Source organism: Podarcis raffonei, chromosome 6 (assembly GCF_027172205.1).
Source record: "Podarcis raffonei isolate rPodRaf1 chromosome 6, rPodRaf1.pri, whole genome shotgun sequence".
Classification (NCBI taxonomy): Eukaryota; Metazoa; Chordata; class Lepidosauria; order Squamata; family Lacertidae; genus Podarcis; species Podarcis raffonei.
This window is the reverse complement of record NC_070607.1, coordinates 77,850,221-77,975,328: the sequence shown is the minus strand read 5'-3', so window position 1 is coordinate 77,975,328 and position 125,108 is coordinate 77,850,221. Positions and strand designations below refer to the sequence as shown.

General features: G+C 44.0%; 2 protein-coding genes and 3 long non-coding RNA genes across 6 annotated transcripts; 3 read left to right on the top strand and 2 right to left on the bottom strand.

Annotated features, from left to right (window-relative positions):
* Positions 1-25,915: 25,915 nt before the first annotated feature.
* Positions 25,916-28,854, bottom strand: LOC128416423 (uncharacterized). Its single transcript, XR_008331211.1, has 3 exons — positions 28,693-28,854; positions 28,301-28,429; positions 25,916-26,132 (listed from the first exon to the last, which is right to left on the bottom strand). It is a non-coding gene; the product is annotated as an uncharacterized LOC128416423 (long non-coding RNA).
* On the top strand, positions 27,318-42,239 carry R3HDML (R3H domain containing like). The gene is made up of 5 exons (XM_053394150.1): positions 27,318-27,901; positions 30,781-30,899; positions 32,595-32,697; positions 39,256-39,371; positions 41,535-42,239. Exons 1-5 carry the CDS (start codon positions 27,641-27,643, stop codon positions 41,665-41,667), a joined length of 732 nt encoding a protein of 243 aa, XP_053250125.1. The 5' UTR covers positions 27,318-27,640; the 3' UTR covers positions 41,668-42,239.
* A 4,215-nt stretch (positions 42,240-46,454) lies between these two features.
* On the bottom strand, positions 46,455-48,570 carry LOC128415140 (uncharacterized). Its single transcript, XR_008330867.1, has 2 exons — positions 48,364-48,570; positions 46,455-46,588 (listed from the first exon to the last, which is right to left on the bottom strand). It is a non-coding gene; the product is annotated as an uncharacterized LOC128415140 (long non-coding RNA).
* Positions 48,571-51,844: 3,274 nt separating this feature from the next.
* Positions 51,845-114,555, top strand: HNF4A (hepatocyte nuclear factor 4 alpha). Of its 2 annotated transcripts, none has more exons than XM_053394131.1 (10): positions 51,845-51,961; positions 98,859-99,033; positions 101,227-101,321; positions 103,832-103,938; positions 107,556-107,714; positions 109,843-109,930; positions 110,490-110,645; positions 111,603-111,839; positions 112,651-112,776; positions 113,361-114,555. In XM_053394131.1, exons 1-10 carry the CDS (start codon positions 51,913-51,915, stop codon positions 113,501-113,503), a joined length of 1,335 nt encoding a protein of 444 aa, XP_053250106.1. In that variant the 5' UTR covers positions 51,845-51,912; the 3' UTR covers positions 113,504-114,555. The 2 variants fall into 2 exon arrangements, with proteins under 2 accessions (XP_053250106.1, XP_053250104.1); XM_053394129.1 differs by lacking the exon at positions 51,845-51,961 and adding an exon at positions 91,114-91,380.
* Positions 114,556-118,208: 3,653 nt separating this feature from the next.
* LOC128416412 (uncharacterized) lies at positions 118,209-120,551 on the top strand. Its single transcript, XR_008331210.1, has 2 exons — positions 118,209-118,249; positions 119,227-120,551. It is a non-coding gene; the product is annotated as an uncharacterized LOC128416412 (long non-coding RNA).
* The last annotated feature ends 4,557 nt before the right edge of the window (positions 120,552-125,108 follow it).

Genomic DNA, 125,108 nt, shown 5'->3' with positions numbered 1-125,108 from the left:
ACTTTTCAGCCTCCAAAGTTATAAATATGCAATTTACTGGGGTTGTGTTTCCATCACTGAAATAAAGTCTCTGCTGGTGGTTCAGCAGAATTTGTGGAGAGTGATTTTTCTCATTTAAACAGGCTGCCATATATAATAGATGTCTGGCTTGGAAAGTTGTTTGGATATTGTAATAAATACAGGTACCTTACTGAGAGTCATGCAGAAATGCTTTCCCAGATGATGTATTTGAGGACACTGCCTTTCCCCTCATGTTTGCATTTTCAAAAATATTTTTGCATCCTTCAGAAAACAAACTTGCAATATTTAAGAGGGAGACACACAGGCTTCCCTAACCCACTTGACAGGCAGTTGCCATCCCTTACCCACAGTTCTGGCATAACCAGAAAGTTATTAAGCTTCTTTTAGACAACCCCTCAAGTTGTTGTTATTATTTTTACAAAAACGCCACAAACCACGATTTTTCAATTGACTTGCCTAAGATCCAGGACAAAGCGTCGCCTTTCGGAAATCCCCCTGGATGTCAATTTCACCCTTGAAATCCCAATAGAATTACTGAATACTGACAGCCCTAGAATAAGAATTTGGAAAATATCCTGTACAGATGTAAGTTTTTCTGCAACAACGGTGGCTTCAGATATCTAGTGGTTTGCCCAGTTCAACAGACATACGACATATGCACTGTAGAGAAAGCCCTGAGAGATTTGTAAGATGCCTGCCTCATATTTGTTTCAGACAGTTTTTGTCTTTTGAAAGAGATGTATCTCTAGTGAGGTAAGCAAGGTGTGTCACAGAAGGTAAAAGCACAGGACAGCCTCCGATTGTATTAAAAGGGAACAGTGTGAACACATTTCAATATTGTTGTAGATATGAACAAACATTATTATTGTTATGTTTGTGGAGCAGAACTGAAGTGGTGGCTCAATCAATATCTGGAAAATAACTGATTGTGCCTCACCTCCTTTGATACAAGGTTATAATCTAGCTTCCAATAATAGTAGCTGGATAAATTCCATTGTTTGCATTGCCTGGTATTTAATGGCTCAAGTTAAGGAATGATGAATGGGCTCCTCGATGGTCAGTTTTTATGAACCACAAATTAATATCTCATGAGCTGTTCCTTGTATGGACCTGTTCTAAGAATAAACAATTTCTTAGCTCACATACTTCTACAAGCTTTAAGCTCCAGGTAGAACTACAGTTTACTCAAATCATGGACCTTACACCAAAAGCAACACTCCCATGCTGTGTTTCTCCATCATAGCATATAGGATCATTAAACCCATATTTGACGCATCATCAAATGGGGCTCCTTCCTGCCCCCAGCAGCAGCAGCAAATGATGTGAATCAGTGATAGGGAGTCACAAAGAGATGATGTCATCATCCCACAGGCTAAGCCATGCAACGTCAGCCTTCACCAACCTGGTACCCCCCCCCCAATGTGTTGAACTACAGTTCCCATCAGCCCAAGGCATCATGTGCTGGTCGGGGCTGAAATTTGGCACAATCTAGTGCATGCTTGTGCACAATAGTTTTCTGTTCTGTTTCTACATCAGCTGCTTGCCATTCATAAGTCCGCTCACCCCTCTTGGTGTGGCGCCGTTGCGGGACGGAAGAGGCTTCACTGGGGCCCTGATGAGGGAGCTGGAACTTCAGTGCCCTTCCTGATAGGCCCCACTGCCTATCCGGAACCAGATCCTAGCCTGCACCCTGCTTTGGCAAATGGGGGTGCAGGCTGGGACTTGGGCTGTGCCAGGGGGCGGAGCTGACGGAGCAGGTAAGCTTCCCTCGGATCAGTCCCTTGCCCATTTAAGTAGCCTACACCTGGGGCACTGCCTGTTGGTTCCTTCGTCGGGTTTCCCTGTCCACCCACCATCAGTTTAAGCTGATGGTTAATGACTTTTCTGTGGCTACAGTGGTTGCCGTTTTTTATGGGGCCGTGTAGGAATTTGCCCACCGGACTTATTGGCTCTGACCCAGTGGTTTTTACCTACCTCATAGCAATCATCACAACTGGTTGGGCACTGGGGCAATCCTTTGTAGGTTGTAGTCTCTGCCTGCACCACCAAACGCTGGGGTATCCCGCTAAAGGGATCCAGGAGGGGTGGTCATGCCCAAGCAACCAGGTGGGGCCAGGGCCAAAGGCACTCCCCCAGATGGCGGTCCCTGCTGGGGTCACCCTTTTTGATGTAGGTCTTAGAAACCCCGCCTGGATTGACCACGCGTCACTCCCAGCCGGCGGTCCAGAAGTATTTTGATTACCCCATGCGGAAGCCAGACCTCTTTCATCTGTATTTAATAAAGCTGTGGCCTGTTTTGAACCAAAACCAGTCTCTTTGGTCTCTTATTCATATGGGTTGGGGTATGGGAAGCCCGATGCTTGGTCCTGCAAGACCCCAGGTCCAACTGCCAGCAACTCCTGGTAGGGTTAGAAAAGACTCGCTGCCTGAAACCCAGGAGAGAGTCTGCCTGTCAGTGTAGGCAGTACTGAATTAGATGGTGCTATGGGGCTGGCTCAGGACACGGGTTAAAACACAGAGCCTAGGACTTGCCAATCAGAAGGTTGGCAGTTTCGAATCCCCGTGACGGGGTGGGCTCCCATTTCTCGGTCCCTGCTCCTGTCAACCTAGCAGTTCGAAAGCACGTCAAAGTGCAAGTAGATAAATAGGTACCACTCCGGCGGGAAGGTAAACCGTGTTTCCGTGTGCTGCTCTGGTTCGCCAGAAGCAACTTAGTCATGCTGGCCACATGACCCGGAAGCTGTACGCCGGCTCCCTCGGTCAATAAAGCGAGATGAGCACTGCAACCCCAGAGTCGTCCGCGACTGGACCTAATGGTCAGGGGTCCCTTTACCTTTATGGGGCTGGCTCAGTTTAAAGCACCTTTCTATGTTTTACCAAATACAGATTCCAGAAGAGACTGGTAAATAGGGAATACATGAATGTGTTGTGCTCCTTTGTGGATTATTTTTCAGATTCTAAACAACTGGAAGATTGGGAGGGCTTTTTCCCCCTTTTTACCTCAGCAAGGAGTGCCAGAAAATGCTTCAAGGCTTCCAGCCAAATCCCCAGGTTTGCAGGATGGCTCTGTTCCCTGTGTAGCAACATATTTGCATGCTTGTGAGAGCTAGTTGCTTTTCCAGAGATCTCAGAGGTGCTGGGGCTTTGAACTCTACTTCAAAGCTGGGGGCTCAAATTAGATTTTTATTTAAACTGAGAGGAATATGTAAATGTTTACAAGAGCTGGTCAACCCTTTCTGTCATTTCAAGATGGGTGAACAGAATTATTCATTGGGTTTTATAAATTAACCCTGCTGGGCCATCAACTTTCTTGAAGTTTTTTGCACACCTTAAAAGATATGACAGATTAGCACCCAAAGTGGAATTTTCTTTTCTTAAATTGACCATATCAATCTATGAGGAGAAATAAGCATATCGCTTTGCTTGCTCTAGCCTGACACCTTTCAAAGTTGAAAAATACTCCTTTTTTCCAGAGGAGGAATTAATAGTAAAAAGAGGAGAACTAAGCCTCATTGCTGACATTAGCATGAACCCAGTTGCTCCATAAACTTTAAAGAGTTATTTTTTGTTTTCTGAAAGGCAGCTAAATTGAGACCACAGCATATCCAACTTGATGTTATTTTAGACTGCGATTTGGTGACTAACAGTGATATTTCCATATTTGGCTTTCAGATCCATCTTCCATTGTTTGAAAAACAGCCCAGCTCCATTGTCCCTCTTTTACTTCTATGTTTTATTATTATTATTATTATTATTATTATTATTATTAAAGGTAAAGGGACCGCTGACCATTAGGTCCAGTCATGACCGACTCTGGGGTTGCGGCGCTCATCTCGCTTTATTGGCCAAAGGAGCCAGCGTACAGCTTCCAGGTCATGTGGCCAGCATGACTAAGCTGCTTCTGGCGAACCAGAGCAGTGCACGGAAACGCCGTTTACCTTCCCGCCAGAGCGGTACCACCTCACACCGAGGTGAAGGCTTAGGCTAGAATCCTTCTTCCTAACAGCAGTTTTTCTAGGCAGGAATTGTTTTATATTTTTTCTTTGCAATGTGGTAGCGTTCAAACATGAAACAGTTTCTGCCCTGAATCCTGAAGTGGTACAGACCCTGAAGGACTGTACCACATGATTTTTCCAATTCAGGCTTCTGCTCCTAGAGCTGATGATACCTGGCACCAGGTTGAGATATTCTAAATGCATAAAGTAAAGGTAAAGGGACCCCTGACCATTAGGTCCAGTCGTGGCCGACTCTGGGGTTGCGGCGCTCATCTCTCTCTATAGGCTGAGGGAGCCGGCGTTTGTCTGCAGACAGCTTCCGGGTCATGTGGCCAGCATGACTAAGCCACTTCTGGCGAACCACAGCAGCGCACGGAAACATGGTTTACCTTCCCGCCGGAGCGGTACCTATTTATCTACTTGCACTTTGACGTGCTTTTGAACTGCTAGGTTGGCAGGAGCAGGGACCGAGCAACGGGAGCTCACCCCGTCGCGGGGATTCGAACCGCTGACCTTCTGATTGGCAAGTCCTAGGCTCTGTGGTTTAACCCACAGCGCCACCCTATTATTATTAGTAGAGTACCATAAATGACAAAAACTGTTACACAGGGTCTGCTAGTCGCATAAATAGCAGAGATGAAGGCGGACAAAATAAGGGGATATGTTTGTAGGCCCATCCAGTCTAGTGTCCTGTTGCCTTAGTGGCTCAAAGCACCCTTTACCAACTGAAATGACAACTACAACCATTTCTGGACTGGGAGAGACTTCTGGGGAAGCCTTAAATCCAAACTCAAAGCTGCTGCAGATCTTTGGATTGTGCTCATACAAAACTTGTGACATGACATCATCACTCTGCAAGCTTCTTCTTTTTTTTTTTATAATATTTTTTATTAAACAATTTTTATATTAACACAAACAACACATACAAAAACAAACCACAAACAATAGCAGAACAAAAAACAAATACCATTTCATATCCTAATTTCTTAAACCTTACTTCCTCGACTTCCTCTTGCTTCCCGTTTCTGTATTCCAAGTTCTTACAATTATTCAGCGAATCTTCCCTTATTTTACTATAGATTTATGTTAATCATCCTTATTCTCTTTGTCTTAACCAATACTAATAGTAACCATTTATTTTAATCCAACATCATTTTAACTGTCATTAATTTTGTAATATTTCTTTAAATAGTCCTTGAACTTTTTCCATTCTTCTTCCGCCGCTTCTCTTCCCTGGTTTCGGATTCTGCTCGTCATTTCTGCCAAACCCATGTAGTCCATCACCTTCATCTGCCATTCTTCCAGTGTGGGTAGATCCTGTGTCTTCCAGTACTTTGCAATAAGTATTCTAGCTGCTGTTGTAGCATACATAAAAAAAGTTGTATCTGTCTTTAACACCCCCTGGCCGACAATACCCAAGAGAAAGGCCTCTGGTTTCTTGGGGAAAGTATATTTAAATACCTTTTTCAGTTCATTGTAAATCATTTCCCAGAATGCCTTAATCTTCGGGCACGTCCACCAGAGGTGAAAAAATGTACCTTCCTTTTCTTTACATTTCCAACATTTATTGTCAGGCACATGGTAGATCTTTGCAAGCTTGACTGGGGTTATGTACCACCTATAAATCATTTTCATTATATTTTCTCTTAAGGCATTACACGCCGTAAACTTCAACCCGGTGGTCCACAACTTTTCCCAGTCAGCAAACATGATGTTATGACCAATGTCCTGAGCCCATTTAATCATACTTGATTTTACCATTTCATCTTGTGTATTCCATTTCAGCAGCAGATCATACATTTTTGACAAATTCTTAGTACTGGATTCTAACAGTTCAGTCTCTAATTTTGATTTTTCCACCTGGAAGCCTATTTTACTGTCTAATTTAAACACTTCGTTTATTTGATGGTAATGTAACCAATCTCTCACCTTCCCTTTTAGTTTTTCAAAACTCTGCAATCTCAATTTGTCCCCTTCCTTTTCCAAGATTTCCCAATATCTTGGCCATTTCGACTCCATATTTAGCTTTTTAACAGCCTTAGCTTCCATTGGTGATAGCCATCTTGGAGTCTTATTTTCCAGCAAGTCCTTATATCTAACCCAGACATTTAATAGTGCTTTTCTGACAATATGATTTTTGAAACTTTTATGCGCTTTAACCTTGTCATACCACAAATATGCATGCCACCCAAAAATATTATTAAATCCTTCCAAATCCAAAATGTCTGTATTTTCAAGAAGCAGCCATTCTTTTAGCCAGCAGAAAGCTGCCGCTTCATAGTACAATTTAAAGTCTGGCAGGGCAAACCCCCCTCTTTCCTTTGAATCCGTTAATATCTTGAATTTTATTCTGGGCTTCTTGCCCTGCCAGACAAATTTAGATATATCTTTCTGCCACTTCTTGAAACAATCCATTTTGTCCATAATTTGTAATGCTTGAAACAAAAACAACATTCTTGGCAATACATTCATTTTTATAACTGCAATTCGACCTAACAAGGAAAGCTTCAGATTTGACCAAATCTCCAGATTTTTTTTCACTTCTGTCCAAGTTTTTTCATAATTATCTTTAAATAAATTCACATTTTTAGCTGTCATGTTCACACCCAGATATTTCACTTTTTTAACCACAGTCAACCCCGTCTCATTCTGAAACCTTTCTTTTTCAATCTGTGTTAAATTTTTCTCCAATACCTTAGTCTTTAACTTATTCAATTTGAATCCTGCCAATTGACCAAACTCTTGGATTATTTCAAAAACTCTTTTCGTACTAGCTTCTGGCTCTTGCAATGTAAGTACTAGGTCATCTGCAAATGCTCTCAGTTTGTATTGTTTAACTCCGACCTGAATCCCTTTAACCAACTGATCCCTCCTAATCATATTAAGCAAAACCTCCAGGACCGATATAAAAAGTAATGGGGAGATAGGGCACCCCTGTCGTGTCCCTTTTTCAATCTTAAACTCTTCCGGGTTAGCGCCAGCGCTGAATGGCGGATTTCTCCCGGAGCCCCGGGAGAGATCTGCTTCGCGGGTTCGGGTCCCGTAGCTCACGGCGGAGCAAGGACCCTCAAAAGTCACAGGCGCGTAGCCTGTGAACCGGAGACTCGGCGGGCACCTTTGCCCCCCCCCGACGTTGTGAAATAGCCTTTCTAAAGGCTATAGATCAGCGGAGGGTGCGTGGAGCGGTGCTGAGAGTCGCTTTCACCCAGCCTGCGAAGCGAAGCCGCGTCGCCATTAGCGGAGAGCGCTGACTTCTTCCGAGGATTTTGGATTCAAAAAGAGCAACTTTCCGTGAGTAGGATTGGGCTTGCATTAAAAATTGGACACTAAAATTAAGAAATTTGGGCACCGAGACGGATAAGCACTAAAAAGGAAGTCTGCTTTCCGTCCTGCAGCAAGATTAAAGCGAAAGACAGCTAAGCTGTAACTTTTGACAGGAGAGTTTATGAGCTAACCAACACCAAGCAAAGAACTCCCCCCCCCCAGAAGGCAGGAGAGGGGGGGAAGAAGATTTTAAAGGGATTCCCTGCCGGTTTTTAAGGAGATTGAACTGTTTACCGCTGCTTATCTACCTGGGGGTCGGACTGCCGGAGGAAAGGAACCGGCTAAGGACGGTCGTTACAAAAAAGGCTAGAAAGTAACTGATATATAGACTCTGGCTACTCTCAACTTGAAACATCGTATTTGGCTATATAGTAAGTTACTTGCAGGACACTATTGATTTGGATCTTTTACAAAGAAAAGGACTTGGAGGGCTTTTGCTTTTTGGAAGTGTGGGAACAATTTGAAGTTTAGGAACTGGCTTTACGCCCTCTAGAGGATTGGGACAGTTTCAGCAGCCAAGTGGAATTTAAAACCTGAGAACTTCTCTTTATTGACAGCTCAAGAGTGTGGGAATGACCTTGAACGAAAGACTTTGTTATGGCAGATGGTAAACAGAAAGAAGATTCACAAGAAACAACTTTGAGATCTGGTAGACAATACAAAGTGGACTCTTCTATGCAAAGAAGGGCCTCTGTATCAGGGGCCTCGGGAACTGCAGCTGTCACAAAGGCAAGAGTGAAAACAATGTCTTCGGAAGAAGCGTTTACAAAGGCCTTGGGAAAAATAAGTGATTCTTTAGAGGAATTAAAGAAGCAAGGTGCTGAAACAAATAAGAAAATTGAAGAAATCTCTGGGAAAATTGATTTAAATACTAAAAGTATAACTGACCTTGGGAACAAAGTGAACTCTAATGCAGAAGCAATTGGGAAATTACTGGAAGATTCAACTACAACGCGAAAGATAGCTGAAGAAGCTAAGGAAATTGCTACTGCTGTTGAAGGGAAACTTCCACCGGTGTACAGGAAACTGGATGAGTATGAACTGACACTTTCTATGCAGGATATGCAACGCAAAGAGAAAAACCTGAGGATTAGACTTGTGCCGGAAAAGGAAGGAGACAACTTGGTGGATTATTTGACAAAAGAGTTTTCTGACTTCTGGAAGCAAGATCTGAAAGAAGAAGAGTTCAAAATAGAGAGTGCATTCAGGTTGGGAATAAGGCAGAAGAAGAATAGACCCAGAGATTGTTTGATAACTCTAAGATCCAAAGAAGAGCGAGATAAAATATTGAACCTGCACTACCAAACAACCCTTCGAATTGAGGATTTTCATATTGAGATCTTTAAAGATATCCCTAAAAGTATCTTGGATGCAAGAGGTCCTTACAAGGATCTGGTGACATTACTGAAGAGGAACTACATACTATTCAGGTGGGAGTTTCCCCAAGGCCTGTCTTTTAAATACAAGGGGAAGAAAAGAAGAATAAAAACAGTGAGTGATAAAGACAAGTTCCTGGGAGAACACGAAGAAGACCTACAGAAAGAGACCTATCCAGGAGAAAGACATCCTTCAAGACTAGATACGGACACAGAACCACCGACAAAGGACGAACAACAATTGGGAGCTGTAGGAGGAACTAAATAACCCCATCATGGCTTTGCAACTTCTAACTTGGAACTGTAATGGTCTAAACAACCCCCGAAAAAGGAAAAATATATTTCATGCTTTAAAGAAAGACCAATTGGACTTGATTTGTTTACAAGAGACCCACGTGACAAGAGCACATAGAAAACTGTTAATAAACAAGAGATTGGGACAAGAATTTATATCTTCAGACAAAGTAAAAAAAAGAGGAGTGGTGATCTACGTAAAGGAAAATTTGCAGCCGAAACAAATTTTTAAAGATGATCAAGGAAGATACCTGGCAATTGAAATTCAATCTCAAGGAGAAAAATTTTTGATAGTGGGGATATATGCACCAAATGAAGGGAAAGCAGAATTCTTTAGGAAGTTGCATGAGACTTTAATGGACTATATGGATTACAAACTGATTATGATGGGAGACATGAATGGAGTAGTTTCAACAAATATGGACAAAGCACAAAGACAGGTAGTCACAAAAGACGGAAGACTACCAAAAACTTTTTTTGAAATGACTGACAATATGGACTTGATTGACATTTGGAGAACAAAACACCCATTAGAAAGAGAGGGAACCTTCTTTTCTGAAGCCAAAATGACATGGACACGGATTGACCAAATTTGGGTGACTAGCAATATGGCGTCGAATATAAAGAAAGTGGAAATCTGCCCAAAAACCTTCTCCGACCATAACGCAGTTAAGATGGTGATGAAGCAAACAACAACTGGTTCCTTCAGATGGAGAATGAATGACACCTTATTTAGAGACGAGGAGATTTGTAAGAAGGCCCAAAAAACTTTGAAAGATTATTTTGAAATCAATTTAAGGACTAAAGTAGAAAAAAGAATAGTATGGGACGCAAGTAAAGCCGTGATGAGAGGGTTTTTGATACAGCAAAATTCACTAAAGAAAAGAAAGCAAAATGAGAGGAAAGAGAAAATCTTGGAAAAGATAAAAGAAGGGGAAAGGAAATTAAGACTGAAGCCAAAATCACAAGAGATTTTAAGAGAAATTAAATTGTATCAAACACAATATATGGAACTGATGAACCAAGAAATAGAATGGAAAATTAAACAAATGAGGCAAAAGACCTTTGAATCTGCAGATAAATGTGGCAAGTTATTGGCTTGGCAAATAAAGAAGAGACAAAAACTCAACACGGTAATAAATCTAGAAGTGGATGGAAAGAACATATGCAACCCAGTGGAAATTAGGAACTGTTTCCAGAGCTACTTTAGACAATTGTATACACAAGGGCCGCAGAAAGATAAAGACATACAACAATTCCTCGAGAAAAATGGGCTGAAAAAGATTTCCCAGGAAAGTAAGACAATTTTGAACCAGGAGATATCAGCACAGGAAATAGAAGATGCCATTCACAACATGACGTTGGGCAAATCACCTGGACCGGATGGATTGACTTCCAAATACTACAAAGTTTTGAAGGAAGGGCTTATACAACCTTTGAAGGAAGTCTGCAACGAGATCATGGAGGGGAGAAGGGCACCCGATACGTGGAGAGAGGCCTACATTACACTTATACCAAAGACAGAGACTGAAAAGACTCAACTTAAGAACTACCGACCCATCTCCTTACTAAATGTGGATTACAAAATCTTTGCTGATGTTTTAGCAAAGAGACTGAAAAGAGTTTTGATGGAGGAGATTCATGGAGACCAGGTGGGCTTTCTCCCGAAAAGGCATTTGTCGGACAATGTAAGAAATATAATTGACATTTTGGAGAAGTTGGAAGTGAACATAAACACTAAGGCTGTTTTGATATTTGTGGACGCCGAGAAAGCCTTTGACAATATTTCTTGGAGTTTCATGTTGAAGAACCTCCGGGGGATGGGGGTAGGCCAAGGGTTTGAAAATGGTATAGGTGCAATATATTCTGAACAGAAAGCAAAATTAATTGTACATCACTCTGCAAGCTTCTTCACCTTCACTTCATCGACTACAGGGAGAGGGACATTTGCAAAAAAACATACTGCATTTTGCTTTAGAAGACCTTAGAGGGTGAGGAGAAAGGTGGAGACTGGGAGCTACTGCTTTTGACAGTCAGGAGCACGTATCCTCTGTGACCCAGAAGTAGTTCCCTAAGCAGAAGTTAGTTGAGTAAAACCCATATCATTAGTAAGCTATAAACATTTTTTTCTGCCAATAACACAGTAAGCATAATTTCAACATTTGGATTTTTTTCCCTTCAATACAGCTCTCCAGATAATTTAGTAACACCTTCAATGGATTATCTTTGTTTTTAGCAGTGTTATTTTTCTAGAAAAAGAGGTGCTGGAATTCACCACGAACACCTCCCTTGTTCTCTTATAATGGCAATGGTGCCCACTTAAGAGATACCAGAACTGAGTTCTGGCAAGTTCCCGCTGAAAAAAGGCCTGGTTTTTAGGTGTTTGATTCTACACAGTTTTATACTTCGTAAACCGATTAGAGCATGAAATCAGACAGGCTATGAATACATGCATAAAATGCATTTGTTTTTATGGGTTCATTTGAATGACTCCTATTTTGCTTTTTACAAACACAGGCTTACTTAAGATTCGTTTAAGGTCATGTCAGGCATGCATGTGTTTTGCTTCATGACTTGTTGACTTCTATCTGTTTGCTCTTAGGGTTGTGTAATTTCTCCCATACATCATGTGCTCATGCTCCAGTATTGACATATTTACTGATAGGAACAAACAGTGAAATCCCAATAGAACATCTTGGTAGCATGTTTGAAGATTTGTTCGAGAGTAGTTAAGCAACACTCATTCAAACTGTGTTTTAAAACAGTATCATTGCACAATTGGCATTCTTTGGAAATTACGTTTAATTGCAGAAGATGCATTGCAAATATGTAAGTAATAATAATACTTGGTGTGAGTCATAAAACACAGGTATAGAGCTTTCAGATGCCCAAAGCACTTTATGTGTATTATCTAGCTGTCATGCTTGCAACAACCCTCTAAAGCGCTATTATCTCCCATATTGCAGATGGGGAGAGAGAGATTGAAAGAGTGTGATTTGCAGTGGCTGCCAACAGATGAGCAACTAGGTCATGATGAATTATGAAGAAATATAATAACAACTACAACATTAATAATTTTATCATTTAGACACCACTCATCTGGCTGGGTTTCCCCAGCCACTCTGGGCAGCTAATTATTGAATCATGAGTAGTATATAATTGGTAAAAATTTATTGATTTATTGATTAATCAGTTTAAACTTACAATGTGTCTACAGTGGTACCTCGGGTTACATATGCTTCAGGTTACAGACTCCGCTAACCCAGAAATAGTACCTCAGGTTAAGAACTTTGCTTCAGGATGAGAACAGAAATCGTGCTCCGGTGGTGCGGCAGCAGCAGGAGGCCCCATTAGCTAAAGTGGTGCTTCAGGTTAAGAACAGTTTCAGGTTAAGAACAGACTTCCGGAACGAATTAAGTACTTAACCTGAGGTACCACTGTACTACATTTTTTTAAATAGGCTGACAGCTCTGGGTTTATTTATTTTCTACATCACCAGAAAATCACCCTGACACAAAATATACTGGTTCCATAGCTTCCAGATATCCTAAACAGCATTTTTTTTCAGTAGCCAAACGTGCGTGTATATTCTTCCCAGCTGTGAACAAATGCTGAAAGCAGAGGACGTCAATCCGATGGCAGTGCTGGCATAGAAAGGGTGATGTCATGTCTGCAAAAGTACCAGACACCAGAAGCACTTTGGGGTCCGCCAGAAAAGGATGCTGGATCTTTGACTGCAATCCTATGCATAATTTCTTGGAAGTCACACTGAATAAAATAGGACTTATTTGCTTCAAGTAAACATTCATAGGATTGGGCTGTTTGCCACATTTCAAGGGCTACAGGGCAGAAGCTTAAGTCATGGAAACAAAACGTTTACTCGAGCAAGAACTGCAATGAGAGGCAAGGGCCAGCTCATACATGAAAGGCACACTTACTTTCTTTTCAATCATATGTGTGAGCATATGACCAAATGGAGAAAAATTAGAGTTGACTGGATGCACAAATTAAGCACACGCAAGGCAGAAAGGTTAAAAGCACTTTCCACACTGGGTTTTTCTGATGCAGAAAGAGCTTCTAAGCTCTCTGCCTTGCTTACCAGGCTTCGGGACTGGGAGCCTTCATGAAATTTTGCGCTGGCTCCAGAAGCTAAGGTGGACTTTACATACTACCCCTATGCAATATACTTGGAGTCGAAAGTGGATTTCATGCTCTTTCTTCAGCTCATAGTGGTGAGGAGGAATGGCAGTTCCCCCACAATATCTGCTTTATATACATTATTTACATGATGGGCTGCACGTGATTGGCTAATTCTGTTTTTTTGTTTTTGTTTTTTTTAAAAGATATTTATTAAAGTTTCCAATTTTTATACAAACAAAAAACAAGCAAAGAAATTTAAAAAAAAACATATAGTTCATAAAACATACTTTTCAATAACAAATTTCTCTGACCTCCTCATACCTCCCCTTCTTGTATTCCATTTCAGATTATTTGTTCAGCAAATCCTTAACTTAAAGCATTACAGCTTATCATATCACCTTATTTTCTATCCAAACCCTTTTTTTCCATCCATGTTCCTTTATATCATTACAGCTAGAAACCACTTAATTTCAATCCAACATCATTCAGCATTCCTTAATTTTACAATATTTCTGTAAATAGTCCTTAAATTTTTTCCAGTCTTCTTCTGCCGACTCTTCTCCCTGGTCACGGATTCTGCTCGTCATTTCTGCCAATCCCATACAGTCAATCAGTTTCATCTGCCATTCTTCCAGAGTGGGTAGATCTTGCGTCTTCCAATACTTTGCGATGAGTATTCTTGCTGCTGTTGTAGCATACATGAAAAAAGTTCTGTCCTTCTTTGGCACCACTTGGCCGGCCATGCCCAAGAGAAAGGCCTCTGGTTTCTTCAAGAAGGTATATTTAAATACCTTTTTCAATTCATTATATATCATTTCCCAGAAAGCCTTAATCCTGGGACACGTCCACCAAAGGTGAAAGAATGTACCTTCATTTTCCTTACATTTTCAACATTTATTGTCGGGCAAATGGTAGATTTTTGCAAGCTTGACTGGGGTCATGTACCACCTGTATATCATTTTCATAATATTCTCTCTTATGGCATTACATGCCGTAAATTTAATCCCGGTGGTCCACAACTGTTCCCAGTCAGCAAACATAATGTTATGTCCAACGTCTTGTGCCCATTTAATCATTACAGATTTCACCATCTCATCTTGCGTATTCCATTTCAGCAGCAAGTTATACATTTTTGACAAAGTCTTAGTTTTGGATTCTAACAATTCTGTCTCCAATTTAGATTTTTCCACCTGGAAACCAACTTTCTTATCCAAATTGTAAACCTCCCTTATCTGGTAATAGTGAAGCCAATCTCGCACTTTATCTTTCAATTTCTCAAAACTCTGCAATTTCAGTCTGTCCCCTTCTTGTTCCAAAATTTCCCAATATTTTGGCCATTTGGCCTCCATATTAAGTTTTCTCTGAGCCTTAGCCTCCATTGGTGACAACCACCTTGGAGTTTTATTTTCCAATAAATCCTTATATCTAATCCAGACATTAAACAATGCTCTCCTGACAATATGGTTTTTGAAAGCTTTGTGTGCTTTAACCTTGTCGTACCACAAATATGCATGCCACCCAAATACATTGTTAAAACCTTCTTGGTCCAAAATGTCTGTGTTCTCAAGAAGCAGCCAGTCTTTCAGCCAGCAGAATGCTGCTGATTCGTAATAAAGTTTGAAGTCTGGCAGGGCAAATCCACATCTTTCCTTTACATCAGTTAATATCTTAAATTTTATTCTAGGCTTCTTGCCCTGCCAGACAAATTTAGAAATGTCTTTCTGCCACTTCTTGAAACAGTCCATCTTGTCCAAAATTTGCAATGTTTGAAACAAAAACAGCATTCTAGGCAATACATTCATCTTTATAGCTGCAATTCGACCCAACAAGGAAAGCTTCAAATTTGACCAAATTTCTAAATCTTGGCTAATTCTGGGATTCTCCCGTAGGCCAATCAGATTGTGGATTCACTTCCACCTGGAGCTGGATTGGGTGGCTCCTGTGGACCAGTCATACTGCTGCATTGTTCTAGGACCAATCAGACTGCTGCATTTTGGATCCTATTCAACTCAGTACATAACACCCTCAGTACATAACACCCCATGCAAGATGCAATCCTACTGCATTGCCAGTTACATGTTCAAAGAGGTTGTCCTGTTGCCTTAGAGACAATTGGGCGGGCCTTTTTGCACCTCACCTGGCTGAATGTAATGTCAGGCTAGGACCGTCCTAGTAGGACGGAGACCAATATGCCAATAGGGAAGTATGCCTGTGTGAGTTTTGGCTGATGCTGTAAACTGGCGACAGAGGCAGTTTCACAACACAATTAGTTGGCCCACACTTCTCTGAAGTTTTAAAAGGAGGAAGAATGGCCACTAAGTATCTCCATGGCACTACTGTTTTACAAAGGAACAAAATATAAAGAATTATTTCTACAAGTGAGGGAAGGCCATTGTAGCTAGAGAAAATTTTTTTTGCAGCTTGCAGTGTGATATACAAATGTAGCAAAGGTCAAAGGGCATTGCCTGGCATGATGTGACTCTTCAGTGGCTAAATAATAATAATAATAATAATAATAATAATAATAATAATAATAATAATTGTTGTTGTTGTTGTTGTTGTTGTTGTTGTTTAGTCGTTTAGTCGTGTCCAACTCTTCATGACCCATGGACTAGAGCACGCCAGACACTCCTGTCTTCCACTGCCTCCTGCAATTTGGTCAAACTCATGCTGGTAGCTTCGAGAACACTGTCCAACCATCTCGTCCTCTGTCGTCCCCTTCTCCTTGTGCCCTCCATCTTTCCCAACATCAGGGTCTTTTCCAGGGAGTCTTCTCTTCTCATGAGGTGGCCAAAGTATTGGAGCCTCAGCTTCAGGATCTGTTCTTCCAGTGAGCACTCAGGGCTAATTTCCTATAATAATAATAATAATTTATTATTTATACCCCACCCATCTGGCTGGGTTTCCCCAGCCACTCTGGGCGGCTTCCAGCAGAATATTAAAATACAATGATTCATGCAGTATTAAAAGCTTCCCTAGAGAGGGCTTCCTTCAGATGTCTTCTAAAAGTCTGATAGTTGTTTATTTCCTTGACATCTGATGGGAGGGCGTTCCACAGGGCGGGCACCACCACCAGGAAGACCCTCTGCCTGATTCCTTGTAACTTCACTTCCCGCAGTGAGGGAACCGCCAGAAGGCCGTCGGCACTGGATCTCAGTGTCCGGGCAGAACGATGGCGGTGGGGACTTTCCTTCAGGTACCTGGTTGTCTAGGGCAAAGGAACTTTAGAAATACAGAGAAACCTGCATGGTTACTGACAGGAGCCAAAAGAGAAACAATTATAACAAGCACATAACTGTGAAAGAACACCCCCCAAAAAAAACCCCAACCACCCCTGCTTCTGAACTGGTGCCTGCGGGTCACTTTCTGTCTTAATTTTGGGTTTGGAAAGAAATTGAGCAAATTAATTATACAGCGGTCACAGCGCAAGCTGAGGCACACTTCCTTTCAGGCATGAAAATTGCAGGTTAAAGGCTGCCAGGGTGTCCTGATTTCACTTTGTTGAGTCTGAGCTGGGACACCAAACTAGCCTTTGATCAGGAAGGTACGAAGCCAGGAGCTAATGCTGCAGAGTATTCTAGGCATGACTTGTCAAATGCTTTGCTGAGCTTTATTACTAAGCCACTGCCTATAAGAGTCATGGTTTGGATGCAGTCAATGAAATAATCTATTAATATTTTTGTCTGTGTACTATAACACTATGTAAAGGGAGAGAAATACAGGGGAAGTTTTGAGGTCAGCTGACGGCCACCTTTAGATAGTTTTGTGTAAAAAAGTTGGGCTCAGTTTAAAAAAAATGTTTGGAATGATTCAGGATCTGGTGGTTTCTTATTTTGAACTTGGTAGATTTTTCTCTTATTGACAGAACGGATAAACTCCAAACTTGGTAGACTCAAAAAATAAACAGCAAACAGTAAAGGATGATTTCTATGGCATGTGGTAACTATCTCCCTTTAATGTCACGCAAAATATTTATTGATGCTAACAAAACAAAACAAAATTGAAAGAAAACTCAAAAAAGAAGTATCTAACTCCCTTCAAGTATTTATTTCTTCAGACTGTATGGGGGTGGGATCTCACCTTTAAAGTATATTTTGGCATCCTGGTTGCTATAAGACTTCCACAGATATCTTTATATATTGTAGGGCTGGGCGATAACTGGTTTTCAATATCGCAATATATCACCAGCTAAACAGCACATACAGACAATTAAGGTAAGTTGGCAGTAAATGAAAAGTATGCACCCAAAGAAGTGAAAATGCATTGTTTCAGAATTCAATACAGTAGTACTGCTAAAAAAAACCACAAGTCAATTTCTCTTGTCCTTCCTTTTAGGTGTACATACGGTAGGTATTAAATAGTAGCAAAAATCAGTTAGTATGTCCATTGGTGAGCCTATGGTGATAGCAGAAATCAACCATGTTATACTGCATTAGCAAAGTTAATAAATGGAAACCAACTTGATTCAAAAATGCCCTCTTTTCTGCCCATTGGCAACCCTCAACTTTTGCATTATTATTATTTTTTCCAAAATTGCAACCTGCCACACTCCCTGATACCATAGATCTAATATTACCTCATGAAAATCCTTCCAATTGTGAGCTATGGTGGTCCTTGCTGTTGCCAGTACACAAGAACACTGTATACTAAGTGAAAATATAATTTTTAAAAGGAGGGGGGCGACAGGGACTTTCAGCAGTAGATGCCAGGACACCTGGAGGTAAGGGCTGTAACTGTGAAGTAATACTTGACAGCAAGGTCAAAAATGTGCCCTAAGTGAGCATGATTTACTGACTCCAGTCCACAGGCATCAGGTGATACCAATGGATTTGGGGAGAGCGACTAGAATCATCAGGACAGTATTCAACTAGTGCATATATAGGGAATAATCCAGCCAAAGCTGAGCATTTTAGCTTTGCCCTGAAATTTCAGTGGAACAAATCTAACCAACCCACTGAACCGGGTCTTTTGAAAAGACCTCTCCTGGCTAGACCATAATTAAAATAAAGTGGAAATAAATAGAAAAGAGAAAATATCTGAGTAGGGGAAGAAAAGCTAAACATAAATGGTTCACAGAAATATAGCAAGAGGGCAGTAGAAATTAGGCAGATCTAGGTAAAATAGAAGTTCCTGCAGACCGAGTTTCCAGACAAGTAGCCAGAAGACTTATTAGCTGTCTAACCCACAACACTCCTGCCTCTCCTTTTTCAGGAAAATTCAAGTTGTAGCAAATGCCAGGAAAGGATATACAGTCATACCTCATGTTACGGACACTTCAGGTTGTGTGTTTTCAGGTTGCAGACCGCGGGAAACCCGTAAGTACTGGGACGGGTTACTTCCGGGTTTCGCCGCTCGCGCAGAAGCACTAAGTAGCACTTTGCGCATGCACAGAAGCGCCAAATCATGTCGGCGCCTGCGCAGATGCGGCGCTTCAGGATGTGAATGCTCTGGGTTGCGGATGTGCCTCCGTCACGACTTACGTCCGCAACCCAAGGTTCCACTGTAGAGATAGATGTAAGAGTAGGAACAGTTTGGCAATGGAATAAACTGTGAACTCTTTTTCCTTGCAAGGTTATAGAGAATTATTATTGTTTTATTTATTAAATCTGTATACCACCCTTCATCCTAAGATCAAATACAAAATGAGAACACAAAATACACAATAAAAACAAAAACAAACCAATAACCCCACTCCCACAAATAAATTTAAAATTTAATAGAGTGTTAATCAGCCAAAGGCCTGGTTGAAGAGAAACATTTTTGCTGATGCCTAAGATATGTATTGAAGGTGCCAAGTGAGCCTCTTTGGGGAGAGCATTACACAGATGGGGAGCCACTGCAGAAAAGTCCAGTTCTCATGTTTCCCTCTTGAGGGGAAGGCACAGGGCCTCAGTTGGTGATCACAGGGCCCAGGTCAGTTCATATGGGGAGAGGCGGGCCTTGAGGTATTGCAGTCCTGAGCCATTTAAGTCTTTATAGGTCAAAAGCAGCACTTTGAATTGGGCCAGGAAGCTAACTGGCAACCAGTGCAGTCAGGCCAGGATTGGCGTTATATGCTCAAACCGTCTTGCCCTGGTGAGCAGCCGAATTCTGCACCAGCTGAAGTTTCCAAACCATCTTCAGAGGGAGCCCTATGTATAACGTGTTGCAGTAATCGAACCTACAGGTTAGCAGAGCATAGACAACAGTAGTTAGGCTCTTCCTGCCAAGATAGCATTGCACCTGGGCCACCAGCCAAAGCTGATGGAAGGCACTCCACACCACTGAGGCCACCTGAGTCTCAAGTGACAGCAAAGGACCCAAAAGTACTCCCAAGTTATGAACCCGCTTTTTCAGAGGAGTGTAACCACCCAGTAATAGTACCTCAGTCTTAGCTGAATTGAGCTTCAGTTTGTTGGCTCTCATCCAGTCCATATTGGGGGCAAGACTATGGTCCAGCACATCCACTGCCACACCTGCAAATGTAAAGGAGAAGTAGAGCTGTGTGTCATCAGCATTTTGGTGACAACATAGTCCAGAACTCTGGATAACCCAACTCAGTGGTTTCATGTAGATGTTAAACAGCCTAGGGGACAGACTTGAACCCTATGGAACCACAAATTGAAAGCTCCACAGGGCAGAAGAACACTCCCCATGCATCACCCTCTGGAAATGACCATCCAAATAGGACCGGAAACACCACAAAGCAGTGCCACCCAACCCCTAACTCGGACAGCCACTCCAGAAGCATTCCATGGTTGGTGGTATCAAAAGCTGCTGTGAGGTCAATGAGGATTAACAATGATGCATTTTCCCTGTCTCTCTCCCAACAGAGGTCATCGTACAGGGTGACCAAAGCAGTTGCTGTGCTAAAATGGCCTAAACCCCAAGTGAAATGGATCTAGAAAATCAGTTTCTAGATTGAAGAGAAGATTAAATGAGTATATCTACCAAAGGGGAATTTCACCTCGGGACTTGTCACCTCCAGAGTTTACAGTGTGTTTCCACTTGTTTGTGTTCCCATTTGATTTGTGAAGTCCACATCATGCTACCTTGAAACAATACTAATCTCAATGCTCCCCCATGTGAATTTGGGCTTATTCAATAAAGTTAATCCAATAAATTGAGGAAAATCAGGCACCAAACCACTTAGGGTCACAGACAAATCATGTCTGATAGGTCATTAGGTATAGAGTGGCATTCCCTAAATCTGGGAAATGGTGGTGCCTTAGATTTGGGATTTTTTGACTCCTTTGCTGAGCCCCACTCACCTTCGCCTGCCCCATTTCTGACATTCTTCACTCTTTTTTTAAGCCACAGAAGAGGTGAAATGTTCACATTTGCAGCCTCTGCTTCCATACCTGATACACCACATGACAGGATGCCAGTTGGCATGGAGTAACAGAAACATTGGCCAGGAGACATCATGTTTCTGTCTTGGTGGTTTAGAAAACACTGACCACTAACAAGATTTAAGGTTCAAAGTGGGGTGGAGGGCCAGCAAAGAAATCACGTGAAATCAATAAACAAACGTAGATAACTGAAATAAATGTTATAGTGGAAAGTAAGAAAAAGGATATAAATCAAAACTGTGCAATAATACCATGACAACAGAAAAAGTATAACGAGAAAGATTGGAAGGGTATTTTGCAAAAAATCTTTTTATTTTGATAGATGTAATGTCGTATAAATCTTTGGTCTTTTTTTCTTTTTTTATCATTTTCTTGTCTCTGCTTCAAACTTCTCTTTTTAAATATATTTTCTTTTTTTTCCTTTTTGTATTTAACTCGGTAATACTTACCTTTGTTGTATGGTTGTATGTTTGTATTTTAAACCAATAAATATTTAAATAAAAAATAAACAAACAAATGTATCTAAAACAATGACCGCTCCCCACATTAAACGGGGGGCGCCCTTTGCGTGGTCGCGCGCAGCCCCTGGACCCTGAGCGGCTCCATTAGCACAGGCTTGGCTTCGCCTTTCCCCAGGTGGGATACCTAGAGGTCTCCGCCTACCTCAGTCAGTTATCCAATCCCGCCTGGGGAAGCATTGCCAAGGTGACCAGGCCAGGTAAGGGGAAGGACTACCTGCCCACACAATAGAGGGAGGATCTTACCTGGGAATCTTCAGTTGGCTCCAGAGCTTCTCCCACCCTACCCACCCTCAGTTAAGACTTCTTTTGCAGGTTAACCTTTTCTCCACAGGTACGTGGGCGATGCTACGCCAGGGTCGCTGTTGAAGGGCCGGAAAGGAATTCCCCTGCATTGGCAGGTTTTGCCTTTCCCGTAGCAAAACGTCACAACTTTGGTGGTATCAGGCCTTGGGCGGAATCCTTTAGTCTATCTTCCCTGAATGCGGGGGGGGGGGGGCGTGCAGCGGTGACCCACACCCCCTTCCTCTTTGTGGCGGCGATACCAGGATTCCCCATTAAAGGGGTTTTGAGGGGAGGCTTTGGCCGTACGCCTAGAGGTCGTCATTGCTCTCCCCTGCGACGGCGGTGTAACGGGGGCGGGCTCTCTCTGCTTGAACATATGTCCTCCAGAGCTAGCCCATCCCCCTACACTCTGGATAACCCTGATGTTCCCCAGATCCCCAGCAGGGGACTGGGAGGGATAAACGCCCAATGCCTGAGCCAAGGTCTACCCACATCTGAAATATAATAAAGTTGTAGCCAATTTTAATCCCATAGCACGTTGTCTTGAGTCATTATTCCACATGAGGGGGGCCGCCCAGGGTTTGGGGGACTCCGTCTGTCCACACAATCCTGTGAGATCCAGCAAATACCCTCGGGACATCTTGGTTCAACTTCACTGTAGAGGCCCAGTGTCACAATTTTCAGCAAAGTCCCTGATTCTTGCAGGCAGCATCAACTTTAATCCCATGAGGGCTTCATCTGTAGTTTCACGGTTTGACACCTGAGTAGACTGAGTTCCAACAGCATCTCCTCCCTGGAAACATTTGTATGTGCAAACACTGCAAAGTTTCAAGTTTCCTCAAAGTGGATCCATTAAAGAAGGGAATGTGCATTACAAAGATGCCTGCAAATGTGACATGAAGATTGGCAACATTGACCCCACTGTGCGGGAATCCCATGCTGATGACTCCGGTGCCTGGAGACAGTGAGGTTGCGCACCTGTAGCAGTGGCCAGAGGAGGAATGATCGCTGGGAGGGGGGAAGAGAGAAGAAACGCCATGGTGCATCTGCAGCAGCACAACCAGACACCTTCATCTGCCCCAGCTGCAACAAAACATGTCTCTCCTGCAACAGTCTTGACAGCCAGAGCAGGCACTGTAGCTTCCAATGGTTTGTCTTCACACCCAAAGGCACACTTCTCCATTATCTCCCATGACAGACGGATGCCAACCAATGGGTGGAAGGGATAAAAAATGGTCTCATTATGTACTAGTATAATCAGCAGGCAGATAAGTGCTTTAAAACTGAACTTTAGGGACAGAATTAGGGTACCAGATGCTGGGGACAAATAACAGGGAAGAGTTATTGTCAGGGCCGGATTTAGGTTTGATGAGGCCCTAAGCTACTGAAGGTAATGGGGCCCTTTATGTGTCCAGCTGTCCTTTGTCAACAACAAATTGTCGCTGTTTTTTGTGTTGAATATATGCTATATGGTAATTTATGGACCTAATAGGTATCTAAAGCCATTTGCACATGCAGAATGTAGGCACCCTATATATAGAAATGAGCAAACCAGTGGTTTTAGGGAGCAGGCTAGCAGGCGGGGCCCATTACTTACATCATAGGAGCCTACACAACACAAAACACTTGCTGTATGTAGGTTTTATTTTATTTTATCTTATATTTTGGAAATGTACATCCAGGGGTTTTTTTCCTTTAATTTTTTTTGGGGCCCCCAAGAGAGTGGGCCCCTAAGCTATAGCTTGTTTAGCTTATATGTAAATCCGGCACTGGTTATTGTTTTTGTTGTTGTTTTTCTTCAGCAACAATTTTATTAGTTTTTACAATATCAACGACAAACAAAAACATAAAACAAACAAAACATAACAAACATAAATCATAACCTTATTGAAAATAACAGTTATTTACTTTATAAAACGACTTCCTCGTTTCCCCTTAGTTGAATTTCATTGCATATCCTTATAACAGTTTTCCAAATCCCAATTTTAATACCCTTTAAATTAAACATTAACATCTTTAAATCTTCTTATTCTTGTATTAGACATACTATTTTATCAGTTAACATAAATACAATCCTAAGCCCATTAAGTATCTGGACGCTATTTCCAGTTATTTTAGCTTAACAAATTTAGCTAAATAATCATTAAATTTATTCCATTCTTCGTGGTGTTCCTCCTCCTTCTGGTCGCGAACTCTTCCTGTTAGATCGGCTAGCTCCATAAAATCCATCATCTTCATCTGCCATTCTTCTACTGTTGGTAATTCTTGAGTTTTTCACTTTTTAGCTAACAAAATACGATCCGCAGTTGTGGCATACAAAAATAGATTAACATCCTTCTTGGGCAATTCTGAACCTGTTATTCCAAGAAGAAAGGCCTCTGGTTTCTTTATAAATGTATATTTCAACATTTTTTTCAATTCATTATAAATCTTTTCCCAGAAGTCTTTCACCTTGGGGCAGGTCCACCACATATGAAAGAATGTTCCTTCCTTTTCTTTACATTTCCAACATGTATTATCACAATTATGATACATCTTTGCTAATTTTACAGGAGTCAAATACCATCTATACATCATTTTCATAATATTTTCCTTTAACAAAGTGCATGCGGTGAACTTCACCCCTTTCTTCCACAATCTTTCCCAGTCCTCAAAAATTATATTATGTCCTAAATCTCTTGACCAATCTATCATCACCGATTTAACTTGTTCATCTTTCGTATGCCACTCCAGCAAAAGCTTGTACATTTTAGATAAGTTTTTACCTTCAGTATCTAACAACTCCATCTCCAACTTAGATTTTTCCAAGGCAAAACCATTTTTCTTATCCAGTTTATACAATTCGTTAATCTGGTGGTAATGTAGCCAATTTAGCTTATCTTTAATTTGCTCAAATGGTCTTAATTTATAACCTTCCTCTTCCTCTATTAATAAGTCATAATATCTCAACCATTTGGTATCCATATTTAATTTTTTCTGGGCCTTTGCTGGTTATTGTTTTTCTACTTGCTTGTGAGCTTCCCAGAAACTGCTGGCTGGCTGCTGTTGGACGCAAATGGCTGGACTATACGGACTTTTGGTTTGACACTTCAGGGCAGGACGTACCATCTTGCCAGGTCTGAGACAACCTTGTATATTAGAAGCCACTTGTTTCTGCCTGTGTGTCAACCACTGAGCCCTCGTGGTGTGGTGACTGGCCAATGTGAAAGGGGCATGGTTAGCCAGTTTGAAGATTTATCTCCTCTTCCTTTCTTTCTCTCTTTCTCCGGTCATTAAAAAAGAAAATTGGTTGGGGACGGCTGCTGACTCCAGTCAAACTGTGTGTGCTTTTTGGCTCATCGCAAAGCGCTCTCTGCAGATACCGTGTGCTTTGGCAAACAGGACAGTCTGGGCTGCAGGATATTACACCTGGCAGGGATACAAAACCTACCAGTTCCTGGAATGTAGATTGTCTGGCAGGGTGCTGATTAAGCAGCCCTTTCAATCTGTGCCCAAGACAAAGCCTCATAATAAGATACTTTCAAGTTAGCTTGCTTTATGGCGGTGGCTGACATCCACAGCTGGGCCCCATTGGATCCAGACCACTCAGGCTGTCAAACAGAAACCAAAAGTCTCTTCTCAAACGTAAGGTGTTTGGAAGGTTAAATGGACAGAACATTGTGATATTGCAGGCTTCAGTGGCGACATGTGCTGGGCTTCATTTTGTCTCCTTCCAGGAGAGACTATAAATCATTAAATACAGTTAGAGAGCCCAGTCCCTTCAGGAAGTTTGGAGGTTATTTAAAAGAACTAAAACAGAGGTTCACAAAATGTATAAAATGCAGGAGAGAGGGCTAGCAGACAAGTTCAAAACAATTCCTGTCCAAGAGAGTTATAAAAATCAAAAGCGGTGTCCAAGAAGGCTGTGAAAATCAAAGAATTTTTTTGAAGTATTTTTTATTTTTTTTTATCCATATAACCCAAATAACAAAATAGAATTCCATGAGACAAACACATAAAAACTGAACTGAACCAAACCGAGGCTGGCATGGGATGTTACATTCACAAGAAGAAATTATATATTTGCTTATCCAGATATTTGCGATAAGATACAGGCAGGTGTGTGGAGGGTACCATCATAAGAAACGAGAAAGAGGTGCGGCGCACATGACTTGCAAGATATACAGATACATAGACCTATAACCGAAACCATCAGAGGCACAAGGAGTACGAAGAATAAAAGGCCCTACATTACGCCAAGAATTTTTTTCAACTGATTAGATGTTACTTATACCAAATTTATTGAGAGTCTTGTGGAAGAGACAAAGGCAAAGTTTCTTCTTTTAAATGTATCCAATAAAATCCCACCAAAATGAAACAAAAGATGTTGTCTTTGTTTCCCTCCCCTTTCTCTCTCTCTCTCTCTCTCTCTCTCTCTCTCTCTCTCTCTCTCTCTCTCTTTCCTTCCTTCCTTCCTTCCTTCCTTCCTTCTTTCCAAGCAGTGGCGTAGCGTGGGGGGTGCAGGGGGGGCCGGCTGCACCGGGTGCAACATCTGGGGGTTAGGGTTAGGGGGCGCAAATCCACGGGTTAGGGGGCACAAATTACTTGCCTTGCCCCGGGTGCTGACAACCCACGCTACGCCACTGTTTCCAAGCAAATACTGTACTGAAAGCGGGACCAACATGACCACCCCACAAGCACCCTGAGCACAGATCGTCATAGTGCAATGAAAAGGATGTCTCTGCACGAGTCCTGGCAATGTGCATGGGGGCAACAGCAGCATTTGAAAGAAGGGGCAGATCAGCAGCGATGCCTTTCCCCGTCCCAGGAAATGCAATACCTCTACTGCTGGAATGACCAAGTGCAGATCTAGGGGAAAGCAATTAGTTCAGTCGCGGAGCTTCTGGAGTGCTGCAACAGGTGCCTCAACTGTGAAGTCCAATGGAAGGTGGTGCCGCACATGGCACCTCTGAAATTTGAGACACCAAGGCCTGGCACTGGGGAGGACACTGCTGCCACTCTGTCCTGTGTCACCTGCCACTGCTGGAGACATGCACGTTCTCCTGCATTAGGTCTGACAACAACCCTAGGGACACAGGGAGCTTCCTTATAACGAGTCATACTATTGGTCCATTTATCTCAGTATTCTCAGCAGTGAATGGCGGTGCCGTTACAAGCAGGGTTCTCTCCCAGCTGTACCTGAAGATGCTGGAGACTGGACCCAGGACCTTTTGCTCACAGATTCTGTCACCGAATGAGCCTTGTCCCTTCCCCAAAGTGCAGAAATTCTCCTAAATTAAATGCATGCTGCCCCTGGAGAAAAACTCCTCTCAACTTTCAGAGCATAGGCTTCCATTTACTTGCTCCTTCCAGCTTCCACTACCTCAAAGCTCACAACAAGCAGAGACACTTGGTAGAGACGGAGCCATGTGTACACAGGGGAAAGGCCATAAATTGCTCAGCTGGACCCTTTTCAAACTTGAGGACGTTCCCGAAGGGAAGAGATCAGATGCGGGTTTCTGCGTCAGATTGCCATCAAAGACTCCTTGGGCTTGGTTGTGTTAAATCTCTCTGCCACATGTCCCTGAGCGCAGGTTGCTTGCAAAGGTCAGTCTCTGAGTTTACTGCTGCAGCGGCAACTAACATTTCTCAGCTGTTCTTGGCTCAGCCTTCAAGGTATGTAGTCTGGGAAATGTCATCTCAGCTTCTCTAAGGACTATCTTAGAAGGCTTTTCTAGGACTAAAAAAAGAGAATAAAAAGTCTTTGCTATTTTTATTTTTGTCCTCTTTCTGAACAGAAATGAAACAAATGGAAAAGAATCCTTTAGCCTTTTGATTTCCTTAATCAACTTTTTATTTTAATGTATTACTGGTTTCTTCTTGCTTACTTATTGCAATAACTTTGCCTGATGGACTGAATATCTGCAAAAACTGTGGGAAGTTGGTGAAGCTACCATAAGAAAATGGTACTAATTAGCACCCCTCTGACAGGTCCCTGCATATGTTTGGAATGGGATTTTTTTCCTGCAAAGATGGGGGGGGATGGGACTTTTCTTTTCTAGAACACCAGCAATAAATAAAATACCTCTGGAGATTTTACAGCTGGTCTTAGAAATTTAGCTCCTTATAAATGCAGCCTAGCTAAACTCATTCACTCCTGCTCTGAATAAAGTTTTCTCTGGGTGTCTTTCTAATCGCCTTTTCCATCTCCGATGACATTGCTCCCCCCCCCCCAAAGGAAAGACAACAAATAAAACCGAATCTCTTTCTTTTCTTTGTATACACACAGAAGCCGGAAGGAAACAAAATTTGCCATATCAATTGCCCTTCAAAATCAAAATTAGAGACTCAGAAGGAAAAAGTGTGCAAATCCTAAAATGACTCTCTTGCATGTGCACTTATATTTTACTGGTTCAGTCTTCTGGATGATGCAGAAATCCAGCTCCTACATGCTGCCCAATACTACTGAGGTCCTTTACCCAACGGGTAGCACTGAGGCAGGCCATACATCTGGCCTGGGTGTACCAAGGACTCGCAGGAAACGTTATATTTCCCCCCGGGATATGAGTGCGCTTTTGGACTACCACAACCAAGTGCGGGCACAAGTGTCTCCACCAGCGTCTAACATGGAATATATGGTGAGTTTCCTTTGTGCTTGCTTCTGATGGTGGGTGGGAAGGAACAATGACCACTGAGACGTTATGCAAAGTAAATATGGCACGTGTTTGGTTCCTTTGATGCTTATACATCCATCGGCACCTCAGTGCTCCAGGAACATATGAAGCTGCTATATACTGAGCCAAACAGTTAGTCCATCTACCTCAGTATTGTCTACCCCAACTGGCAATGGTTCTTCAGTGTTTCAGACCTTCTGCATTCATATCAGATGCTCTTCCAATGAACTAAGGCCTTTCCTTTGTCATTCATATTTCTGAAAATCTACCACATATACTTTGAAGGAGGAGGAAAGGAGCAACGGTGTCAGAGAAACAGTGTGGTTGGGCTGCCTTGCAGCTAAGCATTTGTGAAGAACATACCTCAAGCAGAGCAATTTTTCCACAGGAATTTGTTTAAAGCGGCACACTAGATTATTGATTGTGTTTTGTTTGGTGTTCTGCTGAGCGGCGAATGTAGGATGAGGTTATGTCTTTCTGAGTTTCAAGCACCTAAAGACAACGATAGAGAAAGCAAAAGGTTTCTTTGCAGAGAGTACAGCTTGCTGAGAGATGAGAGCAAGGCACACACACTCAGAGAAAAAGGTGTTGTTGTTTTTACAGAGCACAGTAAGTCATCCCTCATTTCAATAATGCAGCCCACAAATGGCATTCTTTTTTAAAGTTACAGGGTGGAGGCATATAAATACAGAGAAATGAAATGAAAAGCCCAGTTTCAAAATATCAGGGTCCTTACTGAAATAAGAGCAGGTTACCTTTCAATGAAGCCCGTTTCAAGTTCTTCTCTGGAAAAAGGAGAGGGAGGGAAGGAGGCAGCTGAGAGCAGAGTCTTCAGATAGCCCAGAGTGTCCTTGGCAATGCCCTTAGCAACAGTTCTGGCACAAAATTGCAATACTGCCTGAGGGAAAAATCGTCAGTGTTTTAGATAATTCCGCATTAAAAAAGATAAAGGGACCCCTGATCATTAGGTCCAGTCGTGGCCGACTCTGGGGTTGCAGCGCTCATCTCGCTTTACTGGCCAAGGGAGCCGGTGTACAGCTTCCGGGTCATGTGGCCAGCATGACTAAGCCGCTTCTGGTGAACCAGAGAAGCGCACGGAAACACTGTTTACCTTCCCGCTGGAGCGTTACCTATTTATCTACTTGCACTTGGACATGCTTTCGAACTGCTAGGTGGGCAGGAGCAGGGACCGAGCAACGGGAGCTCACCTCGTCAATGGGGATTCGAACCGCCAACTTTCTGATCGGCAAGTCCTAGGCTCTGTGGTTTAACCCACAGCACCACCCGCATCCCTCTAATTCCGCATTAGGCTTGTTCTTTAGCTACTTGCATATCACCACTTTTGGGGAGCCGGGTTCACAGCGTAGGGTCCCAGTGTGGCGTAATGGTTAGAATTTTTGACTAGGAGCTGGGGGAGCAGGGTTCGAATCCCCACTCAGCCATGAAGCTCACTGGGTGCCCTTGGGCCAGTCACCATCTCGTAGCCTAACCTACCTCAGAGGGTTGTTGCGAGGAGGAGGGCCATGTACAACACCTTGGGAATCCTTGGAAGACAAAGGTGTTCAATAAATGCTATAAAATAAATAAATAAAAATAAATTCCATGTAACTCTAGCACGCGTGAATCTAATTAGTGCATGAGAAGGGGCATAGGACACTGATAGAGGGGCAGAGGCGTCTCTAGGGTGCCTTGGCAAGGAGCTGTACCAGCAATAGCCACATTAGAAATTACTACCTTTTATGCATCCCAAGTAATCAAAGTGTCTGGAGTGAGGGCAAGGAGAGAAGGAAGGGCAGAGAAAATGCACCCTTTTGTCCTGCAGTACAAGAAGGACGGGAAGCTTCTCCCACATTTGTTCTTGCTGTGACAGCAGTGGCACATCATCACAGACATATATGTCACAACTCCATAGTCTCTAGCGATCTACCTTCACACCACCTTGCTATTTCTCCTGTCTCTCATCCCCTTTCACTTGTCTAAGCTCATTGCTTTACACAGATAACTGGAGACAGATTTCTGGAGCCACTTTCACCAACTCCTAAGTATGCCTCTGCATAGGGACCCTGCTGGAACCCTCCTTCCCCCAAAGTAATGGGTCTACGGTTTCCTGCAACCCCGGATTACTAAACCCCTGCTGTCCAGGATATCTCTGTGCATAGCCTCTCTTTCTCGGTATTGCTGCCACAGGCATGCATGGCCAGGGGGTGTAGCTTGTAGTCGTGACCCCTTTGCCATATCCTCATTGGGCTGATTTAAACAGACCACCTGACAACTCAAGCAGCGCTTAAGAACTGACATGTGCACAAATAGCATTGTACGACTTCAGACAGTTCGCCGTGGATGTTTATTTTTATTCTTTTAAACCCTATTTTGACTTGTTTTCATTGTCTGGTTGCAAATTACCTTGAACGTCTATGAAAGTGTATAAATTAAAACAACACCAACACCAACAGGCTAAGCATGTTTGAATGCTCTCCCATGTGCATGGAAAGTGTGCATGGAAAGTGAGCATATCAGGCAGAAAGTTGGGCATGTCAGACTGACATGCTAGATTTCCAAGTGCTGGAAGATTTTCAGATGAAGTACCATTAGGTAGGTACTTTCGTAGTCTGAAATGAAGCTATGCTGTTTGACTTGCTATTTCTGTATCTACTAGCCTATGGCACTATATCTTCCAAGGAACAACATTTATGCTTATGATATTTCCCTTGCTTGTATGGCATATATCTTGTTAAGTGTTTGAGAGATTGACTAAGCACTTTGTTTTACCTTGAGCAGCAGTAACTCCCTGCCTGTTGTGTGTTCTTTCTCCCTCCCACCTCCCCCGGCCTCATATCAACTAGGTGTGGGATGAGAGGCTTGCCAGATCTGCAGAAGCCTGGGCAAAACAGTGTATATGGGACCATGGACCTCCACAACTGATGAAATTCATTGGTCAAAACCTTGCCATTCACTCGGGCAGGTAAGCAGTGTCTTCTGGGTATGCTAGGTCTGTCGATGTTGCATTAAAGATGTTGCACTGATTGTGCAAATGCACATCACCGCAAGTACACCTCTGAACTGCTGAGAGTCTTTTGTCCTGCCCTTCTTTTCATGAATCAAGTGGGCTATATTTGTTTTAAGGGATTTCTAAACAGTGCACAATGTAAAAAATGGGCATGTGTGCTGCAAAGGAAGCAAGCATGCTATCAACCTCAGTGTTGCCTCCGTCTCACTCAAATATTATGGGTGGAATTCAGTGTAGCACTAAGGAGGTTGCTCCATCTGTGAAATAATTTCTACTTGCCTGACAGAGTGATCTCCCCTCTCCTCCTGCCAGAGTGGATTTGAGGGAGGCATGGGGAGTGTGTAGAGGGAGGCAAGTTTGAGGAAGCCCTTTTTGCACTAGTTTCCCTTAACATTGATTATACATATTGAAGTGCTGTTTTATCACAGCAGTAGTAAAAGAAAAAAGAAAAGTCATTTAGGTCCAAGGTACATGTTACCAGAGATGACTGGACACACCAGCGTGTTGTGTGTCCCCCTGTGTTTTTGATAAATACATGTCATATAACATCAATGCCTAGGTTTCCTCTGCCCTTTCCCCCAACTTCAGTGGCTGCCTCTTGCAATGAGGGGGGAGACACAAACACAAATACATCGTTCTAGATTCAGGTAGGTAGCTGTGTTGGTCTGACACAGTCTATCTATCTATCTATCTATCTATCTATCTATCTATCTATCATCTAAAAGTCCGGTAGTTTGTTCTTGGTATAAGCTTTTGTGTGCATGCACACTTCTTCAGAAGGCATCGTGTTTGACATGTGCATTGCAGGGGGTTAGACTAGATGACACTTGGGGGTCCCTTCCAACTCTACACATCTTTGATTCTGTGTCATTCATCATTCATTCATCATCACTTTATTTGTCTGCCGCCTTTCCATAGTTAAAACAATGCTCAAGGCGGCTTACAACATGACAAGATTTACATAATTACCAACATAACAAAAGTCATAAACAATAAATAAAACACATCAAAAAAGTACACAGCCAAATGGAAAACAATTTCCACATAAATCATAAAATCTAAAACTAAGAATACAGCATTAATATCAACCACAATTTAAAAGGACATATAGAAAAAATACAGTGGTACCTCGGGTTAAGTACTTAATTTGTTCCGGAGGTCTGTTCTTAACCTGAAACTGTTCTTAACCTGAAGCACTACTTTAGCTAATGGGGCCTCCCGCTGCCACCGTGCGATTTCTGTTCTCATTCTGAAGCAAAGTTCTTAACCTGAGGTACTATTTCTGGGTTAGCGGAGTCTGTAACCTGAAGCATATGTAACCTGAAGCGTATGTAACCCAAGGTACCACTGTAAAAGCAGTTTAAAAACAAATATGGAGCCTTCTCTGCCCAGCAGCAGTAGAAGCACTCCTTTATGGAGCCTGTCATGCCCCGCCCCAAGCCAGGTAGAGAGAAGCAGGGCAGGGCCCTTCAGGCTCCCAGCAGGTCAGTCATGCATCCTTTTAAACTCTGTGCTTACCAGGAAGCGGCGGGAAGCTTTGATGGATGGAGGCATCTCCTCACCTACCTGCATCACATAGTTTGTGACTGGGGCATCTGTGTTTGGATAGGCAGGTTTCTTCACATTTGCGTTGTGTGTGACCCTCTATAGGTACCGTTCAGCTTTGGACCTTGTGAAATCTTGGTATTATGAGAAGCACCATTACTCCTTCCCTTCCAAATGCAGCGGCCCTGTCTGCAGCCATTATACCCAGGTACAGTATAGTCCTGTAAGAAACAAAGAAACAGTGGTTGTTGCTTGGGTAACAAATCATATTTGTTTTTAATAGCACTTTCCTTAGATGCTTTACATCCCTTGTTTCAAGAATCACTACAACAAACCTAAATGAGGCCAACAATCTCCACCTCCCCCAATACTGAAGGTTTGCGAGCTGAGAATGAAGGATATCGTTTTGCCTAAGGCAGACCAAGAGAGTTGGTGGGAGAGATTTGATGTGGACCAGGGACAATAGTCCCTGCTTTTAACTGTGATGCTGCACCAACATAACGGTGCATATCTCAGCAAGAGGGATGGGGCAGAGGTTCAGGAACAAGGAAGCTTCACAAGAGATCATCTTCAGCCAGGCTCTAGGGCAGGTGTGGTGAACCTTTGGCCCTCCAGATGTTGTTAAACCACAACTCTCACAATCCCTAGACACTTTGTGGGGCTGGTGGGAGTTGAAGCTGAGTCACAGGTTCCCCAACCCTGTTCTAGGGCTGCTGGTTCATACTAAAGAGAAGTATTTCTACCTCCATCGTTGCCAACCCTGGTCCTTTATATTGCCACTCACCACTGTCTGCAAACAATCCAAATGTACGGTCTAAACCTCAGCTTCTTCTCTGAAAGCATTGCCTGTTTTTTCCATTGCCCCATCCAGCACAGGAAAGGTTTTCAGTTCCAGCTCAGCTAGATGGCTGGAAGAAGAAAAAGAAATCGTCCACACAGGGACATGGAATGTTTTAAGTCACTATGATGAGGATCTGTTACTTAGACAAACAGCTTCTCTTCATGACTCAGGAACATCCTACTTAGCATCTCATGGCCTCTGTCATTCCCCGTGGCGGCCTAACAAACCACAAGTACCTGCGAGGTTTTTTTGTGTGTTTTTTTTTAAAAAACCAAAATGAATATGAATATATTTGCACCATATAGGGCTTCCTTGGGGTTTTATTGAGCATTTATCCTGGTTTGCTTGCACAAAGTTTATGCGGAGGTTAGACTATGTCTGGTCCTGACTGAGAATTCATCCCAGGTTGCATATAGTCTTCCCATTGATCATTTTTTTCACCTCACACTTTCCAGTGCTTTCCCCCAGATCTGTTCCACTGAGGCGACAGCGCAAATTAATCCACTTTAATTGTGCAAACCTAAATTTCTGGCCTGTGCCTGAATCCTTTCCGCAAAGGGCAAAATATAGTCTGGGCAAACTGTAGCCAAACAGAAGTAGAATAGACTTTATTTGCATAGCCAACAGGCCATAGCATCAAAGTACAGACAAAAACAAAAATACATTACAGAAATAGTTATCATAAAATAATCTCAGTCCTTAAAACTTGGCAGAGGTAACGATAATAATAATAAGATCCTAGGCGAGGATGTCATTCAGATGTCATTCAGATGTCATTCAGATGTGTTATGTACTGAGTTGAATAGGATCCAAACTGCAGCAGTCTGATTGGTCCTAGAACAATAGGATCCAAAAGGCAGCAGTCTGATTGGTCCTAGAACAATAGGATTCAGAATGCAGCAGTCTGATTGGTCCTAGAACAATGCAGCAGTATGATTGGTTGGCAGGAACTACCCAATCATGCTCCAGATAGAAGTGAATCCACAACCTGATTGGCTTACAGTAGAATTCCGGAATTAGCCAATCATGTGCAGCCCATTGTGTAAATAATGTATATAAAGCAGATACTTTGAGGGGACTTTCATTCATTCCTCCTCACCACTATGAGCTGAATAAAGAGCATGAAATCACTTCGCGACTCTGAGTATATTTCAAGATGTCATTCAGATGTCATTCAGATGTCATTCAGATGTCATTCAGATGTCATTCAGATGTCATCTGATGTCATTCAGATAGCAGCTCTCAGTCTCATTGCTCTCTCGATAAATTTGGCAACCTTCTCTGTTGTCGAGCTGTTCTGGCCGGCTAGGAGTGAGAACAATTTGGCTTCACAAGAGCGGCCCGGGATGGCAGATAGTAGCGGCATGATGGTCTCGTCCCTGAGATCTTTATATAGGGAGCAGGACAAGAGAACGTGTGACACAGTCTCTACGTAACCAGCTCCACAGGGGCAGAGCTGGTTCTCGAATGAAAGGCCGCCTTCAGGTCAATAAATGCTGCGTATAGAATCCCACGTGTTTTATTGACGTATTTGTCAATGAGGTGTGCTAATACGAAGCAATGGTCTATTGTTGTTCTGCCCTGTCTGAAGCCGGCTTGCTCCTCTGCCAGAACTGCCTCAGTTTCCATCCAGTCAATTAGTTTGATGTGGAGGTGTTTGGCATACAGTTTGCTGGGGATAGTAAGGAGGCTAATGGGTCTATAGCTCGCTGGATCTGTCATAGGGCCCTTTTTATAGATTGGAATAATTACTGCCTCTGTCCAGCAACCAGGTATTATGCCTGTTGAATAGATGTATGTAAATATTGATGCCATTATAGGAGCCCACCAACTGATATTGTTCTTCATGAGCTCTGCTGGAATGTGGTCTATGCCCGGGGCTTTGTTGTTTTTCAGTTGGGCAATTAGTTTCCCCACCTCCTCTATGGAGACAGGAGGCCAATATGGTAAATTCTCGGGGTAGGCACTTGGATCATTGTGCTGAGCTTTATCATCATAGAAGAGGGTTTGAAAATATTTCATCCACTCCTGGGGTTCTACAGTACATCTGGGACCCATCCGCTCCTGGCCCAGGAGGCCCATAATGGTACGCCAGAAGGAGGTTGAGTCTTTCTCATTCGAGGCCTTCACTAAATTATACCAGGCCAATCTCTCAGCTTTTTGTTTTTTTACCTTTAATAGCTGTTTGTAATTTCGTCTTAAATAGATGTAAGCCATAAATAGCGAGGGTGCTCCGGTGTTTCTATAATTCCGATAGGTTGATCTCAGACGTTTCCTTGCTTGTCTACACTCCAAATCAAACCATCTCTCTTGATCCTTTGCCCGCTTTGTAACAGAATTAAGTATCTCAGTTGTTATGAAGGTCTTTAGTCTTGCTGATAACTCGTTGAACGAGTCCATGGCCTTTTCCCCGGTATTAGCTGATACAATGGCTGAGTAGATGGTCTTCACGTCTTCCGAATGGAGGAGATAAGTTAGCTCTGTATTGAGCATGGGGGTCAATTTAATTCTTCTGGGGGCCAGTGATCCCAGATTAACGATGGGGGTGTAGTAAAGGTTAGCCATGGGTTTGTTAAACGATGGGCCATTGAGCGCTAAAATTAATGGGAGGTGGTCGCTTTCGGTGTTGTGTCCCACTTGAAACTTCGACACAGAGTTATAGGCGAATCTTGATATCAGTATATAGTCTATCACACTTCCTCCCGTTTTTGAAAAATGGGTATACTCCCCTGGGCGATCCTCTTCGTTACTACCGTTTAATATCATCAGCTCCCTTCTTTTTGCGACCTGGGCTAGACATAGCCCCAAGAAGTTGCATTTATTATCTTTAGAAAGTCATGAAACGCCTGCTTCGGTTGGACTTTCAGGGTCCTGAATCTGATTATATTGGCTGTAAAGATTGTTATCATCAATTCCCATACGGGCGTTGAAATCCCCCCCAATTATAATCGGTGTAGAAGGGTGGGAAGATTCTATGGACTCTAGGAATGCCTCTAACTCTGCCCAGTTAGCTTTCACTATAGATTTCTTTTGGCAGGGGGACAGATAGACATTGACCACTACCAGTGCATCTCTCTTAAATTTGAGTAGGACTGCCGTGGCTAGTGAATTGCAGTTTGGGAGGGCTTTTAAGGAATGTTCAAGCTCTGTGGAGATAAGGCTAGCTAAACCTCCACTAGGCCTACCTCCCCTCGCAGATGGAGTAGCAAATAGGGAGTGACTAGAATACCCATTGAACAGAATGGGGTCGCTGTGCCAGGTCTCCTGCAGGAGGATGATATCGAATCGCTTAAGAAACATTGCAAGTTGTTGATTGTTTTTCTTAGCGCGCCATCCTGCAATGTTCCAGGACAGCAGCTTTAATTCTTTGTCCCTCCATGGTGTAGATTTGTTGGGTCCACGGTGACCCCTTTACATCTAAAAAAACACTCCCATTAAGTTTGTCAATAGGCATCTGCTGCATAAGGGAATGATTATCCATAACTCTTGGGGACTTAAGGGGGTGGTTTGGACTTGGGGGAGTAGCTATTTCATTTGGGGAGAGTTTTAGATAGTTGAACCAGGTACTTGGAGATGTGACAGTCTGTTTTAGTTTTGCCTTACCATACACCAGCGGGGGCTGCGATTGGTCTTCCGAATCTACACATTTAAAGGCGCCTCCCACCGTCCTCTTGTCCACTAGGCACTTGGGGGATATAGCCAAACAGATTTGTTGTAGCATAAGTTTTCATGGTCTGGAATCCATTTCATCAGATGCCTGGACTTCTATCCTAAGTTTGCAGTTATATAAACATGAAAATGTTAGCAGCGAGGGAAATGGAATGCAAGAATACAGACTGTGGCGATTGTGTTAAAGTTTAAATGGATATAAAGTAATTACAGTGACCATTCACAAACCAGTGGCGATGATGTCACAAACCTCCTGGCCTCTTAAAAGTTAATTAACATACAGTAACATAAAAACTTGTTAACTTGAGGCAGGTTGCAAGTGATAGAACTGAACTTCTTGATAGTTCAGCGGTTCCATGCTGGAGATTTCCATTTCATAACTTGAAAACTATAAGGCATAGGAAGTTTTTGTTCACACCGCTGACTTTGACATGTGAAATAACCCAGTACAGCAATTTTATTCAAAATCTGAAATGTATATATATATTTAAAATTGTGACAATCTGTCACAACTGAACAACCCCACTGAAGAAGATAACAGTGGTTACCTAGACCTTTTGCTGGTTGCAAAGGAGACACCCAATTGTAGGTCTGTCAGTGTACAATAGTGCTCCTCCAGATCACAATAATGTAATAATATTGGAAAAATGCTACAGAACTACTGCTAAAGCCGAATGATCTGTAGACAGTCCAGTATATGTAAATCCACCACTAAATGTACTTTTTATTGCGTCAGTGACATGTTGCAGAATACACCCGGGAAGGCAAACTTCCTTCAGTCTGGAGGGGCCCTTAATATCAGTTGACCCTGGGTGATGGAGAGAATGGTCCACCTGGGGCTCTGAGATCTCCTTTGCCTGCCTGCCCGATTCTCCTGGTCCTTCTCACAGAGTGGCTGGTGTTGAATAAACAGCACCTCAAGGAAAGGGAAAGCCCTTTCCTGCCTCCTTCGCAGTGAGTCATCTCTGTGGTGACAAGATGTTTCTGAAACATCTGGCACCTCGGTGAATACATCTCCTTCATTTGCTCATCCCCAAGTATGAGTGGCCAGCCCAAGGTGGAAAACCGCCTTCTCCCACCTGGTCTGCGGCAAAGCATTTCCAACCCATAATGAACAGTGTTCCTCACATCTCCAGAATGTTCTGCTCTTGTCTCTGGAAATACCCAGCCCCACATATTTGTCTGTGTCTGGCTGGTTCCTAGACACCTTTTTCTCCATTTTCCTGAAGGTTCATCTGTCTCATTTCCAGTGTGTTGTGTCTGCAGAAATGGCAGTGAAGAGACAGGAGGCAGACTAGAAAGAAGAGGAAGAAGGAAAAAATGAACACCTGCTTCTTAAAAAATTAAGAATTATATTCAGCTGCTCGGGGGTAGCACATCTGCTTTGGGGCTGGGAAGGATTCCCTGTCTGAAACCCTAGAGATCTGCTGTCAGTGTGGACAATTCTTAGCTGGATGGACCGATGTTTTGATTCAGTATAAGACAGCTTTATATCTACATTCATGCAATTAGCAATTTTGTGGGTGGCTTTCAAAAAGAAACCTGAAGATGCAGGGGACCCTTGGGACCCTGGTTTGGGGTGGTCTTTAACTCTTTCTCTCTTAATGCAGTCTGCTACAGACTGTCCAGCTACACAAGCCTTTGCATCCTCCAGATGTTTTGCATGGAGCTTATGGGAGCTGTAGTCTAAAACATATGGAAGGCACCAGGCTAGGGAAGCCTGAGCGACACACATGCAGCTCTGACACTTAATTTTTTTAGCCATTGATAGACCATGCCTTCATATAAAGGTAAAGGGACCCCTGACCATTAGGTCCAGTCGTGGCCGACTCTGGGGTTGCGGCGCTCATCTCGCTTTACTGGCCGAGGGAGTTTCCGGGTCATGTGGCCAGCATGACTAAGCCACTTCTGGCGAACCAGAGCAGCGCACGGAAATGCCGTTTACCTTCCCGCTGGAGAGGTACCTATTTATCTACTTGCACTTTGACGTGCTTTCGAACTGCTAGGTTGGCAGGAGCAGGGACCGAGCAACGGGAGCTCACCCCGTCGCGGGGATTTGAACCACCGACAAACCACCAACCTTCTGATTGGCAAGTCCTAGGCTCTCTGGTTTAACCCACAGCGCCACCCGCATCCCATGCCTTCATATACTTAAGGCAAAATCCCATAGTCATGGATGTGCCCTAACAAGGTCAAATATTCTGGTTTCAGGATTGCCATTTTCTTATAATAACTGGTTTATTGTGTCTCAAACAGATGGTGTGGGCTTCTAGCAACCGAATTGGCTGTGCCCTCCATACGTGCACCAACATCAATGTGTGGGGCAGCACGTGGCCCCGAGCAATCTACTTAGTGTGCAATTATGCCATCAAGTAAGTAAACTGGGGCAGGGGGTTCATCCTGGAAAACACAGCAACTTTGGGGCAGAATAGAGGTGGAAAGCTGGAAAGCTACCTAGGACAGAAAGTCCACTGGTGGACTACGGGCCATTTTCTGATGAACTGTCTAGTGCAGGGCTGGCAAATGCGCTGCTCTCCAGATGCTGTTGGACTCCAACTCTCAACAGCCCCAGCCCTCATGGTCATCGGTCACAGATGATGGGGGTTGTAGTCCAGCAACAACTGGAGGGCTACAATCTCCCCATCTCTGGTATAGAGAAACTGAAACTTCACACGAGAGTTCCAATGGTGGGGTGGGGGTATGTGTAGAAGCAATTTGTGAGGTGCAATATTGGATAGGAAGAGCTGGCCAGAGGAGAAAGGGTGAATCGCCGCTCTCCTTGACACTCCTCTTTGAAAAAATATCTCCTCCCAAAGGTTCTTTTAATTTAAAGAGATAGCCATTGAGGCATTCTTTCAATACAAGGAGGGATACGTAGTAGGTTCTTTGGTGTAGCTGGGTAGATGACCGTGCACATGAATTCACGCTAAAGCCCAAATTCCCAAATTGTGCACCAGATACAGGAAATTAGATAATGCAGCCTTCCCCGGAGTTGGCTGATCACAGTATCTCTGCCTGATTTATTGTTGTGCTTCCTTCAAGTCAATCTCTCTTGCGCATGGGTAAATGCTGCTGTGTGTCCGCACCATTCCTGATACAGACATGCAACAGGTTCACCTTGGTCAGGGGTAGCCAACCTAAGGCCCCTGGGGCACAAGCGGCCCACGGGGGTCATTTAACCATCCCCCGAACCGAGCCACCAGCTCAACGAGTCCCCTCCCACTGTGTTAAACCGGCACAGCGCGGAATGGGGACTCACTTCTGCGGTGCTGGAAATTGTGTCTGTGCATGCTCAGACACCGGAAATTGTCTCTGCGCAAGCTCAGGTGCCGGAAATTGTGGCCACGCGCAGTCACAATCCGGTCCATGGAAGGATCTCCACTGGATTGAACCGGCCCAGGCGAGGTAAACCTTGCTGACCCCTGATCTTGGTCATCTGCATACTATCCCTTGCTTTTTCCTGTAGGACTAATTGCGGTTGTTAACATTCATCAACAGGTTTACCATACCCATTGAGTCCATCACCCATCTCCTACTACCCTTCTGAGAAAAACCCCACCCCACCCTCCCATTATATATAAGCGTCTGGTGACTTCTGTTTCAGTATACAGTGGACGCTCGGGTTGCAAACATGATCCGTGCGGGAGGCACGTTCACAACCCGCAGCGCCGTGTCTGAGCATGCACGGATTGTGATCTGGCGCTTCTGCGCGAGCGCTGAGACCTGGAAGTAACCCATTCCAGTACTTCCGGGTTTGGCGTGGTGCGCAACCCAAAAATGCGCAACCTGAAGCATCTGTAACCCAAGGTATGACTGTATCTGAAGTGTGTGTGCACATGAAAGCTTATACGCAGAACAAACTTAGTTGGTCTCTAAGGTGCTACTGGACAATTTGTTTGTTTGTTTGTTTGTTTGTTTGTTTAGACTGTGTCAGGCCAATACAGCTACCTACCTGAATGCAACAGATTCAGTTACCTCCAGGCATGACTCTCTGTGGCTTCAGTTATTAGTCTAGGCTTCCTCTTCTAGGCATGTGCAGATCAGTGATTCATGCAGAAACATAATGCATTTATGGAACTTACCGTAGTAACTGTGTTAGAGGGCTTTTAAAGGAGGTAGGACAAATTAATGTTGAGTGAGATCTATCAGCGGTGGCTACTACTTATGAAGGCTATATGCTACCTCCAAAATCAGAGGCAGTTTACCTCTTTGAATCTGGGCATCAACAAAGGAGGAGGGCTAGAGCCTTAACACTTTGGTGCTTGGGTCCCTAGAGGCATCTGGTTGGCCACTGTAGAAGCAGAATGCTGGACGAGGAGAACTTTTGGTCTGATCTGTTAGGGCTCTTCTTATGAGCTGCAGGTGGACTCCTCAGAGATCAGGTAACTCTTATTCAACTGAATAATGAAACAAGCATAAGAACATAATAGATAGCCGGGTGTATGGTGGTTAGGCAGCCCTTTGGGAGTGACGTGTGACATCCAAGTGTCCAGCAGTGAAACAAACATGTCTCATGCCTCTTTTTCTCGTTCCAGGGGAAACTGGGTAGGAGAAGCACCTTACAAAATGGGGAGACCTTGCTCAGCCTGCCCACCTAGTTACGGAGGAACCTGCAGCAACAACATGTGTTACTCAGGACTCAGATCCAATAAAGTGAGCTGGTTCTGAACCAGGCATATGTGCTCTGAGCGCCAGCACAGATCCTCCGGAAATGACAGAAGTGCAGAAGCGTGGCACAGTGTACAGCAAATTGTAAAATAAGTTGATTATTTATGCACATGAAGTCTTTGGCTGCTGCTCTTTCCCTTTCATTTGGAACCTCTCCCATAGAAGTTTCAAGTATATTTCTTCTCATGACTATATACAGGTATATCTATATATATATAAAGGGCCTGCATTTGCAATAGTTTTCTATAGGGAAGAGGTTCTTAAACTTTGCTGTATTTGTGTGTTCTTACCATTATTATTTTTTACATTTTAGCCACCACATGGAAGCCCATTTTAAGGCTTCTCAGTTTTTGTTTATGTCAAAACAACTAATTGCTCTGGTGCTGCTTCTCTCAGTTTGCAGCTAGAAAACAAATCAGCACATTTTCAAGGTAAAAGCAGTGTTGGAAACTCCCACTGTTCTAGGCACATTTTGCAACAGGGAATTTCATTAGTGCACAGTACTGCGCCTAAGATTTCAGATTAAAACTGCAGAGTGGAATGAAAGGAGGATCTTTTTCTGCCTCCCCACTTCCAGCACATCTCAGAAGACTTTTCTTTTCGCAGTCTTCAGATGAGGACTAGACCATGTGAAAAATGGACATAATATTTTAGCTGCAGTTCATTCATTTTCAGCTTTGTATTCTCATTATAAAAAAGCGCACCTAGACATTCCCTTGTTGCACCCATAACCTAGGTTTAACATGCCATTTAGCTCCTAGCTTTCATATCTCAGTTTCTAACACTGGGTAAAATAGGTGGTTTTTGACCCCAACTCACCACTATCTAGGTCCTGTAGCACACACCCTCTCCATGTTATCAAACTCCCATCAGCCCCGGCCAAAATGGCCAATGGTCAGGAATGCTAGTCCAACATCAGGAGGGCCACAGGTCCTCCACCCTGATTTAGGCACCACATGAACCATTTTTACAGTGTCCCTCATCCAGTTTCCTGACTAGTTCTAAAGCAAGTGTGATGCTCTCATAATTTATTCCTCCTCCTGTTAGCATATTTTCATACCTGATTAAAACTTCCCTGTCTATGTAACCAACATAATTGTTAAATTTGATAATTGCCGTCTCCCAAAGCATTTACTATAGTCAAAGTTTCTTTAGCAAATGTTGACTAAAGCCTTTTGCTTTGGTTACTCTCTTAAACAACTCATAAAGCGATCAGTGGGATGGCATTACTATAAAAGCTATGGGGCTGGCATAACTCTGGGCCACTTTGCGGGGGTGGTTAAGAAAACAGGGAGCTCAAATCTCTCTGTATGTTCAAATCTCTACTGTAAACATCCCATTCATTCTTCCATAAGTAGGCTTCTTCTTCTTCTTCTTCTTCGTCTTCTTCGTCTTCTTCGTCTTCTTCTTCTTCACAAGACTGCAATAAATTCTTTGGTTCCCAAAGCACTTGTGTATTTCTTCTTTATTTGAAAATGTAGCTCAATAATCCTATACACCAACTGAAAGCAGGTACCTTCATTCATGACATATGATCACAAGCTGAACATGAGTCAGCAGTGCAATGAGGCTACAAGGAAAAGGCTAATGGATTGCAGGCTTTGCTAATGGGACCATAGTTTCCAAGCCAGGAGAAATAATAGTTCCAATTCAGTCTGCACTGGTCAGACTTCTTCTGGAGTCCTCTTATTCAGTTCTGGGCAAAAATGACATTGACAAATTGGAAAGCGTTCAGAGGATGGCAACGAAGATGGCCAGGGGTATATAAAAAGCAAGTCCTATGTGGAGTGGTGGACTTGATTGTATTCAAAGAGCTGTTGCACAGACAAGATCCAACACAAAAAGTGTGACTAGAGCTAATGGGCTTTAGTTACAGGAGGGTAGATTTGGGTTCAACATTAGGAGACACTTATTGATGTTGAGAGCAGTTTGACTGTGGAACCAATTGTCGGTGTGTGTGTGTGAACACTTTTTGGCTCTACAAACCAGATCTGTATTAGATTATGATATTAAATACATCAATAAAAGTTCACATTGATCCTGAAGCGAACACCTTACAAGACCCAGCAGGCTTCTTTTAACTAAAATATAACTTTTAAAACCCATGGGGTCCTAAGATGTTTATTTGGGATAGGGTGACAAAAATTAGGGTTTGTTTAATTTTTTACAGCTATGTAGGTGTGACAGGCACAGGAGTCTAGAGAGAGCAAAAAGTTGGCAACTCAAGTAGACAGGAAGGCGCCAACCCTGATTTCCCTTCTACTTTTTTTTTTAAAAAAAATATTTATAAAATTTTCAAATTTAACAATAAATAATAAAAAAACAAAAAAAACATTCCATTTGAATTATACATCCAAATCTAATCTTTCCACTTTCAGACTTCCTTCAGTCTATCTGGAAATTTTCATGTTTTCACAATTATTCACATTTCTTGCGTCTATATTGTTTTGTTTTTTTAACCAAATTAATCTTAACAATTATTATAAAACAATATTTCTTTCCATTATTATCACAGAGCTTCTTGAAAACCTACAAACGTTAATTGACCTTCACATATATTCAGCCGTTAGTTTATTATTAATAATATTTGCAGCCCATGCTTCATGTGTACTAATGGGGGGGTCACCCCATAAACTTATATATTTGACCTTCCGTTATCTGTTCTTGAAGAATGGACAGTACAGGTAGCTGTACTTAGAAGAATGAAAGCCTCTCTCACTTCAAAAAGCCCTGTGATTCTCTTCAGTGTTTTTATGTGTGGTCTTGAGAAAGCTTCACTGACTTCAGACATCTCTGGCAGCAAAACACAAAATGAGGGGTATCTGACAGCATCACCCAGTCACCTCCACCAGCTTCTACCTGGCAACTTCCACAGGTGTCATCTATTCAAAAATATCCACCAGTTTCCTTTCACACATCACATTCACATAGGGGGAAGTGGGGCAGATTGATACAGAAAAATTCAATCTCCTATTTTATGTAACAAAAATGAGTCAAATAATAATTTTTTTTGCTTGATGCATGCCATAACTACCGTATTTTTCGCCCTATAGGACGCACCGTCCCATAGGACGCACCTAGTTTTTTGGAGGGGAAATAAAGAAAAAAAAAATTTATCCCCCCCCCCAGCCGCGGGAACTCCCGCAGGGCTCCCTAGGCTGCAGATATCTGCCCGAAGCACGGGGCGCTCTGGGCAAGCAGGCTGCTATCCGCAGCCTAGGGAGCCCTGCGGGAACTCCTGCAGGGCTCCCCAGGCTGCGGATAGCTTCCCGAAGCGCGGGGCGCTCTGCTTCAGTGCGCCCTGCGCTCCGGGCAAGCAGGCTGCTATCCGCAGCCTAGGGAGCCTTGCGGGAACTCCCGCGGGCTCCCCAGGCTTACGGATAGCTTCCTGAAGCCTGGAGAGAGAGGGGGGTCGGCGCGCACCAACCCCTCTCGCTCTCCAAGCTTCAGCGAAAGCCTGCATTCGCCCCATAGGACGCACACACATTTCCCCTTCATTTTTGGAGGGGAAAAAGTGCGTCCTATAGGGTGAAAAATACGGTAATCAATATTATAATAGCTATCAAAAGAACCATTAAAGTTAGAAGATAATGAGAATATAATGAACTTCTGTTAAAAAAAAAAGGAGGGGGGGTTGTATCATTCTGCCCCACCTACGGGGCACTTTGATACAAAGTGTAAATTGTATGAGAATGGTAATTATTTGCAAAAATTTAATGAAAAAATAATTTTTATTGTGAGAGATCATAATCAGCCTTACAATTTGTTATTTAAAATCTAAATTACGTATCAAAACTAACAGTGTTTCACACGTATCATAGACTTTATGGCAGGTTTTCTTAACAAAACATCAAAACATATTAATCTTTCCTCAAACACCTATCCATTAAAAAAAAACTTTGGAAAAACTTAAAAAGTATAAGAACTTACATTAGGTAGTCAAAAAATAGTAATTTAAACAAAATACTTATAAAAAAATAAGATAATTACTTAACCTTTAGCTTCTGTTGCACATTATTATATCCACTTAAGTCAATAGAAAAAGTATAAAGAGATGATGTTCCAGATTTGCCCTTTGGGAAATTTGGTTTTGGCAACCGCAAAACAACATCCTTGAAATCAACGCTTGCCTTATCTTCTACAATGGGGAAGACAAACATACAAAATCCTGGTTTTTTCCTGAGATATGACATTTGATAATCGGTCATATTATATTTAGAAATGACTTTGGCCACGTAGTAAACAACAGTTTTTTTCTTTTCAAATTAAATGGGTTTAGAGATTTCATGCAAACTTGTATATTGGGGTACTATTGTATACTAGCGGGGCACTTTTATATGTATTAATGTGCCCCATGTCTTAGTGTATCAAAGTGTCCCAACGGACATTTTCAAAAAAACTAACAATTATTAATAAATCCACTGAATTTATTTAAAAATCATGTGTAATCCTGATTACAGAGTGGAATAACTTACCTTTGGTATTTTTAAATCTTAACTAAACAACGTAAAACAGCGTTGGAACACTCTTACATTTCACGTAATTTTTTAGTTGGCTGCGCTGAAAACACACCTACTCTTGTCAAATGCCAACGGCTAACTGGCGGTCGGCGCGGTCACAACTGTTGTACTCACACATGTATAGACACGTTTTAGTGATGTCGCGACACAAATAACATTTTTTAAAAAAACAACACTTTATTTAAGGTAGATAAGGACAAGATGAAATTATACAATTTAATATAAATATAGATGGGAAATGGTTATGTATAGTGAATACTTATCTACTTTTAAAAGTTTTCACCTATGATCTTTTTATTTTACTTCTTTATTTTTTCTTTGTTCTTTTTTCCTTTTTTCTGATATCTTATCTTTCATTTCACTCCTTTATTGTGAATAGCATTTTATAGAGGTATAAATAACTGTAAATATGAAAAGAGACAAAGTACCGTATTTTTCGCTCTATTGGACGCACCAGACCACAGGACGCACCTAGTTTTTAGAGGGGGAAATCAAGGAAAAAAATATTATTTCCCTCCCCCAGCCCCAAAGAGCAATGGACAGGCTGCGTGCTTCCTCTTTAGCCTTGAGCAGCATCTTTAGCCTTGCACAATGGGATGGATCGTGCCCGCTGTCCACCGGGGCTGGACTAAATGACTCCTGGGGTTCCCTTCCAACCCTGTAATTCTGTGACCTCGGAAGTTGTTTGGGGTCTCCACCACTGGAGGCTTTTAAGCAGCGGTTGGGGAACCATCTGCCTGGTGTTCTTTAGCTGTGATTCCTACATTGTGAGGGGGCTGGGCTAGATGACCCTCGGGTGGCCCTCCCAACTCTATACAGTCCTACACTTCTGCGGCAGGAGATCCACAGCCACTTCACACAATGCCCACTCCCAATTTTCATTGGAGAGACATGTGGCTTCACTGTCTAGCTAGGTACCCCCCTACCTGCCACTCTTCCCTCACCCCACTTAAGCCGAGGGAATTCCTGCCCAGAGAAGCTCCCAAGTGAGGCAAGGGTTAAGATCTACCTCTGGTAAATGGCTTTGTATCCTCCCTCTTTCTCTTTTCTCTTCTTCTATGCTAGCTCCTTCTCTTGTGTTTTGTTTAATCTGTTTTTATTGTATACTAAAATAAAAGCTGCAAAGTTTCCTTTTTTATAATATTCCCCCCCCCCCCCAAACTAAAATGTTAATCTAGATAAAAACACTGATCCAGAGGAAAATAAGGCGGTGGAGAAAGGATGAAAAAAGAAAAAGAGGTAGAGATAGAGAGATGTTTTAAAAGTTGGCTTCTTTAGCCTTGTGCAGCCTCCCGCAGCTGGAGAGGCATGCTAGGCAAAAGAGGAAGCCCGGGCAGCGAGCGGGATGGATCGCTCTCGCTGCCCGGGCTTCCTCTTTAGCCTTGCATAGCCTCCCGCGACTGGAGAGGCGCGCACGGCTAAAGAGGAAGCCCGGGCAGCAAGCGGGATGGATTGTGCTCGCTGCCCGGGCTTCCTCTTTAGCCTTGCGCAGCCTCCCACGACTGGAGAGATTGCACAAGGCTTTTCTAGAGGAGGGAGAAGGGACTGACTGGCCGCATCAGTCCCTTCTCCCTCCTGGGGAAAAGCCCGTAAGAGCCGCGCGAAGCTTGTGTGTGGCTCTTGGGGGCTTTTCCTGCTTGCCTCCCCCCCTGCATTCGCTCCATAGGACGCACAGACTTTTCCCCTTAGTTTTTAAGACGGAAAAACTGCGTCCCATGGTGCGAAAAATACGGTATTCTCTAATTTTTTCCCCTTGGTTATATGTATTTTCTTTTTCTTTTGTATTTTCTTTTGTTGTAAATATGTATGTTTTCTAATTTGTACTTAATAAAAATTATTTTAAAAGAAATCTCGATATTGAAATATTGTTAGCGTATCAATGTGCCCCGTGTATCAATGTGCCCCACTTTCCCCCTACATTCGCCTGAACCACGTTTGAAACCTCCCATTCATATACACAAGCAGACATCTGCCAACATCCATGAAGAATGCCAACAGACATATTCACTCATCTTTCACTCTCCATTCACATTTACGCCCCACAGATATCCACCGGCTTCTTGTCAACCAGCTTCAAAAGATGAATGTCAACCAGCTGACATCCACAACATCAGCCTGCTTCAACCTTGTGGCACCCGCTGGTTCACTAATGTGAACTCCACCGGCATCTACCTACCAACATTTGCCAGCTTCTGCTAGGTCCATTTCTAGACATAAGCCAGCTTCCAATTGTGGGTATCAGCCATCTTCAAGCTACGATCCTGCTCAGCACGTAAGCTTGCCTTACTGTCACTCCATAGCATTCCACTGCCTCTGTCCATCTGCCACTTCTTGTTCTCCAAGTGGAAGAAGACCAGGCAGTGCTGAAGGTCACAGCTGTTGTCTGCTGTGTTCTGCTGGGGTAGAGGAACAGGCCCACCTTTATATCCACTCAGGCTTTTGTGATGTCACAAGTAGTCCATAACCAACAGCAACAGCTGAGGAGGCATCATCATAATCTCCTCAGGCCTCACTATTGTGTTTCTATCTCAGCAGTAATTGATATATGTGCTTGTTTATTATTAAAAATATTTAAAGACCACCCATAATCTGTACTGATACCAGGGAGGGCACACCATGAAAAATGTCGTAGGGGGACCATTTTCAGCAAAAGGGCTACATTCCCTTGTAGGGAACCCAACAGGAATTGGATGCAGGTGGAGGGTCAGAGGCAGAGGGGAGGGATGCAGCACATGTGTTACAGACTTCCCAACTTTCACAAGATACCGTATTTTTCGCCCTATAGGACGCACTTTTTCCCCTCCAAAAATGAAGGGGAAATGTGTGTGCGTCCTATGGGGCGAATGCAGGCTTTCGCTGAAGCCTGGAGAGCGAGAGGGGTTGGTGTGCACCGACCCCTCTCGCTCTCCAGGCTTCGCGGACCTCTCCACAAGCAGCGGGAGCGCTCCCGCTGCTTGCGGAGAGTTGCCTGCATGCTGAAGCCTGCGCGCGCTGAGATCAGCGCTCCAGGCTTCGCGGACCTCTCAGTAAGCAGCGGGAGCCAGCGCTGGGCTCCCACGGCTTGCAGAGAGCTGCCTGTTTGGGGGCTGGGGTCGGGGGAAGCTCAGGCCTCCCCCACCCCAGCCCCGCGCCTGGGGGGAAAATAATTCTTTTCCCTTTACTTCCCCCCCAAAAAACTAGGTGCGCCTTATGAGACGGTGCGTCCTATAGGGCGAAAAATACGGTATATAGCACTTATATTTGATTTGTAGTAATGATTTCCAAATTCTTATCTACTATATATTTTGGTAAGTGGTCCGCCTGATGGCCTGTCTGTTCTCGCAAAGTTTTGTCACCTCACAAGATATCACCGCCATACTCGGCATGAGTTGTGGGTGGCAGTCATTGTTGACATTTGGATGTCGGGTACCATTTTGAATCAAGATGGCAAACTGAAACATGACTTTGGCGTAGGTTCGGCTGCCTCCAGAGATATTGTCGTCAAACTCAGCAGAAGAGTTCCTGAGGTGGGGACAGCTGTCTCCATTGATGTTTGGACGCCAGGCACCATTTTGAATCAAGATGGTGAACCGAAACATGACTTTGGCATGACTTTGCCCAAGGCTGGGTGTGATGGGTTCAAACTCATAAATTGCCCTATCCATTTAAAAATCACAATATTTTTTGGTTTCTAGTCATTCCTAGGCAGTGCCAGGCACTCCCCACAATTATATACACATTGTATAGATCAGCATATACAAATTTTATGCAAATCTTTGTCATTTTTGGGTGTGTGTGTGATGCATTTCCTCTTTTTTGGTGTCACACTAAATGGCCACCTTAAACCAAACTTGTTTGCCCTGTAGGAGAGAACAAATTGTCATCTATGCCGTATTTTTCATGCACCCCCCAAAATAAAAACAGTATACTGAAATTGAATCTTCCAGTGGGAATAATTTAACAACAGGAACACGACTTGTCAAGTATGGAACTGTGATAGGAATTTTATGGTCTTAGATATATGGCAATGTTCATAACCACACGTACATAGAACAGCACAGGAAAGCCAACCTGGAACCATTTTGATTCCTAAACTGAGCAAATGTTTCTCTGCATGGTCAAAATGGAAAAGCCTCCCCATTGTCTCTTCCTTCACAAATCCTGTCTTAATCTGTGTTTGAATAAGGGTGTGAGCCTTATCATTACAAAAGACTGCCCAGGCTCCCCAAGAAATCCAATCAAGTAACCTGCCAGACAGGAAATAAACAAAGCGACAGGAGAAAACAACATGCAAATGTTCTGTTTTAGACCGCCTTATCTGAGGGGTGGTCTTAGGTTACACCCCTTCTGTGATGAATGCATAATGTTTCTGGGGGTGGTCTGGATCTAGAGGATGGGAATTTCAAAAGTCTTTATAAGCCCTTGCACAGCATTTTTGGGGGTCCTCTTCCTCTCCTGCGTGTGAGGGGAGTACCCTGTTGCAACAGATCAATAAAGATCAAGCTTACTAGCTGCTTTGCTTCTCAATATTCTCTGGTTGACCTCTGTTATTTTCTCCTACCAATAGGGAACCTATGTAAGGACTCTATATGGGCTCTTGGATACCCCATAAGGGAAAAGGGCATATTTTTATTTACAACAGAACATACAACAATAAGAGTGTATCCAGAGTTCCACCAGTAAATCTTTGTATAACTGTCAGTGCAAAAGCATCCCCAGGTCATAGCTAATCCACAGTTGTGACTGCCCTAACCATTTGGCATTCCTTTGGGATTTAACTTTTGTACGAGTTTTTAATTTTGTTTTATTTGTTTGGCACCAACTTTGCTATCCTTTCGGCACCACGCAAAGACATTTTTATTCCCGCGTTTAAATTATTTCCCCTGCTGCTATAGTTTACTGGGGGGGGTATTATTATTATTATTTGGTACATGTGTGTCATTTGCATTTTTTAAATTATCCTGTTTTGATGCAAACTCCTTCGGGAGCCTGAGTAAAGGTCACTATATACTTTAAAATAAATATATATAGAATGTACATACACCTACACATAAGCCCCAGTCCTTAGAAATGCCTATCCTCAACCACACACATTTACTACACACCCAGATCTCTCTGTTTACATTTTACATGTACGCTGCCATGAATTAATACACAACCCTCTATGCTTTTACATATAATCAAATGTACACCTGGGTATGTACGCACGGCACATCAACAATGATGGCGTGCAGGGCCTCAAGCGCGTGCATGAACAGACACAAAGCCTTTGTTCTCCGTGTTTGCTTGGCGAGGGCAATAAATGCCCCGTGTCTCTGCAGCTGTGAAACTGACCTAGTTCACAGCTCCCAAAGGAGAGTTCTCTGCCTTGCCAGGCTCCGGGGCTACTTCCCTTTAGCCTCTTGTCTTGGAGGAATAAGAAGGAAAGCAATCGCCCGGCAATGGGGTCACCCAAGGCCTGAAACTAGGTGTCGGTAGGAGTCCCAAAAGTGTGCCATAAAGTCATGTTTGAGTTTCAAGCTTGGAAGCAGTTACTATAGCTACCGTGGCAGACGGCACCTTGCAGGTTGGTTTCCATATGAGCTTGGTTACTATTTAACATCTCCACCCACATTAGGCCTGATTAAGCGAATCAATAAGATAACAGAGGAGGCAGGTTTGCTCACCCTTCCGCCCGCCTCCTTCACCCAGCTTTTCTTGTAATTTTACACTTTCTCCGTTTTCTCCAGAATTATACTGATGAGAAATGGTCAATGTAATCGCACAGCTAAGTGCTAAGATGGAGGTGCCATATGGTGAGTACGCAGGTTACCATCTTCTTTCCTTGTTGCTGATGAGAGAGAGCGCTAAGAGAAGCTGAGACATTATGGGCAGTGTTGTGTATGATGAGGGCATGCCAGTCACACATTGTCGATCTGGGGAGCCTTATTCCCCCCTCCCCTAAACGCTTTAACCACGCGGTGTGTTTCATTGTAACGTGCTTCCCCTCAGGTTATTGTGTCGTCTTCAGGCAGAAGTTAGCCTTCCTAAAAAAGAGAAAACAACCTCTCTCTCTCTCTTTTCGATTATGTGTGTGAGCAAAAGTTTTCAGGCTGAAATGTCCTGATTCAAACGGCTGGCCTGGGAGAGCCTTTAACGTGCAAACCGGAAAAGGAGGCTCTTTCCTCGTTCTTTGTGCAGTCTGATGCGTGAGAGAGAATTGAGGTTTCCAAGGGAAGAGTTGAAATTGATACTAAACAGAAGGACTTGACCCAGATCCATCGCTCACAAAGCTTTGCAAAGTGGCTGAACATAGTAATGCCAAAAGATATCTTAGTTGACGCAAGTTTAGTTCATGAATGGGAGGCAGCTGGTTTTTTGTAGGGATCTAGTGAGATAGCTCTAAGACTCCTTTGTAAGTTCTGTCAGCATAAAGGTTGAAATCTTTCAGTAGATATCTTCAGTTAGCAATGCTTTCTGGAGGGGCATGAAGTGTTCTCAGGGCCTCGGGCCAAAGTCCCCACCCCCCCAAACTGCATTTTGCAGAACTGAGTTGGCGATCCCCATATTTGTATGTATGGAAAATATGTTTAGATGTGATAAAATATAAACTCCCATTTATGGCTCAATCATATATCCATGAGGTAGAAAAGCATCTACCAACGTTGTGGAGCTGATGGGTTTGTTTAAAATACAACACATGCATAATATTCTCTCACTATATTTTCCTATGTCTGCAGACACCATCCTGTGTTTGCAGCACATACCAGACCGTAATCTAGGTGAATATCCCTTTTATCAGATGGATTGAAACTGGTCTTAAAAATACGGTTTGGGGTGTGAGGAATTCAAATCTGATATCATTTTTGTAGCTGGACAGCATTTAGCTTGGAAAGTCTAGGTTTGATGAAGAAGCGCATAAGCTACTTTCGGAAAACAAAGAATTTAAGTTTTACCTTCTGAAAATGTCAGGCAATGCTAAAGAAATAAGGAAATAAAATCTAATACAACTGCGAGTACTTCACAATCATTTTTAACAATTTCTATGCAATTTTAGTCAAATTTTAATATAACTAAACTACATTAATTTAACTAAATTATCTTTTGAATTCCCAAGTCATGCTACAACTTTTTAGCGCCCCTCATTTGGGGAATTTGAAAGTTGAAAAATTCAACACACCCAAATGAGCAGTTGGTTCATTGGGTCCTGAAACTTGAGGGCCTGAGAAACTAAGCCTCTGACGCCTGGCCAGGCTACCCCTAACATAGAATATCTCTTAAGGGAAAGTGCAGAAAAAAACTCTAGGTATTTCAGAATTGACTCCTGCATGTTTTCCCCACAGATGCACACTTTTCTTTATTTCCAGGCTTGAGTATAGAAACGCTTCAACTACAGAGCACCCAGAGTAGTGACCTTAACATAAGATCAATGAAAACAAAATAGTTACTGCTTACAAGTTTTACAATCTAAAAGACACCACACAAAAGGAAAAAGGATGAGGAGGGAAGAGGAAACAAGCAAACCCAGGCACTTATTTTTAAGTTACACACTAGTTCTTATAATGACAAGCTGGTAATGATCTTTCCTTCAAGGAGATCAAGGTAGTATGCATGATTCTTTTCCCTCTCCTTTTTAATTTCCACAGCAACTTTATGAAGTAAAGCTACAGTGATAGGATTAATGTCACCCAGCTTTGTGGGTATGGATTTGATCCTGGGTCACCCCAATTCCGGTCCAGCACTTTCCAGGACACCATACTGGCTCCCAAAGTTTTAAAGATCATTTTCTGAGGATTTAAGGGTGATTGTTGTGATGAGCTAAAAGAAATATACACAAGATTCAACATGGATGGAGTGTTATTTTGAATTCACCAAAACAGTAGAGTAAGCAGACCACAGTTAAAGAATCCAGACTTCCAGCTGCAGGCTGAGTTCTGTGCAATGCAAAAAAAAAAAACCTTACTTCAATAGGCATTGCCTGATCCATATTAATTTGATCGTGCTTTCCTGCAACAGCTGTGGTTTTTTTGTTTTGTTAGCCAGCCCTCGCTTTCACTCATGCTGCCATAGGTTAAGCTGGTCATCATACGCATGCTTATTGCATGCTTAAGGGCACAGATTCAGTTTTGACACCAGATTGCAACCACTTGGAAAAGCTACGGCTGCAACCCAGCACCCAAATCTGACTTCCACCAAATTCAGAGGATGGTATCAGCAATGACATGTACACAACCAACTCAGTCTGGCGCAACGCAGGTGGAAGTTAGCATAGGCAGATTAAAAAGTCACACCTCCCATGGGTTCAAAAGGTCATGTCTGCTGTAGATTGTCTGCTGTAGATCTCAACAGGTTTGTTACAGAGGTGTAGGGACTCAAAGACATTAAAGGTTCTGGCAAACCTGCAGGCAAAGTCATTCCCGGCATTTTGTGAATGCATATACAGTCATACCTCGGGTTAAAGTAGCTTCAGGTTGAGCGTTTTCAGGTTGCGTTCTGCAGCGACCCGGAAGTAATGGAACGGGTTACTTCCAGGTTTCGCAGCTCGCGCATACGTTCAAAATGATGTTACGCGCATGCGCAGAAGCGGCAAATCGCAACCCGCGCACGCGTGCTCAGAATGCAAACGGGGCTCCAGAATGGATCCCATTCGCATCCAGAGGTACCACTGTACTATACAGAGAGACTTCCTGATATTTAGTGCTATAAACCCCATGTTCTGTTAATGCATAAGCATTTTATCTTCAGTTATACTTAGCTATGACAAAAGCTTGCATTGATCACTCAGCATAGGTTTGAATTATGAATTTTTTACTTGCAATACTGCTTTATTCAGCCTGTTAAGATGCCTATAAGGAGTCGGTCTTATTTTAAACCACTCGGCTGATCACCAGATGAATTTCATTTAGGTGAGTTGAGTGGTTGGTTGGAAGAGCGATGGAATATTCTGTCCATCCTCTGCTACTCCACTGCTCTTTTATGCTGGTTGGGAGAGAAATTAGGTTTGGTTCACATTTCTATGGAAATCTACCTAATTTGCACGTCCCCAAACAATATGTGAACAGGAATGCATCTTTCCTTCAAAATTCACACCTTTTTGAATTTTTCAATGCAGTTCTCCAACCATATGTTTACAAAAATGCACGGATTAGAGGAAACTGCATAAAAGCACATATAACAACAATGAAAAATAACATTAAAAATGTAGTATATTAGAGGGAAATGCTGGCAAAAATATGTGCATTAGGAACTATTTCATTAAAAAAGTGAATATTGAAAGAAGCGTGCACTAAAAAGCTGATTAATTTTCAGGATAATTGTTTAAAAATTGCATCATGATGTGGAAATGTGAAGAACTGAATAGTGGAAAAATGAAAAATTGGGAGAAACCAAAACTGACAGATTTATCCATCCCTAGTGAGGGAAGGAGAAACCCCTTCTTCCCTGCCCAGCACAGAAACCAAATCTCCATCTAAATTCTACTCACAGTTGAACCATCAAAATTAATGGGCTTAAGTTAAGCTAGAGCAACGTTCACTAAATTAGCAAAACCAATAAATGTATGAGACGCTACCAATATAACAAAGCAGCAACAACTGAATGTCAGCTGTATGCTACTGTTGATTCCCTCAAATTAGGATGTGAAGACAAAAAGGGGTTAACAGACCAGACTCCAATACAGAAACGGTTAATTGCATCTAGGTGACCAGGTAGAGAAATTTTACATCAAGTAGCAGGAAGTCTCTGTCAACTGAACGTGTCAGGGCCTGTGGACTTTAACATTGCATGCATTTTATATGAGTGGAATGGATCCTCAGTTATAGACACATTCTGACAGTGAGCACCAGCCTTGTTTTTAAGTCCATTTGGCAGTGGCTGCTGCAAACACCTGAATGATCTGTGAAATAATAAATGGTCAGGTCACCATGTCCACTTCTGTTTGAATTAAAGGAAGCAGCTGTCCACCAGCTTCCAACATAAAAATGATTTGCTGGGGCTGAAGCACCATTTATTAAGTGGTATCATCACCGGTTTCCAAACTGGCTCTAAACCTGGATTGCAGGAGAGGAAAGGGGTGGCCCATGGAGCAAAGAGCTGGCTCAATGTCGGGCTGAGTTACTGTAGCTTTAGGGGGTGCGTGGAAGGGAAAGGTTTTGCACATGCGGATTTTTCACTCAGTGCACTGCATGGGGGAGGAAATTGCACCTGCTGTAGTCGTGCATTCTGCACACCTCTTTAAGTCATACCCTCCAAAATTCCTCAGATGAAAATAGGAATATTTCGCATTCCCCCCACCCAACTGATGCTCCTCGACCCCACCCCCATTTTCTGTCCCAGTTCCCTGATCATTTCTACCACCACTTCACCAATGGGACGCACCACATATACCTTCCACTGTCCTGAGAAAATCCCTCAATCCCAGTTTTATTTAATTTTATTCTTTGGTTTACGAAAAGAAAAGCACACACCAAAAAATAAATTTTAGAAAGGGATGCACAAAGAATTAAAAAAAACCTCCTTGCACTCCACTCTGCTCCCACTTTCTTCCCGCCCTGGGCGGCCTTGACCTCTGTCTGCCCCTCAGAGCTGGCAGGGCACACAGGACTGGGCAATGGCTGTGGCAGCCTCTTCTCCTCCTCATCTGTGCTCCAGCAGCTGCTAAAAGCTGCCGAAGTGAGGAGACTGGAAGCAGCAGCAGCAGCCATGGAGAGGCAATGGGATACTCCTTCACTGCTGCTGCCGTTCAGAACAAGCACATCTTCCATGAGTTTGGCGGTGGCAGCACTGGCAGGGGAAATAGGGACATTCCAGGGTAAAATCAGAAGCCAGGATGGCTTTCGTAATTCCGGGACTGTCCCTGGAAAATCAGGACACTTGGAGGGTATGTTTAAGGTGCATGTTCTGAATCTAGCTGCCACCCCAGATGGAAACATGCTCTCTTCAGGAGGCAGCTGTCATTTCTATCTGCTGGATTGGGGAAGAACGACTGCTTTGCGCGCCACCAGCCAGCCACGTCTTCCCCATCTGTTTTAAGTGATTAAACAAAGGGTGCGCTCTCCTCCCCAGACTTTTCTTGTTTAAATGTTGGCCACGAGAAAAAGCCTGCCAAGTCTAGCAGAGTCTAAAGATTTAGAGGGAGGAAACAACAAAGAGGAAATGGGAGCAAATGCAGAAGAGCAACCGACTGTTGGCAAAGGGAAGGGCAGTCCTTCTAAATAGCTAGGTTACAAAGTTATCCAAACATAAGACGAAGGAAAACAGAGGATGGATTCAGGGACTCCATGAGTCCTAAAATCAAGGGGAATTTGGAAAAGGATTAAGGAACCTCTCTGTTCTGCATGAGCTAATGTCAGGCTGAACTCTTCAGAATGCTATTGAGGAACCAATTTCTGAGCAGCTGCAAGACTGACATTGCTAATTGCCCCAGGATGCAAAGCAGCAGCAGCAACAGACCATAAAACCCACATTAACACCTAAAACCCATATGAAGAAGAGCAATAACTCAGTGGCAGAGCACGTGTTTTTCACCAAGAAGGTCCCAAGTTCAATCCTCAGCAACTCCAGCTGAAAAAATATCAGATGAACCCAAAGAGTCACTGCAAGTCAGAGGAGATGGCAATACCAAGCTTGATGGACAAGGAGGGTATGATTTAGACTACCTGTTGCTGGGGAGAAAGAGTGGAAGAGGGCAAGTGAGCTTCTCACAGGCATCTAACTGGCCGCGATGAGAAAACAGATGTTGGTCTAGATACATCTTTGGTCTGATTCAGCTCTTCTCATATTTTGAAGGCAGAATCGTATGTTAATCACTTTTGCCTTTCTCACTCTCTGTTGTTGTTGTTTAGTTGTTTAGTCGTGTCTGACTCTTCGTGACCCCAGGGACCAGAGCACGCCAGGCCCTCCTGTCTTTCACTGCCTCCCGCAGTTTAGTCAAACTCATGCTGTTAGCCTCGAGAACACTGTCCAACCATCTCATCCTCTGTTGTCCCCTTCTCCTTGTGCCCTCCATCTTTCCCAACATCAGGGTATTTTCCAGGGAGTCTTCTCTTCCCGTGAGGTTGGCAAAGTATTGGAGCCTCAGCTTCATGATCTGTCCTTCTAGTGAGCCTTTAGGGCTGATTTCCTTAAGATGGAGAGGTTTTGTTTTTTTTTAAGAATATTTATTAAATTTTCCAATTTTTTAAACAAACAAACAAACAAACAAAACAAACAGAAACATTAAGCACAGACATAAAATTCATAAACCATACTTTTAGATAACAAATTTCTCAGACTTCCTCATACTTCTCCTTCTTGTATCCCAATTAAGATTATTTGTTCAGCAAATCCTTCATTTAAAGCATTACAGCTTATAACATTACCTTATTTTCCAAACCCTTTCTTTTCCCCATCTATGTTCTTGTATATTATTGCAGCTAGAAACCTCTCAGTTTCAATCCAACACCATCTAACTTTCTTAAATTTTACAATGTTTCTGTAAATAGTCCTTAAATTTTTTCCAATCTTCTTCAGCCGTCTCTTCTCCCTGGTCACGGATTCTGCTCCCTTAAGATGGAGAGGTTTGATCTTCTTGCAGTCCATGGGACTCTCAAGAGTCTCCTCTAGCACCATAATTCAAAAGCATCAATTCTTCGGTGATCAGCCTTCTTTATGGTCCAGCTCTCACTTCCATACATCACTACTGGGAAAACCATGGCTTTAACTATACGGACTTTTGTTGGCAAGGTGATGTCTCTGCTTTTTAAGATGCTGTCTCACTCTCTATCCCCAGCTAATTCACACAACTATGTTGGACTGACTGTATGGACTGACTGGATCCATTATGAAAGGGGTCAAAGGATGCCTTTGCCATGTATCTAGCTCACAACTCAAACCACATTTATTGCTCAACACGCTTTGCTGCAGAGTAACAAGTGTGAGTTGACTTTCAAATGGCTGTGTGGGGAAGCAATGGTGTAATCAAATGACTGCCCTACCCAGGAGAGATGCTGGTTTGTTTGCGGCAAAAGAGTTGCCTGACTTGTTTGCCAGGAGCAAATCCTAAAGTAAAATGTTCTTGGCCTAGTAACTTTTTTTGTTGTGAGGTGTGTGTGTGTATCGCTGCTTGTGGGTTTCGCAAGGCTATCACAGGATTTGCAAGCGATTCAAATGCTTTGGGTGGAGGGGGACATAAACAATGAGGACAAATCCCACCATGTTGTGTTCAGCGTCTCTCACACAGTGTGGTTTTCAGCAGTAATCTGCATGCTTCAGGGAAAGAGAGCAAGCAACACAAGGAGATGGGGATTAGACATGTCCTTCCCACTTGCCACAACCCAAGCGCTGGGTAAACGCTGTTAATCCCACAGCGATTGTCAATAAAGTCCTTATACAGTGCCTGCTGCAGGTTAATCCACAGGTACATACACAAATGGCACAGGAAGGATAGCTCCTTTATAGTACTCAGTAATTTTGGGAACTTCAAAACAAATGGTGACCCTGTTAGGAAGGGTCCTTTTGAAAACCAATGATACAATTGATCCTTAATTGCAGATGTTTATCAGTGCAGCAACAATGCATCTGCCAAGCACAGAGAGCTTGGTGTAGCGATAAAGTGTGCAAGATCAGTATCTCGAAGAAATTATAAGAGCTGCTGCAGTTTTAAGGTACTATGTTTAGTGAGGAAGGCATATATCAGAAAACTTGTATTTACTGTGTAGTTAATTCTCTTTGCAGTCCCCCCTCCCATTTATTATTTCACTTCTATTTCTGCTCATTCAAATATATGGTGGTGCACATGATACAAATGGGACGCGGGTGGCCTAGGACTTGCCGATCAGAAGGTCGGCGGTTCAAATCCCATGACAGGGTGAGCTTCCATTGCTCGGTCCCTGCTCCTGCCAACCTAGCAGTTCGAAAGCACGACAAAGTGCAAGTAGATAAATAGGTACTGCTCCAGCAAGACGGTAAACGGTGATTCCGTGTGCTGCTCTGGTTCGCCAGAAGCGGCTTAGTCATGCTAGCCACATGACCCAGAAACTGTATGCTGGCTCCCTCGGCCAATAAAGCGAGATGAGCGCCGCAATCCCAGAGTTGGTCACGACTGGACCTAATGGTCAGGGGTCCCTTTACCTTTACATGGTACAATCCTCTCACAGGACTGTACCACATCAGAATCCAAATGGGATATAGTTTGTTTCAAAACACTTCCCTCATGTCAAAATCTCCCTGTTTGATGTAGTGTTGGTGAGACTTTAGGATGATGTTATGGCCATTGCTGTGTATGTCATTCTCTCAGAAGAGACAAATTCAAAGAGGGTATGCCTATCAAAGTCTTGATCACTACAACTGAGCCTCTCATCTTCAGAAATAGTATCATGATTTGGGCTAATAGCAAACTCATCTCCATATACAGATCCTTAGGTAGCCCAAACAGCACCATCCAAGCACAAGAGAGAGGTATCATCAGGCTTCGGGGAAACCTTAAAGGATGGGCTAGTCCCAAAAAGGTCAATGAGGACTAAGCATGCTCAGTGGCCAACAAATGCTTACTGAGTAGTGTTGAATAACTAGAAGGGAGGGTGGAAAGAACAGAGTATCCTGCAGATGGCATGGCTGATGGGTTGGCACAATGAACAAAGAACTGAACACCACAGCAAATTGTCACAGGTCCAACTTGTTTCTCGGAGTGTGAGATGCTGGCGACAGTAATGGGAGATGGCTATATCTGTTCTGTCCTGCTTGCAAGCTTGTCTGGCACTGCGTTTTCATGGACCTCCAGCCTAATCCAAGATACCAATTCTTTTGCACAACTAATTGAGTGCACAGTGATGAAGCTGGCATAGAAAGGTCCCCTTTATCAACAGTTGAAAGAGCTCATCTGTATAATTGCAAAAACCACTAAGGGCTGTCAAATAGACTGGAGCATGGGTAGGCAAACTAAGCCCTGGGGGCTGAATCTGGCCCAATCGCCTTCTAAATCCGGCCCGCAGACAGTGCGGGAATCAGCGTGTTTTTACATGAGTAGAATGTGTCCTTTTATTTAAAAAGCATCTCTGGGTTATTTGCAGGGCATAGAATTTGTACTTCTTTTTTTCAAAATATAGTCCGGCCCCCCACAAGGTCTGAGGGACAGTGGACCGCCCCCCTGCTTAAAAGGTTTGCTGACTCCTGGAGGAACTGGACATGGAGGAAAGGGTTGATTTCCTTCATGAGCACAAATGGTCCCATGTATGAGAGGAGCCAACAGGTGCATGTGAGCCAAGCCAGTTGCTATGGGGCAACAGCCAGTGCCGACTATATAAGTGATGAAGGCACTTCAGCTCATTAGTGTGCCAGGTTCTTTGTCTATGTGTTAGGGTCAATCCATGAGTTGAAGTGTGTGTTGCGTCTTGAATTGCTGGAGCAACAGGGTCCCTTCCAACTGACTTACTTGCAGTACATGTGAAAAGGATCTAGGGGTCTTGGTGGACCACAAGCTTAACATGAGTCAACAGTGTGATGCAGCAGCAAAAAAGCTAATGCTGTTCTAGGCTGCATCAACAGAAGTATAGTGTCCAGGATCAAGGGAAGTAATAGAGTAATAGTACCACTGTATTCTGCCATAGTCAGACCACAATTGGAATACTGTGTCGAGTTCTGGGCACCACAATTTAAGATGGATGTTGACAAGCTGGAACATGTGCAGAGGAGGGCAACCAAGATGATCAAGTGCACAGATGCGCTTTTCGGCGCCACGGGAGTGAATCCCTGCGCTGCGCTGTGCCGGTTTAGTGCAGCGCGAGAGCTGGCAGCTTGATTCGGAGGTGGCTCGTTGGCTGGTCAAATGACCTCTGCGGGCTGCTTCTGGCCCATGGGCCTTAGGTTGCTGACCCCCGGACTAGATAACCCTTAGTGTCCCTTCCAACTCTAAGATTCTATGAAATGTTTTGTACTTGTATATACATATATCTGTATCTCCAAAGCCTACAAGCTGTTTGTATATATCAACATCCAGAACTGGAATACTGAAGCCTGTTCTTCTGCAGCAGTAAACTATTTGGGAACTTAAGCTGCCTCTGTGTGGTGACTGGAACTGGGGGCAACTTCCACTATATCGGTATCTCACCTAAGATTCCCAGCAAAACAGCCATTCTGTTAGGGTTTGAATCACTTTAACGTGAAACTGGAGGAAGGCCAGGGAAGAAGTCACTCTGTGCAGTGCCCCTTCGCCAAGTTCTGCAGGGTAGCTAGTCAGACCAGTAAAAGAAGCCTCTTGTGCAGTATCAGCAGACCATAGCAGGTCATCTTGCAAGGTCTAGCATCAACAAAAAGTGTTCACATCAGGGTTGTTGTTTCTGAGTAATGAGGAGATGCTTTTGCTGATCCTGGTCTTGTCCAGCACTGTTTTCTCTTTACTCAGTCTCTGCTAGGACTGTACTGTATGTTCACATGTGAAAATGTGGGTTCTCAGGGGTTCCAAAATATGCCTTGATGTCACTTCTCATCCCCTCCCTTTTTCCTTTTTCGCCTCTCTTCACTCTTTGTCTCTTTGTTTACCAATCAGTGCAGTTCTTTTGCTGTAGCTACATCACATAACCAAACAGATTTGATTAAAACAATTCTTTTAGAAGATAGTTAAAAAGACTCTTCAGCATGCACACGAAAGCTCATACCTAAAACTACTCAGTTGGTCTCTAAGGTGCTACATTATAATTTTTAAACTCTTATGGAAGGCTTCTTTTAAAGACTTTCTTAGATCATATAACTTTTTTGAAGACTTGATTCTTTTTAGGGAGTTTTTTAGGAAGAGTCTTTAACTAGAATCAATTTAATTTATTTTAACTACGGCAGACCAACACAACTACCTACTTGAATCAAACAGATTTGACTTTATGACACCATGAAGCCAGTTCAGAGTGAGGGCAATGCCCTCTGCCATCTCTCCAAATGGGCGAATATTTTACCCTGCTCACAGACGCTCAAATCCTGAGACTAAAAAGTAGTCATGCTATTCACAGGTCGGAAAAATCTGTAAGAAAATGCTCCCTTCCCTAGTCTCTGCCTTGCCTTGCTTCTCTCCTTCCTTCTTTTGGCTCACAGCTGCTGCTGACCTTCCTTCTCTCCCGGGATTTTGCCATCCTGATGTTCCATGACCCGGGTCTAATAAAGCCTCTGTTTCTTCCATTGATCAGTTCTCATTGATTGAATGCCTAGAATGAGTAACCATTTCATACTCTGAAGGAAAATGTACCTTTCACCCACCTTCCGCCCGGAAAACCTGAGGTTGGGGATTGGGTGTGTCACACAGTAGGTAACCTCCAAGGAATTAGGAGGATGGGGAAGCAGAGGCAGAGCACAAGGCAGCCAAACATTTGGCTTCCTGGAGTGGCGTGGATACACACCACTTAGCTCAGCCAATGTCAACAAGAGACCTGAGGGAATAAGGCAAAACCAAACAGATTGACACTCCTCAGAACAAGAGTCATAAAACCTGCGCAAACCTGAACAAGTGGCACAACAGCCTTTTTATACTGTCCAAATCAATAACTAGACCTCGCTAAGAGTGTTTGCCGACACATAAATGACACCCGCCACAGATTGGTTCACCGGGTTTATGGCTCAAAGCCCCAAGCTCCTAATGGAGACAGTCGGCTGGGGCCTACCAGCCTCCTTCCCCCCAAGACTGACTCCATGTGCAGTTGCTAATCAGTCACCAACTTCTGCTTACAGTCTTTGGAAAATTATACCTCCACGACAAGAGATTTGTAAGCACGTGTCATGTCTGAGTGCCTTGCATGTCTCGTTGGGTGTAGCTGCAATCTCTTCCCGCAGCAAATATACCCCATGGCATTGGCTGTCATTTGGAGTAGACTTTTAAAATGCAGGGCCGATTAAAGAGGAGGAATGATGTCCCATAGAATCGTGGAATTGCAGAGTTGGAAGGGAACATGAGGGTCATCTAGTCCAGCCCCCTGCAATGCAGGAATCTTTTGCCCAATGTGGAGCTTGAACCCATGACTCTGGGGTGAATAGGCTCATAGTCCATTAATCCCTTTTCTTCCTTGGTCCGTTTTCAAAACTGCTTTCCTGAATTGGGAAGCAGGGGATGTAAGAGAAAATGGCAGCTGGACCTATTCAGTGATGTGTGGCGAGAGAAAACCAAAATTCTTTACCAAGAAAAGCCCATCTCTGTGATCTAAATGAGGTGTTCAGCTAATTTGTGGGTTGTTGTTTTTGTGTGTGTGTTTGCATAATTGATTTTACTTCTGCTTGCTGAGGGAAGAAATCTATGTAGAGCAGTAAACCTCCAATATCCATTGGGACTCCAGACTAATGGATAGGTTTTTATTATGGATGTTTCGTAATGTGCTGAACACTGCCCTAAGATCTTTAGACAAAGGGCAGAATAATGATGATGATGATGATGATGATGATGATGATGGAAGTCTCACTAGGTTACGTTCAGGTCAAACCTGAACTTCTCCTTTCTTGGTGAACAGGGGGCAGTGTGTCCTGTTCTGCCAACATGGGAACATGCGGCAAGGTTTACTGTGCAGATCCCTCGGTGGGCGAGATTGCTCGCACGCGTGAGTGAGCGCACTCGCGATTTCTAGCATCTGTGGAAGCGAGTCCCCGTAACACGCTGCGCCAGTTTAGCACAGCACGTGGGGACTTGCTGAGCGGGCGGCTCGGTTTGGGGGTGGCTTGTGGGCTGGTTAAACGACCCCCGTGGGCCGCTTGTGGCCTTAGGTTGCCTATCCCTGGCTTCTAGTGGTTTGTCTGAGAGAGCCAAGTTCAGACAACATGCTAAGCCAAAGCATAGCTGAGTTCAGTGCAGAAGCAGAATGACCAGAGGAGAAGTAAAGCAGTCACAATATCCGCTGTGGGAGCCTGAACATTCGCTGAGCCATGCTTTGGCTTAGCGTTATGTGTGAAAAAGGGCCCTGGCACTTCCTGCGCTCACAGAAAAAAAAACCTAAACTCAATTAACAGCAGTACTGAATATGTTGTACCAGTCTGTAGCCAAAGAATTGGCTGGCCAGTTAAAATTTATATGTAAAATTCAGCACCACTCAATGACTTTTTAGATTCCTTACTGTCTGGGGGCTCTTTGCTATCCTCCCCATGGCCTACAAATAATCTCTCCAGACAAAACTGGCACTCCCTTTCCTTCCTCAAAATAACAATGAATATTCCAATAGATTGTTCCCTGAGCACTTTAAATACTTGTGAACATTCCATGACATCACAGCAGCTCAAGACAACAAGTGTAAGAGGCTTTACGATTGCAAATGTGATACAACAGAGATTCATGACTGCTTTCTAACACTGATAAGTAGGACTTGAGAGCAGCTCGTTTATGCTTTTTGTGCACGGGCATCCGGTGGAAAAAACCACACACTTATAACACGCATGCTATTAAGGATTTACTTTTTAAAAAACCTACTATGTTCTCCATAAAAATGTGAGCAACAAGCAGGAAAGACTCAGGGCTATATTGAGTCTCACATGCTTGCAGACCGTCTTCGCATCTGACATGCTTTGTGCATATTTTGTACATCCCTGAGTTTATCATAAGAGGAAACTGTGGGATGGCTCTGTACTGTACCTGCAGTTTGAAGTCGCCTTTCATGGAAAAGGGAAAGTTACTTGGATTCAATGACTTGTCACTAGGGGGCGATGAGAAGTCAACAAAAGGAAACTAAGAGAGAAACCTTAGCAGTTGCCTTTTAGTAGCATTTAACTTAAAACATATTCCTGCCAATAAGCACGTTAAATGAATATTTGCGAACATTTGGCAAGGACCATGCCTACTAATATCCATGGATTTCTGCACTCTTTATTTATTAAAATGTCTACCCATCTCTCTGCAATAGTAAAACATAAAATCACAATACAATAAAGCACACTCATGGGTAACTGCAAAACAGTAACTCTAATATTAACAATGTAATTGCATTTGCATAGTTACATAGCTCATACTGGAATCAGAAGAGTTTTCTGTCTGCAATTCTAAATGTGTTTACTCAGAAGGAAGCCACGTTGTGTTCAGTGGGATTTACCTCTTTGTACGTGAGTTGAGTGTGTTTAAAAATGTCAGCCAAGGCGACATTTTTCCTCCTCCGCCGCATCAAGCAGTTGGTCCCTTACCTTTCCCGCCCTGACCTGGCCACAGTGATCCATGCGACGGTCATCTCCAGGCTTGACTACTGTAAATCGCTCTACGCAGGGCTGCCCTTGAAGCTGTCCCAGAAACTCCAGCGGGTGCAGAATGCTGCAGCGAGGCTCCTCACGGGGTCTCTGCCATGGGAGCATATTCATCCAGTGCTTTTCAAGCTGCACTGGCTCCCGGTGGAGTACAGGGTCAGATTTAAGGTGCTGCTTTTGACCTTTAAAGCCCTTCACAGCCTAGGACCCTCGTACCTACGGGACCGCCTCTCCCGGTATGCCCCAAGGTCCATAAATAGCAACACCCTTGTGGTCCCGGGCCCTAAGGAAGTTAGATTAGCTTCAACCAGAGCCAGGGCCTTTTCAACTCTGGCTCTGGCCTGGTGGAACGCTCTGCCTCATGAGACCAGAACCCTGCAGGATCTGATTTCTTTCCGCAGGGCCTGTAAGACAGAGTTGTTCCACCTGGCCTTTGGCTTGGAGCCAATTTGATTCCCTTCCTCTCTTTCTTTTTTCTTTTCCTTCTCCTCCTGCGAGGAGGCTACATTTTAATATTTTAATGTTTCAATATTTTAATGTTGTATTTTAATTTTGTTTTTAAGTTGTAATTATTCAACTTGTTTTTATTATTGCTTGTAAGCCGCTCTGAGGCCGGCCTTGGCTGGGGAGGGCGGGGTATAGATAAAAATTATTATTATTATTATTATTATTATTATTATTATTATTAATAGGGCTTACTCCTGGGTAAGTGTGCAAAGCACTGCAGCCTTACAGTAAAATCCTATGCATGCCTACTGGGAAGTAAGTCCCATTTAATGCAGTGTGGCTTCATGGAATGTGCATATATCTACCTGGGAGCAGCCCCACTGAATTCAGTGAGACTGACTGTTGAATAGGGATTTAAAGAACTGTGGTGTTGGGCTGCTGTCATAGACCCATATACGTGCTGGGAGCATGCCCCATTGAACTCAATTGGATTGACTTTTGACTAGGTGTGCATAAGTTTGCACTGTTGGTGTCTTCAGTCGAATAATTCCTTTTTCACACCTTCTGGAGTATCGATTCATCCCCTTGCACAGAAGCCACATTTCATTCATTTCCAAATCATTATACTCCAACAGCGTTCATTTCCCCTTTCTGCAGACTGCAGCTTGCTTGTGCAAAAAGAGGGTTCATAGAATCATGAAATTGTAGATTTGGAAGGGACCCCATAGGTCATCTAGTCCAAACCCCTGCAATGTAGGAATAGCAACTAAACTAAAGCATCCATGGCTGGTGGCCATCCAGCCTTTGCTTAAAAACCTCCATGGCACCCCACCTGCATGTACACCTGCAAAGAAGTGTTTGGTTTGGGTGGCATATCTCCATCTCCATGCCAGCAGAAAGCTTTCCAGTAAGTGAGAAAGGAACTGCCTTATCTGCTCTCGGAATTGTTGTATATCATCAAAAACTGGAAGTGCTGATGCCCGAGAGACACAAGTCAAATTCTTCCCCTTGTCAAAAAGCATTTGGGATGGGAAACTAGGAACAATAATATACAGTGTGGTTGCAGTGGGCCCTGGGAAACCTTATGGATGTGGATTTGAAATCAGCCCAACTCTTAAAAGACACACCAGTTAAGCCATTTTCACAACAGAGCATCCTTTTGTATCAGTGCAATTCAGCTGCACAGTCTAGCTCCCCCACCTGCGGCTCATTCTGCCAGCATGTGAGAAGCCTTTATGTGCGAACAACAGAGTGGCTTTGCACACCTACTGAATGTGCAAACAGCAGTATCAGACCTTCCACGTGTCCCTATTTTCCAGCCCCAGATATACAGAAGCCATCCTGGTTTCTGATTTGATCCCAGAACACCCCACTTTTCCTTAGGATGTCCCTATTGTCATTGGAGAAAGGTTGGAGGGTGTGGAGTTATGCAACCCCCGAACCAAGCAGATAAGTAACTATACAACCTTTAGAAAACATCTGGAGGCAGCCCTGTATAGGGAAGTTTTTTTTTTTTAATGTTTAATGTTTTAGCATGTTTTTATATATATTGGAAACTGCCCAGAGTGGCTGGAGCAACCCAGCCAGATGTGTGTGGTAATAAACTTCTTGTTTTCGTTGAATAGGACATCCCTATTTTCATCAGAGAAATGTTGGAGGGTATGTAAATATAACTGGCCACATCCACTCCAGACATTTAAATCACATTTAAATCACATGCCTCCCCCCGTAAGAATCCTGGGAACTGAAGTTTACCTCTCACAGAGCTAACCTTCCCAGCACCCTTAACAGACCCAAGATTATTTGAGAGAAACCCTATGCTTTAAACGTTTGGTGTGGATGTTCTCTGAGATAAAGTGCTGCAGACATGCTACATATTTATTACATTTAAACTCTTTGACTCCAGGCGAATCACATGCAGACGCGAGTGCATATTCAGCAGCAGCCACTTTGGAAAAGTGGTCTGTTCAGCACAGGATGGTCATGGGACATGGCCACAGTAGCACAGCTCTTGGGGCTACCTTACGAAACCTGTTCCAGCACTCAGCAGCACTCCTTAAACTCCACAGCATGAACTCCTGCCTCCAATCAAATCTCATTGTGACTGGCATTAAGGGGATTATCTTAGCCCTGCAGCCCACACTCCAGCTGGCTTCTCTTTTGCTTAGTCAGACAGAACATGGCTCCCTGCTCAGAACCCCTATGCTGCTTGCTGGGCAGAAGTCCCTCTCGGGGTGTGAGGCTCCTCTAGCTCTCTCTTTCTCTCTTTGGAGAACCATCAGGTCCATCTGGAACATGAATGGCTATGATTTCCTTCAGGAAACACCAGGTACTGGGTCCTACTAGGACTTTAATTTTGAGCATCAGCCTGTTTGGGGAGGAAAAAGTATTACTGGGTGTTTTTCCCTCCCTCAAGTGTTGCCAGAGTTTAACCAAGCAAATTGCGCAAATGGTTGCCTTAAGTTGTACATCTAACTTCCGTGCATGTCACTAAAAAGCTCCCAGAATCTGAAATGTGAAAGTAAAATCTTGATTGGTTAGAATGTACCTTTCAGTTTTAAAATTCATTCTCCATCCACGTTAGCAACATTCACACATGCACCCAAATATTTAGTGCATGGGAATGAATGTTTTGAATGTTAATGCTACTTGTGGAAACACCCAGAGGGGTTCACTCTCAAAGCCCCCTCCCCGTAGGAGAAAACAGCACCCAGATTCATTGTTTATGCAAACATGTTAACAGCTTTAAACTTATCAAAGAAGAGTCAAGCCTGGTGCTTTTTTTGTGAGGATTAGTACTCTTGAGTTTTCAAACCTGATTAGCAGGAAGTTTTCTTTGCTCCTTTATTGTCCGGTAATTTCTGGGCAAACATTCTCTGAAGCCAACATATCACAATAACCCATTTGGCCTTCAGATTCTTCTAGATGTTTGAGGTTCCTGGAACTGTGGAGAAGCTACTCACCCATTTTGTCTCTATGTCCCAGAACCCCCTTGGATCTGCTCGCTGAAACAAGCATCTTCTCTTTGCCCTAAAGTTATTAAGCTACCATTGCTTGTATAATGGATGTGGCTGAATTCTCAGCTTTTAGAAAGTTTCAATTGAGGGGGACGAGAACCCAAACCACATGGCAGTAGATCTAAACTTACCTCTTCTGTTTGGGCATATTCCCTTGGCAGTAGATTTTGTGCAAGGCTGCCGAAAGGCTTCATGAGTGAGTCCTCAGGGCAAACGTGTTATCCCCCCCATGCACCCCAAATATTGCAAAATTAGAACCAGAGCCTTCATTTAAATAACAAAAAACCCTATGCTGCTGTCTCTTTAAATGGATTCCTTTTCCATGGCCCTATTCCATGTCATATCTCTTGTTGATGCCTTCCTGCTCTTTAGTGCTTTTGGTATAGTGTACAACCCCAAAATACAGGGCACGTCCCTAGAAAGATCAGGTAATCCTTTGCTCTTAAGACTCAGGATCCAAATTCTGTGGCCTACATCAGCTGCGCATCCTGTACCGATCCGGTAATATTTGCCTTTCATACCTACAGAGTGTGAGGATTTCATTCTAGCACATCATCCTCAGAATGAATCATGTGCTGGCATGCCCTAAGGGAAGAGAAACACATTTAGAATATTCGTATGGTATAGTTGCTTCAGGCTACAGATTTAAATAATCTCTTATGTTTCATTCCTGCAGTTTGAAAACAGAGACCCCAGGGGAAAGAAGTCTAGCTGAACCTAAACCTCTGCCTGTTGTGCTGGTGTTCCAAGTAGAATAATAGAATTGCAGAGTTGGACGGGACCCTGAGGATCATTTAGTCCAACCCCCTGCAATGCAGGAATATACAGCTGTCCCATACAGGGACTGAACCTACAACTTTGGCATTATCAGCACCACACTCTAATTGAATTTGAGATGCTCTACTACTGAGTATCGTAACAGCAATTCCCTGAGTGTAGAGGGAGCCACTACGATGGCACGACTGCTTCCCAGACTGTTTAGAAGCTCCAGACCACCATGAGGGAGTCGGTTTCCTATGGGAAACTGGGTGCCCCAGTTTTTGGAGTTGCACTTCCCACGTGGTCCAGAGGTTTTGATGGCACTCTAGTTGTACAGGAAGGAACTGATGTTGTAGCTTCCGCACTGCTGATTAATGTCAGGGAAGGCTGTGTAAGAGATGCCAAATAATAGCCACTATTCTCATGCAAGAAGAAGGAAAAACACTGGAGATCTCTGGACAGTTCACACTAGGCTTTCCCCCCCTGCCAGATCACGTCAAACGCATGCTAGGTTTATGCCCCGCCAACGTTCCCCCTCCCACAATTAACTTACCCAATATCATCCGCCCTCAGCATGTTTTCAATAAACCAACTTTGGGGACACCAGTTCTGGGAGTTAATCATTGCTGTGTTTATCAGTTGATGATTGATTTATAAAGGTTCATGGCTTCAGCTTGCCACCATATTCCAATTTGTTGAAATGCTTGGTTGACTTAAATTATGCACTTTATGGTTGTAATATAATTTAATTATTTTATGGCAGAACGGGGCATTAGCTAAGGATGGTTTCTGGGAGAAACAAGTGGTGAATGATCAAAATACTATGCTACTAACATGATCTTTCATTCAAGATGGCTCAGCAGCTTTTGGTTACATGGGCTTTTTTTTTTCTTGCAAGTTGTTTGGGTAGCTCATTCACACCTGCATGATTAATTAGAAGAGGTAGAAGATTTTAATCTACCATCCTGGCCTCCATGCAACCCTGGAAAGAAAACTGGAAAAATAAGTAGATTAAACAACTTCACAGCATATGCCAATGCTTCAGAGGAAGGGGCTGTCTTCAGTGAAATAAACATATAATTATTTCCTATTCTTCCTCATTGGAGGTTAATGATGGTTGAAGTCCCGCAGGCTTACTTCGGCCCGGGGCTAACAATTTCATAGAGTTCCAAGATGATTTGTAATCACACTGGCCCTTTCACAGATGCATTACAGTTAGTGAGGGGTGGCTCCTGCCCACGGCCCACAACTTGGCTCCTGTCAGATTTGGATTGGAAATAAGCCACGGCCATTTCCCCCAAAACCGGGAAGCATCGTTTTGTTCTTGTTTATACAGAAATTTTCTATTGACAAAGGGTTCTGTTGAAATGCATTGGGAATTGTATCAGTCTGTGGAGCTGCCTTTTTTGCGGGGTGTATTGGGTGTTTTTTTTGGGTGCCTGTACTTGATCCTTTGTTTTTCTGTGGCCTAACCTACACTGTATCTGTCCACACTCCACGACCCCTCAAATCCCCTTCCTCTTTTCCCCATCCCCAACTTTATTGGGTGGATAGGCTAAGAGAGGAATGAATTGCTTGGATGAAATATCTGAACACAGGGATTTCAACACTGGCCTTCTGTCCTTGGAAATAAGGGTTTGGGTGACATTAGCTGCAATCAGTCTGGCAGTTTCACTTTTTCAGGGGGGCGGGGGGAACCAGGAGTATTATTATTTACGTGCCACCAGAGAATATTTAAATATTCTTGTAACTGAGCAAGAAAGTAACCATATCAAAGATAGTTCTGTGATCGTTATTACAAAATTCTGTAATGGAGCATTAATAAGCTGTTTGGAAGGCAGTGTTGAAAAGGGGTATCCATTGTCAAAGATGGTTTGCTGCTCAACTTGTTCACAGCGACCACCTTATCTCATGGTAAACCAGGAATAGCCAATGTGGACCACAACTCCCATCAGCCCCAGGTAGCATGGCCAAGAATTAGAGATTCATCTTATTAGATCTCTATTCTGCCCTTCTTCCCAGGAGTCCTGGACAGTACAAAGGAGACCAGGCAACATCCCAGGGTGGGATGATGGGGTTTCAATTTCAAAATATGTGGAAGGCACCATGTTGGCTACCGGTGTTATGTACTGAAGTTCTCACCCTGGGCCAGCAGGGGGATACTGTAGATAGTTTTCACTCAGGTCAACATATGCAAATAAGGGATTGAAAGTGACGTTCAGTGATTGGATAGTTACAGAAAGTGGTTACTGTTGCGTTGTAGTGGAGTTCTATATAAGCAGGCTGGCTGAACCCTTTAGTTCAGTTCTGTTCTGTGAATAAACAAGAGCTGTTTGAAGAATCGCTGTGTCGCCTGATATGTTCACCCACAACTTAACAACCACAGTGCAAGAACTGCGTCTCCAGTGGGGTGAAGCTGCAGCAGTAACCTCCCAGCAGCAGCATTGATGCTGATTACTGGGAGAGGGGGCACCAAGGAGGCAGTGATGTTGGGGGCTCTTCAATGCTCCAGTGGAGCCAATCTGGAACTCCTGCCAGTAAAGCCCCAACTTTGCTGCTGCCTCACTCCTGCTGAGAAATGACAGCAGTGCTACTGCTGCTGCTGCTAGGAGGCTATTGCTGTAAGCTCAGCCCCACTAGGTGAGCTTCTCCTGCCCTGCAGTAAACCATAGTTGATGGTTTCCCATAGAACCAAGGATGGTTCCCACTTTGTTCATCTCCCTCTAAGCAGCATGAACAATGCCCCACTCCTGAATAGCGTTATGACTAAACCATGGGTTGTGGTTTGTTTCGCTGCAAGCAAACCATGATGCAAAGCCAATGTTTGCTCTTGGCTTCCTGATCATGGTTTGTCTGAGTAAAGCAAACCACAATCTCTGGTTCAGACGAAATGCTAAGTCATCAGTTGTGGTTTGTTGCTCCTGCTGGCTAAAGGTGAGGAGATCAGAAGCCATCTGCATTTCCAGCTGGCATTTTTTTCCAGCTGGAAATCACTGGAACTCAGTTCCAGCAGCTCTCAGGTGGGGCCACTGCCATTATAAGAGAACAAGGGGAGGTGTTCATGGTGAGTTCCAGCACCTCTTTTTCTAGAAAATAGCACTGTGCATTTCCAGGATAAACCATTCAGAATTAACAATGGCTTACAGTGATGTGTGAATGGGGCCTATATTTTTCAAGGTTGACACTTCCCGTTCTCTTTCCTTTCTCAGGTAGTGTTTGTTTATTACTGGGCCTTTGATTACATCCAGCACTTTGAGGATGTTTTAGTTCCCTTTCGTAGGTTGATTCTGATAATGTCATGAACAGCCAAAGAGGGCATCTTTTGTGTGTTTATTCGAACTTCCAAACAGAACAGTTCAAGAAAGAAAGGATTCAGATGAGATTTATAAAAGGCCTAGAAATCAAATTTTATGGGGAAAGACTGTATATTTGGTGACAGAATTCCGGTTCTCCACACATGGCTTTCAGCTAAAACCTAAAATTACTCTTGGTCATAGAATCATAGAATCATAGAGTTGGAAGAGACCACAAGGGCCATCGAGTCCAACCCCCCTGCCAAGCAGGAAACACCATCAGAGCACTCCTGACATATGGTTGTCAAGCCTCTGCTTAAAGACCTCCAAAGAAGGAGACTCCACCACACTCCTTGGCAGCAAATTCCACTGTCGAACAGCTCTTACTGTCAGGAAGTTCTTCCTAATGTTTAGGTGGAATCTTCTTTCTTGTAGTTTGGATCCATTGCTCCGTGTCTGGTCTTTCTGTGCATGATTTTTTTTTTTTTAGTTATAACTAATGGCAGTTGAGCATTATGGTCTCTAAGGAAAAAACCAGACTGTCATCAAAATGAGAGAACTATTTACAGAAACCCAGACCCTGCAGACATTTTGTTGTTGTTTAGTCGTTTAGTCGTGTCCGACTCTTCGTGACCCCATGGACCAGAGCACGCAGACATTATTACTATTATTAATATTTCAATTTGCATTGTGCTCCAAAGGAGCCCAGAGAAGTCATAATCAGTATTTTAGAAAATGAGGATGAAATCACAAGTTGGCAACCCTACTTTCAGCAAACAGTGATGGTCAAAGAGGCATAAAACTGGTTTAAGTTTGCAATGCCGTTGTAACCTCTGCAAGAAACAATACTAAGGTCATTGTGGTAGCACTGACACTTCCTTGGTCACCTGTTTATAAGAGATGCAAACACCACATCTCTTCAGGTAAACAGGAATCTCCTAGAAAGAATTGGTCTAGACAGCCAAGGCTAGATCAGCAGATAATGCACAGGAACTCAACACTGGAACAAACAACTATGTCAGAGGATAGTGACCAGTCATATGACCTGAAGGGTGGGGGTGGGGGGAAATCACTATCACACAAGGAGTCAGTGCTCCATTCCCGAATACGCTGCCCGGGCCAATTACCAAACTGATTAATTGGTTCAGTGTGGTCTCTCTCCTTACCACAACACCATTTTCATGTACCGGTATTTGAAGAAGATGGGTGATGTTTAATTTAATTTACCCGAGGATTTTCATTTATTCAAGCCTTAATGCAACTGAGGCGAGAGCTGGCGTGTAATGTAATGGCTAAGAGGCTGAGCTACAAATCGGGAAGTGTCAGATTCAAATCTCTCGTTTGCCATGAACTCACTATGCCATGCCCTCCAAGCGGGACACCCCAAATTTATAAAAGCCGCCCTAGCAGCTTCTAATTCCAATCCAGGGATGTCCTGTTTCGGCTCCTGTCCTCTGGCCACGCCAGAACGCAGGGCCAAAAGACAGATGGTTTTTGGTTCCACACTGTAGCGCGAGTCAGTTGGTTAACACTGAAAAAAGCGGGGGGGGGGGATAACCTTGCCTCTGCTACTTTTCTTCCTCCTTCTGTTGCGGCACTTCTGGAAGCTGGTGCCAGCAGCAGAGGCGGTGGCTGTGCCTTCCCCTAGGCTGTGCGGACTAGCACAGCATCTTCTGAGGCGGCAACGGTGAAGGCCAGAGGACAAGGATTGGAGGGGGGAGGGAGGGAGGGGAGGAAGTGGGTGAGCGACAGTGTTGCTGTGTTGCTCCAATTTTCCCTCTTGAAATGTTGGAGGGGAGGGGATATGCTATGCAGCCTTCATCAAGCCGGTCTCTCTCACCGCCATCTAAAATACAGGGTAATAATAGAATGATGCACCTTCCACTTGGTGCTGGCAAAATAGCCATCTGCATTGGGCTGCCATACGCCCAGATTTTTCTGGACATTACCGGGATTTCAAAGGTGGAATTGGTGGTGCTTTGTCCTGGAACTTAGGGAAGTCAACTTTTGGGGTGTCCTGGTTTTTACTTGTTGAAATCCGGCAACCCTACACCTGCAAAAGCAGGGTGGAAGTCTTCATTCATCAACTGACAAGCCAAGAGTCTGATCCTGTTGGAGCTGCTTTCCCAGCATGTTCCCTGTGTGGAACAAAGTGGCAAATCAGGTCCCTCCCTCCACCCCGTGGGTCGACTTTGACAGGTGAGCCTACCTATCAATCACCTGACGTCATCAGTGTGGGTGGCGAGATAAAGCTCTGGTCCGCCAAGCCAAACAGGTTCCTCACTCCTGACTTATAGGGTTGCTGTAGTTATTGTAGTTAGATGATGCATGTGGCCGTGCCTTAAACTTCCAAAATATTCGTCTTCCTCAAGTAGAGAGTTCTTTTGGATGAAATGAGCATCGTAGATTTACCATGAAAAAAACATTTTGTAATGTTTATCACCATAAAAACAGAGCAGGTAGAGTGCAAACATCTAAAGAACAAATAGAACAAATGCTAATTTTGCATCAGAATCTCGGCTAGAAACAGCATGGAAGCCCCCATAGCCGCCACACTCCGTAGCAGATGCTTTTGTGAGGTAGCAATGCTCACTTGACATCCTGACAGTTGAGTCGCTGCTTAGTGGGAGGTCAGCATAGTGAAAACACACCAGCAGGAGCACTGCGTTTGCGCCACACTGAACTCTCTCCCTCCTGCTAAGCAGCAGCAACACAGCTGTCGGGGCTGACTGTGAATAGTGATTTCATCCTTCCCATAGAAAATGGCCGTATGAGTTGAGTATGATTTTGCTGTTTGTGTACATAGTCAAATGGCTATGCAAATCCAGTTCCAAATGGCTATGCAAATCAGGATAATTGACTGTGGATTCCCCACAAGTTTCCAGCAACCAACTAATGTCCTTTGTATCAGAAATGCATTTACACTTAAAGATTTCCTTATGTTTTCTAGTTGACTTAGCATTGAAATAGAGTGTGGGGGTGGAATTCCATCTCATGGCTGCCAGCTGTTTTCTTTTTTTTATCTAGCAGGGCTGCTCTTCAACAACTACATGACAAGCACAACATTTACTTGGTGAAGCTTTTTTCTAACAGAGGGTTCCTCCAGATGACCTATTTAGTGAGCATTCAATCCTGATTTGCTTGCACAAAGCTTATGCAGAGGTTAGATTATGTCCGGTCTTTCTTGAGCATTCATTCTGATTTGTTTGTTTGCAGGGGGGTTATTTGACAATGAACATGCATCCTGACTTATTAATCATTGATTCCCCCCTCCCAACTTTTTCAGTGCATATCCCCATCATTTATTTCCATCATTTATTTCTAAGGGGATTTGTTGCACTAGGGCGACAGATTGAATCTACTTGAATTGTGCAAACCTACATTGCCAGTATTCATTTCACTCCCTCCTGCAAAATGCTGACAGTCTGGAGGCAACCCTGCAGTGAAAGAGAAAGCTTTGCTTGCTGATTTCCTGCTTGTCATGCAGTTGTTTTAGTCACAGGAGCCCTGCTAGATAAAAAGTTGGCAGCCTTGCTTGTTTCTGACAGAGGAAGGTCTATGCAGGGAATGCATTGGTGGGGTGTGGGGGTGTGTGTGCAGGGGTGCCAACTTTGATAAAACTGGGGGAGGGCAGGTAAGCCCCGCCCCACATAATCGATCCCATAACGTGGCACGCACACACCATTTGAATGGCAATGCCCATGAAATTTGGGGGCCCCCGCACCCCTCAAATATTTGGGTGTGTGTGCAAAGGGACCTCCTGTGTGTGCTCTCTGATTTTAGGCACATCAATAAAACAGATTCCCAAGTTCTTGGTTCAGCTTTGGGAGTACTAACCCAGAACATCACCAGGAAAGGTGGACCTATATTTTCTACATGCATTTTCACTAGCATTTGGAAGCCAGGCATAAAAATTGTAGAGGAGTCTACACTGGCCTTGCAGTGGCTCATATCTGTAAGGCAAGCCAAAGGTATTTTGCTGCCAGGAACAAAGCAGGAAGTGTCATAGTCATGGTGCATGTTACCCAATGCTAATCAAGTTGTTTTAGCACCCTGGGAGTAAAAACGCAATAAAATGAATTCAACAACTAACGATTTGCTGCCCTTTCATAACACTGAAGAGCAGCTGCCTGAGGTGAGTGAACTTGTTCTGCTGGGCTGGCGCTGCTTGTCTGTCATGTGAAAAACCAGTGCAGTTGAAGCCTCTGTTTGCCTGAACTGTTTACCTGGGTTCTGCACCAGTTGCATACCTGACCCCTTTCTGAGCTGCAGCATGGATGTACCCCCCTGATACCTATATCTGCTGCTTTTTCCTTTTCTTCCAGTTGGCTAGTAATCCATAAATGTGCTTCATCCTTCTGATTCAGCTGAATTCCACAGGGGTGGTTATTAACACGTGGGGGAAGGGGGGGGAACTGCTCTGTAATCATTTAAGACATGAATTCAGGCAAAAGGCAAACGGGATTTGATGGTGTGGAAAGAAGATCCCTGTTTACTAATGTCTGACAAAATACAAGCCTTTGCAGGCTTTATCTGCTTCATTTGGAAACAGCCAGAGAGCAAATATATACTCAGGTCATGGAAAAGGGGCAGGAACAAAATATTGACTTTAGAGGGGTGGGAATAATCATTCTTTTTAAAAACTTTTGAAAACTTAGGTGCCTAGATCCAAAGCAAGATCTTGCACAAGGGCTCAGAATTCAGCCTGGCAGCTTTGTGTGCCATTTCTTGCAGTTGTTAGCAAGTCATGCAGTAAACTATTCTCTGTTAATTTTTTAATGCAAGATAAACAGGCCGAGAAATGATTAGCACAAAAGTAAGTTTGAACTAATCTGGGGAGAATCAGAAGGGATGAGAGCGAGAAAGCTGTTCTGGAGAGTTATCTGTTAACTACATCAAATGTCTCCAACTGGAGTTCCTTCCTTCCTATCTCTTTGGCTTTCAGTAGCCAAACCCTTCTACATTGTTTTCCTTTTTTAATCTTAACCAGTGGCCCAAAATGAATACTTCAAGCACAATAGACGCTTTCGGCTCTTTCCTTTGAATTAGAGGCTTTTTGGAACTACATGCGACAAGGATCTTCCTACCTGGTTGGTTTCTGGTGATCAGAAGGTTATCCTCTTCCATAGCCACAAAAAATGGCCCCCCAGATCCACTCTGCAAAGGTGCACAGCTGCTCAGGCATGAAAAGCTGGTTCGCAAATCTTTCCTGCAGCTCCAAGCACTGAATGTCAGAGCCTGGGGAGAAGCATAACTAGGTAGTTGCTTGGAATGGAGTTTGGTCAGTGGTCGGAGATCTATATTCTCAGATAGATAGGACTTTGTCCACAAACTGGAATTTGAAATTTCAAAGGGGGTGTGTGTGTGAAAAAGCAGAAGGGACGGTTTGAGATGATTGTGCTGGCGTGATTCTTGTAACTCAGGTACTCCTGCCCAAACTGGCTTACCACATGGGCTAGTAAACAGAAGACTGAATAGCCTCAAATAGGCAGCTTTTGCACATGTACACTTAAACATTCATCTCTACAGAAGCAAGAGAAAATCCAAATGATTTTAAATGCAAGGAAGGCCTCTTTGTGGAACATCAGGAGAGACATGAACTTCTCCCAAACTCCTCTCAAGCAGACTCCACCACCCACCTTAGTGAAAATGGTCAGTTCTCCTCCCACTTCCACATTACCCATGTAGTTTGCATGGCAAGACTTCCATTAGAAATGGGATAGCCAACGTGGCACCCTCAAGATGTTGTTGGACTCCAGTCAGTCCTAGCCAGCATAGCTAATGGTCAGGGAGGATGGAAGGTGTAGTCTAACAACATCTAGAGGGCACCAAGTTGGCTACCCCTGCATTAGAATATTAAAAGATCCCTGCTGGGTCAAACCAAAGGTCTATGTAATGCAATATTCCTGCTTTCCATAATGGTGAACCACGTGCCTCGAAGAAGCCCACAAAGCAGACGTACAAAGACCCCATTCAGTGCTGATGTTGCTCCACAACAGCTGGATATTCAGTGGCAGCATACAGAAGTTCTGTACAGACATTGCCATGGCTTGTAGTCACTGGTAGAACTTTCCTCCATGAATTTGTCTTGCCCCTTTTAAAGTGTTGGTGGTAGACAGCTTTAAATAATGCATTTTAAAAGCAAGTGAAATCCTTCTTTCTTCTCCCGAGGATGGTTCCTGTCCTCCCCCCCCCCCCCGTTGGGCTGTCATCTTGCCATTTCCTATCAGTTAAAAACTGTGTCTGGAAACTGCATACAGTGGTACCTCAGGTTAAGTACTTAATTCGTTCCGGAGGTCTGTTCTTAACCTGAAACTGTTCTTAACCTGAAGCACCACTTTAGCTAACGGGGCCTCCTGCTGCTGCCACGCTGCTGGAGCACGATTTCTGTTCTCATCCTGAAGCAAAGTTCTTAACCCGAGGTAATATTTCTGGGTTAGAAGAGTCTGTAACTGAAGCATATGTAACCTGAAGCATATGTAACCTGAGGTACGACTGTATATGGGAGCTAAAATTTCAAAAGCTTGAGGAGAGGGCAGGGCCTCCGGAAATAGCTTTGCTCACTGTGTTGCTACTGAACTGTGAACTTCTTCCGAGGTCACATTCACACCGTGCATTTAAAGCACCCAACTTCCCCTAAAGAACCTTGGGAACTGCAGTTTACTACCACTAGAACCACAGCCCTCTTAACAAGCTACAGTTCCCAAGATTCTTTCTGGGAGGTGACCTAAGCCATGTTCCTGTCCTGTCTCTATTTGGTACCAGAACTTGTAATGTCACTGCACACACCACAACTAAGCACAGGCAAGGCTATAGATCACCAGCCATTTACCCACTCTGTAGAAATGCATTGTTAACATTTCCATCTAGATTAGAGACACTGCATGTCTCCCCTGTTGTTATTATTATTTTGAGTAGAGAACAAAGGTACAGCTATGTGCTCCCTTCCATAGTATGGGAGCAGAGGATCATGTTCCTGCATCAAACTGCCTCATAGTGCTGAGAAGAGTTAACTGGCTGGTGCCCCCCTGCACCTGGTAGTGTGGAAGGCAGGGAGATCAACAGTAGGTGGTGTCAGAGCCAACCAGTTCTAGTTTTGTCTCCCTCCCTGCTGAGTTCTACAAGCGCAACAACTAAGGAAGGGGAAGCTGGCAGGCTTTGCCCCCCAGTGGACTGGTTCTAAGTAAGAAGGTGGATGGGGTCACTGGGGACAAACTGAGGTTGGTGGACACTGTGCCCCCTTCCCACTAATCCAGCAGCCTCCACTTCTGGAAAGTTGCCTGTTCCCTGGAAGCTAGGCTGGAAACACTAGCAATAATACATCTGAGTCATCAGCACTAAAGGAGAAAGGCTAAATATGAACTCTTTGGCAATTTCCAGGTATTTAATCGTTCTGTTCCCCTTAAGAAACTCCCCACCCCGATACCCTTGTGCACACACTTCTTTCGTTTGCTATTTCTAGCATCCTTAATCCTTCCGGAGCTGCTTCCCGCAGACCTTGTAGGGGTGAAGAAGCTATTTTTGCCTTCCTTCGTGAGGAGTTTATTTGAGCAAAAGGCTTGTTTTGCTGAACGGAGCAAAATAGGCTGGAGGTTTACGATATTGTACTAGACACTACGGCAAATCCTGCACATATTTAACTTGATGTCTGTACGCGTTTATCTAATCATAGGGATCACTCTATCCGAGCCCAGATTGAGGTGGAAGATCCCTCAATGGGGCTGCTAAAGCTCTTTCTCCACTTCCCTGACCATCTCGTACTCCATTGTTCCTTTCTATCCAGCAAATGAATTATTGGCTTAGCAGGCTCCTAGCTGAAGGGGAAATAACCTGGCCGTGTTATTTCAAGGAGCAACCTTTATATCTTTGATAGTCACACACCAGATGCCATCACCAACAGAGAGGCAGAAGTCATGATTTGTGCAACCATGGTGAGCTGCAATTGCACCAACCACAGGGGCCAGGTGGTCCATGTCAGAGGGCCTTCTAGCAGTTCTCTCACTTAGTCAAGTGAGGTTACAGGGAACCAGGCAGAGGGCCTTTTCGGTACAGTGGTACCTTGGGTTACAGATGCTTCAGGTTACAGATGCTTCAGGTTACAGACTCTGCTAACCCAGAAATAGTACCTTGGGTTAAGAACTTTGCTTCAGGATGAGAACAGTAATCACACCGCAGCAGCGCAGTGGCAGCAGGAGGCTCCATTAGCTAAAGTGGTACTTCAGGTTAAGAACAGTTTCAGGTTAAGAACGGACCTCCAGAATGAATTAAGTTCTTAACCCGAGGTACCACTGTATTGGCGCCTTCCCTGTGGAAGGTCTTCCTACCAGATGTCAAGGAGATAAACAACTACACAACCTTTAGAATACATCTGAAGGCAGTCCTGTACAGGGAAGTTTTTAATGTTCGACGTTTTGTGGTGTTTTTATATTTTTCTGGAAGCCCCTCAGACTCGCTGGGGCAACCCAGTCAGATGGGTGGCATATAAATAATAAAGTTGTTGTTGTTGTTGTTGTTGTTGTTGTTGTTGTTGTTGTTGTTGTTATGAACTTCTAGAGACAGTATATGCCCCTGAATATCAGCTCCTAGAGAGAAGCAGTAGGAAGAAGCCCTAGCCTTTGATCTTAATGTCCTACTTGTGGGCTTCCTACAGGTATTTGGTTTGCTCTACAGGAAGCAGGATGCTAGACTACGTGAATCCTTAGTCTGATCCAGCAAGGCTCTTATCTTCTCAGTGAGATCACATGGATGGTGGAACACACGAACACAGGAACTTCCTAGCTGTGTGATAGTCTTGCATATTCATTAAGTGCACTCATAGGGTGCGTGGCATTAAAATGATCCATGTAAATAGCCATCAGAAAGCATTGGTTTGTTCCAAATGACCTGCGTTCTCAGGGGTCATGCAGTGCTATTCTGTTTAATATCCCCCCACGAGGAAGATGGTAATTCTGAACCAGGCCTCTCAGTATTGCTTTTACCGGTAGTTTAGGAACTACATACAAGAAATATGTGACTGTGGTAAGAGTGTGGCTTATGTTTGTGCTTTGTGTGTGGTTTCTGCACTCCATTGTTTGTTTGTTTCCTTTGCTGGAGTATTCTGCAACATGCCATTGTCACAATAGTAGTGCATTCGTAGTGGATTTATACTAGACCGTCAACACATCATTCTGCTTTATTGGTGGTTTTGTGATGCTTCCCCAATGATCAAGGGAGTGCAGTGACTCGCTTATGAAGACAGGTTGCAGCGTTTGGGACACTTTTGTTTGGAGAAAAGGCAAGGTGACATGACAGAAGTTCATCAAAGTTTGCATGGCATGGAGAAACTGGACGTGGGGAAGTTTTTCCTCCCTCTCTCATAACACTAGAATTCATGGGCATCCAATAGAGATGAATGTTGGAAGATTCAGGACAGGTAAAAGAAAGCCCTTTTCCAGGTAGTGCATATACAATGGAACTCAGTTCCCCAGGACACAGTGATGATGACCACATCCTGGATGGCTTTAAAAGAAAATGAGACAAATTCACGGAGGAGAGGGCTATTCATGGCTGTGCTCTGCCTCCTCCAGTTGGGGGAAGCAATGCTTTCGAAAACCGCAGGAGTAAAGAGTGCTCTTGTGCTTGAATCTTGCTCATTGGTTCCCGACAGGCATCTGGTTGGCCACTGTGAGAATAGGATGCTGGACTAGATGGGCCATTGGTCTGATCCAGCAGGCTCTTCTTATGTTCTTAATGTTACTGCATTATTGCTGCCTGGAGGGGCACTCTTGCACTATGGCCCAACGAAAATGTGGCGGGTGGATAACAACAGAACATTTGTGTTGTAAAAAGTTACAGGTTTTTGGCAGGAAGTTATGGAACATGCACTGGTTGGAAACCAAGCTGCAGATCCCTTGTGGTACTTTTGTGCATAAACAGTGTTGAAAGTAGGTTTGCCTAGAACAGGGGTAGTCAGCCCTACTGCCCACTAATGCATCTTTCTTGATGGTAAAATTTCCTTACCGCCCACCAGTGCTCGATGGAAGGAGGATTCAGCTAGTGCCTTAGAACACCCTACCGCCCACCTAGAATCCTGAAATGCCCACTAGTGGGTGGTAGGGACCAGGTTGACAACCCCTGGCCTAGAACCTTCCAAATGGCATTATGAGCAGAAGTATTCATGAATGCCCAATAAAAAGGATGTCTGGGGGTGGGGGGACCCTCACCCTGAATCATAGGCTTCCTGTTTTCATTGAGAACCATGAGCTACTATATCCAGCCCATGGTTTGGATCCAGATTACATTAGTTGCCCATAGTTCTCACTGAAATCAACAGAACTTAAGTCTTGATTAACCTGTCCCATCGATCTCAGTTGTGGCTAACTGAAAGCAACTCCCTTAGTTTGGATGCGTCCAATATACACAAGTGCTATGCAAACACGTTTTCTTCAAATGGTGAGATGTTTTCAGGGTTTGAGAGCTACCTAGGCTTGGTTTCCTTTGAATGCAAGTACTGGAGAAAGCCACTGGCAATTTCTGTTACCTTACTGGCCCAAATATAAGCCACACTTTTTTTTCCAAATTCAGACCCTGAAAAGTTAAAGTGTGGCTTATATTTGAGACCTTACGCCGCCGGAAAAGCGGCGTGGCTCCTCCCCAGGAAGCAGCCTGGGTATTGTCTTTTTTTCTTTTGCCCCCTTCAATTGCTCATCAATGGTTGATGCTCATCAATGGTTCCTCTTCATCCTGGAGAAGAGTGACTAGTGGGGTGCCACAGGGTTCTGTCTTGGGCCCAGTCTTATTCAACATCTTTATCAACGACTTGGATGATGGACTCAAGGGCATCCTGATCAAGTTTGCAGATGACAGCAAACTGGGAGGGGTGGCTAACACCCCAGAAGACAGGATCACACTTCAAAACGACCTTGACAGATTAGAGAACTGGGCCAAAACAAACAAGATGCATTTTAACAGGGAGAAATGTAAAGTATTGCACTTGGGCAAAAAAAATGAGATGCACAGATACAAGATGGGTGACACCTGGCTTGAGAGCAGTGCATGTGAAAAGGATCTAGGAGTCTTGGTTGACCACAAACTTGACATGAGCCAACAGTGTGACACGGCAGCTAAAAAAGCCAATGCAATTCTGGGCTGCATCAATAGGAGTATAGCATCTAGATCAAGGGAAGTAATAGTGCCACTGTATTCTGCTCTGGTCAGACCTCACCTGGAGTACTGTGTCCAGTTCTGGGCACCACTGTTCAAGAAGGACACTGACAAACTGGAACGTGTCCAGAGGAGGGCAACCAAAATGGTCAAAGGCCTGGAAACGATGCCTTATGAGGAACGGCTAAGGGAGCTGGGCATGTTTAGCCTGGAGAAGAGGAGGTTAAGGGGTGATATGACAGCCATGTTCAAATATATAAAAGGATGTCACATAGAGGAGGGAGAAAGGTTGTTTTCTGCTGCTCCAGAGAAGCGGACACGGAGCAATGGATCCAAACTACAAGAAAGAAGATTCCACCTAAACATTAGGAAGAACTTCCTGACAGTAAGAGCTGTTCGACAGTGGAATTTGCTGCCAAGGAGTGTGGTGGAGTCTCCTTCTTTGGAGGTCTTTAAGCAGAGGCTTGACAACCATATGTCAGGAGTGCTCTGATGGTGTTTCCTGCTTGGCAGGGGGTTGGACTCGATGGCCCTTGTGGTCTCTTCCAACTCTATGATTCTATGATTCTATGAATTGTAAAGGTGCAACTTATTTGCAGGTGCGGCTTATATTCGGGCCAATATGGTATATGGTTTACTTACACATAGATAGAGGTTGAGAATAGGTAGAGGTTCACAGCACAATGTCTCAGACCTGACCCCACCAGATTTCTAGGTGGGGCTTTGTTCCCTAAATATGTGTCCATGTGTCCAATACAAGACCAACCAACTTGTATTTCAAACAGATGTAGGTGGTAGCTTCTCTCCATTTAGTACTGTATATGGCTGCTTTTTTCAGATTCTTTCACTGCCCCCCCCCCCCAATCTCATGGCCACTGCCACTTGTCCTGCCATGTTCTTCTTTTGAGTCTGTGTTGGTAACTGGGGGGCTGGTAGATTGGAGAATACCCCTTGGGAAACCAGATTTATCCAAGGATTAAAATCAGTGTCTGGTTTACCTAGCAAAGAGTTGCTGAAAACTAGTTCAGGGTCATTAATTTATTCCATGGAAACTAAATCATAAAAATGGTTGCAAAAAAATAAACAAAACTGCCATAATCATTAATTATTACTGGCTTTTCAGTGCAATTCAGCTGATGCTGTTAAACAATAAATTGATTTACAGTTATTAATCTGTGGTGGTTACACAACAGAATTTCCAGCGAGTCATAAAACTCCTCCCCAGCTGAGGCCACTGAAAACCAAGTCACTGCATATAATGGTGTCTCTCCAAGCTTGAGATGAAAACAAGTACCAGACAAAGGGCAATTAATTTTGGGGTTCCCTCCATACTCGCTAATCAGAAACTTGTGCACAAGGCCAGTTGGCTGTGTGAAGAAACTGTGAATGCCTTTAATGGGACTTCGGATAGCTCTAACTAAAATATAAGTACTGTACTTTTCCATCTATAAGACGCCCCCATGTATAAGACGCTTCCTATTTTGGGGGACTGAAATTTCGGAAAATAGGGGGAGATAGAAAGCAGTAAGTTGAGCTTTTTTTGCGGAGGATTGCTCAGAGTTGTTGAGTTTTTTTGGGGGGTATTACCGAGAATTGCTGAGCTTTTTTTAGGGCGGGGAATGCCGAAAATCGCTCACCCGCACACATCGCAAAATCTGCCTCCCATCTGTCCCCTCGTCAGCAGAGGCTGCCAATCATCACCCGACCAATTGCCGCAGCGTCGGCCAATCAACACCACACATTGACGCCGCAACCAATAACACGCACAATAGTTGCTGACAGCCGCAGCAGCAGCCAATCAAAAGTCCACCCTATGCACTACCCATGTATAAGACCGCCTCCACTTTTTTGCATGATTTTTAAGGAAACAAACTTTGACTAATACATGGGAATGTACGGTAGATTGATTTGAGTGGTGCAGACTCCGAGAGAAGATTTTATTTATTTAAAATCATTTATATACCACTTAATTATTATTATTTTTTGGGGGGGAGGACAACATCTCTACATTGTGTACTGTCTAAAAAATAAACAATATGATAGGAATTTAATGTAGTGCTGAGATTGCTCTGTCAGTGCAAGAGGAATCCTGCTGCACTAGTGGAGGTCCTAGTGGCATCAGTTAGTTAAATCCAGCCCATAATAATTAAAATATTTAAAAAGCACAACCTAAAACCAGAAAAACAGTATAAAAAAAGCAAATAAAGCATAAATGTAGAAGATCCAGACATGTAAAACAGGGTCTCGTCTTATGAGTCTGAGAAAGAACATGTACAAATCTAGTAGTTATTGATTCTGCCCCAAATGCAGGAATAAGCACTTGAATGTCAAATCAGTGATGCACAGGCAGCATAATATCCACAAAAATTAAATGGGGCATAAAGGCATACCCTCCAACATTTCTCCAATGAAAATAGGGACATCCCATTCCATAAGGATATTATTACTATTTATACCCCACACATCTTACTGGGTTGTCCCAGCCACTCTGGGCGGCTTCCAACATATATAAACAGTAATACTAAAAGGAAAGGGAGTTCATGATGGCTGGGAGTTTGTTAAGAGGGAGATAGTAAAAGCACAACTTCAGGCAATACCAATGAGACGGAAACATGGAAGGTACCTAAAGAAGCCAGGGTGGCTATCTAAAGAACTTTTAACTGAGTTAAGATTAAAAAAGGATGTGTACAAAAAAATGGAAAAGGGGGGAAACCACCAAAGAGGAATTCAAACAAATAGCCAGCACGTGTAGACACAAAGTCAGAAAAGCTAAAGCACAGAATGAACTCAGGCTTGCTAGAGAGGTTAAAAGCAACAAAAAAGGCTTTTATGGGTATGTTCGTAGCAAAAGGAAGAACAAAGAAACAGTGGGGTCACTCAGAGGAGAAGATGGTGAAATGCAAACAGGGGACACAGAAAGGGCTGAACTCCTCAATGCCTTCTTTGCCTCAGTCTTCTCCGATAAAGAAAACAATGCCCGACCTGAAGAATTTGGAGCAAATGATTCAGCAGAGGAAACACAGCCCAGAATAACTAAGGAGATAGTACAAGAATACTTGGCTAGTTTAGATGTATTCAAGTCTCCAGGGCCAGATGAACTGCATCCAAGAGTATTAAAAGAACTGGCAGATGTGATCTCAGAACCACTGGCAGTCATCTTTGAGAATTCCTGGAGAACAGGCGAAGTCCCGGCAGACTGGAGGAGGGCAAATGTTGTCCCTATTTTCAAAAAGGGGAAAAGAGAGGACCCAAATAATTACCGCCCAGTCAGTCTGACATCAATACCAGGGAAGATTCTGGAGCAGATCATTAAGCAAACAGTCTGTGAGCACCTAGAAAGGAATGCTGTGATCACCAATAGTCAGCATGGATTTCTGAAAAATAAGTCACGTCAGACTAACTTGATCTCGTTTTTTGACAGAATTACAACCCTGATAGATGAAGGGAACGCAGTGGATGTAGCCTACCTTGATTTCAGCAAGGTATTTGACAAGGTGCCCCATGATATTCTTGTAAAGAAGCTGGTAAAATGCGGTCTTGACTATGCTACCACTCAGTGGATTTGTAACTGGCTGACTGACCGAACCCAAAGGGTGCTCATCAATGGTTCCTCTTCATCCTGGAGAAGAGTGACTAGTGGGGTGCCACAGGGTTCTGTCTTGGGCCCGGTCTTATTCAACATCTTTATCAACGACTTGGATGATGGACTCAAGGGCATCCTGATCAAATTTGCAGATGACACCAAACTGGGAGGGATGGCTAACACCCCAGAGGACAGGATCACACTTCAAAACGACCTTGACAGATTAGAGAACTGGGCCAAAACAAACAAGATGACTTTTAACAGGGAGAAATGTAAAGTATTGCACTTGGGCAAAAAAAATGAGAGGCACAAATACAAGATGGGTGACACCTGGCTTGAGAGCAGTACATGTGAAAAGGATCTAGGAGTCTTGGTTGACCACAAACTTGACATGAGCCAACAGTGTGACGCGGCAGCTAAAAAAGCCAATGCAATTCTGGGCTGCATCAATAGGAGTATAGCATCTAGATCAAGGGAAGTAATAGTGCCACTGTATTCTGCTCTGGTCAGACCTCACCTGGAGTACTGTGTCCAGTTCTGGGCACCACTGTTCAAGAAGGACACTGACAAACTGGAACGTGTCCAGAGGAGGGCAACCAAAATGGTCAAAGGCCTGGAAACGATGCCTTATGAGGAACGGCTAAGGGAGCTGGGCATGTTTAGCCTGGAGAAGAGGAGGTTAAGGGGTGATATGACAGCCATGTTCAAATATATAAAAGGATGTCACATAGAGGAGGGAGAAAGGTTGTTTTCTGCTGCTCCAGAGAAGCGGACACGGAGCAATGGATCCAAACTACAAGAAAGAAGATTCCACCTAAACATTAGGAAGAACTTCCTGACAGTAAGAGCTGTTCGACAGTGGAATTTGCTGCCAAGGAGTGTGGTGGAGTCTCCTTCTTTGGAGGTCTTTAAGCAGAGGCTTGACAACCATATGTCAGGAGTGCTCTGATGGTGTTTCCTGCTTGGCAGGGGGTTGGACTCGATGGCCCCTGTGGTCTCTTCCAACTCTATGATTCTATGATTCTAAAAACATAATAAAACATTAAACATTAAAAAAAAACCTTCCCTATACAGGTTTGCCTTCAGACGGCTCAGGGGTTAGATAACATTATACCCTCCAACATTTATTCAATGAGAATAGGGATATCCTAAGGAAAAGCGGGACATTTTGGAATTAAATCAGAAACCAGGACGACTTCCCTAAAACAGGGACACTTGGAGGGTCTGTAAAGGCTACTTTTGGTACAATTGCAGAAGAGATTCATGGTTTGATAGTGATCAAGCCAAATAGCCAAAGGTCTTATTCATTTGCTTTTCACAATCAATGCAGTGATTATGCTTCTGAAGTGAGCAATGGTGCAGATAGGAAATATTACAGAACAATTATTTGCACCCAGATCGTCCTAGTCCAATACCACACTGCATGGGCTTTCTAGTTTCTTTTGGCATAACCTGCCCCCCACCCCAATATTCAAAACCTGTGTTTCCCTGCATGATAGAAAACACATGCTCGTATGTAGACAACTCAACTTCTGTGCATATTTATTGGAATCTGAATCAGCTGTTAATTGGTTGGAGTAAAAGTGCAGGTGTCTGCACTGTACCTGCCAAGGCTATTAGCTGTCGGGTTGAGGAGGGTGGATAGAATTTCAATCAGGAAAATGGCACAGGGGGAAGGGCTAAGCAGAGCCCCCTCCCCAGCACTGCTTCTCAAAGCATCTCACAGGAGCTTCCAAGCTTCTAAAAAAGACATTGGGCAATCTGATCGTAGATTTAGAGTGTCACATGCCATTTGGCCCAAATGCTAAACGGTATCTGTGGGAGGGGACCACAAGGAAGATCTTACTTGTCCAAGCGAAGTACCATCGCACGATGGAATATGGCGAAGGCCCACTTTGACATTTCAGAGCTTGCCTGGCCCTGAAAGATGTGTGGTAGAAAAATGTCATGAGGTGGGAGTTGTTTACAGTGAAGTCGCAGCCTGTAAAACATCGTTTTATAGGGAAGTAAAACGAAAGGCCCGTGTATGACAGAGCAAGAATTACAATTCTGCTGACCTTCATCAAACAGAGAGACAACAGGGCGTGAGAGGAGAAAGAGTTAGATTGGTGAAATGGCGGCAAGCTAGGAATAGAAAAATCAGTGCTTTTTTATATTCCAGATCCGTTTGTCCAATTCTTTGGCACTTTAACTACAAGTAAGGGCTTTTTCCCCAGCCGGAACTCAGTTCTGGCACCTCTCAGGTAGAGGTGCCATTATAAAAGAATAAGGGAGGTGTTCGTGGCGAGTTCTGGCACCTCTTTTTCTAGAAAAATAGCACTGGGTAATCCTAACAGCTGGGATTAAGGTACAGAAGACCCTGAGAAAGTTTAGCATAGATCACTTGCATACCTATTACACCTGACTCAAACCTGAAGTCCTCGGCATTGTGCCGTTGACTAATAAGAAATAATAAACAAAATTGAAGTGAGAGAGGAAGACAGAAGGAGCTGAGCAGAGCAGTCCGCACCAGTGAGATGATTAAAGATTAACCCCCCTTGCCTCCACCCCTCTGGGTTGTATAGGCCTTGAAGCTCAGCAGATCCTTTCAGAGAAATATTTGAAATAAAGGCCAACAGATAGGGGACGCCGGCAAAATCAGTTGGAGAGGTTGAGGGGCCAATAACCTCTGGCTGCGGAATCACTGCAATCTGGCCTGTGTTTGCTGATGATAATGCGCCTTTCCAAAGCCCTGATAGACATGGAGATGGCAGATTATAGTGCGGCTTTAGACCCGGCATACACGACTCTGGAGTTTGAGAACATGCAAGTCTTGGCAATAGGCAACGGTAAGTCCGACTCGGAACTTTGCTCTTCTCTGTTAAATTTTGGGCAAGGGACAGCTGACCTTCAGAGGCGCATTTGCAAACAGGCAGGAGCGGCCGGATGGTGTGGAGGCTTCATTGCATGTCTGTTTCCTTGTTGTCCCAAGGAAAACCTTCCCTGTCGGCAGAGGCTTTTCTCCAGGCTCCAACCTCCCTGCCTGTTTATTGCAAGATTTTGTTTGAGCAGTGCTCCGCTTAGCTCGAACCGGGTGACTTTTCCAGGGATGGGTGCGGCGTAGAAATCTTGTAGAGTATTACGGGTTTTCTCCCCCATGACATATCTGTCAGAGGAAGGCATAGAAAGAACCCCAGAAGGTTGCATGGATGGTGAGCATATAGGGGGAAGGGAACAAAGTAGAGAGCTAGGTCATTGCTCCGGAGTGTAGGACCCAAACCAAGAGGTTTAAATTCTAAGAAAAAATATAATTTAGAATCGGAAAGAACTTGGCAGCGGGGCTCCTGCATCGGCATCCCTTCCAACTCGTGTCTGTGATTGTCTCCTGAAGGGATTGGCTTCGAAGGGATGTGACTAGATAATACAGTATAGTTTTCCCTGCCTAGAGGCACTTCTGCGGTACAAGGACTCATTAGGAACAGAATTTGTCTTTATGCCAAATACATTTCTTCATGTTGCCAGTGCAGGGGGGCAATTTGAATGGGGGGGATTTGAGAGTGAGTTATTAATAGGTAATGGCCTTTTAGGCTTCCTCCACGTGAACAGGTGTTCACTTTTTGAACAAAATGTCACGGGGGGGCGGGGCACCAGGATTTTAGAGATGCTTAGGTGGGGCATGGCCAAAAAAAGTTTGGGAACCACTGACTTAGAGGGATACAGGTTCAGGATTCAGGAAGGATTGGAAAAGATCTGCTACTTCAATCCTATGCACACAAACCAGGGAGTAAGCCCCACAGAACACATTAGAACTTAAGTGCAAGTAAATTTACACAGAATGGTGCTATAGAGATGGGCCACTGTGTGCTTATTTCACATAATAATATTTGCTGTTTATATCCGGCGCTTTTTGAGAGGCCAAAGAGCTCATCCTTAGAGCAGCGCTGCACCGTTGGCCCAGATTATTATTCCCATATTGCAGGTAGCAGGGCTGAAGCTAATAAACATTGTCTGGCTGAAGTGCACCTAATGATTTTGCGGCCGAGGCAAAATTTGATCCAGAAACTTCCTTCCTCGCGGATCAAATGCATAAGATAACTCACAAATTCCTGGATTACCTTGTCAAGTGTGTATGTAGCCTTTTGGGGTGTTTTGCTAGTCACATTTCGCAGTAGAAAATGACATCCTGCCTTATGCCAGTGTGTGCATAGGCTGTGAGGCCAAAATAATAGCCTTGCAGCTTTTCAAACTGCAAACAGCTTCAGCATGTTTTATAGCAAGGAATGAAGAAGTACTGCAGGCTGACATTTCTGCTTCCTTCAGCTGCTTTAGCCCATAGGAGTCATTAGCTTATTCCACTCCTAAAACGTTTGGGGATTTGTTTTTGTTCACAAGATCCAAGATTTGTGTTTTGGCATGTTTACCCGTGGATTCTCTGAACAGGCTAATGGCTAATCTTAGTGTAATTCAGAAGCATGCCTTACATTAATTCTGAAATTCAGAAAGATATCTTCTCTACTCAAATTTTCTTAATACGGACACCTATTAGGTCTTTACTGAGTGATTTTACAAGGAGAAAGGGTTTCATACTTCGCACTTGTCATTATTTAATAAGCACAATACCAATTCTCTGAATATGCATACAGGTCTCCTCTATAGTGCGTGCATTGAATATTTGCCTGGTTGTCTGGGGTTTTTTTAACACTTTATTTTTGATTGCCTTAACACTGGGAAGGTGGCAATATTATCATGGATTTTTTATTTTATGTTTTATTTTTACTTCTGAGGGTGGAATATAAATACTTGAAATGTACAATAATATATCATAGCCTTGGAATATAACCCAACCCTGTTTGGGACAACAACATTATACTGGAGCATCTTTCCCCCCAGTTGCTGTGTGAAATTTAATTGCCATGAGCCAATTCAAACCTGTACATAATACTGTGGGATATTGTAAAATGGGATGAGCTACTTGTGCCCCTCCAGAGCTTGCTGGACTCCAACTCCCATCAGCCCCAGCCAGCATGACGAATGGCCTGGGATGATGGGAGTTGTAGTTTAGCAGCGCCTGAAGGGTCACGGGTTCTTCACACCTGTGTTAAACCAATGGCAGAAGGAGAAGAAAGCTGGGGGTGGAGGGAGGGAGAGAAAAAGAGAGGGGGGAGAAGGAGCCTTGTTGTTAGTGGGGGAGAAGAAGAGGAGGAAGTGGGTGGGTGCAGTGCTGGATTTACATATAAGCTAAACAAGCTATAGTTTAGGGCCCTACTCTCTTGGGCCCCCCCCAAAAAAAATTAAAGGGAAAAGAAACTGGATGTACAGTTCCAAAATATAAGATAAAAAACAAATAAAATAAAACCTACACACAGCAACAGTGTTTTGTGTTGTATAGGCTCCTATTTGATATGTGCAAATGGCTTTAGATACCTATTAGGTCCATAAATTACCATATATCATATATTCAACACAAAAAACAGCTACAATTTGTTGTTGACAAAGGACAGCTGGACATATAAAGGGCCCCATTACCTTCACTAGCTTAGGGCCTCATCAAACCTAAATCTGGCCCTGGGTGGTGTGGCAGTGGCATAACAAGCAGTGCAGACTCCCTGTGCCAGCCCTGCCTATCCCCTTACTGGGATCTTGATCCTCACACTTCCTATTTGTTCCCCACCCCTGTTGCAGGATCAGAGTTGAAAGGGACCACAGAGCTCATTAAGGCAAACCCCCATTCAGTGCAAGAACTACAATGCAGGATGCAACTATGGTGTCCCTGACAGGTGTCCATCTAGCCTCTGATTAAACAGAGAGCACACCACTGCCTGAGGCTGTTTCACTGCCAACCACGTCTGCCGGTTTGGAAGTTTCTCAAAATACTTACTTACTTAGACAATATCATATATATCACTTATATTTTAGGAGGTGGGAGAACCTCCAAGCAGTTTACAATGCATTTTAAAGGCATCATATACAAACAACGTATTTTTATGTTTCACAGAAAATTACTGTCCTGCAGTTTCCACTCAGCGATAACCAACAGGGTTTTCTTAGTTTGGGTGTCTTAGCCATTTCTAAATGCTCCCTCTAAAACCCAGCAGAGAAAGCTGCTGTATGATAAATTATGCAATCCTAGCAAAATTCCAATGTAGGCAAAGACATGCCATTCATCCTTTAAAAACAACAACAACAGAGCTTTGCACTCTCTTTTAAATTAAATACTAAATTTTCTCTTCTTGTCCTATGCTTCTGTAGATATAACTGAAGGTTGTGGAATAGGTGCCATGCTTGTTCTTTAAACAGTTGCTACTGCAAATCGTAGTCCCTCTCTATCAGCACTCAATCCTTTATCGCTAATATTGCTCCTAACTTTCAACATTCTTATATTTTCCAAAATTCTGTATTCCTAACCCTTGCCCTTATTGTCATATTTCAAGCTAATGGTGTACAACCAGTAAAGATGGGGGAGAAACTTGGTTTTCTGCAAACCTACCTGCAAACCAAAAGACATCCTGTGAAATTCACACTTTTTTGTATTTTGAGATGCAGTCCTCTGTGTGTACAGAATTGCATATATAAGGGGAAAGCATATCTTAGTTAAAATAACATACTAAAATGCATTACATTGCGGAAAAATTATTGCAAAGACGGGTGTATTTGGAGAAATGTGTACAGGAGTTTTGAAGAGAAAAAAACAATTTGCAAAAAGTGAGAGAAACTGAACTTGACAGACTTGTCCATCTGTAGAGATGAGTAAGGAAAAAACTGCTTTAAGGACTGTGTGCAGACTAGCTTTTCAGACAACTAAAAGCAGTCATACAGTGAGCTTCTATTACGTATGTTCACTTCCCACCCCCAGGAAGCATGAAGCAGAAGAGCATGGTCTCTGGTTAAACTTTTGCAGGTTTCTCCAAAATACATTTTGGCATTTGGGTGTGACTGTCAGAGGCCGCTTTTGCAAGGTGGCTACGGTAAGGAAATCAGACCTCTCCTCACCCACAGACCTCCACCCACCATGGAGCTAGTTGTTGTTGTAGTAGTTGTTGTAGTTGTTGTTGTTGTTGTTACAACAGCTGTTGCTGTGCTTCCAAGATTCCTGCACTGATCAGCAGTGCTGGATTAGGTGGCACCCAAGGTCCCTTCCCAATTCCAAAATTCTATGAAATTGTGTTTTTAAGAATAGGAAAGCAGTGCAGCACAAACCTTCTCTTTCTCGCAGTAATGCACCAACAACCAGGGAGCTTGCTCACTTGTTTGTTTCTGAACTTTCTTTCAGAAGTGAACTTGATTCTAGTTATTTTCGACCTCCCCACCCCACCCCCTGCCATCCCTCTCAGTTATGTGGATTCCCCACCCCCCAGGAAACTGATGTAATTAGAAGCAACAAAGTACCTTGTGACATGGACAAGCAGATTTACTGTGACATAAACTTTTGAGGACTGTGAGATGCACTGCATTAGAAGCACGAAGAGAAGTGTGCACGTGTGTTTGAGTATGTTGGAGCTCTAAAACAAGATTAATACGGTTTCCAGTCACAACAGCAACGGCCGCAAGCGCTGTTCAGATTCATTGCAGGCTGGAATTAAGAATTAGGATAAAAATGAATAGGCCTCCTTTTCTTCCTGACACATGCAGATGCTGCTCCCTCTCCATTGCTTTGGGGACCACCTGCTCTTGTATCATAGAATAAACGAATCTTAGAATTGTCGAGTTGAAAGGGATCCTGAGGGTCATCTAGTCCAACCCCCTGCAGTGAAGAAATATGAATCTCCTTGCACTCTTAAATCTTCTGGGGATGTTCTGCCTGCTTCATGTGGCACTACAACAAGCCATATTTCTCTAGACTTTGTAAGGGAGACTCCAGTAACATCTTAGAAATATAAATAATAAAACAGCTCTGATCAAGCTAGCAAGACTGGATCAAGACCCAAGCCTTGAGGACAGCGGCTCCCAACATGCTTCAGAAATGATTTTCCAAGAACAGCCTAAGTCAGGGTGGGCAGAAGATATATTGGGATCTACAATTTGATCTCCAGGTAGTTTGCAGCAGGCTGGCAGGAATTTCTGTCAGTCAGTCCCAATTCTAACAACAACAAAATGATGTGCACACTCTAAATTAGGCTGCTGGGATGAACAAAGCTTGGGGTAACTAGGAATGGGTTTTTGTGTGAGATCAGCTTAGTTCCAGTACTTACAACAAATCCTTTGCTCAGGGACTACTCAGGGGCTCTAAGTCCCACTAGACTGAAGTCTGTCTTTTCCTGGCTTAACTTATCCGGCAGAAGCCTGAAAACTTCCCATCAGCAAATAGCTCATATCTTAACCTCTTTCAGGCTAGAAAACTAAGCCTCGTTGTAAATTCTTTGAGAGAAGGGTTTTTTTTGTGGTGGGGGGGTGGAACTGCCACAGTCCCAAGTATCTCAACTAATTCATACAATGCATCACAACGGGCAAATGGTCTCAAGTTGTACAAGCTCTCAAGTTGTACAAAGCTGCTGTTCAGGCGAGAAGTTGGTTTTGTGGCCCTCGCAAGCTTGCTTCCCTATGAGAAATGTTGGTCCAGTAACAGAAATCATTTGAACCATTTCAGAGCCTCCTTTGACCCCTGCAATGTTTGTCGGATAAAAATAAGGACCCTGGTTGAAGACATAACTTTTCCCATAGATTGCCATGGAGTGGCGAGATTGTAAGAAACTTTAATTTCAAAATGTGCAGCTTCCTATCAGCTAGAAGACATGTTTATTCAACATTTAGATATCATATCTTTATTATGTTTCATACAAATAACTACAACATGCATTATATGCTAGCAAAACAATAAAATGGCACAAAGCTGTGTGTGTTTGTTTTGTGGGGTACTGTTTTGGAAATAGAGGAAATGTTATGATTTATTATACAAACCCCTTTATCTTTCTGTATTTTCCTGGTAAAAAGGTAAAGGTACCAGTACTGTATTATTAGATTACTTGGTGCAATCAGTTGCTTAATTTCTAGATTAAAGAGTTCAGATGTAATGGAGCTGGCTATCAGGATTTCAGTTTTGCCAGCTAAACCCTCCCTAACTTCCTCTGTTGCCTGCCATCTTCAATTGCATCTTCACCATCCTGATGCTTATTGGGAAACAGGTGTAAAATTGCATGAGCTGTTGTGGGTGGGAAGACAGGCAAATATCCCCCCACACACACACAAGCAGCAAGGGCCGCCTCCCCTTTCCATGCCACAGGGATGGCATCACAACCTATTGATACTAGATCAGCAGGAGCTCAAGAACAGTAGTCAAGGGAAAATGAATGGGTTTTGAATCTTCTGGAAGAGCCCAATATGCCATAACAAATCTGTACAGAAAGGAGTGAGTGTTGGGTTAGCCATCATAATGGAACTGCCAACTCAAAGCTAGTGAGAAGTATTGGTCCCAGAAGGAGTAAATTATTGGGAGTATTGGCACTCGTGTATCTAGCACCACCAGTATATGTGGTGTTTTTCAGTGCTGAATAAAAATAAAAGGGCCCTGCCCCAAGGACCTTACAGTCATAAGTTTTGACAGTGAGAGAGACAATTAGGGGAAGGGAAGAAGGACAGAGGCAAAAATAAGAGGACTAATATGAAATGTCCATATTGCAGGGATTCAGTTGATCTGATTCCTTGATTTGTTCCCATAGATCAGTGGCTCTCAAAGGGTGTGTTGTGCCACACTGGTGTGGCAAGAGAGGATGGCATGTGTGGCAGGAAGGGTGAAGACAATCAATATTATATTTTGGGAATGATTCATGTACTTACGTAGCAGCATTGCTTTGTATTTTCTGGATGTCCCACGGTCATATTATAAAGTAGTTGCATTCTATGTTATAAATCAAGCGCTGCTAGGAGTTGATTCTTTTTGTTTTCCAATGCATTTCTCATCAATTAAAAATTAGGTGCAGCACGAGCAAATTTTTATTCTGAAAGTGTGGCCCAGAGAAAAAAAAAGTTTGAGAACCACTGCCATGGATACTGAATTGAAATTTTATTTATGCGTTGTTACAGCATTGCTTTTCGTTTGGTTTGCTGCCTGATATTATCGTATTGATTTTTGGTATTGTTGTATTTATTTTGGTATGCTATGGGCTTCCCTTTGGAAGGAAAAGCGGGCTGCAAAGATTGAACTTGGATTAAGATGTTGTCACCTCTGCCAGAGCTCATCAAGCAGCCCAAGGCAAGTTGCTCTGTCAGCCTGAACCGCCTGCCCAGTTGGGATAATAATGCTTTGTAGGGCCTGCCCTTGTAATTTCCTGCTTCGATCTGAACCCATTCCCAATTGTTTCACAGTTGCCCTCCCTGTCTCCCCTTTGAACAGACACCTCCCCTTCTGAAGCAGCAAACCTCAATGCGTCCAACAGCATCGGGGCCAGTGCGTTGTGTGCCATTTGCGGAGATCGTGCAACGGGGAAACACTATGGGGCCTCCAGCTGTGACGGCTGTAAAGGGTTTTTCAGGAGAAGCGTCAGAAAGAATCACATGTATTCTTGCAGGTAAAGGGGGGAAGGTGGGGGCAGCGGGATGTTACCGGATAAATCCTTAAAAGGTGTGAGACAGGTTATAACCTAGGGAACGAGAACTTCTCTATAAGTGCACCAAGGAACTGGAAGGCAGGAGACAGAGCAATCCCACACGTTTCCTTGGGGGAAAAGGGCTCATCCGGACTTCTTTTTGTGCTGTGTTTCTAGGCACTTTAAACCACCGTGTCATAGTGTTGTTTTTTGCCATTGCACTTTCCCTGTGAAAAAACACTCTCTACTGCTGAACTGGAGCAGACAGAAATCTACAGAAACCCAAATTGCCATTTGTTCCGATTCAGTGTTAAAGAGCAGGTTTTCACAGGAAAAGTGTCAGGGCAAAAAAAGCGACCAGACAGTAAAGCAGAGACCTGTCAGTATGTGTGGATGCAGCACTGCAGCCTTAATTCCTGGTGTTCATGCCCAGTTCCCCCCTCTGTCCTTTATTCCCCACTTCTCTCTTCTTTGCAGTAGAAGGTAGTGGAGTCCTGCTCATTAGGGCAGGAGAAAAAAGAGGAAGGTGGCTGAAAGGACTGGTGAGGAGTAGAGGCAGCGGCAGCTGGATCTAAATTACCATATTTTTTGCACCATAACACTCACTTTTTTCCTCCTAAAAAGTAAGGGGAAATGTCTGTGCGTGTTATGGAGGGAATGCCTACGGGTGGCATGCCTAAGGATTTTCCTCCTCTAAAAACTACGTGCGTGTTATGGTCGGGTGCGTGTTATAGAGCGAAAAATACGGTACCTCTCACTTTATCCATACATTTAAAGAGACAGGCTCATTCCTTAGGTTGTAACCTGTCCTACTTAACCTTACTGTTTTTTCTCCCTGCCTGTCCCCTATCATTCCAGTTACCCTTTGATGTCGCATTAATATGCTGCTTTTTGTACATGTGTTGAGCACTCCACAAAATTGCAGCGGAGAAATCGTTTCAGAGTCAGGGCTTGCTCACACTTGTCCTGTGCTTTCTAGGCCTGGGTCCAAGCAGTTTTGCCTTCGCCCTGCTGCTTTCTCCCGGAAAATCCTCTTTTTAGCGCTAAATCAGAGCAAGTATCAATCAGGAGAAAACCCAGTTACTCTGATTCATTGGTAAACAGCAGGTTTCCCCAGGGGGAAAGCAGCAAGGAAAGCAGCCGTGTGGGCGATTCCTTAGTCCTGGTAACTCTTGGTCTAGTAAGTTTCATGCTTAGGAGCAGGGATGGTTTCGGGTTTTTGCACATGTGATAAGATCCAATTGAGCAGGTAATGGCCACTTACCATACCTCCTCAATGACCGGTGCTTGTGGCCCGGCTGCTCGGATGCCGACGCGCCATTTTGAGTGCTTGGCAACTATAATTCCTGGCCGACTCTGCCCTCCTCATCCAGTCAGCCAGGAGCGTCACCCACCCTTCTGCCTCCCTTCATTCCAGTTGTTTGGTGCTTTAACCAATTCCTTTTCAGCTAGGAGGGCTTTGCTGAGGTCTTTTGACGGACTTCATATTCGGGGTCAGGAAGGAATTTCCCCTGCACTTCCCCTTTCCCCCTGTGGCGACGATAACAGGATACCCCGTTAGAGGGGTCTGGAGGGAAGTCTCTGTCCAAAAAGCCAGTTGCATAGGGCTGGTGGGCCATAGAGCTTCCCTCAGCATTTGGGCCCCATCCACTTAAACCTGCGTTTTGTGACAGGTCCACCCCCAAATAGACCCTGTCATGTCTTAGACCCAGCAGCGGGGGGGGGGGGGGCTGAGAGGTATACACGCCCAGTGCCTATGCCAAGACTCCCTACATCTGAAATCAATAAAGTTATGGCCATTTTAAATCTCAGACGGTTGTCTTGACCATTTATTTTATCCCTCCCTTTTTGCTGTGAGTGCGGGGGGCAGGCCCATTATGGATGGGCACGCAATATCTGATTTTAGCAAGGCACAGCCATGGAACTATGAGAAAAGTTCTCGGCTCCAGAGGAATTAATCAGTACAGATCTGGTATGATCAAAATTCAGTTCAAGCCAAAGTGTAGATGAGCCCAGAGTTACTATTGTTTTCCTGCTTATTCATTCCTTGGGGTGCTGATCAGTCCTAGGGCGATTATAGCGCCTAATTCAAGTCACCCTCTTAAGTCTCTGAATGGTGTTTCCCTTTTAAACTCATGATTCTATCTCCTTCCTCTCCCCCCCCACCCCTGCCAGGTTTAACAGGCAGTGTGTTGTAGACAAGGACAAAAGAAACCAATGTCGATACTGCAGGCTAAAGAAATGTTTTCGAGCAGGAATGAAGAAAGAAGGTGAGGTCTCTTTGTATGTCACTGGCTGCAGCTTCCCTCTTATTGTGTGCCCAAACTGCAGGCAGCGTAGTCTGTAAACCAGCCATGTAGGTCACTGGGTTATGAAACAAATGCCTACTCCTTTCCCTACACGTCTTTGCAGTCCCACACCTGCTTAACTTCTGCAGTGCTGCAGCACCAGGTTCTCAGACCATTTGCTGTGCCAGCTGCTGCTCAGTTTTCAACAAAACCTGAAGGCACGAGAGCAGTTTTTCTCCCTGATGCTACACTACCATTTGATCTATTCAACAACTATTGATCAGCAAATGAATAGTTTTTTTCAGGGGTGGGGAAACCTATTTCCCTGCTCACAACCATCATCCAGCATATTACAAACTGAGCCTCCAAACCAACTGAGACAATAACATCCATGTCAGTTCGCACCTGAAGGGATTGTTATGCAATTCCAATAGAAGCTCCCCAAATCACTGTTTCAACCTTTGTCAACTTCTGAGGATGTTCTCGAGAGGAAATGGACTTTTGTGGGAATTACTAACATGGTGCAGACGAAGTGGTTTGAACATTTGATATCTACTATATAAAAAGTTCCAAGTGTAATTTTTCATTAGTTATTAAATTTTTAATACTGCCCTTCATCCGAAGATCACAGCGCGGTTCACAACGTATTCAGGATTAGGAGTGGAAGAAAGAAACTACTTCTTCACACACTGCAGTTGTAGAATTTGCTCCCACAAAATGCAATGAAGTCCATCTTAGATGCTTTAAAAGGACTGCTCTATGCTTCTTCCTACCAACCATTGGGGAGCAATAGTAGGAGACTGCTGTTCCTCGCATGTCCTCCTTGTGGCCTCACCAAAGACATTTGGTTGCCCACTACAAGAAACAGGATGCTGAACTAGTTAGTCTTCGGTCTGCCCCAACAGAGCTCTTTTTATTTTGTTATGATTCTGGCCCAAACGCACCTGATAAAGGGGGCTCTGTCTTGCAAAAGCTTATGCCGTAATAAATACGTTAGTTCTTTCACAAGCCACAAGGTACTTTTTTTTGGCACGGTTTTTGTGCTTTAGATTGGGCCCCAGTCCATAAAATGGTTAGGCTGGAATAAATCTGTCTTGTCTTAAAGGTACCAGAAGGCTCTCTTGTCACTTTTGCTGCAACAGACTAATGTCATTAACCCCAAACCCTGGAGATTCATGTTCCTTCCACAACATTAGTTATTATAGTTGCATCAGTGGGTTCGAGCATTACTGTGGTTTGTGCAAAGGACTGGGGAATTTTCTCTTTTCTCTCTGGAGTGCCTACTCAACTTGTATTTGCCTGTTAATATTCAATAGAAGTTACATTAGGTCCGTGACCAGCTAAATACTGAGTAAACATTCAGAATACATCATGCCGTGACAGAGCTGCGTGGATCCCGATAACGCATGGCGTAACCTTGAGCGCCTCTGTTAACAGCCGCTGACTGCAGGCTTTTAATTTCAGCACAGCCTCATTATAGCCGTATTATCAAGCAGAATGATATGACTAGGAAATAAATCTGGAGAGGCACAGGTGTAACCGTAACAATCAGATATTGTTTGATAGCTCCATTAATTGTGGAGTTATCATAGGGGATAGTTTAGGCAACTTCATGACTCGGCAAACTTGGCTAACCTCCCAGGAAGTCGCAAGTGGACTACGTGTCTTAAAAGATCCTAGAACACAGTTCCCTGGTGCGCTTAAAATGATCAAAACATTCTGGAACACTTACAAAGGAAGTGGTGCTTGGAGTTTATTGATTTAGGAAAGAAAGCCGACTATGGTCACATCCACATTTAAAGCACATGGCTTTCCCCAAAGAGTCCTGGGAACTGCAGTTTCTTAAGGGTGATGTAGCTCTGTGAGGGGTAAATTATGGTTCCGATTCTTTGGTTGGGGTACCATGTGCATTAAATGCATGGCTTGAAAGTGACCGTAGTGTGGAGATGGCAGAAGTTTATAACATAGCGTGCAGCTCTTTTAAACTAAAGAACTCAAATATCTGAAGACAATTCCCATTGAGCTGACTTCCTTAGAATAAGGGCATGCATTTATCTGGATGTTTCATACATATATTCCATTCTTTTACTTTTACCCACTTTAAATCGCTCTTGGGATAGGGCAGATGATGGCATCGCCACCATCACCCCCTGCGTTTCCTTTGTACTTTTCCAAACTACAGAAATTAAAATCTAGAATCCTAGAAGTGTAGAGTTGGAAGGGACCACGAGGATCATCTAGTCCAGCCCTCTGCAATGCAGGAATCTTTTGCTTAATGTGGGATTCAACCCTGAGATGAAGAGTCTTATGCTCTACCAATTGAGCTTTCCCATGTTATGTTATATTAAAACGTTATTATGTTGTATAAAAGCAATGACAAAAGTGTATGGGGTGATGACAGCTTCTTGCTTTGTCTTGTGCTTCTGATAGTAATCCGGAGTGTTTTGCATTTTCATTTTTGGGATCGTTTTTTGTTTGTTTTGGTTTTGCAGCTGTACAGAACGAACGCGACCGAATCAGTACTCGGCGATCCAGCTACGAAGACAGCAGCTTGCCGTCCATTAACGTTTTACTGCAAGCAGAAGTTCTCTCACAACAGGTACGTCTTCTATTTTAGAATGCAGAGAAATAATAATCATTTTAGTCTTCTTTCCAGCTCGGGGGTGCCTCCAGACCACCAGTATTTTGTGGGACGGATTCAAACACATACCCAGATGTTAGTTTTGCAGTGTTAAAGTGGATTAAAGGGCTCTGTTGCCCCAGCAGAACAAACCTGCTTTCAAAAATTGGACTTTTCTTGGTTGGGAAAGTGGAGTGGAAATACATGGGAAACTGTGGGATGAATGAATGATTAATGGCAAGATGTAAAAACACCCTGCAAACAAATCAGGATGAATGCTCATTGTTATATAACCTCCCCGTAAAACCAATTGGAATGAGTGCTCTATAAAGGCCAGATATAGTCTAGTTACCATGTAAGCCAGGCTTCCTCAAACTCGCCCCTCCAGATGTTTTTGGCCTACAACTCGCAGGATCCCTAGCTAGCAGGACCAGTGGTCAGGGATGATAGGAATTGTAGTCCCAAAACATCTGGAGGGCCGGGTTTGCCTATGCCTGCAGTTGAGTTTACTTCTTAATAAACAAGCATTGAGTTGCACGGTTTAGTCTCTGGTCAGACAGCTTCCAGTTTGATGGATTGCTGATGACAGAGGGAATACCAAACAGATCAACACAGTACTTGTACAACCACGTTTCCCATCTCAGTCATAGCATCGCATATGCTGTCAGCAGCTTCCTAGGTGCAAAATGCTGCCCTGAGGAGTCCGAGAAAATGTAACAGAAGTGCCACCTCAAGGGAAGGAAGGTGCTTAGCTCGTGTGAAACAAATAACAACTGTGCATTGACTGCACCAAAAATATGAACTCTGGGAAAGGCCCCCAAACTGGGCAGATACCTATGAGGGACTTCTTCCCCATTGGCCCGGGGTCATCCAGGATCAGTATTATTGTATTAAATCTTGCAGGTTCACTATATTAACAGCCAGGTTTTTGTTTGTTGTAAAGACTGTAAGAGAGAATAATTGGGTGCACTCTTCCCACCTTGGATCAAATCTATGCTTCCAGGTGCCATAAGAAAGCTGCAGAGATAGTGCAGGACAGTGCGCACCCCAGAAATAATCTCTTTCAGCTTCTGCCTTCTGGAAGAAGGTACAGGGTTATAAAGACTAGGACTAGCCACCTAGAAACAGTTTCTATCCAAATGCGATTTTGGTTTTAAACACAGTGTAAGGTAGTCTCTCGCGGGTGGCGCTGTGGGTTAAAGCCTCAGCGCCTAGGACTTGCCGATCGAAAGGTCGGCGGTTCGAATCCCCGTGGCGGGGTGCGCTCCCATCACTGGGTCCCAGCGTCTGCCAACCTAGCAGTTCGAAAGCACCCTCGGGTGCAAGTAGATAAATAGGGACCGCTTACTAGCGGGAAGGTAAATGGCGTTCCGTGTGCTGCGCTGGCTCGCCAGATGCAGCTTGTCACGCTGGCCACGTGACCCGGAAGTGTCTGCAGACAGCGCTGGTTCCCGGCCTATAGAGTGAGATGAGCGCACAACCCTAGAGTCTGTCAAGACTGGCCCGTATGGGCAGGGGTACCTTTACCTTTTTAAGGTAGTCTCTATGGGAGTATATTGTATTCATTAAGGGGTATCAGAGTTTTGAGGGAGCTAACCAGGCTGGGATAGCAGGCTTGTTGGTTTTTGAATGTCTGATGTAGATTTTTCAATTTGGTTGTTCTGTATGGGACAATGACAATAAAGATTATCGTATCGTATCGTAAAGCATTGCTTATTTGATGACATTTCTAGAGTTGCCAAGATTGCAGCAGATAAAACTGCTTGGGACAGATTAAGGTGGTGCTGGGGCTTGCTTTCTAGGTTGTTTCGGAGCCACATTTCTTTCCCAAATGGAATTGGGATCTTTGCATTAACATGGGAGAAGGAATAGCACAAATATGGTCCTGGGAGAGAAAGGAAGGCGGAGAGAACAAGCAAATGAAATAGCTGACAGGAAGAGAACAGTTGACTGGGGAGGATGACTTGGATTTCAGTGTGTTTTGTGGGGGCTGCAAACCATGCATGCAGGCAGACTTCTTGTTGCAAACAGACACATTGAAAAAGGGCATTATTATTCACTGAGATTGATACTTAGCACTTTTTAATGTATCTCTCAGAAGATGCATGTTCACACTCCCCTGATGGCCACTTTGCACAGTGCTTTCTCTGTCACTCAACTCCCTTCTTTCTCTCATCAGCTGATGGATCTCAGGGCTCTAGGGAAAACCAAAGCAGATTGTGCAATCCTGAATTCTACCCACCCCTACTCTAAATACTGAAGTATATTGGCTCGTATCTGGGTATTTGCTGCTCAGGACTAGCCAGGATTGGAAGGCACCCAAGAGGGAGGAAGCGTAGCCCAAAGCATCCGTCTAGAACTTGAATTGCACTTCTGGTTCCCATCATAAAAGCAGATCTGTACATCATGTGCATGACTTTATAGCTCATCACTGTAGCAGTTATGGCTCAACTGGTTCCCTGCTGAATGTGAACTGCCTCTGCTGGGAAGCATTGTGTATCAGTGATGCAAACAAATGTTATGCAGGCTCTGTCTGCAATCTTCAGCAGCCATTTCACAAACACAACACACATCATCACTGGATGCTGTGCTGTGCTCATCAACTGAGAAACATTTCTGTGTGAACTTCCCTTTAGGACCATCTAGAAGTACTCCAAGAACATTTGGCTTTAAGATGTTGCAACCGGAGCCAAATCCCAAACAGATGAATGCAGCGGCATTTCAGTTTAAATGGGTTTAGCATTAGAGCAGGGATGTGACCTTCCAGATATTGGCTAGACTTCAACTTCAACCACCTGTCATCCACCTTGGCCATTGTCAGGGAACTGCCATCGGAGCCAAGAGTGGAGGTAAGGCTCCCCAACGATGCAGGAGAAGGGACCAGCAGGGAGAGAGAGAACACTTCCTTTGGGGAAGGAAATTGGCGTGACACCAGGAAGAAAGGGGAGCAGGGAAGGACTTCGGAGAGATGGCTCCAAGACTCTTCCACAGAGACCAGCGGGGAGAGCCCAGGACCTCCGCTGGCCACGCCCACTCTGCGCAGAAGACTTCCGCGCAGGGAGGCTAGGCGGAGACTTGGCGTCAAAGAGCTTTTATGTTGGAAGAAGTTCAGGAAACGCCCACTGACAGATTCTGCCAGTGACTGACACAGCCACGGAGAAAGGGCTGTCCAGCCAGGGAAAGGTTTAGCCAGACAACGTTGCCTAGAGCAGCAGCACCCTTACGCACGAGCAACCCCCAATTCCCTTTACAGCCATGCAGGCCACGGCTTCCTCATCCCACCTTTCCATCTCTTATTTGCTGGCCACAAGGCTAGCTAGCAGAGTATTTTGAAGAAATAGGGAGATGGGGGAGAGAAAATCTAAAACCTAGCTTGTTTGTGGATCATGGTATTTGATGGAGAATGGATTTGACCTTGGTTAGAGGGCAAGAGCCTTTGCAATTCTGCAGCAAAAAAGAAAGGTGTTACAGTTTCCCACATAAATCTGCTGCACGGATTTTGATGATGATGATGTCGTTTGTGCAGCTTCCTTACAGCTTACCTCTCCCTCTCCCTCTGAGCAATGTTAGGTAAAACCTCTTTCTCCCCCCTGCAGATATCATCGTCACCAATTTCAGTGATCAATGGTGATATCAGAGGGAAGAAGATCGCGAATATTGCAGACGTCTGCGAGTCCATGAAGCAGCAGTTGCTAGTGCTAGTGGAATGGGCCAAGTACATCCCGGCCTTCTGTGAGCTTCCTCTGGATGATCAGGTGAGTCCTATTTATCCTAGCTGAAACTAAACGTTGGTTTTCCTGTTCCATTTCTAATAATTCAATGCAAGGCCCATTGTGAATGACTGTGGCGGAGTTATCCGTGTCCAGGAAAGGGTGCAGCTATTGTACAACCTAAGTTGATAAAATACTTATGAACTGTGACTCACGGGGGCTGCATGCACGTCAAAGCTGAACTAATGCAGAACCAGCCCTTGAAAATGACTGATGCAAACAAGCTGTGAGGCAAGCAGACATTGTCGAGTATTTGGGCTGCAAGGATTACGTCCTTACTGCCAGCGGCGCCTGCATTTACAGTTGCACAGCAGAGCAAAGTGGGTTGATAGGGGCCCCCATTTTGTTTTGAAAGCTGTGTCCATTTAACATCAGGGTACCTTTAAATCAGAACTCTGTTTGGACAGATTTCCTTTCCTTAAGTTCGTTCCTTCCCAGTGGTGAGATCTAAACCTCCAGAAAATAATGTTCTCTCCTCTTTCCTCCAGCTCTTTCATCGCAAGATATTTCTTCATGTTTGTTCAGTGTATACAGATGGGCCCATCCCTATAAAGACACCCTTTCCCAAATCCTTTGGTTAATGTTTAGTGGTTGTTTGCTGCACAGCTGAAGTCCCGGTTGGACATTAAGAAGCATCCATGCCACACTGCGTCTTAGTATTAACCTTAGTTTCCACAGATTTCTTCTTTTAAAAAACAGAAGTGGGACAGGAGATACAGAACATTCTTGAGGATCACTGAAGGGCATAAAGTGACAGAATGCAATCATTAACAACAGAGCAAGAGTAAGAGAAAAACAACAACCACGGGTTGCTCATCACAGCAAGACGTCCACAGTCAGCAGAGAAATTAATTACAATGCTAGACTTGGGGAAAGTAGTCCAACATGTGGCCATTTGAGCGACCTTATGGCTCCCTTAGAGAGCCCTAATGTCGCTGGATCCCAACCTCTGGATTGGAGGGCCAGCATTATTTTACTTGTTTATGAACTAGGGACAATCCACCTTCACCTTTGCACATGTGTGCCCTCAGCGTAGGATCAGCGTAGGACTCAACAGAGCATTCTTTTCCCCTCTGCAATAGGCTCAGGCTCCCTGGACCCTGGGAACAAGCTTGCAAAGGAGGTGGTTGAGCACCTCTTCCTTATGCATCTGCCTGCTGCTCTGTTCCAGGGGCCTTTGTTCCAACCAGTTATTCCTGCTCTGAGAACTCTGGTCCCCAAACATCCTAGCACTGAGTGAGGAAGGTGGCTATCTATCATTGTTATGTTAGTCTTCAACCTCCACTGCCTTGCGGGATATCTCCGGCAGAAGAAAAGGCTAAGGAGTAAGCCCTACACAAATCCAGAGTAGAGTCCGTAAGATGGTTGGATGGCGCCTTGTATGCCTCCTTCTGGCAACTCCAGCAGCCAAGCTGGTGCCAAACGTATTGCTCTGCTTTCCTTTGGACCATATCAGTGAGGTGGGGTGTGTGTGTCTTGTCATCTAGGCAGCCTAGGATCTCCATACACACTGCCCAGGCTTACGCCCAGGGGAGGGCACTTCGGTGCTGCTAATGCAGCAGATTGACTTCACCCCTGGAGGTGCACTCCATTGTCTCTTGAGACAGACTGGTGCCAACAACAACTAGTCCCCAGAAGCTGATGAAAGATCAGGCCACGTTACCGAGCGATTTAGAGGTCCCCCCCCCATATCCTGTTGAACATGAGACATACTGTGCCAGTTCCTGAAAAACAGAAGGGTGAGTACTTCCCATGTGGGAATTTATAGGAAGTGCTCACTAGCCTACTGTTGTAAGTGATGCCTGGGATGCTTTTGTAGGCAAACATCAGCAGAGAAAGGGGAAGGAGCTAAGAAGACTTCAGTTCCACAGGAATTGCTATTCCTCTGTGTCGTGTTCCCGCTCACAGAAAACAAATTCCCTTATGGGTCATGACGTTAGATGCCCAGCTTATATTGTGATCCTTTCAATCATGTGGTCTTCAAAGGAGTAGTTCAGCAAGCTGCAATTTCTGCACTCTTCTTCTGTAGGTGATCATCTCTCTGTCTCCCTCTGCCCTGCCATCTGTCCTCCTCTTGCATCAGCCCTCTAATAATAGGCCTTTGTTCCTCCAGGTGGCTTTGCTACGGGCCCATGCAGGGGAGCACCTGCTACTGGGAGCCGCCAAGAGGTCGATGGTGTTCAAAGACATCCTACTCCTAGGTAAAACTTCATCGTATAACAACATGCCTCCCATCTCCTCCTGTTAAAAATACGGTCATGTATTGCTTTTTTCCAGCGTGGGGGTTTGGAAGGAAGCAGGCAATGTACTGTATTTTTCCATGTATAAGATGCCCCCGTGTATAAGACACCCACTATTCTTTGGGACTCAAAATTGAGAAAATGCACTATGCACTGTCTGTGTATAAGACGACCCCTTATTTTAAACTTCAAAAATTTAGGGAAAAAATATAGTCTTATACACGGAAAAATACGGTAATCTGTCAGGTTTCTTTGTCACCTACCACAGGGGTGGGAAACCTCAGTTTCAGGGGCCAAATGCTCTCTCTTCCCCAGGCCACACACCCTCCTGAGTCACACCTCGCACCAGCCCTATTTTGTACCGCCCCCTTGGATTTTTTGCCAGGCAGGAATGTGTCATTGAACTCTGATAATGCTTCTTGCTTGCTTGGATGTGTGTGTGTTTCTGTTTGTGTGGAAACTAGCCTACTGTACACAAAGGTGTAAGGGGTTTTAATTAAAACAAACAATTCTCCTGCAGGAAATGACCACATAATCCCCCGTAATTGTCCGGAGTTGCTGGAGATCAGCCGTGTGGCTGTACGCATCCTGGATGAGCTAGTGTTCACGTTCCAAGAGCTGCAGATTGACGAAAACGAATACGCATGTTTGAAAGCCATCATCTTCTTTGATCCAGGTAGGTGCTGATTTTTCAGTAACTTGGAAGAGGCATTTGAGGCTGCTTCCATGCCCCAACCCCTTTAACATGGCTGGGGAATTGCTTTTCTACAATGTGTGGGGAACAAAATGTAAATTAAGGTTCCGCGAGCTCCCGTTGCTCGGTCCCTGCTCCTGCCAACCTAGCAGTTCGAAAGCACATCAAAGTGCAAGGAGATAAATAGGTACCGCTCCGACGGGAAGGTAAACGGCATTTCCATGCTCTGCTTCCGGCTCACTATACGCCGGCTCCCTCAGCCAATAAAGCGAGATGAGCGCCACAACCCCAGAGTCAGTCACGACTGGACCTAATGGTCAGGGGCCCCTTTTTCTTTACCTTTCCGCAGAATATAGGACTGTATTGTCTAGCAATGCCCTTCCTCGTGGCCAAGTTCCTCCTATAATGTTTATTCACGAAAAAGAACCATTCAGTAAGGTTCCCAACAACATGAGTGCAGGTGAGGGAAGTAGAGAAAGCGAATAGAGAGGTGTGTGTTTTCTCCTAGAACATCTGGCAAAGCTGAATGGGAGAAATTCAGGACAGGCAAAAGGAAATAATTCTTCACACAACATATAGTTAAAATCTGGACTATGTAGTGATGGCTGCCATCTTGGATGGCTCTAAAATGGGACTAGGTAAGGATGATAGACAACTAGTTGAGGCACAGGTGTCCTGTGTCCTGTGTTGCATTTGTTCACCCTGTTTCATAAGCCGGAGTTGTCACAGCGTCCCTCTATTTGCTCTTACACAATCGGAACTCATGCAAAGTCTGTGTTAGTGCAGGATGAGGAATGAAACTGGCACACCTTCCCCAGTGCTTGCCAAAGGAGTTTGAGCAAAGTAAGGAACTTCAGGAGACCATCCAGACTGGCCCACTTGAAACTGCATCTTTCTTGAGAAATGCCATAGTCCGTAATTTCTTACGGTTTCCCCCAGATGCTAAAGGGCTGAGCGACCCCATCAAGATCAAGCGAATGCGGTACCAAGTTCAAGTCAGCCTGGAGGACTACATCAATGACCGGCAGTATGATTCACGGGGACGCTTTGGGGAACTCCTCCTCCTCCTGCCCACCCTCCAGAGCATCACTTGGCAGATGATTGAGCAGATCCAGTTCGTCAAGCTCTTTGGCATGGCCAAGATCGACAACCTTCTGCAGGAGATGCTGCTAGGAGGTGAGTGTTGATCCTACAGGAAGCGGGGGTTTTTGCCTATTGAATTTCAGGGGCTCCTCAAGATGACCATCTTATTCAGCATCTATCCTGATTAGCATACACAAAACTTACACGGTGGTTATATGTCTGGGTTTTTATGGAGCATTGGTCATGATCGATTTATGAGGCCGTTATATGACAACAAGCATTCATCCTGATATGCTTACTGGACCTCTCCTTCACAGGCTTCAGGCTCTTTGGAAAATCCAAGCATTTTGTGTTGCCCAATTCCATTTAGGACAGGGGTCCTGTGCATTTAACTCAGTTAGGAAGAAGCTGGATGTACTGTAGGGAACTGGGTCTGCCAAACAGCTGAGGGTGGACATGATTCAAAACAAAGTGGGCGAGAAGTCGCGGGGGAATAGCAGTAGAGGGGATAAGGTTAAGCAACCCTCATCTGCTGAGTCTCCATTTCAGAGTTCACAATCTCCCACCAAAGCAAAGCTCTCCCACCAGCCTCACAGACCTGTCTGTGGAGAACCTATACAGACTGCCAGTGACATTTGCCTGGTGCCTGCTTCATATAATATAGTCAGGTGGTTTTTTAAAAACTATTTTATTTTCTCAGGTTTTTAATCAATTAAACTGGCTGGGTTGTTGGTTTTTTGAGCCGCTTTGGAACTAGTATCATTACACTATGTACTGCTTTGCGCTGCATTCTCTGTTTCATCGAATTTTGCATGTAACCATTTTACTGCATTTTTATTTATTTTTTTTAAAAAGAACTATATCCATATATTACGCAATACTTAGAATAATATATATAATTTAGGGTCATCGAGTGACACTCCTCACGCTCATCACCATGCTCTTCACCCGCACCTGATCCAGGAGAACCTGGGGACAAACGTGATTGTGGCCAACACAATGCCTGCTCAGATGCACAACGGGCAGCTGTGTGAGTATTCCTGCACAAGAGAACCAGCTCTCTAGGCGTGCCGTGTGTGTTCTGAGTCATGGTAAACCGAGTAAGTGGAGCTAGTATGCAGATTTGTCAGTTTGCTGGAGTAATGGGAGCAACATCTCCCATAATGCTCTGCTCTCCCTAACACCAGTAGGAAAGGAAGAGGAAGGGGCCTCAGACTTTTTAGAAAACACAATAAAACCCCATAGGATGGTATACATGATTACATGAGTACGTGAAGAGGGAGAACACACATCCTTTGAAGAATAAGAAATGTTTAAAAGGAAAGCATTCTAATATTGATGGGACAAGAGCAGAAGGGAGTAATGTTTTATTTTCCCACTTTTAAAGAGGCTACCTGGCTGCACTAGTACATAACAACATTTGGCATGTACATCTAATCAAATGTAAAGAAAAGACTTTGAAAATGCTATTGAACCCGGTAGGATTTACCTCTAAGTAAACATGCATTGGGTTGCACTGTTAACCTTCTTTTGATGTGATCCTTTATACTTTAACTGATCCTGTACAATGCCTTTTATATATGTATAAAACATCAATTTTTTTTCTTTCAACAGCCACTCCCGAAACTCCCCAGCCTTCCCCACCTGCTGGCTCAGGAGCTGAACAATACAAACTGCTTCCTGGGGCCGTTGCAACTGTGGCCAAGCAGCCTAGTTCAATCCCTCAACCTGCCATCACGAAGCAAGAGGTCATCTAGCATCCAACCAAATGAATGTATCAGATGCCACAAAGACCATGATGAGGGAGACAAACCCTTTCTCATTCTCATTTTCATCACTCTGGAGGTTGAATATTCACAGAGGCATCCCAGGGCACAAACGCATCAAATTGTTATTTGGAAATTGGATGGGGAGAAAGCCATCTTCCCAAAGCTTCATGTGGCTATGGAGAACAGCTGCACTCGAGCGTTGCAGAACGAATGAACTAGCCTTGGTGGAAGTCTTTATCCTATAGAGCCATATCCCAAATTTCAGATCCGTAGGTGACTATTTCAAAAATTGCACTGACATGCTTGTTTCATCACTGCCACTGAGTTACACAATGTTATTGTGTTTATTTCACTTCAAATCTTAACTTTTTTTATTTAAGAAAAGGCATCCAAATGAAAGGGAGGGGTGAACACTTTCACTGCAAGATCTCTAAATAGCTACAAGCCCTCTCGTGACAATCCCAAGCAGGCATGGTGGTCCACACTAAGGAAGAGGCAGAAAGTTTGACCCGGATGTTGCAGAAGTACAGCCTCTTTATTGCCTTCTCCACAGTTCCACTGCCTTGGGGCAGTAGCAGAAGCAGGAGCCAGGACTATATGCTTCCAGTGATCTTCAGAAATAAACAAAATTCAGTGGCCAAAGTAGTTGGTGGTGCTTTTTCCACTTGGTGACTGGTGATTTCTATGAGGAAGTAGCAGCTTGTTTGAACAAAGCATTGGCTTGCTGGGTCAGACCAAGATCCATCCAGTCCAGCGTTCTCTCCTTCAAACAGCAGTCACCCAGATGCCTCTTGGACTCACAAGTGACGCATGAAAGTGGATGGTCTTCTCTTGGCTATGCTCTTCTTTTCCTCACTTGCTACTCATGCGCATTGTCTCTGCACATGGAGGTCCCATTGAAAAAGTAGTCCTCCTTGAATTTGTCTAGTCCTTGTTGAGACTGTAAGATTTGCCTTCTTGCTGCAACAGAGCCAAGGGTCCCTTTATTTGAGGGGATTCCTGTATGTGGAAGTGCTACACAAATGTCGATTTCAATGTCATCCTTCATTCAAGAGATAATTCAGTTGCATTAATGATGCCAGATTCCTCTGCTTCAGTGAATCTCCTAATCAAGCGACCCACTACCGGTCTCGTCCATTTCTCGTCCCTATTCATAATGATTCCAGGTGCTACGTTGTTGGGAATTATGGAGAACAAATGAGGGGAAGATCTGAAGGTGACGCAGGTTCAGGGCTGGCACCAGCGAACCTTTCTCCTAGGCCTAGGTGCTGCCAAGGAGGTTGATAAGCCAGGTCAGCATGGGCCAAGTGCACTTTTTGCCAGAATTCACGCTGACTACACTGTGATGCAAACCATCTCCTCTAGATGCAAAGTTTCTACCTGATCTTAAGCCCTTGCTGCCGTGCCCCTTGGGTAGTATTCCCAGTTGTGAGTGGCAGCCATCTTGATGCACCCCCTGTGTGGCAGCTCATAGGAACGCAACATAGACTGCCGTATACAGAGTCAGACCATCGACCTCTCCAGCCTAGTATTATGCTGCAAGCCTGATGCAGACATCTTTCCCAATCCCACAGCTAGAGTCCCTTTTAATTAGAGATGTTGGGAATTGGACCTGTGACCCTCTGAATGCAAGGCATGTGCTCTGCCACTGAGTCATCAATCCTCCCCTCAACACAAGGATTGGGGACCTCATTCAAATGAATATGCAGCTGACAATCTTTTAAAAATGCCCTAGATCCGATGAGATGTCAAAAGGAAATTAACTTACTTTCCCATTTTAAAATTTTACCTCAGCAAGCATGAGGGCTCGGATTCGTTCTGTGTGAGGATAATTTTTTAATTCAATCTAAGCAGTTAGGCCAAAGTCACGCCGACATCACATGTGATATACAGTGGTACCTCGGGTTATAGATGCTTTAGGTTACAGACGCTTCGGGTTATAGACTCTGCTAACGCAGAAATAGTACCTTAGGTTAAGAACTTTGCTTCAGGATGAGAACAGAAATTGCGCGCGGCGGCGCAGCAGGAGGTCCCATTAGCTAAAGTGGTACCTCAGGTTAAGAACAGTTTCAGGTTAAGAACGAACCTCCAGAACGAATTAAGTTCTTAACCAGAGGTATCACTATATGTTGACTACTGTGGGATTTCCTTGGTATTTAAAACACAGCTGAGAAATGCCATTATCTGCACACTGAACCACACCCTGGGGGCATGTTTACACCATCAGTTATTCTCAGTTAAGAAGCCCTGATTTTTGCTCAGACTGATTCATTTAGCACATTCAAGGAGCAAGTAAGAAACTGAAGTTGAAAGAGAATCAAAGGCTACTGAAAAGATCAGGGGCTCGTGATTTGCCTCTCTTTTATCTCAGGATAAGCATAACAATAGTTGAATTCTTCTCTGATGAGTAAAATTACCTGATTCTTGGAGAAGGCAAGCCTCATCCATAAGACAATTTCAGAGAAGCAAGAATCCCTATGAGGTGACTTCCCCTGCCCAGTGTTTATGTGGTAAACTATAGGGTACGATTACAAATTCTTTAAAGGAAACTTAAGAGTTGCCAGCCTTTTGGTGCTACTGAGCACAGTGGGAATTTTGAGAAAGTGCTGTGGGTGCCGATTGCAAAATTCACAAGGGTGTGAAATGTCACACAAAGTGGCACCCACAGCTAAAAGAGCAGAAAAAGAGGCAGAGCCACAAAGTAATGTGATGTTGTCCCTGCCCCATCAATGGAAAAAATGCACCTCCATCTGCCATTGCCACAGTCGGTCACAGAGGGAAGTCCTCTGCAGTCTCTTAAATTTCAAACAAGTGGGAGGGTGGGTGACTAGTCCCGGCATCCAATGAAATGTGGCCATGTTTAAAGGTGTGTGTTCGATGTAGGAGAGGCAGGAAGAGCAAACGGTCCTTTGTGTCCTGGATTTTTGAGGGGATATTCACTGAGGCCTTCCAAAAACACCATAGGAAGTTCTGGTGGACACACTAGTACATCCAGATACCACATTGGTGGCTCGTGGTGGTTGTTCCATCTCAGAAACACTCATGTGAAATGGCCCAGGGTGGCTGCTGAAACTATTTATTTATTTTATAGAACTATTTTTTCATGGTATTTCACTCCAGAGAGTACCAAAGCAATTGACAACCACAAAAAATAACATAGTAATAAAATATATCAGTCAAATAATATCATAGAATCATACAGTTGGAAGGGACCCCAAGGGTCATCTAGTCCAACCCCCTGCAATGCAGGAATCTCACCTGAAGCATCCATGACACATGGCCATCCAACCTCTGCTTGAAAACCTCTAAGGATGCAGAGTCCACAATTTCCCAAGGGAGACTGTTCCACTGCTGAACAGCTCTTATGGTCAGAAAGTTCTTCCTGATGTTTAGTTGGAATATCCTTTCTTGTAACTTGAAGCCATTGGTTAGAGTCCTACCCCCCAGAGCAGGAGAAAACAAGCTTGTTCCCTCTTCCATGTGACAACTCTTAAGATATTTGAAGTTGGCTATCGTCTCTCCTCTCAGTCTCCTCTTAACCTAAACATACCTAGCTCCTTCAAGCGCTCCTCATAAGGCTTGGTTTCCAGACCCTTGATCATCTTGGTTGCCCTCCTCTGCACACGTTCCAGCTTGTCAACATCCTTCTTAAATTGTGCCCAGAATTGGACACTGAATTCCAGGTGTGGTCTGACCAAGGCAGAATATTACTTCCCTTAATCTGGACACTATACTTCAGTTGACGCAACCTAGAATAGCATTAGGGTTTTTTGCTGCTGCATCCTACTGTTGACTCATGTTAAGCTTGTGGTCCACCAAGACCCCTAGATCCTTTTCACATGTACTGCTAGAAAGCCAGGTGTCCCTCATCCTATATCTGGTTCTTCCTGCCAAGTACAGAACCTTACATTGGCCCTATTGAAATTCATTTTATTAGCTTGAGCCCAGTTCTCCAATCTGTTAAGGTTATTTTGAATTATGATTCTGTCTTCTGCAGCATTAGCTACCCCTCTCAGTTTGGTGTCATCTGTGAATTTGACGAACAAGGTGCTAAAATCTAAAAACTGGCAATAATAGTCTGGAAATGCCTGAGCAAATCCATGACTTTTAAAAGCATGCTGGAAGCATCTGACACTTGGTACCTGCCTAATCTCCAAGGTGAGGAAGGTGCCACCACAGAGAAGGCTCTTTGCCTTACCATTGTATGTGGTATGGAGTTCACCAGTTGAACTTCTGCCTGCCATGCAGATAACAGAGCCTCCTCTATTGAATGCCTTAATCTCAACATCCAGGATTAAGTTTCTTCCTTCAGCTGTTTTTCTGACTTCTGTTCTGTGTGGCTGCATATCAGTGCCAGAGCCTCCATTTTCTCTCCATCTCTCATGGTGCACCAGGGAATAGACTGCACTCCGTGTCCTTGTCTGTCCTGAGTCCTCAGCTGGAAACTGTTCCAGCCAGAGAAAGTTAATGGAAATAGAATAATTAAAGTCTCGTTCTGCAACACCAGATATGATGCCTCTCAAGGTTAGGAGCCAAGGCAGCTAGCAAGGAAGGGTGTCTGAAACTTATTTGGATTCCTTGGAGTACATGCAGACCAGAGTAAAGTTTATCTTGGGATAACCATCTCCAAACGTGTACACAGTGCTATTTTTCTAGAAAAAGAGGTGCCCCCATGAACGCCCCCCTTTTCTTTTATAACGGCAATGGCGCCCACCTGAGAGGTGCCGGAACTGAGTTCCTGCAAGTTCCACCTGAGAAGAAGGCCTGAGTGTACAGATATTCTGAAGTGTTGGATTTGAGAAAGAAGTTGTAAACCAGAATCTTTCCCAGAGTCCAAATTCAATATTCATTATCCAATGATGTCCTGCGCTCATCTGCTTTCTCTTGCTGAAACCCTAATAGATACTGACATGTCCCTTAATTTTACAGAAGAAACATCCAATTTAATGTGTCCAGAATGCAGGCAGACCATAATAATCTTCAAATGTTGGGGCTGAAGGTATGTAGCTCAGTGGGAGAGCACATTCATAACTTCCCCAGGTAGACATGGAAATGATACATATCTGAAAGCTTGGAGAACGGCTGTCGGTCAGTGTAGACAATACTGAAGCAGATTGACCAGTGACCTGAACTAAATAAAAGGTTACCTTCCTCTGTTCCCTTGGAAAGATGAGCTCAGCTCTCTCTGCTGATCATCTGCTTCATTATCGCATGTCATGGCTGAGAAAAGAAAGACCAACTTTCCAAAAAGGGCACTGACTGGGAAATAGAACTGTTTGTGATATATACTCACTGGGGGATTTTCTGTCTTTGGGGAACCCCTTCTGCTAAGGAACTCTCTGTACATCTGCCACTGAATCCCTGTGTATTGCAGAGGGTTTGAAGAATCAGGAAACTCCCTAGGGTGCAAACTGAGATCAAATAGGGTACACACTAGCCTGAACTGTTGGGGCTTTAAAGCACTGTTTGAGGCTATTTGAAAGCCTTTTTGCAAACAGCCTGTGCTGCTCTTTGAACCTCTGCTTTGCAGGCAACCAAACTGAGCAGGATTTCAGTCTTGCTCCAGTTCCTAAAACCAACACCCCCTGCACGTTCTAGCTGATTTCACCAGTGCTATTTTTCTAGAAAAGAGGTGCTGGAACTCACCATGAACGCCTCACTTGTTCTCTTAGAACAGCAATGGCGCCCACCTGAGAGGTCCCGGAACTGAGTTTGGCTGAAAAAAAGCCCTGGGTGTTACCCCTCATCAGAGTGATGCCAGCTGATTGGCAGGTGGGTGTGGTTTTTTAAAAGTAGTCTCACAGACCAAAGTTTAACTCCTGGAGGTCCAATACAGTGGTACCTCAGGTTACATACGCTTCAGGTTACAGACTCCACTAACCCAGAAATAGTGCTTCAGGTTAAGAACTTTGCTTCAGGATGAGAACAGAAATCGGGCTCCGGCTGCGCGGCAGCAACAGGAGGCCCCATTAGCTAAAGTGGTGCTTCAGGTTAAGAACAGTTTCAGGTTAAGTACGGACCTCTGGAACGAATTAAGTTCTTAACCTGAGGTACCACTGTACTGCCCCGCAAATTGGAGATTCCTCACCACAGACTAGACCTTATTGTGCCTATGTGGATTGAGAACATACCCTATATCCACCCCCGATGTGCAGGACAGGGAAAGATCAGAAGGGGTGAACTAATGACATTGCTTTTCTGCTGCAGCTGCTTCTGAGATTCTTTAAGATGACAGTGCCAAAGATTGAAGTTGAAACCTCTCTGTTTGATGGCATAGCATGGGCCCAAGCTACTCGGCTATGACCAAAGGTGCCATCCCTCTTTCCAGGAAGTTATGTTCATCACAGCATATTTTTTTGTCAAAGTATCATGGGGTTCCTTGGAAGAGTTGTAAAGACACTGCTGTAGAAGGTAGATAATAAGCGAGTGCCATCCCTTTGAATTCAAGAACTGGAATTATAGTTCAGGGAAAATATTAGCTGTTTTGCGAATTCTGTGGAGTTGTCTCCTTGTAAGAATAGTTCCAACTGCCAAAAAAAGAGTCCTCAATCAGGATCCTTGACTGGAATAAACGGACCAATGGATATTAACTGAGGTCATCTCATTTACACCTGCTTAGGGATTAGTCCCTTTACTTCATATGCGAAAATAAACACCCTGCCAGCAGACCTCGGGTGTCAAAGTATTCTAACGTTTGCCAGACACGACTGTGTTATGCTATGTAATTTATTGTAATGATGGGTCAAATCATCCCCCCCTAAATTATTGTGTAAATCATATTGATTATGTGTAATTGCAAAATTGAATGTGAATAGTGTAAATTACAGGATTGTTTTTCCAGCTGCAACAACATTTCCTATACGTAGGGATAGCTGGAAGAAGGTATTTGGGGTGTAGATTTACTACATGCCAGAAATCTTTTAGTATGGTACATTAATGTTTGTTGACTACTGCCTTCCAATGGAAAAGAGAGAGCTGTATTTCTTTTATTAGTGTTTTAAAGAAAAATAAATACAAAATGTTTTCTAACCTTTCACAGATAGGTGTCGTAACATGAAACTTTGTACATTGATTCCCTGCCTCTCCCACGCCCCCTCCCCCCCCCCGCAAAATTGTGAGTCAGTGGAGTGCAGTAAGTAAACATATTCTCAACATTTCTCCGATGAAAATAGGGACATCCTATTGAGTAATAATAATATTAAGATTTATAATATATTTTATTTATACTCCACCCATCTGACTGGGTTGCACTGGCCACTCTGAGTGGCTTCCAACATATATAGAAACAGTATAAAACATTAAACATTTTTTTTAAAAAAAAAACCTTTGCTATACAGGGCTGCCTTCAGATGTCTTCTAAATTTGTAGTTACTTATCTCCTTGGCTAGAGGGTTGCAAAACACCATACCCTCCAACATTTCTGTGATGAAAACAGGGACAGCCTAAGGAAAAGCAAGCTGTTCCAGAATCAAATTAGAATCTGGGACGGCATCTGTAAATCCGGGACTGCCCCTGGAAAATAAAGACACTTGGAAGTTCTGAGTAAATCAGTGGATTTAGACCAGAATGACAAGAGACATGTACCGTATTTTTCGCACCATAGGACGCACTTTTTCCCCTCCAGAAAATGAAGGGGAAATGTGTGTGCGTCCTATAGTGCGAATGCAGGCTTTCGCTGAAGCCTGGAGAGCGAGAGGCATCGGTGCGCACCGACCCCTCTCGCTCTCCAGGCTTCAGGAAGCTATCCGCAAGCCTTGCAAGCCCAGCGGGAGTTCCCGCGGGTTCACAAGGCTTGCGGGCAGCAGCCTGCAGCCCCGGCGAGTGTCCGCAAGCCTTGCGCGCCCGGCGGGAGGTCCCGCCGAGCGCGTGAGGCTTGGGGCGGCAGCCTGTCGCCCGAAGCACGGGGAGCCCTCCGGAGGGCTCTCTGTACTTCGGGCGAGTGTCTGCAAGCCTTGCGCGCCAGGCGGGAGGTCCCGCCGGGCGCGCGAGGCTTGGGGCGGCAGCCTGTCGCCCGAAGCACGGGGAGCCCTCCGGAGGGTGCCCCGTGCTTCGGGCAGGTGTGTGCAAGGCTTGGGGCGGCAGCCGCGGCTGGGGGGGGGGAATAATTTTTTTATATTCATTTCCCCCCCCCCAAAAAAAAGAGGTGCGTCCTATGGGCCGGTGCGCCCTATAGAACGAAAAATACGGTAGCTATAGATAGACAGACAGACAGATCTTTAACACACAACCCTATACCTGTCTACTCAGAAGCAAGTTCCATTTGGTTCAACAGGCTTTGTTCCCAGGTCAATCTGTATGTGTAAGGATGCAGTGTTGCTAAAAGGCTACAAAATACCAGAGGTGCAGAAGTTTTCAGGATAAGTGCACAAAAATTATAGGCAGATTGATTGGTTCTGAAGAAAGCGGTGCTCCCACAATTAAATAAGGGAACAGTTCCCCCCCAAACCCCCTCTTGAATACACCTCCATAAACCATAGCCATCTTAGAAGGGACATTTCCCTTTTCTCTCCCTTTCATGGAAATGGGAATGCTTTTTCTGTGGCCTGGCTCTCAAAATCAGCAGCAGAGCCAGTCAACTTGCATGTGGACTGCACCACTTTGGGCGGTAGGGGCCATATGACTGACTGTCCCCCAACTGTTTATATCGGGGAGAAGGCCAGGAAAGAGTACACCTCCTCTCCCCCCCCCCACAATTTTGCATGAAAGTGCATTCAACCATGGGTGCTACAGACCAACCCAGACATGGATCGATCATGCATTTGCTCAGGCATTTTCCTGCTTGAGACAAAGCACTAGGTGGCAGCTCTTCTGTATGTTGCATCAGGACAGCATCCTCCACTGCACCCAAGGGCAGCAGGCAAGGGCCATGCACGGCACACACAGCTGCGTCCTCCCAACACTTTGCTGCCACGCCCCAGTGTCTGCCACCTGAGGCAGCCTCCTCACTGTTTAATGGTAGGGCCAGCCTCGCCTCTGTTGTTTCTTAGAACAGGGCAACCTAGGAGGGTTCTTGGTGTGACAAGATGCAGTGGTACCTCAGGTTACAAACACCTCGGGTTACAAACACTTCGGGTTACAGACTCGGCTAACAAGGAAGTAGTATCTCGGATTAAGAACTTTACCTCAGGATGAGAACAGAAATCACGCTGCGGTGGTGCAGCGGCAGCAGTAAGCCCCATTAGCTAAAGTGGTACCTCAGGTTAAGAACAGTTTCAGGTTAAGAATGGACCTCCGGAACAAATTAAGTTCATAACCTGAGGTACCACTGTATTTTTATTCTTCACTTAAAGCTGAGATCCTGGAACACACTGGTGGGTTCTACCTTTGAGGCACCAGGGAATGGTCTAAAAGCATTGACTGGGCTCGGCAGATGGCCTGGGCCTGGATCAGATCGCCTGGAAAGCCTCCTAGCATGCCACCTTCAGCTCGCTTGAAGAGAAGTGGGATATAAAAGTGATGAGATAGTGTCCCTTTCCAAGGACGTCTGTTCTTCCATGGCTGAGACAGAAGCACCCGTCCTGTGGGACCACTAACCCGAGCCAAGTAGGTTTTGTGCCTGCCTTAATCCTTCGCATAGCTCGTTGGGTTAAGTGGATGACGCCAAGGCAGGATAGAGCCAACAAAGCACAAAAGGAAGATAAAGTGAAAGTTAATTTGTTACCGGTTGTAAAAGTGAAGAAACGCACGGAAGATTAGGAAAGGTTGTAAACAGTTTTCACCCCCTCCTCGCCAATCACAAGACCTCTGTGTGGCGTCGGTCGGACATGGCAAAACATGTGCACTGAACCACAGAAGAGAGATGCAGACATGGTGGTTAAGGGAGCAAACTCACAAGGACAAAGCATCACTGACCGGCATGGTCCTACTGCTAGTGGGAGTTTGCCCGTGAGAGACTAGCAGCCATTGGTGCTCCAGTAGGATCCAGCAGTGACTGACTACAATTTCACTGGAGATGTCTGAAAAGGAACAGAGGGGCTGCATGTGGAGTTGGTTGTCTTTCTGGGCATGAACGGTTGGAAGGATGACCCCTTCAAGAAACGGAATGACCCCTTAGCCTCAACATGGGGGCTAAAGCATTAAGGAATAGGGGTACCCCAGTGAAGTGGCATGCAAATGGGGTGGTGGGGGTCCATTTTCAACTTAGGTCCAGAATGATCAAGCGGGTGAAGCAACTCCCTTCTGGGGGAAAGGCTGCAGCATTTATTTGGGACTTCTTAGGTAAGAGAAAGGTGAGAGGTAAAGTTGATGAAACTATGCTTGGCACGGAAAAAGTGGACAAAGAGTTTTCCTCCCTCTCACAAGAATTGGTGGCCATCTATGCAATGAAGATTAATGTTGGAAGATTCAGGACAGATATTTCAAAGTAGTTCTTTAAACTGTAGTCCCTTAGAGGGGCTGACAGCAGTTAGGAGACTCCCTATTTCCCTCCCAGAACTGCAGAGTGTTTTAACACTCCATCCCTCTTCATAGGAAACCTGTAGCTCTTTGAGGGGAGTAAGAGCCTCCTAAAAACTCTCAGTACACTTAACAAACTCCCAGAATTCTCTAGGAGAAATCCATTACCATTTAAAGTGGAATCATGGTACTTTAAATGTCTGGTGTGGACGTGACCATAACCATTCTTGAAGAAGACAAGCCACTTTCAGGTATGTGTGCAATCAGGAATGGAGAAGCAGCGGGCAAAGAGGGAGACCGTAGCCCTTCCCATAATTCCTGGCTCCAAGTTGTCCCCCTCAGTGGCTCCACCCACCCACCCACACCCCTGAGGCGTTTTAAGGATCCCCACTCTCATCTCTCCGCTTCCATTTACCAGGGATAACATTTCTTTCTCTCAAAGGACCACTGCCATTTGATATCATTTGTCCTTTAGCTTCTTTGAATAGCAATCATATATATAAAAAGGTAAAGGGACCCCTGACCATTAGGTCCAGTCGTGGCCGACTCTGGGGTTGCGGCGCTCATCTCGCTTTATTGGCTGAGGGAGCCGGCGTACAGCTTCCGGGTCATGTGGCCACCATGACTAAGCCGCTTCTGGCAAACCAGAGCAGCACACGGAAATGCCGTTTACCTTCCCGCCGGAGCGGTACCTATTTATCTATTTGCACTTTGACGTGCTTTTGAACTGCTAGGATGGCAGGAGCTGGGACCGAGCAATGGGAGCTCACCCTGTCACAGGGATTTGAACCGCCGACCTTCTGATCAGCAAGTCCTAGGCTCTGTGGTTTAACCCACAGCGCCACCCGCGTCCCTAATCATATATATACAGCAATCCATAAAAATTTCCTATCAGAGAAAATGAGGCGCAGCACAGGTCAAGTTAAGCACTTAAGTCTCTCTGATTTCAGTGGGAAATTGGGGAACCCTGCATTGAAATTTATGAGTTGCAATATTTCAACTAGATTGCACTCATGGTGTTTAGGATTATACACTACTGTGACGTGAACAGCGTTTCTTCCTTTTCTCCCCTAAGTATTCCTGAGTGAGCTCCTCTAAAAGGCTTCAGAACTTTCTCCACCACCTCTATGATCGTTTAAAACTTCTTTGTGGAATATGGTGCCGCTGAGAGCATTTTATAGCCCCATATATTATGCTT

What these genes read in the sequence shown, in the direction of transcription:
- HNF4A (XM_053394129.1), top strand. Translation starts at nt 91,260, where the DNA reads ATGATAATGCGCCTTTCCAAAGCCCTGATAGACATGGAGATGGCAGAT. An exon ending in AGCTTCCTCTGGATGATCAG is followed by an intron (nt 107,715 to 109,842) that starts GTGAGTCCTATT and finishes TTGTTCCTCCAG; the next exon opens with GTGGCTTTGCTACGGGCCCA. An exon ending in CATCATCTTCTTTGATCCAG is followed by an intron (nt 110,646 to 111,602) that starts GTAGGTGCTGAT and finishes GGTTTCCCCCAG; the next exon opens with ATGCTAAAGGGCTGAGCGAC.
- R3HDML (XM_053394150.1), top strand. Translation starts at nt 27,641, where the DNA reads ATGACTCTCTTGCATGTGCACTTATATTTTACTGGTTCAGTCTTCTGG. An exon ending in CGTCTAACATGGAATATATG is followed by an intron (nt 27,902 to 30,780) that starts GTGAGTTTCCTT and finishes CATATCAACTAG; the next exon opens with GTGTGGGATGAGAGGCTTGC. An exon ending in CTTGCCATTCACTCGGGCAG is followed by an intron (nt 30,900 to 32,594) that starts GTAAGCAGTGTC and finishes GACCCTCTATAG; the next exon opens with GTACCGTTCAGCTTTGGACC.